This window comes from Kogia breviceps, chromosome 1 (assembly GCF_026419965.1).
Source record: "Kogia breviceps isolate mKogBre1 chromosome 1, mKogBre1 haplotype 1, whole genome shotgun sequence".
NCBI lineage: Eukaryota > Metazoa > Chordata > Mammalia > Artiodactyla > Physeteridae > Kogia > Kogia breviceps.
In genome coordinates, this window is record NC_081310.1 from 86,434,632 (window position 1) to 86,554,869 (window position 120,238).

At 46.0% G+C, this 120,238-nt stretch overlaps 5 protein-coding genes and 2 non-coding genes across 21 annotated transcripts; 1 reads left to right on the forward strand and 6 right to left on the reverse strand.

Annotated features, from left to right (window-relative positions):
- Positions 1 to 763: 763 nt before the first annotated feature.
- RIT1 (Ras like without CAAX 1) lies at positions 764 to 8,910 on the reverse strand. Of its 2 annotated transcripts, none has more exons than XM_059055369.2 (6): positions 8,762 to 8,910; positions 8,143 to 8,287; positions 7,921 to 7,977; positions 5,038 to 5,111; positions 4,624 to 4,815; positions 764 to 3,560 (listed from the first exon to the last, which is right to left on the reverse strand). In XM_059055369.2, the coding sequence occupies exons 2-6, from the start codon at positions 8,243 to 8,245 to the stop codon at positions 3,330 to 3,332; spliced, it is 657 nt and encodes a 218-aa protein (XP_058911352.1). In that variant the 5' UTR covers positions 8,246 to 8,287; positions 8,762 to 8,910; the 3' UTR covers positions 764 to 3,329. The 2 variants fall into 2 exon arrangements, with proteins under 2 accessions (XP_058911352.1, XP_058911350.1); XM_059055367.2 differs by having other exon boundaries at positions 8,803 to 8,899.
- Positions 8,911 to 9,925: 1,015 nt separating this feature from the next.
- Positions 9,926 to 26,486, reverse strand: KHDC4 (KH domain containing 4, pre-mRNA splicing factor). 2 transcript variants are annotated; one of them, XR_010841331.1, is made up of 14 exons: positions 26,378 to 26,474; positions 25,655 to 25,871; positions 22,301 to 22,429; positions 21,883 to 21,962; positions 20,292 to 20,344; positions 19,882 to 20,045; positions 18,904 to 19,115; positions 18,280 to 18,340; positions 16,879 to 16,936; positions 16,384 to 16,637; positions 14,471 to 14,638; positions 13,444 to 13,528; positions 12,109 to 12,200; positions 9,926 to 11,181 (listed from the first exon to the last, which is right to left on the reverse strand). XR_010841331.1 is itself a non-coding variant. In XM_059055007.2 (14 exons), exons 1-14 carry the CDS (start codon positions 26,413 to 26,415, stop codon positions 10,982 to 10,984), a joined length of 1,839 nt encoding a protein of 612 aa, XP_058910990.1. In that variant the 5' UTR covers positions 26,416 to 26,486; the 3' UTR covers positions 9,926 to 10,981. The 2 variants fall into 2 exon arrangements, 1 of the variants encoding a protein (XP_058910990.1); XM_059055007.2 differs by having other exon boundaries at positions 13,444 to 13,556; positions 26,378 to 26,486.
- Positions 15,510 to 15,643, reverse strand: LOC131747061 (small nucleolar RNA SNORA42/SNORA80 family). The gene has a single exon (XR_009332752.1). It is a non-coding gene; the product is annotated as a small nucleolar RNA SNORA42/SNORA80 family (small nucleolar RNA).
- LOC131747098 (small Cajal body-specific RNA 4) lies at positions 19,470 to 19,598 on the reverse strand. The gene has a single exon (XR_009332757.1). It is a non-coding gene; the product is annotated as a small Cajal body-specific RNA 4 (non-coding RNA).
- Positions 26,487 to 43,342: 16,856 nt separating the features above from the next.
- Positions 43,343 to 44,469, forward strand: RXFP4 (relaxin family peptide/INSL5 receptor 4). Its single transcript, XM_067038083.1, is given in 4 exon segments — positions 43,343 to 43,579; positions 43,582 to 43,734; positions 43,737 to 44,306; positions 44,309 to 44,469. Coding segments are annotated over 4 exon segments (1,089 nt in total). The 5' UTR covers positions 43,343 to 43,374.
- A 3,020-nt stretch (positions 44,470 to 47,489) lies between these two features.
- Positions 47,490 to 97,756, reverse strand: ARHGEF2 (Rho/Rac guanine nucleotide exchange factor 2). 12 transcript variants are annotated; one of them, XM_067038024.1, is made up of 29 exons: positions 97,528 to 97,756; positions 93,580 to 93,653; positions 88,718 to 89,007; positions 87,183 to 87,300; positions 80,382 to 80,420; positions 78,736 to 78,853; positions 78,102 to 78,141; positions 76,793 to 76,886; positions 63,586 to 63,730; positions 61,289 to 61,356; positions 60,884 to 60,947; positions 59,987 to 60,116; positions 59,662 to 59,771; positions 59,366 to 59,512; positions 58,619 to 58,869; positions 58,286 to 58,411; positions 57,853 to 57,970; positions 57,419 to 57,667; positions 55,735 to 55,811; positions 54,880 to 55,049; positions 52,975 to 53,042; positions 51,793 to 51,993; positions 51,294 to 51,413; positions 51,097 to 51,164; positions 50,920 to 50,955; positions 50,664 to 50,714; positions 50,015 to 50,458; positions 49,581 to 49,764; positions 47,490 to 48,965 (listed from the first exon to the last, which is right to left on the reverse strand). In XM_067038024.1, the coding sequence occupies exons 3-29, from the start codon at positions 88,984 to 88,986 to the stop codon at positions 48,892 to 48,894; spliced, it is 3,579 nt and encodes a 1,192-aa protein (XP_066894125.1). In that variant the 5' UTR covers positions 88,987 to 89,007; positions 93,580 to 93,653; positions 97,528 to 97,756; the 3' UTR covers positions 47,490 to 48,891. The 12 variants fall into 12 exon arrangements, with proteins under 12 accessions (XP_066894125.1, XP_066894119.1, XP_066894128.1 ...); XM_067038018.1 differs by lacking the exon at positions 93,580 to 93,653; XM_067038027.1 differs by lacking the exons at positions 80,382 to 80,420; positions 93,580 to 93,653 and having other exon boundaries at positions 97,528 to 97,754.
- Positions 97,757 to 101,185: 3,429 nt separating this feature from the next.
- Positions 101,186 to 108,770, reverse strand: SSR2 (signal sequence receptor subunit 2). 2 transcript variants are annotated; one of them, XM_059055480.2, is made up of 6 exons: positions 108,697 to 108,770; positions 107,929 to 108,083; positions 106,957 to 107,055; positions 105,384 to 105,492; positions 102,898 to 102,975; positions 101,186 to 101,770 (listed from the first exon to the last, which is right to left on the reverse strand). In XM_059055480.2, exons 2-6 carry the CDS (start codon positions 108,081 to 108,083, stop codon positions 101,660 to 101,662), a joined length of 552 nt encoding a protein of 183 aa, XP_058911463.1. In that variant the 5' UTR covers positions 108,697 to 108,770; the 3' UTR covers positions 101,186 to 101,659. The 2 variants fall into 2 exon arrangements, with proteins under 2 accessions (XP_058911463.1, XP_066894194.1); XM_067038093.1 differs by lacking the exon at positions 108,697 to 108,770 and adding an exon at positions 108,623 to 108,688.
- Positions 108,771 to 120,238: the final 11,468 nt, after the last annotated feature.

Sequence of the window (120,238 nt, forward strand, 5' to 3'; positions counted from 1 at the left end):
TACTCTGACTATAATTCCATTGTCTATCCTAACAGAGGTTACATTAGAACATGGAATGCTCCTCTTCCATTACCCATTTTAATAGTGGACACACTGACAGTTACTGACCTACTCAATAAATGTTAAATCATGAGGACACAAAAATATATTCCCTTAATGTCCAAACTAAGTCCTCTCTACCAACACTGATGCCCATTTCGAGTAGTGGAGATAAAAGCAACGACCTTCACATAAAAAATTATCCCTCATTCTCTCACATTTAGTTTACATACTTGAAACAACGTTAGTTAACCCTTGATCAGGTGGGCAAACGCACTACCACTTTCAACATGTTTTTCCCGTCTGCCCACCAAAGAGGTAGGCTCTTTTTGAAAAATTTTGCCTTGTCCCTTCACCTCTCCCCAGAGATGCTGGGGTATCAGTGGGGTCTCTCTGGCACCTGCCCTGGAAGCAGCAGTTCACTCTGCGACCTAAGTCCTCCAATGGCATGGCCAAATACCAAGTGTCATCCATCTGCTGGCTCCAGGACAGTGGGCAGTGCTTTAGGGTCAGGAATCAGAGCCAGGTGGTACCTAGAGCCGGGACCCCAGCTCACTGTCACATGGGGGAGACTCTTCCACAGTTGGAGCAGTACCTCCACCTCCCACCCACCCCTCGATCTAGGCAAGCACTGAGGTAATCTCTGGACAAAGGAGCATTCTGTGGCATGCTCCCGAGCACTTGACACAGGTGTTCTATATATGGTGGGCACTCAAATTTTTTTGAATCAATATTTTCCAGAATATAAAATCTCAAGGTATTAAGTTTTTTCTTAAAATGACCCTTGTGTAATGATTCCAGACATTTCTACCCATACATAGGTAAGTAAAGGCCCAATAAGTTGTTTAAAAGTTTTGTATTGTGTCATACAAACTGTCATCATATACAAGTGCATAAGTGAAAAACTTTTCTCTCCCCTCTCCTCCCCAAACATTACAGTAGACCAATTCTTGCTAATATACCACAAAGTTAAAACATATATCTCTTCTGGAATTCTAAACAGTTAATTCTAGATACCAGCTTCCAAATTTTGTAACTTACCAATCTGGTATGGACATGAACAGTTCCAGTGCTTTTCAACTTGTCCCTGAATTTTTCTCTCCTCAAAGTTCCAGGCAGTAATTGATTTTAATGCCCTCAAATTAGATAAAGCTGACTATTTAGAGTTTATAAATTATTTACACTATACAATCACTAAGAATAGAGCTATGACTTACACATATTATACCCCTCAAACTATTTAGCACCATGAATAGAATTCTCAATACTAACTGATGGGCTAAGTAATCCAATGATCAAATATATGACAGTGATAGTCTTAAAAACACCCATTTGTTATTTTTCTTATATACATTACAAACTCCCTCCTGTCTTATAGATATAATTACACAGCTGTCAACTTTTTGCTTGATGCTAATAACAATTCCCTAGGTTATTAGTAATGAGAAGCTAAGGCATTAAACCTAACAGGCTCTAAGCTAGTTTAAATGTGGTGAAATACTGTTAAAATAGAATTGCACTGCACTTCTTTTCTAACTTCACACTTCTCCAAAGTGCTATGGTTCCTGTAAGATTTTTGTCCTGCATAGATTCAAATTCTGCATCTTTCAGTTTTGGATGGCTTGAGTACCATAAACCATGATTTATTTGGTAGCAAAAACATTTCAGGAGTTTCAAAACGGATCACTACTCACCTAAAAAAGTTGCAACCATCACTTTCCTTTAAACCTAGAACACATACCATTGACTGGAATAAAAAATACAACAACCCTGTCCTGACTGTAATAAAAACGGAAAACAGTGAATTGAGCTGTGCACTTTTTAAGAGATTCTACACAGTCATGTTCTTAAGAGTTTAAAGTGGTCACAAACAATGTTCAACATATGCTACATTACTCTTAGCACTTTTGTGCTTAATCTCCACACATAACAAGTTCAGGTATCAAAATAATCCTGATTCTAAAAGAAAGAACTCACCACCAATATTTAAAGCTGATTCTTCCCAAGAAGATAGGATAGTTTCTCAAATATGCAGTTATCGAAGTGGTACTGTCTTAGGCTAAGCTTTGTCAAGGCTCAGGCAAAACCCTGAGGTGAACTTAGCAAGGTCCTTGTAAAGAAATCTTCAATGAGAAACTCAACATAGGGGAATTTTAAAGCTTCAAGACTGGCTCATTACACAGAAATGCCACAGGCTTTCTTAGAACACTGAGTCTAGTGATTGTCTATGTCAAGGAGGCACATATACAATTTTACTAACTCCTGATGTCTCTTCTGTCTGGAAAATGCAGTCAGTCTGACGAAGGGCCTAAAAAACATTCTGCCAGGCCAAGCTCTTCTAGAGAGCACAGGGAAGCTAAGGGAAAGCACTAGGAAGCAATTAATGTAAATGTATTGGTGTGTGCATCTCTGAGGAAAAAATAAACCTGTACAAGGCAATGGCTGTCCCAACCAAGGATTTAGATTAAACAACACTTTAGTAACCCAGGAATGGTTCCCAAAATGTTTACCTTTCAAGGTAAAGAAGGGCAAAACCCTGAAAGGAAGAGTAAAATAACCTTGTAGGAGAAAGCTTCATTACATTTTATATGTTTCTGTTTGCTCTCATCCATCCCAGTGCATTTGGGTCAAATGTGTACTTCTTAGAAAAGACAGGCTCCTCTGAGGAGCACTGTTCTAATCCTGACTTTTTCTAGCCAAGCTCCTGCAAAAACATACAGCCTGATTTCCCCAATCTCATCACTCCATAATCTGCAACAGGAGTCAGTTCCACAGCTATTTACTGAACTTTAGCACCGATCTCTTTAGAAGTGATTTCCCGATGATTTTTGTTCTGTCTCCAGGAAGCACAGCATGAAAAGACTGATAGTCCTTCCCTGGGACAGTCCCAGGAAATTGCAGTTGAAAGAGAATGCAGAATAGTGCATGGCAAAAAATTCCTCTTGTGAGCTTAGTCAAACACGTATGGTATGCATATTCCCCCAGGTATAAAAAATTTACATTAATTAATATCAGCAACAGAACCCAAAACATTGGTAAATTGAATTCTAATGTGACAATTTAAAAGTAGACAGTGCTCCACTGGGTTAATAGAATCAGAATTAACTAAGAAACAATATTTTAAATACCACATCATTGAAAACTCCTAGTGGGCATGTCCCCTTCATCAGTTATTTTTAAAATAACGGTCATAACAGGAGAAAGAACAAGCACCATGCTCACTAATGCAGGTTACTGGACTGCTCTGATTAAGCACTGCAGTTCACAGATAAACATTTCACATCTTCCCTTCAAGTTACTGAATCTTTCTTCTTCCGGAACGGTGATTTTAGCCTCTTCCATACACTGTTTTTGGGTTTAGATTTTTTCTCCATGGCCAGTACTGCCTCCTTTTCTTTCCTACGTATCTCCCGTACAAGGGCATGGAATACATCATCAATGTAGTAGCGGTATGCAGCAGATGTCTCAAAAAAGGGGCAGCTGAATTCTCGGGCCAAAGCCAATCCTTCTTCCTTGGTGACCTTTAAAAATGTAAACATGAGAAAATTTATAGTGGTAACAGCTGAAAATAATCACAACTGCCCCCAAAAGTGAAGGGGTTACCTTAACAGGAAAACAGCGCCTCAACTCTGGAAAGGTCCAAGCAGAGCAGAGTGATATTTGTAATGTTGGGAGGCTGGATTTACATGACTTCTAATTCCTTCTGCTTTCAAATTATGTGATTCTATTTCTAGTCTATTTTAAAGATAACTTTTTGGAACAGGGAATAGTTATAGATATCAAATATACAATCTTAATTTTCTTCACACTTTTCACTTCAAGAATGTAAATCACAAGGCAAAGAGAGGTATATTTAAACTACAATACTAAAAACCATAAGGAACCTGAAATCAATATATCCAATTATGGATATTCCATAATTTCTCCTACTTTTGGACATTCAGGCGTATTCTAATTTTTTGCTACCATAAATAGCCTGGCAATGAACATTTCATATATAAATCCCTGAATAGATTATTTCATACAGGAATTAACTGAGAAGCATTATGAATTTAACTACTGTCAAACTACTTCTAAAAAGTTTGTACCATTCATTGCTTTCACTGGTAGTGATAAATGTGCCCCTTTCACCACTCTTTCAACTCTATACCAAAGAGCAAAATTTTAAACATTGTTGCTAACTTGAAGGGTATCATTTATTCTAAAATTCTCTATAATTTCTCTTATTCTCCCTTTCCATGGCTCATAATCCTCACCATCAGGAAGTATACCTTGAAGCCTAAGTTTCTCTTTTTGCAACATAAAGAGATTTACTTCTGAGGTTTTAGAAAATGAAAATCCCATGATCCTACACTTAATGTGTATTCTATTTGTCATCTGATTATTATCCTGTGGATTTTGTCCTGTAAACTGATTCCTAAAATCCATAAGAGCACATTAGTAGATATAGGGAAGTTTTCCAGGCTAGGGAAAAGCTAATTTAAAATTTTCTTTTTAAGGCAAAGAAATTTATAAACAGAGAAACACAAATGACAAACACAAATGACACAAGACTACACATAACATTTTCTAATCTATCCTCACCTGTCTTAGCTGCTTTAGGTCAGACTTGTTTCCCACAAGAACCACAGGGGTATCATCAGTACGTCGAACTCGATAAATAAGCTGTTTAAACTCCCGAACTTCATGGAAACTTCGACGATCGGTGATAGAATAACAGATGATAAACCCTTCTCCTGCCCTCATATACTGATCCCGCATGGCTGTAAACTCTGCCTAGAGGGAAACAAAGATTATTAGTGTATTGATGCAACCTGGAACTATATACACTTTAGCTATTTATTTCAGATTAAAGAGAGATGTTGGTTACCTGCTATCCTGAGTCAGAGTGCATGAAAAATTAAAAGAGATGAACTAATGATCTTCTCTGCATAAGTCTTCCCCTCCCCTTTACTAGCACAAAAAAGCCTTTACTCATAGCATTTTGGGACTTAATACCTGTCCAGCCGTATCCAAAATGTCCAGATTGGCAGGCTCATCATCAATACGGATCCGGATTTTATAAGCATCTTCTACAGAAGGGAAGAAAGGTGGTACTATTAACCCATAAATGCAGGAATATGTAACCTTATTTTGAAATTCATCTTATGGAGAAGTAGATTACATATTTAAGTGCCCAAATGTTCTCAGGAAGCTCCTAATTCCATTGAGATATGTAAATTGGGTCTTCAACTAATTTCTTTTTTCCCACATAAACCATGACATAAGTTTATTTATCGCTAAAGCTTATTAGACTTCACCTATAATTCTAAAAGACTTGAGAGATTGTCTTTTTGAAAAATGTTAGGCCAGAAAAGTAACTTTACCATTTACTAAATAGTTATTAGATGCCAGGCATTATACTGATTTATGTATGTTAGGTCATTCAACAGTGACAGTAATTCAGTGAGGTAGGTATTATTACCTCCATTTTACAGGTAAAGAAAATTAAACTCTAAAACATTAAATGTATTCCCCATGTTACAAAGTTCATTATTTGCGGTACGCGGGCCTCTCACTGCTGTAGCCTCTCCCCTTGCGGAGCACAGGCTCCAGGACGCGCAAGCTCAGCGGCCATGGCTCACAGGCCCAGCTGCTCCGCAGCATGTGGGATCTTCCCGGACCGGGGCACAAACCCGTGTCCCCTGCATTGGCAGGTGGACTCTCTACCACTGTGCCACCAGGGAAGCCTTCCTCATTTTTAATATTATAGGAAAAGCAAAAACCAGGGTTTACTAGTTTCTAAAGAATCCATATTGTCATAATTTCTCCTTTATGAGAGCACATTTATGTATTCTTATGGTAACCTTGGAAAATACAGCAAAGTAAAAAAGAGAAAAACCTCACTCAGTATTTCCATCATTCAAACAATTGCTGCTTACATCCTTATGTATTTCCTTCAAACATTTTTTCTTGAACCCCTGCTTCTGACTCTTCCTCAAAAATAAAGAGCCTACTAAATCAATGATTCTCAAACTACAGGTCACACATGATCCGTTAGTATTTGCGAATTGTGGATGAATTTAATGGGTTGAGACCAGCATTAAAGTAAACAAGCAGAAATCTAAAATGAAAGAGGAAATAACAAGAGTGCACCACACTTAGTGAGGTAAATATAGTTTCATGATATTTTAACTACATATACATATGTGCAAACATATACTTATATGTGTACTGGTTACAATATAAAGTTTTTCTTCTTAGAGTTAGCAGCCAAAGTCTGAAACAAAATTGCACTAAAACTGTAAACTCAATGACAGCAGACCCCATATCTTTTTGCTCACTACTGTACCCCTAGGGCCTAACACAGTGCTTGGCACATAACAGGAACTCAAGAGATGAAAGTATTTGTTGTTGAAATCAGATAATATTGTCAGAAGAGCAGCTGACTAGGGAAAAAAAAATCAACTGATTAAAAAAAGTAACTTTTCAGGGGACAAGGATATGGGTTTTACTTTATTATTTTTTTAAATTTTATTAAATTTTGTTTGTTTGTTTTGGCCACGCCATGCGGCTTGTGGGATCTTAGTTCCCTAACCAGGGATTGAACCCAGGCCCCTGGCAGTGATAGCACTGAGTCCTAACCACTGGATCACGAGGGAATTCCCAGGTTTTACTTTGAAGAAAGGAAAAGATATTTCTTTTTTTTTTTTTGGCCGTGCTGCATGGCATGCGGGATCTTACTTCCCTGACCAGAGATTGAACCCGTGCCCCCTGCAGTGGAAGCACAGAGTCTTAACCACTGGACCACCAGGGAAGTCCCAGGAAAAGATATTTCTGGAGTTCTAAGTAAATTATGCTAGGCCCTAAATTAATTTTATTCCTAGAATTCCCACCATAGTGTGAATTCCTGAACAATGTTCTAAATTTAATATAGTACATGAAAAAAATAAGAACTGTTTCTATTTTCCCCAAGCCACAGAAGCATCTACTATATAAAATGACCACATCCAAAGATGGGTTAGCACAGAACACTCATTGGCTCTGTGGGAAAAAGAGCAGCAGAGGACTGACCCAATGGAAATCCTTCCTAGAGACCCAGAATCACGACAAAGTGTCACATCCTGAAAATACAAGTAATATGGCAGGTATTCTGTGCCCTCCTCTATCCCCATCACCATTTTTCTTTTATCCTGGGATATAACTCCTAAAAATCAAACCTGCCTCCTTGTGGTTCAGGAATGATATGTAACATTCTTGTTCTTAGGGTTTACATAGAACAGCAGTTTTTTTAAAAAGGCAAAACAAAATTACTTTTTACTCTCTAACACTGTTTTACTAACAATAGAGCATTAAGGGTTATAAAAGACACGAAGAAAGACCTTGCTATGTAATGAACTTGAGGTATAAGGAAGTAAATGAAAGGCTTCTAGTGGAACAAGTCCAGGCTCTGCATGTCTGGGTTGTAAGAGTTCAGCAGGCTGGCTCTACTTGTTTTTCTGCTTCCTTCTGTGGAAGTTCAAACCAGCTGACTCATAGTTACAGAGTCAGTCTCAAGTCAGACCCATATAAAAAATAATAGCAAAAGGCTTCGTTAAGTGGCCTTTAAATTTTTCCATTAACCTGGCAATACAATATACCAACCATAAAAATATAACAAAGAAAGTGTCCCACTAATACTCAATAAAAGACAAACTAAGATGGCTGATATACATATACAGTTAAGCTAGGAAAAAAAAATCCATATGCTTACCAACTGCTATGATATTCTTATTAAATAAATCTGAATTAGACACCAAAAAAAGGCTCAAAATATAAATGGTTTAAAATTGTTTGAAAAAATTGACACCAAGACACTTTTATGGGGTTTATTTGGAAAACCGAAGTGATAATCTGACTTACCAATGGTGGGATCATGATCTTCTGGAAACCGGTGGCTGATGAACTGCATGGTCATGGCTTTAAAACAAGAAAGGAAAGTTAAAATCCACACAAAGGTCACCCACAGAAAGAACTGTAAGTATCAATATTGCATGATAGCCAGTCTCCCAGCTGGTTTGGGTGGAGGGCATTTGTTTTAAGAATTTTTCATTCTAACTTTTAAAATGGAAGATAAACACCTACCGCTCTTCCCTACACCGCCAGCACCCAGCATCACTAGTTTGTATTCCCGTGACAGCCCAGCAGGGCTGCTACAGCTACCAGCTGGGCGAGTTCCAGAATCCATTGTGCTCTTGGAGAATCCTGGGCTGCCCCGAGGAAAAGGCACCTGGAAATAAAGAAGAAAATATTTAAACCAGGATTTAGACACCGTGACGACAGTCCTAGAGCCAGTGCCCTACCTTCCCATACTCTAACCTATTACTCCTGCTTCCTTTCTGGCGGCCCTAAGAAACCCTACATCCTCACCTTCCCTCCGGGACAGCTCACGCCTATGAAACATCACAGGTTTTCCGAATTATTACACTTTCCAGAAAGAATAAAGAGACAAAGAAATTTTGAATTTCTTTTCAAACTGGGGCACTGGCACAGCATGAAGGAGCCCAGTGAGAAAGATGAGGTTTGGGGACCAAAGGAACACCGCCCCTTAGGCCGCAGGGGTCCTCTCACACCAGCGGTACCCGGAGGTTCCGCCCCCTCCCCATTCCCCTCGACAGCTCCCCTCCCCCAGCTGCATCTCCGGCCCGCCATCAGGCCCCCCACCCTTCCCTTTCACGAGCCAACCCACTCCTGCTGCTCGTACCAGTCGGGACTTGAAGGCGTCGGCCGGGTTTGATCACTCACCTCGCCCTCCTCACTCGCGGCGAGGATCGGCACTGACCTGTGACCCCTCCCGCAACCGGGAAAGATGGCGCCACCAGCGCCCGCGTCTCGGCGGGAGGGGCGGGGCTGCCCCGTGACGCCCGCAACTGGCCCCACCCCCCCGGGGAGGGCCATGTCCCCTGCAGGTCCTCAAACCCCATTCCGCGACTCACCGCTAAGGGCCTTGGGAGAGTAGCACACTCAGGACGTGCCCACAAACAAAGGCGTTAAAACAATTATTAACACAAAAGTCAAATAAGTATGTGATAAGCGACACACAAAGGGCCTCTAGAATAACAACTTACCCAGTACTGTTGAAGATTAAAAAAAAAAATTTGGCCAAATGAATGTGGAAACAGGAAACGGGAACCCACCAAATCCTCCCAAAAAATAGGACCAAGATCAAGTTTAAGGCTTAACAGCAGAAAAAGCAAATTTCCCCAAAGGGACAAGGACAGTGACTTCGGCTCTTAAAAACAGAATCAGGTCTCAAAGATAATGTTCTAGTTAGACTCATCAGATTTCTGCACATATTTTAAACAAATGTAAACGAAAGATATTTTTAAATTACGGTTTTGTTTTGTTTTGTTTTTAATAAATGTATTGATACTACCCTCTGGCAGGAAATGATAATTCAAGAGTTTTCAGGGGTCCTTAAATTAAATACAGCAATAAATGAAGGCACTATCAACTATATTCACCTCTAGGTAGCATACATAAATACTAGAAGGAACTTCACACAGGGAAATTTTTCTGTTGCAACTTCTGCCCACCCTTCTTCCTTTTTAAGCATGTTTTTCCAAGAATAATTTGTATTTCCTTTAAAAATATTTCCTTCACTCAGTCCCTTTACAAACCATGTTCAATAAAGGGGGGCTAGAATATCAAAGTGGAAAACATCCATCACAAAAATACTTTACATTTTCATTTTGACTTTCAAGGGTTTACTTTGTAAAGTCATAAAACTCTTGGAACTACATGCAAACTTTTGGGTCCGTGTATGTGTTTTTCTGATGGGGTTATGATATTATGCTATGAGTAAAAAAGTTTATGAATTTTAGCATATGGATGAGGTGTAGAAGAAAGAACAGAGAAACGACAAGCAGAATATTTATACATTTATTTATAATGAAATTATGGTCTAAATATTTACAACATATAGGAAACCAGAGGATACGTTTATACAAAGCCAGCCTGCAAAGTATTCAAATGTGCAAAAATGACAGTTCGGTATCTCAAACTACTCCTGGTTCAGCAGACTAGCTCCTTCACTTTCACACATCAATATTTGATACAAAAAAGTTCTTTTGGCAAAACCTGTAATGCCAAGAAAAAGGACAAGTTGCAATTTCAGTCACTAAGTCCACCATTCTATTGCAAGCAGTCAAATCTCTCTATTTTAGCTGCAACCAGTTCTGAGAGAGACAGACCACTGGGTTTCATTTCTGTGATGAGTTCTGACCAGCTTTTGATCAAGTAGTTGTCTCTGACCCAGCTGAAGACAATGAGCTTAGACGGGCAATAAAAACAGCAACGGCTATCTGAGACAAGAGTGCCTGAAGGTGCCAGCTTTGGATCATCCCAATGGAAAAAAAAACCTTCACTATCCCAGGATCCAGCTATATCCAACAGTTTTAAATTAGTAAAATCACATTTTCCAAAACAAAGAATCCAAAAATGAAACAGGGATGAGGAGGTTCTTAGATTTAAGTACTGAAAGGATGGATGGTCTTAAAATCATTTCCCCACTAATAAATAGTAAGGCTTTGTATGTAACCAGTTATTATCAAAATTCACCAAACAGTAGTAAAATACAAATAAAACTTGCTTTACGTCAGAATAGGGGCTATTCATTTGGAAAAGGCTGGACCAGGTAAAGGGTATACTGGAATGACCCTGTTGAACAAGCATATTTCACCAACTGTTAAAAAGCTTCTGAGACAAATTTGTGATTCTAAGTAAATTTTAACAGATGCTATGCCACGGCAGAAATAAGGATGTTTTAAAAAGAATGGAACCCCTTTAAGAAAGGGGACACTCATCTCTGACTTCTGCAAAGATCCAAGATGGTTCCCAGTACAGGCCCCAGAGTCTTGTTAAATCAAATGCATGCATTATTGCTAAAGAGTCACCGAGGCTCAAAACTCTGCTCCACTGTTGCCTATGGAGCCATCCAGAATGGCATCTGTTGTTTAGCTCGTGGTTGTGATGAAGGGTACTGATATCCCAAACTCCAGCCCTGTGGAAAACTACTTGCATTTTTATGACCTCCGTGTTCCTCCTCTTCGTCAGATGAATCTGCAGCATAAGCCACCAAGCCAAATCCCTTCTCTGTAGTTTTCATCTTCTTGACTGGATAATCTAGAAGAGAGAAAAACAACCCCAACCCCATTCCCCGCCAAGAAAAAGAAAAAAAAAAAAAAGATAATACCATAAATTCGTTAATTAAAAAAAAAGATGTTAATTGTAAGTGGTTAATTGGACACCATTTTGAGGTCACAGGGTCAATGGTCACCCAAAAACGTTGAAGATCACACGAAAAACAGCACCAGCATCAGCAAATGTGAATCCACCAGAACCATGTAAGAAAACAGAGAAAGAAAAAAGAAACACACACACACACACAAAAAAAAAAAAAAAAAAAGAAAAAAGAAAAAAAAAGGAAAGTTAGCAAGTGAGTCTCTGGAGGCTAATATTTCACCTTTTAAAGAGTTAAAAGAAAAGAAGAAAAGAAAAAAATGTATTTTCTTCTGTTCATTTTTATTATGACTACAGGCAAAGAACAAAATAATCCCATTTATGGACCTCTCCAGGATTTAGAGTTCTGGGATACTAAGAAGCAACATTTTTAAAAACAGCCACTGGCTGACCATTCCCAACCAATAAATAGAGCTATAAGGGGAGATGTGGCTCAGCTCCCAACGCAAAGAAAAATCTTTAAGTCTGTATCAGATTATCTCCAGGTATTCAAAACAACAAAGGCAACAAAATTTTGAAATGACCTACCAATCATTACTTTTTCCTAGGGTTTTAATGTCACTGATGCTATGTATAAAATATAAGTCGACTGACTCTTTTCTATACACACGTCGGTTGAAAATAAAAGGCTGTGTAACTATATGCTGTCCTTATAAATAAAAAAAAAAAGTATTCTCATTAGCCAGTAGATTACAGAGGTTGGATTAAACATCTGAATGAGTCACCCCTGAATGAACATCAGGTTAGAAAACCAAGAGTTTAAGAACAGTCTTAGCCATTCCCTTGTTCCCCCAGCTACACCTTACTCACCATGACTCCCTGTTAAAGTCCCAGACCCATTCCTCTCATCAGACTCTGTTTTTATTCCAGTCACTGGAAAGGCTGGTGGAGGCATCAACTGCCTGTTAAAAGAAAAAGTTAAATAATTTTTCAGACAAATTCAAACAATTTCAACATCTCCAGTAGATAAGAAGTAGGATAATATAGTCTGCAGATAATCTTTCAAGTTCAGTTTAACTATTAACTTCAACCCTTTCCACCTGACTCCCCTACTCTTCAAGCTGTTATCAAGTTGTAAGATTAGGAAATTCCCTGGCAGTCCAGTGGTTAGGACTCCACACTTCCACTGCCAGGGGCCAGGGTTCCATCCCTGGTCAGGGAACTAAGATCCCACAAGCTGAGCAGTGCAGCCAAAAAAAAAAAAAGTAAGATTATAAGGATGTAATAGAATGAATGAAATATATGAATGAAATAGATACAACAGGGAACTATAGTTAATATTATGTAATAACCTATAAAGGAAAAGAATCTGAAAAAAAATAGGTATGTAGGTATACACAACTGAATCACTTTGCTCTACACCTGAAATTAACACATTGTAAATCAACTACACTTCAAAACAACCAAAAAAAGTCAAAATAAAGACAAAAAAAATGAGATCTTTCCAATGCAAATTATCTTTGTCATGACCTGAAAGTAACCGTCTTAACTGTTTGATTTGTATGGATATGCCTTTGTATACTTTCAATTACATGTAAAACATGGTCTATCCATTAATGGAATTTGCCAGTCACATTACATATTTCTAGGCAGTTTATAAAATGATGCACCAAGAATTAAAGTATGATATTCTCACTTAAGAAATGAAAAACAAAAAAAGATATAACAGAATGAACGAATAAGACAGAATGAACTGTTGTGATAAGTCAGCTCCATCTTATGAAGGCTAACATAATATAGGAAAGGAGAATTCAAGCACTGGATGGCAGGCTGGACTCCCATTCAAACACCTGCATCAGTGATATTCTATGATTCTAAGTAGCAAAAATGGTGTAACACTTCTTTTACTGTCTATCCTTAGCAAAGTGTCTAAGACTCAGACTATAAAAGTAAAGGAAGATAGGTGAATAATCAAGTACTGAATTATTCAAGGCTGAGTATAACTGTTTCTAAGACTGTGTAAGGGATATCATATTTTCCATTACTGCATCAATTACAACAAACAGGAGGAGCTTGTTTGATCCAAATGATTTCATTTCAGTTTCAGAACATGGAAGCTTGTAGCAACAATCATTATTCAAATTAATAGTACAAAAAAATGACATCTGAATGTATTCATATATAATTATGTTACAACCAACCTACCTGTCCCTCTCTCGCTCTTTGCCTGAGGAACTTGCCGGCTTCAATCCTGCACCTTCAATCTCATTCTGACCGGAGAAGCCTGTACCTAAATTAGTCATATGAATGGGTCCATGCTATGAGCAGAAAAATACAGTAGCATTAGCAAATCTACAACTGCTGTATTGACTTTAGCTCCTTAATGTAACTGTCAAGTGCCTCATCTTTCTGATAAACTGCAGTAAGCTGCACTACATAGCTCTTTGGGATTTGGAGTGTAACTATAGTTTGAGTAGAAACTTATTTTTCTCTGTAGGACTTGGTTAGGGATATTGTGATTCACTATGCTATGTCTGTATGTTTTCAACTATCTATGACTTAACTGGTTTGTATAAAACTAGTTATAAACTATAAAAATGCTCCAAAGTTTGTTTCAAAGAATGCTTCAAGGATTCTGGCAAAAAGGTGCTTCTCCTGATAAAACAAAATTGCACCGAAATTATGTATTTTAATAATCTTAAAAAAACTCATTAGTGAATGACTGAGTTTATAATTACATACATGCACAGAATCACTGCATTTCTAGCTATCTTTTTTTTAGGGGTGTAGGAATTGGAGAAAGACATCATCCTCTTTTTTAGGAGGGAAAAGAAAACACTAAGTTGAAAGCCAAGGTTTTAAATACATTGGGAGAATAACAGTTCTTCCCTATACATTTCACTACAAGCTATCAGAGGCTTTCAAGAGTCTGCTGTATAAAGAGGAAGTGCAGAATTCTACAGAACTTCCAGATGCTAGTCACAGGAGACTTCTCTCTAGGCAGAGAGCTTTGTACTCTCTTATCGCGCTGACCCCAAAGACAAAACCCACCCAAAGGGAATCACTCTTGCTTTAATTAATCCCCAAGGATAAATACCTAATCTAAATGGATTCCAGAAAGCAGAAATCCCAGTACTGGGAGGACAGCTGATACAGATGTGAATTTATCTTTCTTTAAAGGGAGAATAAGTAAGATAAGATGAGGAAAGTAAGACAGGATATTTTATTTAACCTGGTATCCAAGAAGTCCAGATTCTCGTTCATCTGGTAGCTCCTCTGTGAATCGCCTCTTCTGTGCCTGAGGTTGACTTGGGAGTGGGGGCTGGGGCGGGGGCGGGGGGCCGGCAGGCAAGGCAGTTTTGACAGGAGCAGCAGGAATAAAAGGCCCACTCATCGGACTCTGGGACCAAAACAAACCAAGGAGGAAAAAAGTGTGAGAATGTCCAACTAACAAATAACTAAAGGATGATTAAAATATACTTTAATGATCAGTATGTTTCATATGAATCCTTCATCTTCTGGTCCTAAGTTTTCATCATGTATAATGTGGTAACAGTATCACCTAGTCTTCCTACCTTCATGGTAGGAAAACATGAAATTGACAAACTCAATAGCGCTTTGAACTCAGGAAAAACCTGATGCACATTTTGGCCATTAGGAGCAAACATGATCATTAACAAACAATAGATACTCCAGCCACTTACTTAGTTCAGAAGTTCTTAAACAAGAACCTCTCTTATTTAAAGCCCTTTAATCAATGTGATTAGCTCTTTCTGGATCATAAATGCTAATGCTTGGCAAAGGCAACTACATCTATCACTTCCATGGGTAAGTTGTTATGTCAAGAGCAAGTCTAATGTTTTAAGAGGTTGTTCCCAAAAGGAAAAGAGAGATATATTAGAGAAAACAAGCACTTCTAAAAGGAAAACTCTCATTAATAACAGCTAATATTTATTGACTGCTTACTTAATCCTTGCGACTCTTTGAGATATGATCATTATGTCCATTTTGCATATAAGGAAAACCAAAGCCTGGATAGACTAAGTTCTATCCCAAGATCACACAGCTCAAAAATGGGGAAGCATCACAGACCCTGCCAGTCTATCTCTAAACCCCAACTCTTACCCACTTTGCCATACTGCTTCCTAATTACAAAAGGATGTGGCTCAAAACTGCAGAACTATAGCTCTGCCTAAATATAAAAGTCATAAAATAATTATGACTAGGGGACCACAAACAGAAGTGAGTTCATATGCCCATTTTTGGTTTCATACTGTACAACCCCCTTCAGTGCTCACAGCCCACTGGTAAGGAGGCTGGGCAATGGTTCGAGGCTTCAATTTACTCTGGCATGGGTACACTATGAGAGGCCCACAGAGGACCCGCCATAAATCCATTACCATGCTTCCATTAATCTCTCCCCTGCCTCTAAGAAGGACTGTACATAATCTAGATGAGCTGGCTACTGACTCTTTTCCTAAAATTCTAGTTTCTTACCTAGCTTAAGAAATATATACCAGCATTTATAATCCTTGAGTTTGAAAAGAACATTATCTCTTGGCCTAGGAACACCTATATATGGTATAATATTTCTTCTAAGATTAGTAAATCAGTTCCAATCATTTAGATGAGTGCAGTACGCCAGCCTTTCTCCATGAGAACTTTCCTAACACTGCAAGGCCAGGGACAGGCAAACTATGGTTCTGGCCTTCCTATTTTTGTAAATCAAGTTTTATTGGAACCCAGCCATGCTCATTCATTTGGTATTGTCTGAGGCGGCTTTTGCGCTACAGCAACAAGAGTGCAGTAGTTATGACAGAGACTGTATGGCCCACAAAGCCTAAAACCATCCAGCCCTTCATAGAAAGGTTGGCATCTCTTGCTCTAAAGTTGTATTTGGTGGCAAAAGTTATGAAACTGACTGCAAACTTTAGGATGAATACACACATGTACACACTACTCCAAAGTATTCAGGTAGTTTGGTGGTAAGAACACAGGAAAAAGACAATAGGTAAAAAAAAAATACGTCACATTCCATATTACTTCTAAATAATACCACCAGCTTTCCACCCTTAGCTTTCCACCCTTCCCTGCCCCAATTTTTCCTAATTCAACAGTCTCATGTATCATATCCTGGCATCCTACCTGTCCAGTGCTAGCTGGAGGCTGCACTTGTGTTATCGGGTATTGTGTTGGCACAGGTGGAACTCCAGTAGGTAATGCTGGCAAGACTCCAGGTGCCAAAGAAACAGCTGGTGGCACTATGCTTGGTACTCCATAAGGAGGTTGAACTGGCTGCTGAGGAGGGGGAACAACAGGGTAACCAGACTGATAGCCATTGGATGGATAATATGGTGGCTGAGGAGGGACACTACTTATAGCAGAGGGTTGTGTATAGCCTGAGGGGGAAGAAAAAAAGTGTTTAATCAGCTGCAGCAGAATGAGACATTTTCGCTGAATATTAAACTTAATCTCTAGGGAAGAAAACTACTGAGGCACAAATGGTTTTCCAAATTACCCTAAGTTAAAGGGAACATTATTAGTGCCCTGGCACAGTTAATCTAGCCTCAAGTATTATATTTTATACATCAGTATCACTAGCAAAATATTTTTTAGTTAAACACTTCAAGACATACACACCTGGTAAAGGTACAGCAGTATTAATCTGATTCACAAATCTAGAGTATTCAGCATGAACCTGAAAGTGAAGGGAAAACAAATCAATATGGAACAGACCCAATTCACTGAGTATGTATAAGGATATATAATTCTAAGATCAAAGCAATTAGGAATTAAAACATTTCCACTGATGTTTCAATCGAATTTAAACTTGTTTAATCTAAATTTTAATAAGGCACACCTATAAATTATTAAGCAGGTTTTGGGAACCAGGCGCATGGACATCAGGAGCATCCTAACTCACCCCCCACAAACTGACTCAATTCTGGGGTACAAAATCATTCAGAGAGCCACAGAAATTAAGCAGTTAGGAAATTTCTAAGTTGTCTGTATAACTGTAGGTAAATCATTCATTCTTTTATTTACTGGGTAATTTGCCCTCAAGAAGCTCATGGTTTAATGAAGGTTTAGTACTTCCCCTGTCCAGTTCTTTATTATAAGCATCTAAGTCCAACTTCAAGTGGCAACAAAGAAAAAGAAGGGGAATGGTCAAGGACGTTATATGGTACAAGGGTTGGTACATCAGGTTACTCACAAAAGCAAAGAAAACAATAGCTTCTTCCCAAGAAGCTTAATACCAAATACCTTAACCAAATAACACAAGGTTACATATTCAACCACCAAACCTGATTTCCTTTAGGTGCTATAAAAACAGCCCTATGGTTTAACTTCTGCTTATTTGATTATAGAATAAAAAGAATGGATAATTAAACCAATTATCCCAAAGGCATTGCTAATTGGTTTTAAATTATTATAGCTCCACCCTTACTTTAGCTAAAGCTACTATTAAATTTGGAATGTGCATCATAAACAACTTGACTGGGATTAACAGTAGTATTTAAATAACTGACAACAATGAGATTTTATAACACTCTATACTAAAAATTTCATACTGAAATAGCTCCTGAAGAAGAAATGCAAGCCAACTGTGACCCTGGTTAGGGGAGTTTGACTTCCTTATGGAGAATATTAGTTGCCAGGATAATGTAGTGGTTTGAATAGTGTTGTTCCCACCCACCACCAAATTCTTATCTGCCCAGAACCTTGGAATATGACCTCATTTGGAAACTAGAAAAGAATGCCAAGGACTGCAGGTAATCATAAGAAGCTAGCAAAGAGTAATGGGATGGATTCTCCCTCAGAGCCTTCAGAAGGAACCAACCCTGCCCACACCTTGATTTTGGACTTCTGGCTTCCTGAACTATGAGGGAATAAATGTCTGTTGTTTTAAGTCACCCAGTTTGTGGTAATTTGATATGGCAGGCCTAGGAAACTAATACAGATAGAAAAATAGCTAAGACACACACTCCAAAATGGCAGTAGATCTCCTAGATGAGTTTCAGACAGATAAATATAACTCACTGTTTGCAAGAGATTCTCACAGAGCTTCTTGGCAGCAGCCAGGCCTTCTGGTTTGGGATGACTGCAAAGACATAAGAACCAAGAAATTTGAAGGGGAAAAAAAGAAAAGATACAGAATTCTGCTTCCACTTTGTATGCTGTTTTATAAATTTAATATATTCAATATAGCACAAATCTAAGTTTCTGAAAATCACAAAATAGGAACACAAAAATTAAGTCATTTTAAGCCCTTTAAGATATAACTAATATCGTCACCCAAATGTTATTGGTCTCCTCTGAGTAATGGTACTTCTTGATATACAGAAAAGGTATGTGAAGGTCATTAAAATTACTATAAGATGTATTAATACTCTCACAGGTTTACATGAAGTTATTTTAGGCTTATCACAGCTCATTTTATGATCATAGCCCTTATAAAACCCAAGGATTTGAATACTAAAAAAACCAATTCCACCTCTTAATTCAGTTTTTATTAACTAATTACAAAGTGATTACTGCTGTATTTCCTTAAGTTCCTTACGTTACTACTTATTAAGCCCATTTTCTCTTGCTCCTTTTGAATCATTCCTGCCTGTACTGATCAGCTGACAAGTATCCAAATATCTTCACCCCATCCATCCATACCTGATGTAAATGTACATAGGTTCAAAAGCTTCTCGGCCAGATGCTGGCTCAATGCAGCCTGAACCTTTCCCTCGCAGAAAGACTTTAGCACCCGTTTCAATCTGAATGTGCTGCAAATAGGAGCAGCCTGGACCTTCCACTTTCTCCTTGACGTTAAAAGTGGGCACAGCATGTTCTAGACCCACGAATAATTTATCTTGAACATAATGCATCTGTAGAAGAATAGAATACCTCAAATTAAACAGAGAATACATAATTAAAACCTAATCTTGAAAATTATTATGCAAAATACTTTAATCCTCCAGATACTTTCAATCACTTCCAGAATAAACACCCCCTATAATTTCTACCATGAGCCTAAAAAATAAACCCTATCAAGTAGCTTAATTTAAATGCAAACTACATACTCCATGTATAAACCTACAACATTAACACCTTACTCTGTTCAGTGAAATCTATTTAGAGGTGAAAACCCAAGATTCAATACTGAGTAACCATACCTATTTACCCCAACTGATGTAAGTTAACAAGAAACAGCAAAGACAGTTTACTGTAAAACTGGAGTAAAATGTTGGGTAGTACAGTCAGCCCTGTGATGTTCTCCAATAAGGGCTGCTCTCTCCAACCCTTTTTTCTAGGAGGATTGTATCAGCAGAGTCTTGCTTCATCAGACTCAGCCTTCTTAGTCCTCCAGTTGCCATTGAGTTTACAAATTTAAATCAAACCACTAACTTCAAAATGTACAACGTGTGTACTCTTTGCTCTATCAATCCCTTTTCTAGAATGTGTCAGTATAAAGAGATGTGTGTTCAGATGTTCACTACCCCTCAGAAACCTAAATGGTCCATTAATAGGATATCAATGGCAGTAACTTTCAGATTGGAATTTCAGGTTTTTCTTCATACTCTCTGTAGTATTTGGCATATATTATTTTTACAGAAATGATAACGCTGTTAATGATCTCTCCACAAAACATACCCCTGACTGGAAGGGAGGCTTCTGGCTAACAGCTGGAGACAGCTGTGCAATGGGCGCTGGCTGGTGATAGACAGTGACTGTCGCACCATTAAAAGTTGGACTTGTCCCTGTTGCAGCTTTGACCACCCCATTGGTAATGATTTCTTTGATTCGGTTTACAGCTCCTAGGGAAAAATACAGATAGTAAGATACTATACTAAAGAAATGAACAAACTGACTAGTATCCAATGGTAAACACAGGCCAATGTTCAATTACTCATGTTTTAATCCATTTTATAGATTCCCCACATTCATGACTAGTTCATATAGAAGACTTAGAACAGCCATCAGGAACAAATAGTTTGCCAACTTATTACGTATAATACTTTGCCCTTCACAAAAACAGTAAGTGAGCCAAAAACATTACTTACTGTCCACTAATTCCCGTGTCTGGCCCTGAACATGAAGATATAATGGACGATCCCTATAAAGAGAAATATAAAATGGTGATCCCAAATTGGTAACAAACAAAGGAGCCAAATGGGTCACCAAATCTAATTTGTAATGTTTCACAAAGTTTCCAAATAAGTAAAAGAGACTATATACACGAAAATGGCTGTTGCTAGTTCATTTCCAAGAACATGGTTTTTCAGCTGGGGAATGGATAAACTTTGTTGGTTGTTTAAAGTTAATGGGCCCACACAGGGATCAAATATGCTCTTATGGGCTCATGAACATTAGTCTCCAGTCAACTGGATAACCCAATGTTTGAGAAGAGAATTCTTTTTTGTTGGCTGTCTAATAAGTTACAGACAAACGTGCTCTTGGCTATCCAAATTAATGAGACAAGAGTGATGGTGGCATATAGATACATTTCTTTAAAAGCTCGCACCTGGGACTTCCCTGGTGGCACAGTGGTTAGGAATCTGCCTGCCAATACAGGGGACACAGCTTCGAGCCCTGGTCCAGGAAGATCCCACGTGCCACAGAGCAACTAAGCCCACGCGCCACAACTACTGAGCCCGTGCTCTAGAGCCCGCGAGCCACAACTACTGAGCCCGCGTGCCACAACTACTGAAGCCCACGTGCCTAGAGCCCGTGCTCCACAACAAGAGAAATCACCACAATGAGAAGCCTGCGCACCACAACAAAGAGGAGCCCCTGCTTACCGCAACTAGAGAAAGGCCATGCGCAGCAACGAAGACCCAACATAGCCAATCAATCAATAAATAAATTTATAAATAAATAAAATTAAAATAAAGGCCCACATCCAACTGAGAAGACTGTTTAGATTCTAAACATAAAGTGGCTTAGATTCAGATTGTGATTATAATAATGAAGAAAGTGATCACTAACCATACATTTAATAAAAAGCAGTAGGTAAAATATAACCATGTTTAAAGATAAAAAAGTTCAAAACAGCAACCCTCCATATACAAAGTTAAAATATAGTCTTGGTTTGGGGTGGGGAGCAAATTTTGCCTCCTAATTATATTTAGTTTAAACCAATGTGAAAAATGGTGCACTGCCTGAATACCTGCCCTCAAAAACTGAATAATGGAAGTAATGAAACTAAACTGAGATGAAACCTTTATATGGATAACCTACAACCTATAATCATAGAGGCAATAAGGAATTTGATAAAAGGATTTTTCTAAAAGGGAGATTATGACAAAGTAGGAACCCATTTGTTGTGGGAAATATTTCCATAGGAAAAAAGCTTAGAAACGTATACATTAAACGCTAACAATTATTATCTTCTTTTACACTTTAGTGTAACTTATTTCCTCCAATAAAAGCATTAATTGTTAAGTAAAAAACCAAAGAGCAAGAGGAAAGAAAATAGCTGCTAACACTTACATCTGTTTGAGACATCCCAAATTTTGCTATAAAGCATGTGCGTGTGTATAGCTACTAACCAAACATATACACATATTCCCTACGACTGAAAAATATGAAGCTAATGTGAGTCCTATGTCCTATGTCCAACCTTTCCCCAAAGTACAGGATATGCATACACACCCTGGTCCTACTTTGGCCTTCTCCTCAGTTGTCATGAACCTCCCTCGAGTTGACACTGCAGCCCCACTAAGTCGGCTGATCTAAAAAGGAAACATTCTATTAAAAAGATGATGTGGCAACTGAGTTCAATGACAGGTGGCAGGATAGATCTTCCCCGTTAATTCACTCCACCAATAGGCAGGAATGAGTTCTCTCCTATTCCATTGTTTCGTACTCAAACTAACTCAAGGAATTCACCCATATCTGTTTCCTTACCTTCTCTCAGAAGTTCTTCCACAGTTAAACCTAATCCTGACTTCGCAGACGATGACCCAAATCCACTAATAAAAATTTGACTCCTGTTTGTGTTTAAAGGCCTTGTTTTTCTGAAACTACATCCACCCACCACCTTCCCCAAAGAGGCCCGACATCTCCAAACCTCATCTTGAGTCTGTCCTCGTGTCAGCAAGTTCCTACACGTGAGAGGCACATCATTGATCTCCACTTCAGCCACCACCAGGTCATCCTTGCTTTTATTACTAGTTAGGCCTTTGCCAGGGGCTTGAAGCTACAAAAAGAGAAATTAGATTAAAAAGTTTATATGATGAAATAAATATCTCTATGTTGTCCAATTTGAAACTACCCTTTCCCGAGTGCCATCACCTCCTTACCGTTCCCTTTGCCTGCCTGCAACACACCTGGAAATACTCCTTGGTCATTCTTCATAAATGAAATAAAAAGCAAATAAAACCTCACTAAAATGACATCAAGTACAGTCAATTCACTTGAAGGCCATCATCAGATTTCTCTGTAACCTTGGTCGTGTGTGCATTTTTATGACCATATAATTACAGAAACGTTATGGAATAGAAGCTGCAATCTCCAAAAGGAAAATTAAAGGGCCAAGTTATGATGCTTTACTGCTCAGTTAGATAGCTACACGTGTAATAAAATATAGGGTAGGGTAGAGTCCATGCACAACATGAGTCCAACAACTCATACATCTCATTCGTGTAATGGGAAGTTGCCTTTGTGCCAATGGTAGAGTCACAACACAACAAATTCAACTAATTCCATCCTTACAGTGACCTCAAATTGTATTTAATTCACATCCCTTTACTCGCTATTAAGGAAGAACAAAAGAGAATGAATGAAAAGCCGAGTAAGATCCTAAATCCTGATCTGTTTTCTCTCAATTTAAACTACACACAAATCCACAACATTGTAAAACAACTACACTTCAATAAAAAAATAAAATAAAGTGGAAAAAAAAATGCTGTATAGCAGAAATTAGCACAACATTGTAAATCAACTATACTTCAATTAAAAAAAAAAAAAAAAAAAAAAACTACAGGGAATCCCCTGGTGGTCCAGTGATTAGGACTCCGTGCTCTCACTGATGAGGTCCTGGGTTCAATCCCTGGTTGGGGGACTAAGATCCCACAAGCTGTGCAGCACAGCCAAAAAATAAAAATAAAATAAACGATAGGCAACTCCAGATAGCTGGATCCGAGTGTTATCTGAAAAAATTTTAACCTCAAGATGGCCTTCCCCAACCTTTAGTTACCCTGGACAGCACAAGGAAGGTAAAATACAGATTATTTATTTGCTCATTAGGTACATTTTTTCCTCTCACTGCCGTTGCAGAGCACAGGCTCCAGACGCGCAGGCTCAGCCGCCATGGCTCACGGGCCCAACCGCTCCGCGGCATGTGGGATCTTCCCGGACCAGGGCACGAACCCGTGTCCCCTGAATCGGCAGGCGGATTCTCAACCACTGCACCACCAGGGAAGCCCTAGGTACATTTTTTAAATGTGGAGGCAAACTAAACAAACTCAACAATATCTCTTTTCATTTGTTTAGCCCCTTTCAGAATGCATTTACACATCTTATCTCACTGAATCCTTATGGCCACCTTTAAAGGTACATATCAGTGTTGTCCAACAGAACTTTCTGTTTTCTACTTGCCAGTCTGATACGGGTGCCACTACCCACATGTCTATCGAACACTCGAAATGTGGCTAACGTGACCAAGGAACTAAATCTTAACATTTACAACAACTAACTGGGGATTCTGGGTTTCAAACCTAGGAATTCCGATTCTAAATCCAATATTTATGCACCATGCTGCCTCCTGCTGAGTTCAATTACCATTTTAGAGATTACTTTTTAGAGAAAAAATGAGTCTAAATGATTAACATCTGTATTATAAATTTTAACATTCAAGTATCCATCCTGTCAGTGTGCTTTTAGTATTTCCTTCTAGACCTTAGAAAGAGACAACTGACTCACACGATCTTTTCAAACCATAAAAATACAATGAATAACAAACTTCCAATTCACTAAAAGTTTTTACCAAATCCACAGAACTTGAACATTAAAGCATCCAGACAGGTGCCTACTGATAAACGATGTTGATGTTATCTACTGATAAACTGGAAGGCTGACGAATTACATTTTCTTTCTTTTTTCTCCCCAGCTTTATTGAGGTACAACTGACAAAAACAGTATACGTTTAAAGTGTACAACTTTATGTTTTTGTTTTTTTTTTTTTTCCCTGTGGTACGCGGGCCTCTCACTGTTGGGGCCTCTCCCGTTGCGGAGCACAGGCTCCGGACACGCAGGCTCCGGACGCGCAGGCTCAGCGGCCATGGCTCACGGGCCCAGCCGCTCCGCGGCATGTGGGATCTTCCCGGATCAGGGCACGAACCCACGTCCCCTGCATCGGCAGGCGGACTCTCAACCACTGCGCCACCAGGGAAGCCCCTACTTTATGTCTTGATATATGTATACAATATGAAATAATCACCACAAACATACTAATTAACATATCCATCACTTCACATGAATTGCATTTTCAAACACAGAACTCATCTCTTCCCAGGTACCATGGAACGCAATTTTAATTTAAGCCAAAGGAATTTTTTTCAAAGTATAACTACAGTGGAATGTGCTATCTTGGAACACACAGAATTCTCCAACTCCAGAGGCTTTCAAACAAAAGCTAAACACCCAATTGTCCAAGGTGACTCTGAAAGCAGACATCTGTGCCTACCATTTACAGATCTAGGACAGTTACTGTCTATTCATGAACCTAATTTTCCTTATCTATAAAGTGGTGACGATAATCCATTCCATAAAATTGTTGTAAGGATTTTTTTAAGCACAAAGCATGCATTCTAGCAATACAAACGGAACTGTACAATTTATCTTGTAGGAAGATTCTTGCATTCTATGGCAAGGTAAATTAAAGGCTTCAAAGTTCAGATTCATTCTAGTTGTAAGATTCTAATTATAACAGGGATTTTATAACATGACCAAATAATTTCCTCAATTTGTACGAAAACAGCAAAACAACCCATATATAAATTACTCATTTTAGTTTATGCTTAACTGCACTTTAGTTAGGCAGTCATTGGAAATCTGAATCTACAGCTTCTAATTAGACACATTTTAAAGCTCACATGATTTACCTGAATTTCTCTTTTGACTTCAGGGACAATGTGCATGTTATCAAAAAACATATTACATCATTGCTTTAGATGACTATATAGAACTTAAGCTAAACTACGTGAACATAGACAAAACAAGCTTTTTGGTCCATAAATGTAATCAGCCTAATTAAAACTGTCTCCTAAAAACAAATGACAAGATATCAAATATGTTCCAAAACTAAGGAATCTTTAAGTTACTGTATCGTTGTTTTCTCCTTCCATAAACGCAAATTATTGGGAGATTACAAAATAACCCCCATTAAAATTGCAATTAGCAGAATCCCCTCAACTTCAAATACCTTCTCAGCAGCATTCTGAGTTGGTTTCAGCTTTCCTTTGGCCATAAGCATGGCATTGATCTTGGCAGCCACAGCAGCAGCAGCATCCAAGGCTCCAGAGGGAGCAGCGGTGGAGCCCCCAGGGCTTCCCCCACCGCTGGTAACCTCCCCACCTGGGGTCGCTGGTGGCAGAAAGAGAAGGGGGGCTGGAGCTGGCTGGTCCCATTTGCTGCGGCGCCTATGGAAGTAAAAGGAAAATATTGGGCTCCACCAAAGCTTTCATTTATATTTTTCTGCCCTTACTACGCCTTAGCATCCCATTTTCCCTCTGTCATGTTCCCTTTGCAAATTCGAATCTCCTATCAGAGCTGAAATTACCATCTCTCCTTAAATAGATAACTATTGCAACATTTTCCCAAATACTTCTTTCAACCTTTTCCCAGGGTCTCCTTCCTTTCTATTCCGTCGTCCCTATCAAAAGATTCCACTCTGTCCTATACGCCCTCGTTTTCGCCTTCCCCTTGTCTAGCCCTTCCCGAAGTCTCTGCTTTCCTCCTCTCTCTGAATACCCGCTGGCCTTTTTCAGGGTCCCCGGGCCTGCTCACCACCCTTCTCAAGAGTCCGGCCCTCCAATATGTACACTTCCCAACTAAGCGCCCCTCCACACATACGCTGCTTCCCATGATCCCTCCGCCTCTCCTACGCCCCATGCTCGCAGCGATGCCCTCTCCCGCGGAGCTTTACCCGCCGGCTCCAGGATGTGTCGCGCTCCCCGCGGACATGGCGACCGGCTCTGATCAACCACCCGCCAACTACTCCGCTACCACCTTCCCGTCACTTCCGCCCCAACGCCCTTACGCAAAACCTCTTCCGGTCGTGAGGCAAAGCGGTTCCGGTGTAAACGTCTATTCCGATTGGACTCTCGTTGATTTCAAGGCGTCTGGCGTTCTGTGAGACAGGGTGTGAGCTTCCTGCTTGCGCCTTGCCCTTGAAAAAGATGGCTGCTAAATCTCGTATTAAGGAGGAATTGGGGCAAGGAAAATCCATCTTTGTTGTGGGCAAGTTGGTAGCCTAGAAGACAATACGCATGAGTCAGAGAATTAAACAGGTTTTCCTGTTTAATTTTTGGTCACGTTCGTGTGGAGTCCCAGCTTCTTCCCTGGGAGAACACTTTCCCACGAGTTTTTCGAACTTCACGTTTCAGTTACCTATTTAGGAAAAAGGAAACGATTCGTCCCAAAGGTCATTCGAAGAATTTGTTTATTTTTTTCATTTCTATGCGCCTAGCGCTGTTTTAAGAGCAGGGCATATAAAGACGAACAAGCTGCGGGTCCTGCCTTTCTGTTAGTTACAATGTGGCGGGGTAGGCTTGCGGGTAAATACATGGAATAGGGTTGTAAAATAAGCAGAGGTGGAGAAGATATAGTGCTCCACTTGGAGCTTATACGCAGGTCTTTGAAAGAAACGGAAGTTAAACGTGCGGGTGAGGGCTGGAGAAATGATCCAGCGTCGGTTATGAAACACGTTTTCCGGGTTTCTGCCTACTTAACGGTTGAACTAACTGTCCGAGAGTGGGGCGGGATCCGGAAAGCCCTTGGATGCAATCTGAGTTGACTCTGAAAGCCAGAGGTTTCCAACATGTAGGGTATCTTGGTGCAGCAGGGAGTCTCTAGACTGAATAAATAAAATACAATGCTATTTTTCAAATAAGTACATTCTGATAGGATTAACAGAATACAGATTCAATTAAAAGCCAAGTTTATAGTGTTTTCCCTTAAGCATTTTACAAATAAATGTCCCTTCCATACAAACGTCACCTTTATCGTATATGAAATTATATATATATATAATATTTCTGCATTCTTTTCTATTGCATAAATCTACTTTTTCCTTTGCTTTAATGCTTTTATAACAATAATTTTACACATACTTTAATATCCGTTAGGGCAAGTGGATACACCTACATTTCTTTGCTTATTCTGACAGGTGTATTTTTACAAATGAATTTCAGATTAAGAAACGTTTTCCCTTTGTGTTGTCTCCCCAAAATACAGTGTTGTTGGGATTATGACAAAAATTACATTGTGGTTTTTTTTTCCTTTTTTAAAAAAATTGAGCTATAATTCACATACTGTAAAAATGTACTCTTTTTAAAAGGGTATCTTACAGGTACAGTTCATTGGTTTTTAGTGTATTTACAAAGTTGTACAAGTATCACCATGATCTAATTCCAGGTCATTTTCATCACCCCAAAAGCAACTCTGCTCCCGTTAGCAGTCACTTCCCATTTTCCCCTCCTGCCTTCCACGAGGAACCACTAATCTATTTTCTGTTTCTGTGGATTTGCCTGTTCTGGACAGTTCATGTAAATGGAATCACAGAATATGTGACCTTTTGTGTCTGGCTTCTTTCACTTAACATAATGTTCTCAAGGTTCATCCATGTTGTAGCAAGTATCAGTACTTCATTCCTTTTTATGGTTGAATAATATTCTATTGTATGGATATACCACAATTTGTTTATCCACTCACTTGTTTATAGATATTCGCCATTTCTTTATCGCCTTTGGAGAAACGCTTACTCAAATCCTTTGCCCATTTTAAAATTGGGTTATTTATCTCTTTATTGTTAAATTGTAAGAGTTCATTATTTATTATGAATCCAAGTCCCTTCATATATATGACTTGCAAACATTTTCTCCCATTCTGTGGGTTGTCTTTTCACTTTTTTTTTTTAAATTTTGTTTTTTGGCCGCACAGCACATGGGATCTCAGTTCCCTGATCAGAGATCGAACCCTCACCCCCTGTATTGGCAGCATGGAGTCTCAACCACTGGACCTCCAGGGAAGTCCCCCTTTTCACTTTCTTGATGGTGTCCTTTGAAGCATAAACATTTATTAATTTTGATGAAGCATTGTAGGTTAAAACAAGATATTGAATATAGTTACCCGTGCTATACAGTAAATCCTTGTTGTTTATGCATTTTCTTTATTTTTAAACTTGGGAAGTATTGACAAGTTCACAAGATTCTTCCCACCCAGGAATGTGGTATGATTTTCCATTTTGTGGAGTCTTCTGTTATGCCCTTCAGTAAGTCTTACAGTGTTTTTCTTCTGGATTTTGGTTCCTTTCTTTTTGAATATATTCATAGGTATTTAAAATTTTTGACTGCTATTTTGAAAGACGTTTGAATTGTCTTTTTAAACAATTTATTCTTGATGTAAAAGAAATTACTGATTTTTATGTTATCCAGCTACCTTGCTAAACTCTGAATAGTTCTGATAATTTTGTAGCCAAATCTCTTGGATTAATAAAATAGTATAATGGACAAGAGCACATGCCGCATATGTTTATTTCCCAAAATCGCCACTGAATTAGCTGTGACCTACTTCACTTCTGAGCCTCAGCTTCCTTACCTTTATTTACTTTTAAATTTTTATTTATTTTTGGCTGCGTTGGGTCTTTGTTGCTGCCTGTGGGCTTTGTCTAGTTGTGGTGAGCGGGGGCTACTCTTCATTGTGCTGCGCGGGCTTCTCATTGCGGTGGTTCTCTTGTTGTGGAGCATGGGCTCTAGGCATGCAGACTTCAGTAGTTGTGGCACACGAGCTTAGTTGCTCCGCTTCATGTGGTATCTTCCCGGACCAGGGATCAAATCCATGTCCCCTGCACTGGCAGGTGGATTCTTAACCACTGTGCCACCAGAGAAGTCCCTTCCTTACCTTTATTTTATTTTTATTTTTATTTTTTTTTGTGATACGCGGGCCTCTCACTGTTGTGGCCTCTCCCGTTGCGGAGCACAGGCTCCGGACGCGCAGGCTCAGCGGCCATGGTTCACTGGCCCAGCCGCTCCGCGGCATGTGGGATCTTCCCGTACCAGGGCACAAACCCGTGTCCCCTGCATTGGCAGGCGGACCCTCAACCACTGCGCCACCAGGGAAGCCCCCTTCCTTACCTTTAAAAGGGAGATAATGAGGGAATTCCTTGGCGGTCCAGTGGTTAGGACGCTTCACTTTCTCTGCTGAGGACCCTGGTCAATCCCTGGTTGGGGAACTAAGATCCTGCAAGCCACGTGGTGCAGCCAAAAAAGAAAATAAATAAATAAAATAAAAGGGAGATCTAATAATAGTAGTGCTTATCTCACAGATTTGTTGTGAGGGCTATGTGAGTTAATAATAAAAGTTCTTAGCATACTAAAGGTATGTGTTTCTAATTATTTTCTAGGTATAAGATACAATTTATAAAGAATGTATCAATAAAATTAATCTTTAATTTCTAATGTTTGTACCACTTATTTTGGGGGATTCTCTTTTTTATTATTACTAAAGTAAATAGTGAAAACTAGTGGTGATTGAACGTTCTTGTTTCTGACATTAATTTCACTTCCTTTTCACTGCAGATTGTCTTTATTTTTATTAAAAGGCATACTGTTGATTACTTTAACAATTACTGTTTAGGTCCCCTAATTATTTTCTCTAGTCCTGTTGTCCTCCTCATCATCATACCAGAGGCAGCAGTATCATGAATTTGTTGTTTGTTCTCCCTGTCCATGTTTCTATATTGTTACAACATTGTACAGATACATAAACAATATGCAGTATAGTGTTGTTTGTGTATGTTTCTTTAATTGAGGTGAAATTCACATAACATACAATTAACCATTTTAAAGTGTACAACTGAGTGGCATTTAGTGCATTCACAATGTTGCACAACCACCACCTCTGTCTAGTTTCAAAACTTTTTTCATCACCCCAGAAGAATACCCCATACTCAACAAGCAATCACTTCTCATTCTTCCCTGTCTCCCATCCTCTGGTAACCATCAGTTGGCTTTCTATCTCTATGTATTTACCTATTTTGGATATTTCATGTAATCATACAATATAGGTGTTTTGTGTCTGTCTTCTATCACTTAGCATGTTTTCAAGGTTCATCCTAATTGTAGCATGTATCAGTACTTCATTCCTCTTTGTGGCTGAATAATATTCTATCAGAGGTATATACCACAATTTACTTATTCATCTGTTGATGAGCATTTGGGGTTTCCACCTCTTGGCTATTGTGAATGGTGCTGCTGTGAACATTCATTAACAAATATTTAAGAATCTGTTTTTAACTCTTTAGATTTTATATCTAGGAGTAGAGTTGCTGGGTCATACAGTAATTCTAGATTTAACTTTTGTGGAGTCACCAAAACAAAGGGCTACAACATTTTACATTCCCACCAGAAATGTATAAGCATTTCTATTCCTCCACATCCTCTCCAACACTTATTATTTTCTGTTTTTGTTTGTTTGTTTTTATATATATCACCATCCCAATGAGTGCAAAGTGGTATCTCATTGCGGTTTTCATTTGCATTTCCTTAAGGACAAATGATCTTTTCATATACTTTCTGGCCTTTTGTATATCTTCTTTGAAGAAATGCACTTTCACTTTTGAATATAATGTTTCCTTCTGATAAATATTATTTGTAAATATTTGGGAAATTTTCTTCTATTTTAATTTTATTAAGCACTTTCATCAAGAGTGAGTGTTAAGGACTTCCCTGGTGGCACAGTGGATAAAGAATCTGCCTGCTAATGCAGGCGACATGGGTTTGATCCCTGGCCCAGGAAGATCCCACATGCCACAACTACTGAAGCCTGCATGCCTAGAGCCCGTGCTCCACAACAAGAGAAGCCACCGCAATGAGCCCGCGCACCACAACGAACAGTAGCCCCCCCTCGCCACAACTAGAGAAAGCCCACGCGCAGCAAGGAAGACCCAATGAAAAAAAAAGAATGAGTGTTAAGATTTAGCAAATCTGTTTTTGGTAGGTTAGTTTTTTCTTTAATGCATATTGTAAACAGCTCTGATGCTAGATTTCCTAAGATTGAACTCTCCCTCCATTTTGGAATAAACCCTTCTTGACCTGCTGAATTTCATTTGCTGATGTAGGGGAGGAAGAGTAACTTTTTCCTCCTACCCTTTTTGGTTCTTGGCTGAGTCTCTGTAACAAAACACAGATTAACAAGAGAAGAGAATACAAATGTATTTAACACAGTATAAGTTTTATGTAACACTGGAGGCTTGCATAAGGAGATGAAGATCGAAAGAAATGGTTAAACCTGAGAGTTTTGTTTTGTTTTAATTTAGTTATTTTTGGCTGTGTTGGGTCTTCATTGCTGTGAGTGGGCTTTCTCTAGTTGTGGCGAGCGGGGGCTACTCTTTGTTGCGGTGCGCGGGCTTCTCGTTGCCGTGGCTTCTCTTGTTGTGGAACACAAGCTGTAACCATGTAGGCTTCAGTAGTTGTGGCTTGTGGGTTCTAGAGGGCAGGCTCAGTAGTTGTGGCTCACAGGCTTAGTTGCTCCGTGGCATGTGGGATCTTCCCAGACCAGGGATTGAACCCATGTGACCTGCATTGGCAGGAGGATTCTTAATCACTGTGCCACCACAGAAGTCCAACCTGAGAGTTTTTATACTAGGTTTAATTTAGAGTGGAAAGTCATGGAGAAAATATGAAAGGACAAAAAGGGATGTGAGCTAACAATGGTAATTTGGGGGAAACTTAGAAAGCCCTGTTTGTTCAGATTCTTGTCAGTGTCCTTCCATTTTGGAAATAAGGATGCTCCTTTCCTCTGGGTATAGGGAGGGCCTCTCTCACATGAGGTCCTGATGACCTGCTTCAAGGGAAGTTCAGAAAGCCCTTCCTACACATGTTGTTTCTCAAAGTCCTTCAGCTGAAAATATTCAGTGTGCCAAGTTGCCTAATTTTGTGGTAGTGTGTCCCGAACCTGTAACACCTATTCTGTTTATGAGTTTTGCATCTGTGTTCATAGGTGACGTCTTGGTACTTTAAAAAATCAAGTTGTAGATTTATTCCAGCTTTGAAAAACTAGTTGCAGCCCTTTCATTTTTTTTCCTATGCTCTAAAATACTTTGAATAACTTAGATTTTTTTTTGAAGATGGAACTGAACTTGCTTATAAAATCATCTGGATCTGGAAGCTTTTTAATGATAGATATTTGAAAATCTTTTAAATTTCTTATGTGGTTATTCATCTGTTCAGAATTCTTACTTTTCTTGAGTTAATTTTATTTATTTCTTTATTTATTTTAAAAAATTCATGTATTTTTGGCTGCATTGGGTCTTTGTTGCTGTGCACGGGCTTTCTGTAGTTGCAGCGAGTGGGGGCTACTCTGTGTTGCAGTGCGCAGGCTCGTGGTGGCTTCTCTTTGTTGCAGAGCACAGGCTCTAGGCATGCAGGCTTCAGTAGTTGTGGCTCTCGGGCTCTAGAGCGTGGGCTCAGTAGTTGTGGCGCACGGGCTTTGTTGCTCCGCGGCATGTGGGATCTTCCTGGACCAGGGCTCGAACCTGTGTCCCTGGCACTGGCAGGCGGATTCTTAACCACTGTGCCACTAGGGAAGCCCTTGAGTTAATTTTATTGATTTAAAAATCATCCATTTTACTTAGAGTTTAAAGTGTTTTGCATAAAATTTGACTAAAGGTCTCTTATTCTTTTAATCTCATTTGTATGGTTGTTTCTTTCTCTTCTCTCTTTTTTCTTTTCTCTTTATTTTCCTTAGCTTGCTAGGGTCTTGTCTATTTGTTCACCTTTTTGAAGAACCCATGATTTAGTTTTAATCATCATGTTCATCAATTCATCAATAGTATATTAAAGTTTTGTTTTTATTAATTATCTTCTCCTTTTGGTATTATTTTGTTTAATGTTTTTCCTAGTTTCTTAAGTCAAATGCTTAGTTCATTTATTTTATTTTATTTATTTTATTTTTATTTACTTATTTGGCTGCATTGGGTATTCGATGCTGTATGCCAGCTTTCTCTAGTTGCGGTAAGCGGGGGCTATTCTTAGTTGCAGTGTGCGGACTTCTCATTGTGGTGGCTTCTCTTGTTGCAGAGCACAGGATCTAGGCACATGGGCTTCAGTAGTTATGGCACATGGGCTCAGTAGTTGTGGCTCACGGTCTCTAGAGTGCAGGCTCAGTAGTTGTGGCACACGGGCCTAGTTGCTCCGCGGCATGTGGGATCTTCCTGGACCAGGGCTCAAACCCGTGTCCCCTGCATTGGCAGGCATATTCTCAACCACTGCACCACCAGGGAAGTCCGAGTTCATTTATTTTAAAGTTCTCTCAGAATTTCCCCAACAAAATTCCTCTAAGGGTACAACCAAGTCTGATTTTCTAAACTCCATTCAATAGCACTTCCTTATATTGCTAATTGAAAAAAGTCTCTCTAAAGTAAGAGAGGTTAGGCTGAGGTCATTTTTTCTTCCTGTTTGGTGCATGGCCCCAAAAAATTGACATATGAATCCCAATGACTGTGCATTTCCTGGTTCTCATTTAGGTAGTATTAGGCCATCTACCAACTCCAAGGCAGTGACAGCTTGGAGTTCAAATGAAACCCACACGGACTTTCCTGGTGGTGCAGTGGTTAAGAATCTGCCTGTCAATGCAAGGGACATGGGTTCGAGCCCTGGTCCGGAAGATCCCACATGCCGCGGAGCAACTAAGCCCATGTGCCACAACTACTGAGCCTGCACTCTGGAGCCCACGCGCCTAGAGCCTGTGCTCCACAACAAGAGAAGCCACCGCAATGAGAAGCCCACGCACCGAAACGAACAGTAGCCTCCACTCGCTGCAACTAGAGAAAGCCCGCATGCAGCAACGAAGACCCAACACAGCCCAAAATAAATAAATTTTTAAAACAAAAACAATAAAAAAACTTATAAAAAAAAAGCAAATGTGGAAAAATGTTAACATTTGGGGAATCTGAGTAAAGGGGATACAGAAATTCTTTGTACTGTTCTTGTAGCTTTCTCTAAATCTGTAATTATGTCAAAAGAAAAAAATACCAAAAGTAAAAGAAAGGAGGAAAAAGAAGGCTATCACAACAGTAAAACAAGAGGAGCAACAGCATGGCACCCTTAGAAGCAAAAAGGAGAGGCAACCCACTAAAGTTCTGTAAGAACTGAATTGCCAGAAAAACACCAAGCCTGAACTGTTGGGTCCTGTGTTTTACTCAGATCAACATAGCAAGGCATCTCAACCTCTCCAGAGATTCTTAATCCCAAGTACAAAGGATAATGGCAGAAAAGAAATATTTTAGGAGCTCTGTTCCATGGGGGGAAATTTTTATCAGTGACTATCTCAGGGATGATGTAAAGATCAGCGGTGAAAGGAAAACTTCCCAATAAGCAAAAATGATGTAATCAAATGTTTTGACTAAGGAACTCCCTCCACATCTAAGGATGTGAGTCAGCAAACTGGTGCTGGGAATTCACTCATGTCCTCAAACACACGGTCACCCACCGTGGGTACCCCTACAGTATCAATGGAATGCTTGCCCTACAACGCTGGTGTGCTGAGCTGAGGGATGTAAAATACCTCTGAGGATTTGACCAATATATGGTGCTGATATGCTGGAGGTTACATTGTATTTTCTCCCTTTTAATTAAGAAATTTTTTGTAATTGTGTTTTCCCCTAGTAATGTACATCAGATGTCTGGGTGCTTATTTTCTGAAAAGGTGTAAGATGGAGCTAGTCTGCAAAGAGAAGCAGGAGACTGGAGCAGGTGTGCTGAGAGAAGCAGAAACAGGAACCAGATGAAAAGCAAAAGGAATAAAACTTGCTTCCTGAGGGCTGTACTGTATTGTCTTCCCATTATCTCACCTGAATCCACTCAGATCTACTGAAACTCTAAAAATGCATTCTTGGCTCTACTCGTTCATGCCAATATGTCCACCCGCTGCAGTGAAGACAGGAAAGAGAAGGCAGGGATAGGTAGGCAAAACGGTGAGGATTTTTAAGGACTCTGGTATAATAAACATCAACCTGTCCTTAGATACAGGTTTCAGCACTAGAAGTAACTCAAGGGGGTTTCTGTTCCTTGCAATAAAAGAGGAACTGTAGAAAACCCAAGAGGAAGAGAATGACTGATGGAGCAGGATCTGGAAAGACAAGGATTTAAAAACACAGATATAGAGATTGCTCTTGGACAGGAAGAGGAATACTTCTTCCTGGGAATTAAAAAAATTCCCACAAGCGCAAAGAAAAACTGATTTGATTATTCTGTAGCCATCAGAACCTATTTTAAATCTGTTGAATCAATGAACAACTCACCTTAGTGAACACCGTCCAGTGTCAGGCCCTCATTTCTCAAAGTCAGACAATCTTCAACCAATCAACAGCAGTCTCATAAGAGTAATCATCTTCTATAGATGATATCTATCTAGTTATACCTCTGAAAATCCACCAGTTCCTGAACTCCAGCTTCCCCAAATCCCGTAGCTAGAAGATTTACAGTCTGCTCTGCCCATGGAGATAATGTCTGACTAACATGTCTCTCTCTTACTGTAGTAAGCAATAAATTTAGTGAACATTTCTGGTTCCTTCTGCCATAAAAAATACTATTTACTGATCTATCTTGCATTCCCTTCTGCTTGAACCAGGGTGCTTCTCATAACAAATAACAGAAAACGTAACTCAAAATGTCTTGAAAAATAATAAATGTATTCTGTCTCATAGCTACAAGTCCCTAGATGGTGTATGCTCAGCTGCTCTGTTCTGCTTGCCTCCATGGGAAGGCTTTGTCCTTAGACTGGCTTCCTTCATGCTGACGATGGCCAATACCAGCTGGGGCACATGTTTCTATGTTTAGGTCCAGCAAGAGAAAGAAATCCTCTCTGCCACTCCTAGAATAAAAATTCTTCCCCCAGTTCAGTCTGATTGGACCAACCTGTGGACTAATAACACTTACCAGGATAATGTCACGTGTTGATTGGCTTAATCCTTGACTCTTGAATCAGTTACTGTCAAGAGGATGGTTACATTGTGATGGGCTTAAACTAATCAGGATCCACTCTTAGAGTTGGAAATGAAGTTAGCTTTCTCCAAGTCATCTGGGCTCTTGAGGAATGGATACTGGAACAGAATTAGGGGAGGAATGGATACTGGAACAGAATTAGGTTCTTTAGAAAGGAAGAGGGGGACATGGATGCTATGAAAGCAACCAACATGGTCACAAAGCTTCTGGACCTTTCCTTCTATGAGCTTATCCATAACAACTTTCCACTGAAACCTTCTAAGTCTAGATCTTCAAGACCAGGTCTCTTTCCAGACCATGTAGTCATCTGCATATTGGATCACTATACCCAAATGTTCACAAATTTTTCAACCTCCTTTTCCTCCTGTATTTTCTAATGCCAATGCTATACATCTGCCATACATTGATCCAGCCACCATTCATGTACCCTCCATGTACTTAATTCCCCAAGCTTATACACTGGTGGTCATTTTTAATTCCTCCCTGCTCTTAGTCACTTTACATCCCCAGTCACTTGATTCTATTTCCTAAACATAATCCATATTCCTTCACTCCTCTACTTCCTAACTATCCCAGCCCCTGTTTACAAAAGCCTCCTAATTGATATTTCTTCTCCTACCATTCTCAACCTCCTTGAATGGTCTTTCACATTGTCAATAGATAGATAATTTTAAAAAATAAATCTGATTCTGTCACTGTTTAGATTAAAAGCTTTTAGTGGCTTCTTATTCTACAGGATAAAATCCAAGCTTCTCTGCCCGGCCTAAGGTCCTCCATACCCTCATTATTGCCTCCCCCACCCATCTTTCCTGGTCTTTTCCTTGGTACACACAGTATTGTGCCAACCATGCTGAAGCACTTGGATTTCCCCAGATTCTGCATGCAGTTGCATGCCCCCATGTCTCTGATCATACTGTTCCCATCACCTGAAATGCCCTTTCCCTGGACAAGCATCTACTGATACTTCAAGGCTTAGTACAAAACTCATCTTTGTGACTATCCCAGGTAAAGCTAAACACCTCTTCCTTTGTAGTACCTTGGAACTCTATTAAATCTTTAGTATAGTACCTTTCATGCTGTATTTACAAGTATTGTTTATGTTGCCTTTACTAAGAGTGAGCTCTTTGAGGGCAGGAGCTATGTCTTAATCATCTTTGTGTATCCCAGGGCTGCATGGTGCTTGTCACTTACCAGATGCCCAGGAAATGCATTTTGGATGAATGTATGAAAGATCAAGCTGATCAGGGACATGTAAAAAGATTTTCATGCATTGCCAAAGCCTCATTCTGAGGCTGGAAACTGTAAGTTGTAGTCAGATACCAATGTTAGTATAGAGTATAGCAGGGTATCCCACCAAGAAATTGACTAGCAGTGTCCATTACTGAAGACTTAAACTCTGTTTGGTTTTAGAACAGTGGCCCCAGAAAGAGCCTCTGCTCATCTATGTGCATGGGGAGGCATCTGTCCTATTTCTTTCTCAGGAAGGTGAATACCTGACATCTGAAATGGAAACCTACCTTTCATGTAGGGGGCCTTAGAAGACAGAAAAGCTAGGATGCTCAGAGCCACAGCCTGGGATGCCCAGTGTGGGGCATTCTAGAGTAAACCTGGCCCAGAGCAAATGGAGTCAGCAATGAGGCTGTCCTGTTTCAGAGGAGCACACTGCTAGGATTGGAGGCTGGGGCAGGCAGGACTTGGCTGCACTGTAGATGGACCTGGAATGTTGAACAGATGGAGGAGGAACAGATGCTTCAGTGAGGCAAACGGGAAGGGACAACCATGGCCTGGCAGACATCAGGGCTCTTTCCTCCATGCTTGCTGTTGCATATAGCAGTAATCCATTCCTTTTAATTGTTGAGTACCATTCCATTGTATGAATATACCACAATTTATTCCTCCATTCACTTGTTGATAGAAAATTAGGTTATCCATTTGAGTTGTTTCCCATTTTAAGCTACTTCAAATAAAGCTGCTGTGAACACTGGTGTACAAGTTTTTATGTGAATGTGTACTTTCATTTCTCTTGTGTAAATGCCTAGGAGGAGAAAGACTAGGACATATGGAGTTATGTTTAACTTTTTAAGAAAATGTCAAATTGTTTTACAAAGTGATCATATAATTTTATATTCCCATCAGCAATGTATGAAAGGTTTGATACCCTACTTCCTCACCAACTCTTGGTATGGTCAGTTTTTTTTTTTAGATATTCTAATAGGAATGCAGTATTATCTCACTGTGGTTGTACTTTGCATTTCCCTGGAGGCTAATGATGTTGAGCATCTTCTCATGTGTTTATTTGCTATCCATGTGTCTTCTTTGATGAACTATCTGTTCAAATCCTTTACCCCTTTTAAAAAATAAGGTTGTTTTCTTATTATTGAATTGTGAGAATTCCTTAGATATTCTAGATGCAAGTTTTTTTTGTTGTTGTTCTTTGTTTGTTTTGGCTACACTAAGCAGCATGTGGGATCTTCCCCGACAAGGATCAAACCCATGCCTCCTGCAATGGAAGCATGGAGTGTTAACCACCGGACCGCCAGGGAAGTCCAGATACAAGTTCTTTATAAGATCTGTGATCTGCAAATATTTTCTCTTAGTCTGTGGCATGTCTTTTCATTCTCTTAACAGTGTTTTTCAAAGAGCAGAAATTCTAGGCTTGTGGTTGCTGAGGGGGAGTGGGGATGGGAAGGAATGGATTGGCAGTTTGGGATTAGCAGATACAAACTATCATATATAGAATGGATAAACAACAAGGTCCTACTGTATGGCACAGAGAGCTATATTCAATATCCTGTTAAACCATAATGGAAAAGAGTATGAAAAAGAATACATACATATGTGTATATATGTGTATATACCCTATGTGTGCGTGTGTGTGTGTGTGTGTATATATATATGGTTGCCCAAAAAGTTCAGGGTTTTCCATTAAGATGTTATATGTATCTGAATCACTTTGCTGTACACCAGAAACTAACACAACATTGAAAACCAACTATACTTCAATAAAAAATAAGCTAAAAAAAAAAAGCTTAAAAAAAGTTCTTAATTTCAATGAAGCCCAATTATCAATTTTTTTGCTGTTACAGATTGTGCTTTTGATGTTGTATCGAAGAAATTTTTGCCTAACCCAAGGTCATAAAAAATTTCTCCTTTGTTTTCCTTTAGAAGTTTTGGAGTTTTAGGTTTTACATTTAGGTCTATGATCCATTTCGAGTTAATTTTTGTGCATGGTATGAGGTAGGGACTGAAGTTCTCTCATGCACGCTGTTCCATTTCGAGTTAATTTTTGTGCATGGTATGAGGTAGGGACTGAAGTTCTCTCATGCACGCTGTTTTTTTTTTTTAATGTGGGTGTTCAGTTGTTACAGAATCATTTGTTGAAAAGACTATGTGTTCTTTAGTAAATTGCCTTTGCACCTTTGTGGAAAATCAGTTGACTGTAAATATGTGGGCCTATTTCAAGACTCTCAATTCCACTGATTTATATGTCTATCCTTTTGCTAATACCACACTGTCTTGACTACCCTAGCTTTAAAGGCTTGGAATTGGATACATGAGTACTCCAACTTTATATAAATTGTTCTGGCTATTTTACAAAATCTTTTGGCTATTTGCACTTCCACATGAATTTTAGAATCAGCTTGTCAATTTCTTTTTAAAAGGCTGCTAGAATTTTGACTAGGATTGCATTGAATCTACAGACCCATTATGAGGGCAACTGACATCTTATTATTGAGTCTTCAAACTCATGAACACAGTATACCTCTCCATTTATTAAGATTTCTAAATTTCTCTCAGCAGTGATTTGTAGTTTACAGTGTACAAGTATTGGTACATCTCTTGTCAGATTTATCTCAAAGATTTTTTATTTTTGATGCTCTGGCAGCTTCATCTTAATGTGGAAAATAAAAGAGATGGATCACTCTCACTGCCTTTGCAATTTTTCTGTAAATATAAAGCTCTTCCAAAATATAAAGTTGAGAGAGACAGAGATTGATTCAGAAGTTGCCCTTTAGCACTGAAGCTGCCCATGCCCCTTACCAACACTGGAGGATTTTCTCCAGTAGCTCTTGACAGACACATGAAGTAGTAGAGGTGGTGGCTGATTGGGTTGATGTGAGGTTAGAGATCTGGATTAGGCGCAGGTCCCCTCCTCCTGCCACTTGTAGTCCTCCAAGCAGCTAGTCTCAGTCTCCACTGTCATAAATACAAATGCCAAGATCCCTTCTCTTTATGCTCTGTGGAGGGATAACCCAGTCTCTTCTGCCACCTCCCCCAATTCCTCTTTGCCTAGGCTTTGGAGTGCAGGACAGGGATGTGGGGCTGAAAAGACATGTGGACGAGGGAGGGGAGGATATTCAGGTGACTGAGGGGAAGTCCCAGATGTTGGAAGTCCCTTTTATGAAAGGGAGACACTGTAATCTACCACTACAGGTCCTTGGATTCTGAGATAGAAAATGGGGCTGGAAAAGTATGGCTCTAGAGGGTAATATGAACGTGAGAGATGGCAAAAGCATTTCTGTTGGGTCCAGTTCCTCCTCTTCCTGCAGCAGTTGTGGGGGAAGACCATCGAAAGCAGAGTTGTCGCTGTCCTTCTGTCCATATCCTGGTGCTCTTTCCTTTGGCGCTTCCCAAAGGCAGGGTCTGGCACTTCTGGCACTCCGAAAGGGGAAGAGGTTAGAGGTGGAAAGAAATTCCCAAAGGGTGTTTTGTGAGGTACTGGAAAGAGCTAGATTCTAGGAGTCAGAAGACTTTTATCTCAAATCCTCACTCTGCCACTACTTCCCCTGTGGCCTTGGACAAGTCACTTTCACACCCTATAAAATGAGAAACTGAACTAGATGATCTGAAAAGCCCACCCATCTCAAAAAGCTTATTATATTTTACGAGGATAGGGACCATATTATGTTTTCGTCTCCCCAGCATCTAGCACAGTGCCTGGCACATAGTAAGTGTTCAAGAAATGCTGTGATTAGTGAATGAATGGATGAATCAAGGAGCAAACTAACAAAATACTACAATGAAGGGGCCCAAAGTGAAGTTCTTAAACTTGGTCAGTTGGCGGCACCACCTCTCTACAGAACCACAAAGGAGTGTTGATAGTCTCAGACCAAGGGAAAGGATTTCGATTAGAAAAGAATAAAGGTAAAAAAAAATGATCAGAGGACCGGATATTTCAAATGGAAAGCAGAACCCTGAAATTCTGACCCAGCTTCTGTTTTCCAAGCCAAGAGACAATAGGTCCAGTGCACTAAAAGACATCGTGGCTGCCAGATGGACAAGGTGACGCAGGGTGGGTGGAAGAGTAAACATGGCCCTGAGAGAGGGAATGATTGGCACGAGTCAAACGGGAGCAGTCCCTGAGGCCAGGAGGTAGCCCCTGGGGCTTACCTGAACTTGGGCTGGGCACTCCCCTTCAGCCACCCCCTTCACACCCATCCCTTGCTGAAGGACCCAAACATCCTGGCACCCAGTCTGAATCTCTTTCACCCCTGCGTCTCTCCCATAGGGTTCATCAAACCCATTGTTGATTATCCTGAAAGGGCCCCTCTCCTCCCCTAGCACCCAAGGGAACTGAACGTCAAACATCTTAGTTAGCTAGCAGAGGACAGGAAGGTGCTGAATATTTTCAAAAAGCCTCATTCTTTTATCTACACCCTGCCCCTCGCCCCACGTCTTCTATTTTCCGCCATCACTGCAAATTCTGCAAAGGATAGGGATACAGGCACAAAAGGGGAGAACCTAATGATGCACTTTTTCCATTTAGGACTGAGATCATGGGGAGACAGGATGATGTGTGATTAAGGGTATATCTCAGAATCCACAGCTCTGAAAGGGGGTTTGGGGGTTGGAGGAGAGAGTAGGGGTACCATTGACCTCTGTCTCCACAGATTAGAGTAGGAAAGGGTGAAATGGCAGTGGGAATGGTAGAGGTTACAGGACTTCTTAGCAAGAAGAGAACGGAGGGCACGCCCCAGGCCTGCTCAGGTCCTCGTAGGCTGTGTTCCCAGTAGGGAGGGAACAGGAAGCTGTGACTTCCTCTCCCCTTTTCCTCCCTGCCCTTAGCCTCAAAGTCACTTGATGCTGCAATGAATTCCAATCTGTGTTTTAGTTGGCACTGTTCCCGGGGCATGGTGATAATAGCTGCTCGGTACCTTGCTCCCTTGTGCCACAAACACCCCCAACTTTTCCTTTGAAATAATAATCACTCATGCAAGTAGCAATGTATAAAGTGCTTTTTCATGTTTTATCTCATTTTACCACACCAATCCCGTAAAGCAGAGACTTTTACCCGAGAAATTTAAGCTAGGAAACTGAGGCTCAGGGGAGTAAAGTAATTCACCCATAGTTACACAGCGAGTGAGGAGATGATCTGGGACTCCAGAACGTCTGCTCTTTTTCTCTCTCAAATACATGTTCTGATTCCCTGCCTCCATGCTCCCTCCCAGGCCCCTTCCCCTTGGCTCCAAGGGAGCATTTTCTGCAGAGAAGGGGGCCCCTGAACACCGTTAGGATTAGAGGGGGCTCCAGTTTGGTTCCTGTCATCCCTGAGATGGGGTATCTGTGGCCCTCTCCCTGGAGTGGAGGCTTGGGGCTACCCTGCATAGTGGGATCATTCTCCCTCCCCCCACCCTCTTCTGCAGAGAGCTCTACACAAACACAAACACATTTATCCCAACGTTCAGGTTCTCTCTCACCCTGCCCCACCCACCACCAAGACCAACAGAGAAGAGGCAGGTTGTCCCTCCCACCCCGAGGTGTGGGCGTGGGCTGGGCCTCCGGGCAGCCAGAGGCTCCGAGAGAAGCAGAGAAGCGCTCAGATCTACAGCGTCCTGCTGAGAGCCTTAGGTGGCCCCTGCCAGTCTGGCAGGCACCCCTGGCCCCTCTGCCCAGCACCACTGACATCTGATGCCCTGCGATGTCCACGCCCAACACCTCTGTGCCCCCGCCTGCTTTCTGGGTCAACACCTCTGGAGGCAGTGTGCTGAGTGCTGATGAAGCTGTGATGCCTGTTGGATTCCTAGCCCTGAGGGTTGCCCTGGCCTATGGGCTTGTGGGGGCCATCGGCTTGCTGGGAAATTTGGCCATACTCTGGGTTCTGGGTAACTTCGCTCGGCGACCCCCTGCCCACATTCTGACACTTTTGTCTTTAAACTAGCTTTGGCATACCTGGGGCTGGCTCTCACTCTCCCCTTCTAGGCAGCCGAGTCGGCACTGGACTTCCACTGGCACTTCGGAGGTGCCCTCTGTAAGATGGTCCTGACAGCCACTGTCCTCAACACTACGCCAGCACCTCCCTCATCACGGCGCTGAGTGTTGCCCGATACTGGGTGGTGGCCATGGCTGCAGGACCCAGCACCCACCTCTCGCTCTGGGCCCGTGTGGCCACCCTGGCCGTGTGGGTGGCAGCTGCCATGGTGACTGTGCCCACGGCTGTCTTTGGGGCCAAGGGCGAGGTGACTGGCGTGCGTCTGTGGCTGCTGCGCTTCCCCAGCAGGTATCAGCTAGAGGCCTACCAGCTGCAGAGGGTGGTCCTGGCCTTTATGGTGCCGCTGGGCATCGTCACCACCAGCTACCTGCTGTTGCTGGCCTTCCTGCGGCGGCGGCAACGGCAGGACAGCAGGGTCATGGCCCGCTCCATCCACATCCTCCTGGCCTCCCCCTTCCTCTGCTGGTTCCCCAACCACGTGGTCCCTCTGTGGGGAGTCCTGGTGAAGTCTGACCTGGTGCCCTGGGACAGCACTTTCTACACCATCCATACCTATGCCTTCCCCATCACCACCTGCCTGGCACACAGCAACAGCTGCCTCAACCCCATGCTGTACTGCTTCCTAAGGCGGGAGCCCCGGCAGACACCTTCAGGGATCTGTGAGCAAGGCTGTGGCCCCAGGGCCAGGGCTGGGTAGAACAGGTGGCCCTAAAGGAGGTGGGCAGGCGGTGGATGGAGAGCACCCGTTGGGAGGGTGGCCCTTCTACCAGGCTTACCAACCTGGACAAAGGGACACCTGGATGAAGGGGGCAAGGGAAACCCCCTCCTCTTTGTGGGGATCCACGCATCCTAAGGAGAGAGAGGTTGGCCTCTCTGCCACGATGCAACGCCCTCAGGGAAAGTCTGATCTTTGATCCCCAACTCTGGCTATGGGGGAACAGGGAGGCTGGGACCCAGGTCAGGGCTGGATATGACCAAGTGGAAGTCTCCACATGAAGATGGGAATGATTAGGATCTGAGAATAAACCTCTGGAGTATCCACAAAGTGTCTGCACCTTTCATCTCAGTTCCACCTCCAGGTCAAGGTGGCCAAAAGGATTCTTTGCCCCATTTCTGCCTTCTGTGAGAATTCCCAGGAAAATTTCCCTAAGGGTTCTAGATTAATTGGGTCATAGGTCAGTGCCTATCTCCCTCTATCCCTTCCACCCTCCCTCCCTCACCTCAAATGGGGTGTACCCTTGTCCTTCTCTGGTGCTGGGGCCAAATATGCCCTTCTCCTCTGGCCACCTCTACCTTCTTACCATCTCATTAGTATCTACAGAAACTTGGTGCCCACAGACACCTCAGCTGCAAAAGCGGTAGTTCTCCCTGCTGTGTGTGGGGTCTTGCTGGATCCCTAGCTCCAGCCAAGCCCGGAGCACAAACCCCTCTTTCTGGCTGGGAGTACTCGTGTGTCTCTCCTTAAATCAGGATCTGGAGGGAGAAGTGAAGATAAGGACAAGGCAAGGATGTGGGTGGGGCATAGGGAGGCAAGAGATGTGGAAGGGGGTTGGGAGGAGGCTGAATGTGCAGCTAGAGGAGTGGGAACCACAGAATATGGTGCTACTCTTCCTCCTCCCCCAAGGGCTTAGCTCAGAGCATCAACTCAGGTGTCAAAACACCTGGATTCACATCCTAGGTCTGACACTAACCAGCTGAGGGACCTCGGTAAGTTACTTTACTTCTCTGTACCTGTTTTCTCAATTTAAAATGGGCTGTTAAGGATTTAACAGTGCCTGAAATAGACTTTTAGCTATTATTCTTACACCCCATGTAAAATGGAGACAGAATAAAAAAGGAAGAAATAAGGGGGCAACTGGGAGACAGGGACAAGGAGCCATAAAGGTCTTGTATGGAATTTTTACATGCTCTGGAGTGAAATGAAAGTTTTACATAAGGAAATGAGTGAGGGGCTGGCCCCTCAGGCCCCTCCTGAGGTGCTCCAGAGCAGGGAGGTTCCCCTTTGGTTTCTGTATCTGTAGATACCCAGCAATGATAAATGCTAGCCATCAGAAGGGACTTTTGAGGTGTGGGGGGGCAGCCCCTGGGAAGGAGGGAGGTGGCAGAGGGAAAATGGGGTGAAGCTCCACTGCCACTGCCCCACCCCAAGGTCTGACATGTCTTGAACCCAGCTGGGCTCGGCACCTCCTGAGTGAGTGAAGCCCCCTCTGGAGGGGGCACCGCCTGCACCAGCTCCATCCAGTTGCTGAACAGAAGAGGCTCTAAAGAGCCGCCTAATTCACACCATATTAAGCAATGCTAAAGAGATTTAATTAGCCTCTTGATGTTTAATTTCCTTTCTTTGATAATGTTTAAACGGTTCCAAAATCCACATCTATTCCCAGCCAATTCAGGATGGAAAATCCTCCACCACTCAAGCACCCCTCTTCCCATCCCCTGCAGCTCCTCTGATGGCCCTGCTGGGGCTCCGGATATGGGCTCCTCTGGGGGCATCGTTGCTTTATGGGCTTTATGGGACCCGGAGGTAAATATTGACAAAGTTTAAACAGGTCCAAGTCAGAGGTGAATGAATGCATGCAGACCCACCCTTTGGGATGGGTGAGGGAGGGGAGGGTGCAATGGAAAGGAGGCATTGCTGTGGCAAGAAGCTGGGCCCTGGCTCCCTGGAGCTCAAGCCAGAGAGCTGTGAAACTGCCAACAGGGTAGACAGAGAGTAAGACTGAGTTTCCAAAAATGGGAATAGAGAGGGGACAACGGACAGAATGGGAAAGACATGAGAGAGGGACTAATCTCAGAGGAACTACCATGTCAGAGAAATGTGTGTCTTGTTTTGGGATCAAGGATGAGGAGGGGGTTTCAGTGCAGGGGCGGCAGGAGGGACAGAGCAGCTCTCCTGTGAGCTGTGGGCTTCTCAGAACCCACGCTCTGGGCTCTGCGTCCCCAGGTTTCCGTTACCCTCCTGACCAGCATCCTTCACTGGATCTATAAGAATGCTGGAGGAGCCTGCATTCCCTTTCCTAATGGTCTTTGGATGCTAACATGCCCCTGCTCTGCCTTTACAGCTTTGGGTCCCAGCTGCTTCCCACTGACGCGGCAGACAGCTGCTGAGCCATGGGCCATCGTGTTGGAAACTTTGGAGCTCTGGTGTTTTCCAGCAGAGTAGCCGAGGAGAGGAAGTGGAGGACTGCAGCTAGGAGGGCTGGCCCTTTCCTGGCCCCTCTGCTGGGCTGGCAACCCTCTGCACCCAGGTTTCCCTGTCTATGAAATGAGAATGATTCCTACCTCACAGATTCCGTTATGGATGAGAAAGCACCTTGTCAAGGCCAGATGCTGATGGATGAGAATTACAGGAGTGGAGGGTGCTGGCTGCTCCCCCCAAGCCTGCCCCCCACCCCAGGTGATTTCAATTCCTCTTTCTAGCTGAGGTCACGAGCCCCATCCTTCCCATCTTACCCCATGGGCTCCAACAGAGGTCTGTGCACTGTGCCAGCATTTATACAACTCTAGACTCTCTCACCCCTCCCCCTACAGCCCCAGAGCAGGGTATTAACCAGAAACAGGAAGCAAAAAATTAACCAAAAACAAGAACTGAAACCTACTTCATCTCTCACTGCCTCTCAAAATGGCAAAGAGCAAATGAGCAGCTCCTATGAGGGGAACTGTCTTAAAAAGGTTAAACCAGGGCTCTGGCACTGTGAAGAACAAGGGCAGAGTGAGGGCTGAACCTGAAAATGAATGACTCTGGGGAGAGGCTAACAGGAACTGTGCTGAAAGGGAGGGAAGGGGGCAAGAGGCTGATGCAATTCCTGAGCATGGCATGCAAATGAGATGAAAACAAGTTTTTTAATGTTGGAACCTCCAACAGCCACTGGAACCTAAGAGCCCCTTCATTATTATCCTTGTATTTGTGAGCGTCAAAGATGATAACAAAAAAAGGTTGGCAACAGTTTCTTTTGTTAGCACCCCCTGTCTTCAGGGAGGCAGTCACCCTTCCTGGGAGAGGAAGAGGCTCTTTTGGGAGGAACACACGTCATTGCCTGGCTCTCCCCCTCACCAGCACCCTCAGAACTGGCAGACATTAACAGACAGTACTTCCTGGGGTTCCAGGACTTTAATTTTCCCTGTTTTATCTTTTTTTTCCTTTTCTCTTTTTTTCTTTTCTTTTTTTTTTTTTTTTTTTTTTTTAACAATCAAATTTGCAGAAAACTGGCTGGGGCTGGCAGGCACTGGGGAGCGGGGGGAGGTCCATTGAAAAATCCCCCAAATTCACGCAGAGGTTTCAGGTCATGGTTGCTGAGGTGGGGGATGAGGTCAGGGTTTGTAGAGATTTCCCAACTCACCCAAGAACTGTTTTGCCAAATGGCTGGGGAAGAGGTCAAAATGGGTCCCCCAGTACTATAGATGAGTGGAGAAGTCATTGTTCCCCCCATCCCTCGAGTTCTTCTGAGATGTAGAGATAGAAGGCTGCGATTTCTAATTGCCTACAATCTTCTCTTAAAAATATAAAACACGTGCAGTTGGCTTTGGTACAAAAAAGAAAACAACAACAACAAAGAAACATTCTGGTCCCTGTGAGTTCTTCCCCTCACCCCCCAACAAACCTTTACGGCCACCTCAACCTGTATTCCATCAACTCTAGGAAGCCAGGTTATCTCCCTGGGGTTTCCATAGAAGACAGAGAGAAGGGAGAACAGCAGTAAGAGGTTGAGGGGAAGGGGAGAGGGACATGGCCCTGACCACAGCCCTTCCTGAAGGGGCAGTAGGGTCTTATGGCTGCAGCCTCTCCTCAAAGATGGGTGTTGCTCAGGAGGGGTGTCAGGGCTAGAACCCAGCAGTTGCATGGTTAAGCCTGAATAAACCCCAGTAGTGTTAAAGGACAAGGCCCCCTGATCCCTATGGCTTGGTTCCCATGTCCCTGGTCCTCTAAATCTCCCCTCTCCCTCCATAACTAATAAACAATAAATAAATAAATTTTCCTAAAGTAGAGGGAAGAAGGCATGAAAAATTGGCATCTGCAGTGTAGCTTCTGGATGCCACCAGGGGGCACTGTGGCCTAATACCCCCAGCTTCCTAAATGGCCCCCCCATGTCCAAGGATCCCAAGAGCTGGCAAGGACAATCAGCAGTTCTTTCAAATGTTCCCTCGTCATTGGCAGATTGGAGTCCCCAGGTTTGCCTCCCTCAGTAATGTTCTTCAGGGGGACACGGGGTGGGGGGAGGGGCCCCCTTAGCTCTCTGAAGCTACAGGCTCCCCGTCGCGGCTCTCAGTCTCTTCTGGGATGTCCTGCATTCGGGTGAAGTCTGAAGGAGGATGGGGCAAAGTTAGTGAGTGAACAGATGCTCCCGTGATCAACTGAAGCCCTACACTGACGCCTCCCCGTCTGTGGGCTGAGGAGGTCAGAGAGCTGTGAGGGAGGGCAGAGGTCTGTAATCCTTGGGTGAGGGGAAAACCTCTGTCAACAAAGTAAGGTATCCACACCTAGGTACTTGGTAAGTATATGGAGACACAATTTGATTAATAAAATACAAAATATGTTAAGATTAGTATTACATGAAGTCACAGTAGCTTTGGGTTATTTTGTATTTCCTGAACCAACTATACGAACTTGGAGGTCTTTGAAATTTTTTTACTTTGGAAATCTATTTCTGCTTGAAAAGGTTGGGAATCATGGACTTACTGGAGCAGAGGCCCCTACATTCTTTGCTTCCTAGAGTTCCACTTGCCCTCTACCAGAAGGCAAAACAGGAAGTGCTTTGTGCCCCTCCCAAGAGTTACTGTAGACCTCAGTGGTGGGTTAGGGACCATCCTAAATGTTCCTGTGCTTTACGATGCAGGCTCCATTTGGAAACCACAGCCCAAGGGTCTGTACCCAGGTTACTTCCCATTTCCATTCCATGTCTCCACCAGGATCTCACCTCGTGGACTATGGGGCGGAGACAGACGGCTGCTACCTTCCTCCTCGCTGCCGGTGTCGGGGTCACTGCTATCTTGCAGCCGCTCATCGGGGCTGCCCAGCTCCTGCCTCTCTCGATCCTCAAAGGGTCGATGGACGGAGCGAATAGTCACAGGCAAATCCAGACGGTCATGGCCTCGGCTGGGCTGTGGACGGCGGGCCAGAAAAGCAGGAGGCCAGGGAATGAGCAGTGTGAAGGCTCAACTCTCAGCACCTCTACCACTGACTGATTTCTTTCCGCACCCATCGCAACTATACAGTCCTCCCATCAGTATCCTATATCCTTCAAGTCTGATGCCTGATGTCATTTGGCCTCAAATCTCCAATTCCTTTCTGGTTCTCGCATGGACCCTGATGTCCACCCTGATGTCAGTTCACTACTTCAAGCTTCCTTACCTGTGGGGGGGTGAAACTCAAGTACAGGGCATCGCCTGCAGGGAGGCTACGCCGCCTCGGATCCAGAGGCCGCCGGGCCCAGGGGGCCTCAGCCGGGAGTGGTTCCGTGTGGCCCAAGGCGGCCAGCTGCCTGCGAGCCTCTTCAGCCTCCCGCTCCAGCAGGGCGCGGGCCTGCTCGCTCTCTCGGAGCCGGGCTTCCAGGCTGCCAGCCTCCGTCGCCCGCTCTTCGCCGAGGCGTCGGCAGCGCCGTAGCTCCTCCTGCAGCAGCGCATGTTGCCGCTGCAGCAATGCCAGTTCTGTAGCCTGCTTTTCAGGAGCCACAGGGGCAGCCCCAGCTCTGCCAGCCTCCCCATCACGGGAGTTGGCTCGGGTCAGCTTCTCCCGCCGCTCCGGGCCCTCAGGGAACCGGGCTTCCATCAAAGTGTCCTGCTGGGCCACAGCCGCCTGCGGGTGGAATGGAGATGGAGGGGTGTATCAGGACCCCATTTCTTCTACCCCTCACCCTCACTCCCCAGGGCCCAGGTCATGATTCCTGGAGAGCTCGAATCGGGAAGGCTTAGAAAGGCCTGTTAGGATGATTCTGTCCCACCTAAATGGGCAGCTCGGGTCTGGCTCCTCCCCTTCCCACTCTAGCCCTTGCCCCACTGACCTGCAGGCCATGTAGAAGTCCATAGAGATTGACCAATCGCTGCAATGCTTCCTGAGGACAGAGGAGAAGGTGGGAACAAAGTCTAAGCTTCAGGATGGGAGAACTGCCCAGAAGTTGAATAAGTGTGGGCGTGGGACAATAAGACTGCAGGTACTTTGAGGTGTACATTCCCCCTCCCAACTCCATACTGGGCTCTAATTTCTCAGATGAGAGTACCCTTCCTTCAGACTCCTATATCATCACATTCCCATCTCACCTCCTGGGGAGATCTCAGCTGATTTCCATTTCGATCCTGCAGAAACGGGCAAGGATGGGGAATCAGCAGACACACAAGTCCCTGGTGCCTGTCCCTGATAGCTCTGAGTCAAGGATCTATAGAACAGCTGTCCCTTTCCCTCCCTCTAGCCAAGTCCTGACACCTCCTGAAACCCACCTTCTGGCTGGAGTCTGAGTCAGCTCTGCAGAGCTCAATGGAGCCATTGAAGGTTCTGGCCTCACCATCTGTTGAGAAGGGGAAAAGGATGGGCCGAACCACTTCCCCAGCACCCCGATACCACTCGGTCCCTGGTACCACCCCATTCTCTTTAACCCCTCCCACGTGCTACCTTGGTCCCCTGCCCTGGCACTCACTGGCAGTGACTCCAGGACTCGTGTTACCACCGCTGTCCGGTTCCATGGACAGGGCTGGTTCCCGGGGTGTCAAGAGCAGCTCCACTCCAGGCCCCACCAGCAGGTCTTTCAGGCCCTCCACTGCGGGAAAAGAAGAGGTGAGGACAGGAGCAACAGAGAATCCTGTGGGGGATGGGAGGGGATACCATTCACTCAGTACACGGAACATGCGGGCATCTAGGGGAATGCCCCCTGCACATGTAGTGGGGTCTCACTACCACCACCACATACAAGGCAAAGGTCATTAAAGGTGCCCAAGGGGCAGCACAAGTACGTGCAGGATGAGAGGTGTCAAACAGCAGCAAGGACCATCTTCCCCCGCAAACAACAGGCACTCAGGGGAGTTATGGCCTATGGGGCTGACATCCCCCTTGTCTGTGTGTGTCCAGGTCTAGCCACGGGTCCATATCTTGTGATGGTGAATGGGTGAGTCTGGACTCTTCCCTAGGAGCTCCCTCACCCTCACGGATGGCATCCTGCAGCAGCCGCTCGCCACGAGGGGACTCGAGGGACTCAGAGCGGAAAAGCCCCCTGGGCAGGGTGGGCAGGGGCATCCCGCTGCCGCCATCCTCTTCCACCTGGAAGTGGGTCATCTCGGCAAACAGCCCAACCTTCTCCTGCAGCAGCTCCACCAGTGCCCGGTCTTTCTGCTGCAGCTCCACTGTGGATGAGAAACAGGTGAGCACCCGGAAGAGCCAGTAGTGGAGGGGCAGCCCCAGGGGTCAGGGGCCCGGCCTGGGCAGAGTGGCAGGACTTAATTTTGGCTTTTTGGCATTTATGAAAAAGAAAATAACTTTTTTTGGGGAAAAGTAACACATGTACTTTTGTTTTAAAAACAAAAAAAGTAAAACAATGTGTGGCAGGGACTGCAGGCTGTCCACCAGTTTTCATTCTCCCCACCTTCCTTTAATTAGAGAAGGTGTGCAAGTTTCATCTGGGCACACGGCTGCCCAGTTACACTCGATTTCCCAGCCTGGCTTGCAGCTAGGCATTGCCACGTGACTAAATTCTGGCCAACAGATGTGAAAGTTTTCCAGGTCTTCCCTTAAAAATCGGTATAAACTCTCCTTGTTCTTTACCCCTCCTTGCTAGCTGGGATGCAGATGTGATAGCAGGAGCTGGAGTAGTGATGGAGACACAGACATAGAGGACATAGAGATGGGGAATCTTCACGTTGAAGAGGGCAGAGCTGCACAACTACCCTGAACTTCCCACTTCTGGACTGTTATGTAGAGAGAAATAATCTACCTCATGTAACCGACTGATTTTTGTTAATCTTTTTGTATAGCAGTTAGATTATACCCCAATTAATATAAGGCCCTATAGTAAAAAAGTAAGTTACTCTCTTAACCCTGTTATTCCTAGTTTCCCTGCCCAGAGGAAGCCACAGCAATAATATCTTATCTTCCTAGAGATATTGCACACATATACAAAATACATATGACGTATATCTATCCCCAATATTTTCACATCAGTGGTAGCAAATACTTTACAGTGTTTTAAACCTTGCTTTTTTCACTTAACAATATATTTTGGTTATGGATCTATATCAGCCGTCATAGAGCCATCTCACTTTTTAGACAGTATTCCACTGTGTGGATATATCATAAATTATTTAAACAAACTCTGTGGGTGGACTTACTCTTGATACGCCGCAGGTAAGCCTCATCCTCTGTCTCAATCAGGGGGAAGTCCTCCCTGGATGGGCATCTGGAGTGATAACAGGTTGGGTGGGGTTTCGGGAAGGAAGTCAGGTTACACGCCAGGAATCTGCCTACCCTCCTTCCCAAATGTGCTCTATTTCTCCCTGGTAAGCCTCATCAGCTCCACGCCCTGGCTTCATCCACTCTTGACCCTCTCCTCTTCCTAGCACTATCATCTGCATCTACTGGTCTGTACCTCTCCAAAGGTCACCTGGAGAGGTAGCGTAGTACAGAGGGACAACTACAGTTTTTGGCATCAAGCACCCTGGGCTCAAATCCTGGCTCCACAATTTACCAGGTGGTAACCTCTCTGTTTCCTCATGTGAGAAATAGGGATAATATCTTCCTCACAGGTTTTATGTGAGGATTAAATGAAATAATGTACCACTGCTTTGAACACGGCAGAAGCTCAATAAATCAATTATAATGAATATTATTTTCACAACTACAAATATTATTAATAAAAAGGGCACTATAGATCTATTGTCAATGGGACAGGTACTTTGCCTTGTTTTCCTAGAATTAGTAATTTCATACTTCTCACGCATTTCTGAAAAATTTGTTCATCTTAACTGCAGAAGTAAAAAAAAAATTAGGTTTACATAATATAAAGTAGAGAAGAATCCATTCTCTGAAAGCTAAAAAAAAAAAATCATAGGACTTCCCTCGTGGCACAGTGGTTAAGAATTCGCCTGCCAATGCAGGGGACGTGGGTTCGAGCCCTGGTCCGGGAAGATCCCACATGCCGCAGAGCAACTAAATCGTGCGTCACAACTACTGAGCCTGTGCTCTAGAGCCCACGAGCCACAACTACTGAGCCCGTGTGCTGCAACTACTGAAGCCCACGTGCCTAGAGCCTGAGCTCCGCAACAAGAGAAGCCACTGCGATGAAAAGCCTGTGCACCGCAACAAAGGGTAGCCCCTGCTCGCGGCAACTAGAGAAAGCCTGCACGCAGCAACAAAGACCCAAACCAGCCAAAAATAAATATGTAAATAAAATATTTAATTACTTAAAAAAAATCATAAAAATCCTAACCGAATTTATTCTTCAGGCATAATCTTTGAGAATCCATGACTTTACATTTTTTCATCACAACAGACACACAGTTGCCTGCCTCACATCTAATGTGTGTCCAACAGAAGCCAAAGATCTGCTGCTTTAGCACATGAAATGATTTCCTTCTCATCTCTGTTGTATGGAGTTTGAGTTTTGCTCCTCTTACCACTAGTATCAATGCTTTCATTATCCTCTTTTTCATTCATTTTTAGAAAATAAAGGTAAAAGACAGTACAATCCAAATAACGGCCCACTGCCTACAGACTAAGATGTTAATGGAGGTGAAATTGTACTGCTGGCTGGCAGGTATGCCAGAATGTGACAGCTTAAAGTATTCCTTTAGGGCTTCCCTGGTGGCGCAGTGGTTGAGAGTCCACCTGCCGATGCAGGGGACATGGGTTCGTGCCCTGGTCCGGGAAGATCCCACATGCCGCAGAGCGGCTTGGCCCGTGAGTCATGGCCGCTGGGCCTGCGCATCCGGAGCCTGTGCTCCTCAATGGGAGAGGCCACAACAGTGAGAGGCCCGCGTACAGCAAAAAAAAAAAAAAAAAAAAAAGTATTCCTTTGGCTTGTCAGCTCATGCTGCATTTGGAAGATGGTTGCGGTCATCATCATATAAAGTGTGACTTTACAGGACAGTAGAACATAGAGGACATTTCCTGCCTTGGGCCATCTTGTCTCTCCCCTGGCCTCTGCCTCCACCTCTGAACCCTGGGTTCCATTCCCTGGGAGTGCTGTGGCCTGGGGCCTGAAACTGCAGGTACTGTGAGGCCATACACACACTCACACTCTCACGCTCTGCTGAATGACGCGGATCCAGGTGCTCCGGTCATCCCGGGATGCCGTGTGGACCTCATACATCTCAGGGGGTGCCGCGCTGATCAGAAACATCCCCTTCTCCTGGTTGGCGATGTCCCGCACGATTAGATTCTGCAGTGACACCACCGAGGGCTTGTCCTGCCAGTCAGGAGAAAGGAAGGATTAAAGCTAGGAATCCTGACCCCTGGATATTTGAGTCTTCAGTCCTTCTGGAATACCCAAAGGATTGAAGAGTCTGCTGAGAATACAAGTTAAGAACCCAGGCTCTGGTGCCAGCCAGACAGGACTTAGAAACGTTTGTGACCCTTGACAATTTAATTAACTTTAAGCTTTACTTTCCTCATCTACAAAAAGAGGATAATAATGGGCCTTCCTCACAGGTGTAAAAGTGCCTGCATATAGTAACAATTTGTCTTGGCTATTCTTATTTCTCCTTATTATATTATAGTAATGGTTACAATAACAGCTGTTTGACTCTGGAGGATTCCAGGGTTCTTCCAGGCTGGGGTAAGAAGGCAAGAAGGGGGCTTCCCTGGTGGCGCAGTGCTTGAGAGTCCGTCTGCCGATGCAGGGGACACGACTTCGTGCCCCGGTCCGGGAAGATCCCACATGCCGTGGGGCGGCTGGGCCCGTGAGCCATGGCCGCTGAGCCTGCGTGTCCGGAGCCTGTGCTCCGCAATGCGAGAGGCCACAACAGTGAGAGGCCCGTGTACCACACACACACACACACACACACAAAAAAAAAAAAAAAAAAAAAAAAAAGAAAGCAAGAAGGGCCTCAACACTTGTCTGTGCTGAGGAAGAAGAAGGTAGAAGGTCTCACCAGGGCAGGAAAGATGTACTTCTGGTCCTTCTCCTGGAGAAATACCAGCACATCTGTCATCAGCAGCATGAGCACATCTGGCAGGAGGATAAAGGCAGGAGGACAGTCAGCACTATAGAGTGTCTGAGCAGCTGTTTTTCTTTCTCAAGGACCAGGTCTACCCCATTAGGTTAGAGCTCCTGTTTCCCCTCTTCCTGACCTCTCTTCCTCTGGTTGCTTCCTCCACTTTTGCAGACCTCCCACCTCTCCCATTCTTATAGCTCAGAAATGGGGGGTAAATGCATGTGCCATCAGATAAATCAGCTTCTTGGGCTAGAGATGCCCATAAGTGATCACCCAATGCCTTTGGAGAAAACCCTCTTTATCCAACGAATGTGGGTTTCTTAACCTGGGGTCTACAGACCCCCCCTAGGATGTCTACTGTTGGGCTTCAAAGGCTCTGCAAATCCTCTGAAGTTACATAAGCAACTTTACATATTAATATATCACACATGTGTATTTTTCTGTGTGAAAGGGTCCAGAACTTTTGTGAGGGTAAAAGGATTCCCAGAGCCTTTCAGTTCCATGTTGAACAACTGACTAACATAAGACCTTTTTGGATATTTGGTCTAAGCTCCCCACAACCCCAGCATATTGCCACTTCTCATTTTGTGCTCCACAGGGAGGGGAACAGTTGGGTTCCTTATCCATCTCTCCCACCACTGAACAATCCCAATCTTCAACCCCAGCAGGCCCTGATTTCATTTTCCTTCTCTGCCCCACCTTCCAGGCTCTCAGATCCTAAGAGGTCCTGTGCTTTAAGACTTAAGGGGAAATAAAGGTCAAGCCCAAGAAAGTTGGATGTCACAGTCGAGAAGACACACACTTACCCTTTGCCCTTGGAGATCTTTCTAAGTTGTGGGCACACAGAAGGGGAGGGCTTTCAGAAATAAAGCTCTCCACCCTTGCTATTTTTAACCCCCCCATGCTTTATATTCTTAGCTTCAGCGTGGGAGGGATGGGAAGGAGAGAAAGGGATGAAGGAAAGTAGCTGGTGAAGCCTGTAATACTCAAGCCTATGGAGTAGGGATTTCATGAGACAGGACAGAGGTGCAGGCAGGCTCTGGCCTCAGGTAGCACGGTATACTTCTGCCCCTCATTCCTCACCCCCCTAGTCAAGGCCTGCAACTCTATTGTCTTGATTTAGGTAGGAAAGTGTTGGCCAGTGCAATCTGGGAAGACAGCCTGGGAAAGAGTGCCCCAGCCCAACATGCCCCACTCCCTTTCCTCTTCTCCACTCAGCCCGCCCTTCCCTGGGCTCCACCCCCTCCCGTGGGCCTTCCCTAGCTGTGTTCCCAAAGCTCCTGCCCATTCCCCAGCCCTCGTGGCTGGGATTCCAGCTGGTAGAACCAACTACCCTGAATTTGTCCTCTGATCCTGGAATTTCTCTGTTTTCCTCATTAAAACTGGTAGCTTTCTGGGCATGCAAGAACCAAAGAAATGAATAAATACTGACAAGGAAGTCCTTGTATCGCCCGTGAAATCCAGAATTCAGACTTTTGTTGCAACAGAGACCACATATTTTCCTCCCACTGGGTCTCACCCTGGGTATAGGGCTGCATTAAAAGAGGTCCTAAAGGCTTGGATGCTTCTCCTTTATATCTGACCGAGGACTCTTGCCTGGACTGCCAAGCTGACCACTGACCTTTGAAGCGCCCAGTAGCTGTCTTCCAGAGCAGGCAACCATCGTGGATGAGCTTGCGCCGCAGAAGCTCCTCTCGGCCAAAAGGGCCCTTGCCAGGCACCGGGGTCTGGGCCCGAGGGTCCATACGGTTGTAGATCTCCTGCAGGCGGGCCCCTTTCTCCAGCTCGTGCACATCCTGGTCTACGTTGGACAGCAGCTCCTTCACCAGCCCCAGTGCCGTCGTCAGGTCCTGGCGCTCCTCCTCGATCCCTGACACCGGGGGTCAGCATGAGGGAGGGATGGCTCAGCCAAGCTTCAAGCCAGCCCCAATTCCCACCAATCTCGAATCCCACCTTCAGAGGCTGCCCAGCATCCCTCCCCTTGGTGATCCCAAGCCATTTCTCACCCCAGATAGCCTTCTCCCACCTTCCTCCCTCCCAGGCTCTTCCTCTCACCGTGGGAATGCTGCAGGATCCGGTTGATGAGCACTGGGTACTTGGTGATGCGCTGAGTCACCAGTAGAATGCACTCCTGTACACCATGCCGCTTCAGCACGGCCGAGCGGGTCACTTTCTACAAGAGCAGAGGAGGGCTCAGGGCCAGAGTGGGGCCCAAGGGGAGGGCAACAGAAAGAACGCTGGAGCGTTCTTGGAGCCTAAGCCCTGGTGCCGGCCCTAACTTGGCCATTTACCTCACACCGGCTGGCGTAGGTGACCCAGTCTGGAAAATGGGGACGACAAGGTCACAGGTTTATTGTGAGGACCAAAGTAGCAAAAGCACTTGTTCTACTGCTATGAGGGTCTGTTGATGGGATCCACAAGCGGATGTGTCCACAAGGGTTGGGCCACTAGAGGAGGCTGAGTGTGGGTCCTGGAGAGGTTTGCTCACCCGGATGAACTGCTGGAAGCGTTTGTCTCGGGCATATAGCTCCTTATAGAGCTTTAAGGCCTTGGTGTGGCGGCTACAGAACTCCGAGTAGGTCTTCCGCATCTGCTCTGCGCTGGGACCTGAGAACTAGAAGTTGGGGGAGCAGGGCTGGGTCAGCATTTCCCCCAAATCCACATCTCATCCCCAACACCCTCTGGCCTCCCACCAAACAGGCGGGCTTCCTGCCTCTCCAGCTCTCTCTGTCTCCACCCCCTAGAGTTTCAAGATGAGAAATGCCCACTCTAGTCACACCTCGTCCCATGAATGCTGCCCATGGGTCCTGCCTTTTCTCACCTGGCTGATGAGCAGGTCACCCAAGCGATGGATGACGAAGTTCCGGGTGCTGCCAGGGCACAGGGCCTGGCGTCGGCGTTCTAACAGCTGGCTGAGGAAGCGTGTATGGATGTCACTGAGTTCGTCCACGCAGGGGAACAGGCCCTGGACCACTCCTGGCTCCAGCTGTAGCTCTTCCAGCATCCCCGTGCGGAAGAGGCGGGTCATGATCTTCAGGGTCCGCACATGGTGTAGCTCTGTCTGGATCAGCTCTGCGGGGACAATGGGACACCTGGCCTCTACCCTGGCTTGGCCACAATTGGTGGGGCCTAGGCTGGGGACCTCAGGGCTCATTTGAGGTTTTCAAGATCCCTTCCAGGTTAACATTCTGCATTATTACAATCTTAGATCATTTTCTAATCATTTTTTAATCTTTATGCCATGCCATCTTAAGCTATGAGCTGTTTTAGGGTCAAGAACCATGTGTCCCCTACATGACTAGGTGTCCCACAGTTCCCAGCACAGTGTTGAAACAGGCAGAGAGGAAAGACTAAGAATTGATTGGAAGGAAGGGATAAAGAAGGGCCTTGGAGGTCAACAGACCAAAAGGTGGGGGCCTAGTGGCTACTTGTGGGGATGCTAGGCAGGGTCTTGAAGGCCAATGGGATAAGAGGGAAGGGTCTTGAGAGGTAGGGGCTGGCAGAGGAAGGACACAAAGAAACAGGATTGGTGACAAAAGAGAAGTCTGGGGTGGTCTTCTTGGCTCACCATAAATGACATCCTGCTGCTTCATCACCTCCTTTTTATGCTGCTGCAAGAAGTTGCTATCCACAGCAAGGCTCCAGGAATCAGCTGCAAAGTCCTTCTCATCCATCTCAAAGTCACTCATCAGCTCATTGTAGATCACCTCTGCACCTGGACGTAAGTGGGGGAAACAACTCGGACCCCAATTCTCTTCCCTGGGTCCTGGGGCCTTCTCTAGATCCCTTCCCGCCTTGCCGTTCCCAGGACTGCTCCCACCTGCCCCTCATGCCCTGGTCTCCCTGAGGTCCGGGCACAGTCACCTTCGTCGATGAGGGACTCCACTGACAGGGTCCGGTTCCGCATGTTGAGGGAGTCTGTGGACTGGGAGAGGATCCTGCGCAGCCCCAGGGGAGACTCATCGTTGAAGTGTCTGAGGAAGTGGAGCCTGGCTACATCACCCGACTCGGGCAAGAGTTCCCTTCCCGGCGGGGGACCCAAGGTGGGATCCCAGAGGCAGTCACCCCAAGTTCTCCTTACCTGTCTGTCTATAATTCTGAACTCAGGGATGGGAAAGATCTCTCAGCCCCCTGTCTCCATTGCCACACTCTGCCTGCCTGGCTCTCCCTTCCCCAAGCAGAGGCTCACCCAGCAATGTTGGTGGTGGAAACACTTTTGGCTAAAGACAAGGAGGAGCGGCCACGGCGGGAGCCAAGCAGGGACTGTCGGAAGCTGTCGGAGGGGTAGATGGCAGAGCTGGGCCGCTCCCGAGTGGTGGCTGTCAGGGGGATAACAAGTAGGCAAGCGTCAAACCTGGTGCCTTCCCAGGATTCAAGCCTCCCAGGCTCCTCGACTAGAAGTGAGGCCTCCTCTCCAGCCCCACCTTTAGCCCTGCTCTAGTCAAAGGAAGATGATAACAGTAATTCTACCCATATGTTTGTGCAATACTTTTAATGTTTATAAAGAGCTTTTCTTGCCTATGTCTTTCCTGCCACAAGACTATAAGCAATTTGCAGCTCAGGACGGTTAAGAGACTTGTCTGGGGTGACTCAGCTAATGGCTGAGCAGACATTCGGACTCTGGTCTTTTTTTTTTTTTTTTTAACATCTTTATTGGAGTATAATTGCTTTACAATGGTGTATTAGTTTCTGCTTATAACAAAGTGAATCAGCTATATGTATACATATACAGACTTTGGTCTTTTTGACTAAGCACCACACTCTTTCTGTTATACCAGATCTGTCTGAATTGGCCCTTGACAACTTCTGTCAACATTCCCAAGTGCAGTGTAAATAACTAATAATAATAATATAAGGTGTGACCAGGCTCAGATGACCAGCCATCCCAAGCCTTCATCCCCATTTGAATGCTCCTGTCCTGCCCCTAAGCCCAAGAGTCCGGATCTCCCTTATGACCCCACCATCAGCATCCAACTGGAGAGGAAGGCGCTGTGCCAGGGAATGACCTCAGGGGGGCAGCACAGCTCATGGGCTGAGAGGCCTGGGGTCCAGGTCCTATGGGGGCTCCAGCATCCTCACTACTCACTCTTACTGCGAAGTGAAACAGACTGCAAGGCAGTGTTGTTCTTCAACAGGGCAGCTTTCTGTTGCTGTGAGACAGAGAGCAAGAGAGAGACACCAAGAACAGCTGTCACCCTAGGGTCACCCCCATAGGCCCAGGGCAGGAGCTGGGTGGCTGGCCCCCTAGGGAGAAAGCTGGCACGATGGCTAAGGGCATTAGGGTGGCTGAGCCCAGTGCTGAGGGGATGTGTCTACAGCAACAGGCTGACCCCCTCTTGCAGGCCCTGCTGCCTGGGGTGGAGGGTCTGGGCTGCCCCCTGGTGAGGAGAGGGGTTGAGTAACACAGGGTGAGGAATGAACGGAAAAGGCATGAGGGTACCGCACACTCACTACCCTCTCCCCCAGCCCTCTGCCCTCCCTGCCATCTCACCTTCTGCTTGACCTTGGTACAGTTGGCGAGGGTGTCTTTACAGCGGTTGTGGATAGTCACATTGCAGGCTGGGAGGGTGGGGTAGAGAGGGTGACGGGAGGGCCGGGTGGTACGGGGGGGACACACCCACATGCAGACACCCATCTCCCCATGGCCACACAGCCTGAGACTCTCCCCCTTCCCAGACTCCTCGGCCATCGCCGCACCCCAGTCCCTCTCCTCCCACCTCCCCCCTTCCTTCAAGCAGGAGATGAAGTGAGGGGGTATAGGTGTGGACCCCAATTAAGCCATCAGGAGGGGTAGGCAATCCTGACTCAGAGATGACCTGCGAGGTGGACTAGAGGGAAGAAGGGGTTACTGGCTGCCAGAGATGAGCTCAAGAAGCACAAAGGTGGTTGAGAATGACAGATGGCAGAGAGGACGCCCACGGAACAGAAGGTGGCACAGGAGCAGCTGGGATGGGGGCTAGGGGCAGAGAGGGGGAAAGAAACATCCCCTGAGCTTGATCTTAACCACCCCTTGAGGTAGATTCAATGATCCTCATTTTATAGATGAGGATACTGTCGCCTGGAGAGGTTAAACCATCTGCCAGAGGTCATACAGCTAGTGGTAGAGCTGAGGTTTAACTCAGGAGTGTCTGTGCACTTCCTGTTGAGCCATACGTATGCTCACGACCTCTGGCTAGGCCTAAGCAGTGCTAACGGTGACGGTGACGGATCCAGCGGTAGAGCAGGGGACAGGCCCTGCCCCTGCCCGCCACGCCTGCCTGCCTTCTGCACTGCTCAGCTATGCTTGCTATGACTCCAGCCTCCCTTCCGGACCCAGGGAGTCTCGTTCCCCAAGTAAGGTAAACCCACAGCTCCCACACTCCATCTGCTTCGCCCTCATCACCCACCCCACCCTGCCATGGGGTAGGAGAGAAGAGGAGAGGAAAGGAAGAGTAGCTAAGCCTAGGCACTGGGACTACTGGCCATTCCTTTCCCCAACATGCCCTCACAGCCCTTGGCCGTCTCCAGCTTCCCCTCCCCCCCGCCCAACAACACCGGAAACTCTGCTAACTCCTTCAGACAATACCCAGCACCGTGCTTACTTCCACAAATACAAGGCGAGCAGGGTGGGGCAGAGGGGCAGACAGAAGTGGGGGCTGGAGCTGCGTCCACCACCCCTCCCCGGGGCTCCCTTCTCCTACCCGCAGCACCCAGTGTCTCTGGATCGAACCTCCGCTTTCCACCTGCTCTCAAAATAGCGCTTGCTGCCCGCCTCCCCGGTTCCCCTGGCAACAAGCTTCCAGATTGGGAATTCTGTCAGGTCTCTAGAGAGATCTAGATTGGGGTTCCCTCCTCATCCTCATAACTCTAAGTTGAACAGTGAGGAAGTAGGGAAGCCTCGCTGGTTCTTTCTGGGGTTCCTTCGCAGCTTCCATAGAGATTTAGAAGCTAAAGCTTTTGTCCCTCTGTTCCGCTGCAGGCCACACCACCTCTAGTCCTGCGTTAATCAGAAGCAGCTCTTTGCCATAAATCTGTGTGTGTGGCGGGGGGCGGGGGGGTGGGGGGGTAGACAGGGCAGGAGCCCTCCGTGTAGGCATCTTGGGGAAGGAAGAATTCGTTGCTTGTACTTACTAAATACAGGGCTACCCTTAGATGTGGGTGAAGGTCAGGAGTTCTATCTAATCCTTATTCCCCCAACATACGCATTGCTGCCATATTCTCTCTTTCTCACTGTGTATCAGTCAGACTAGAAATCAGAGACAGGGCAGTCCTAATCCCTAATCCTCTGCTTCAAACTGTAGAGATTTAGAGATTTCAGCCTCCCCCCAGTCAATAGAAAGGGAAGGGGCAAGGGGACCCTGAAGTCCGGAACACCCAGTTTTGCCCAGGAAGATCAGCAGAACAGCTGCAAGGCCAGCAGCTTCCCACCCAGCTCCCCTATTTCCACGCCCCCCCCTACCCCGCATACACACAACATTCCTGCTCCTCCTCCAATCAGTTCTCCTGACCCTCAGCAGCTGTTCAGGGAGCTGGGGGATACCCAGCGGACACGACAGCTGCAAGGGGAGCCACTCCAGCCTCCCCTCCCCCATACCCCCAGCTAGTCCTGCTTAGGCCATATTCTGACTGCCACTACCCCTAGACATGAGGACAGGGAGAAAGGGATCAAGCATCTGGCCCTGGCATTTGGGCCCTGCGGGGGCTCAAAGAGGAGAGTGATCCTTATGGATCCAAGGTAAAAGAATGGAGAGAAAGATTAGGGTCAGTGGGTGCTGACTCAGCGTGACATTCAGGGTCCAAACAACTTACTTGGGCAGATGAGGGCCTCCTTGGCTGTGATGCTCTTGTTACAGGCATAGCACATGGTCATGCCCGAAACGGAGATGGTGGTGAAGAGGTGCCCGTTGGTATAGCGGGCGTCCTTGGCTTCCTTCATTTTCTCTTTTTCCCGGGTCTGCAGAAGGGGCGAGAGAGACAGGAAGTGAGGCTGGAGGATGCCAGGGTGCCTGAGGAGTCCAGAGACACAGGCCGAGAGCAGAGGCAAGGGAGCAATGCCTGCCTGAAACACACCACTTCCTGAAGCAGAGCCTGCCGCGCTGTGTCAGAGGCAGCTGTCCAGGAGTGACCAGGCCAGCCCCGAGGGCCGAGCCGGCCCCTGACCTACCTGGCCCCTGCGGCTGGGCTGCCTCCTGTTGCTGCTCATCTCCCCGGCTCTAGACCTCCGCGTCCTCACTCCACCTCCCAGCCCTAGCTCTGCTCGCCCCCGAGCTGCTGTACTCTCTTCTCTGTGCCGGGGGAAGATGCGCAGAGAGGAGGGGAGAGCAGGCGAAGCAGAAGGTGCCAGCTCACCAGTGCTTTCAAATCTATGGGAGTTAGCTCCTCTTATAACCATGACAACCAGTGTTGGGGCCCGCTATCTCCGTGGCAGTGGCAGTCACAGTGGGGGGCAGAAGATCCCCTTATTAGATTGGCTGAAGGGGGTAGTATGCCTCCACTGCCACCCCCAACCAGAGGTCAGGATCCCAAACACTCTGACTCTTCCACATCTGCTCAGCCAAGGTACACGGGGCCTCTCTGTGGGAGGCAGCATGTCCCCTGTTAACCTCGAGGCAGGAGGAGGAGCCTGGTTTCACTCTCGGGTCACTTGTCCTCTCTGGGATCTTTAAGAAAGGAAACTGGGCCAAGGTCTCATTCCCGGCAGGAAGCCTCTTCTGCAGTCTAACTTTTATCCCTCTCATGCTACCCTCCAAAACCTAGGATATCCCCCTTATTCCTCCTCACCCAATTAGTCTAGGAAGTCCTTTCTGGCATCTACCCTCCATCCTCCTGCTCTGGTCTCCGTCGAGGTGGGGCACACTCTCTGGGCCCTTCCACAGAACCTCAGAGGCTGGCATTTCCCGTTAGCTTTCTCTTCTCCTGCTTCCCCCTGACCTCTGGCAGGTCAAGTGATTCTCCCTGACCTCTTTCTGTCCTTTCTCAAGCCCCTGAGCTTTCCCTGAAACTGAGATGAGACAATGGGACACCATGCTTTCCACCTATTCCAGGACCCTTCTCAGTGGTCACCTCAGATCCCTGATTTTCCCTCCACTCTTAGAGGACTGACAGCAGGAAGAGGAGCTGGCAAGACCACTCCCTCCAAGGATTCCCTGCCTCTCAGAAAGCGAAGAGCAAGATCCTGAGGGCTGAGGCTGAGGGTAATGAGCCCCAAGTCAGAGGACACTGTCTGGGGCCGCAGGGCAGTGAAACAAAACTCAGAGGAGAATCCTCAGCCTGGACCTTGGGGGCCTAGTCCTGACTCTCAGCTGAAGCCACACTAGCAGTTAAGAGGTGGGGCAGGGGAAGAGAAGCACTGGCCTGGTGCGAGGGTAGAAAAGGGAAGTGTGAACGGGCCGAGTCAACAGCACAGGGGCCAGAGGGCACTGGACTATGATGACCTAGGGCCTCAGGGCTTCCTGGTAGCCCAAGATCCTTCTCTCTCCTGCCTACCCTCAGAAGCTCCAGGTGTATCTGATGATGAGCAGAGCCTAGGTCTTCAGGTCATTTCCCACACAATCACCCATTTTTCTTTTCTCTTCCCCTCCCATCATCCTCCTCTTCCTATATCAGTCTCCTTCCCATCCCCTGGCCTCCCTCCTCTCCCCCATGGCCTCCCACCTTGGCTGCCCCTTTTTCACCCTTGCTTCTCTTCTACTGCCCTTGGCCTCTCCCTGCCCTCCTCCTCCTAGACCTTGTCAAGAAAGCTCACCAACTTTTAACTCTAACCTCCCTTTTTCTATTCTGGTACCTACCTATCTGGACCACTAGAAAATTCTCCATTTAGTCTAACCTCCATCTGCCCTGCTCCAAATTATAGTTCTTTAGGAGATCAAATCCTCCTCCGAATAACAGCCTTTATAGGATCTCAAAGTCCAAGTCCAAATAGCTCTTCTTACTGCCCTATACTCCGCCTTCTCTTCTCCTCTCCTGCTCTCCCAACCTTCTCTATGACACAAATACAGAAGTTTGAGGGCTTATTATGTTTGAATTAAAAGTAAACAAGCAAAAAAAAAGTGAAAATCATATTAAAAGAGCAACACGGGGAGGGACAAATTAGGGGTATGGGATTAAGAGACACAAACTACCATGTATAAAATAATCAGGGAATTCCCTGGTGGTCCAGTGGTTAGGACTCCACGCTTTCATTGCTGAGGGTGCGGGTTCAATCTCTGGTCAGGGAACTAAGATCCCACAAGCCACACAGCGTGGCCAAAAATAAAAACAAAACAAAACAATAACAGATAAGCAGCAAGGATGTACTATATAGCATGGGGATTTATAATCGTTACCTGGTAATAACTTCAATGGAGTATATATAATCTGTAAAAATACTAAAACTAATATAATATCGTAAATCAACTATACTTCAAAAAATAAAATAAAAAGAGCAACATGTCTGAATCAGGGTCAACTCAAAAATGGGCAGTCCTGCAGATTTGCCCTAGGGCTGCTACAACTCCCCCTCCCCTCCCCTGACCTCTGCCCTCTGCCCTCAGGCCTCCAGGAGCTCTCACCTGGGAAAGAAGTGGGGAAAGGGAGGGAGAGAACTAGGGGCAGCCAGAGAACAGGGTCTCTTGTGGCCCTTCACCTCTCTGGCATCAACATCCCACAGACGACCCAGCTACTCTGGGCCAAGGCTCCCCACCTGCCAACACTCACCCTCTCTCCAAGTGACTCTCTCTCTAGGTGGGCCAGCAGTGGGCAGCAGCCACAGCAGCAGCACATCCCAACACGGACACTGCCCAGCAGCAAGCGGCCCTGGCACTGCCTAGCGCTATTGTCCTGGAGGCAGTCCGCACCCGCCCCAGGGCTCAGGCTGGTGAGGCTAGAAGGACACAGGGCCTGCTCACCAGGGGTTCCTGCTCCAGAGATGGAGTGAATGGGCTTGTTTGGTTCTCTGTCCTACTCTTTCCAGATCTTCTTAAGATCATCTCAGTTACCCGCCCACCCGCCAGCGCGACAGCCCTTCACCTTCATGGCCCCATCTGTCCACCAAGAAAAGGGGCCATTACTCTGCAATCCACAACACCCACCCCAACACTCAGAGGCCCCTCCTGCTTGGTTCAGTTCTCTACTGTTCAGTGTCCAGAGTCTTGCTTTCTTACAAACCCTCACAGAAAGTCCTTCTTGCTAATGCTACACAATAAATGAATAAAGCACGGGAAAGCACCTAGCACAGTGGCTGGTATACAACAGCCACTTAATACATGTTTAGAAAGAAAGGAAGAAAAGAAGGATGGGTGGATGGATAGACACCAAGACAAGGGGTCCCAGCAGCACCCTTGCCTCTCTACTCTAGGGATCCCCTCATTCCGTATCAGAGCTTCAGAGCTTTCAGTCTCCTCCTCTCTCTCTCTTTTTTTTTCTCCCCCGGCCGCACCTCGCACTTGTGGGATCTTAGTTTTCTGACCAGGGATCCAACCCGTGCCCCCTGCAGTGGAAGTATGGAGTCCTAACCACTGGACCACCAGGGAATTCTGGTCTCCTCCTCTCTTGTTTATTCTTTTCTCCCTCCTCCCAGACCTTTTCTCCTGATTCCTTTGAACTTAGGACTCGATGGTATCCTCTGAAGGTCAGAAGAAGACCAACCCAAACTTTCCTTCCACTGTCATCCCAGATCTTGGTCATTTTGGGAAAAGAAAGACTAGGCGAATGGCAGAGGACATTGAGCCTGGTGGCTCAAAGGCTCATAGAACAGAGGCAGTCTCCCCTTTCTCCGTATTTTGTCTCCCAGGCCGAGAGATGAGGAAAACAGCGACATACGTGAAGCCCAAGGAATGCCAAAGCCTGGACTTCGGCTTCCTGTTCCCTGGCGGGCAGCAGAGGATGGCGGAGCCGAGTAAGAGCCTCTCCCAAGCAAAGTCTAAGCTCTCAGCTGTCCTTGTTTCTCCACTGGGTATGTCCAAACCAAGACCTCTGGAGAAGTCACATGGTGCTCAGAATGACCTCTGCTCCAGCTGCACGTGGCAGCAGCCCCTTCCCCAAGGTGGCGCAACCTCTGTCCAGGCCCTTTGTTTAGGGACCAGAAGGCCCCCGGAGGGTTCCACTGGGTTTCCAGTCATCTGTGACTTAGGCCCTGGACAGCAGAGGTTCAGAGTTATAGGCTGCAAGGGGCACTGAGTCATGAGGGATGGGCTCTAAGGCTGGGAAAAGAGGAGAGAGAGGGTTCCTGGCCATGGGACTGAGAAGAGGGCTTGGGATGGTCTCAGCCAGGCTCTGCTTCCTTTATGAGCTTCCACAGATGAGATAAAGGCAGGAGGCTAAGAAGAAGGCGGCCAACGGAAATGCTAACGCCAAAGCCAGAAACATAACACAAAAAGACATCGCTGAACACACAAAGGCACTTAATCAACGCTTGCCTGATGAATGAAGATGAGACACCGGACAATGGGGCTGGGCACACTGGTGAAGCAGAAGAGGGGTGCTAAGGACCATAGGGAATAAAGTCGGGCTACCCTGAGACCCAGGGATCCTGGACCCCCCCTACCACCCCCACACCCGGCCACACCTGTCGGGTCAGGAGAGAAAGACAAGCAGAGACGGTGGGGGGAGTGATGCAAACAGACGGGCATTTGTGCAGGCAAACAATAGCTGTGCCAGGACTCCCTGCCCTCCTGGCACAGGGCAGGCCGGCTGAGTTGGGAGGGGGGCAGCTGCTGCCTGCAGCCCCTCCCCCACCCTCCCCCAAGGAGACATAAACAAACCCAGAAGGGTCCAGCCAGTTCCTCTCAGCCATTTCTCTGACCAGCTCCAGGAACCATGACCAACCTGCTCCCTCAAGCTCCTAGATGATACTTCAAAGCACAGACTGAAGCTAAGAATGGAACTACTTCCTCGCATCCAGAGTGCAGTGAGCCCCCTACTTTGGTGACCATAATTCAAAACAGTGACACAGAGCATCTGGGGACAGGCGGACCGACACAGACACACACGCACACCAACACACAGGTCATGTGCACGCATGGGATTCATTTCTTCAGATCTGTCCCCTCCCCGACTCCAAGCTCAGGGTTCCGGGGAAGCCAGAGGGACTGAGATTGGACCCCTCTTTAAATCCCTCGGGCAGCCCTGGCAGGTCCTTCTCTAGGCAGCATCCAACCCCCTGCAGTCACTCAGTGACTTCCTTAAGCTTTGGGCTCCCTTCCCCCATCCTTGCTTCTCCCCCTCCCCTCAGCTCTTTCCCTAACCTCCAAGAAAGTCCCCTAGAATCTTTTCCTATTCCCCCAAAAGTCTCAGCCTCCCAGGAGACCCCCAATTCCTCAACTTCCCCCCCAACCTGCCAGTATTCTCAGCTCCCTCCAAGGCTCCCCCAGCCCTCTTCTCCGGCTCCAGTTCTAGTCCTGCACACAAAGCCAGCCATCTCTCCAACACTCAGAACAAAGAAACAGTCTCTCTCCTCTCTCTCCACCACACTCCAAATCTGGGGTCCTTGAGATTCCAGGGACACCCCCCTAGGCTCTAGGGCCATCCCTGATCCTCTGGCCCGTGCCCCCTCCTAGGCAGGAGAGGACCCTTTGTTCTGAGAGAGGAGACAGTTAGGGTTTGGGGGGAGGAGGGAGGGAGGAACAGGGGATGAAAGAGAGAAAGGGACCTCTGGGGTTTGGGGTCTGTGGAGGTAGGAAGTAGAGCAGAGAGAATGAGGGGGTGGAGGACTGAAGATAGCCTGAAAGAATAGAAATGGAGTGAAAAGAGAGGAGGCATGAGGAGGGGGAGCTGCACAGAAAGATTCTAGGAGGGTGGGAAGGAGAAAGGGACAGGTTCGACTTAAATTCCTCCTACTTCAAGGAGGTCCTGGGGAGGAAGGCAAGGAATGGGGGGGGGGAGGGGTCAGGACATAGCTCTGAACCATCCCCCCAAATAGGTAGCAGGGGAGACCATCTTCCTCAAATTATCTCGTTTCCAGCGGCCCCCCTCTACTTCCCACCACAGTATAAAAAGAAAGGAGACAGCTGGTGTGCTTGGGGGAGGGGGAAGAGGGGATCCAGGGTTTGTTGGCTAAGAATCAACTCCCCCCTTCTGTAACCACAGCTTTCCGGAGGTGGCCCTCCCTTTCCGACCAGCCCAAACTAACAACCAACCTCCTGCAGTGGCCTCTCTGCCCTCTCAGATCTACCCACTCAGCCCCGCACATCCCCACCCCCAGTCAGATTCCCAACCCCCCCCAAAACCAAGGCCAGCCCCAGGATAGAAAAAGCCAAGCTTCTAGATTCCCAGTCCCCACAGCTACCAAAAAAAAAAAAAAAAAGGCATGAGGACACAGGTATCTGGCTCCCCAACTCCTCCCAATAACTAACGGAAAAAGGACCCGAGTATCAACCTTCCCAGAACCCCTGTCTATAGCCCCTCTCCAGGTCTGCCCCTCGCTGGTGCCCCCATGGCTTTCCCTTTTAGGGTGGAACCAAATTTCCGTGGTTTCAAAAAACCTCTCCACCCCCCTTGGCTCTGCTCCAGGGTCTCAGCTCAAACGGTTGAAAAATAAACAGACTTTCATAGCTGGGGCCTGGCCTGGCGCAGGGTTGAGAAGAGCCTGTCTGCCACCCCACTGTTCCACTGCACTTCAGCCATCTCTCCTCTGGCCCTCTGTTTGTCTTAAGCCCTACCCAAATCCCCAGTTGCTTTCCTGTTAGTAGAATCTCATCCCAACCCCCTAAGGAAAAGTTCCAGGATGGAACCTCTCCCAACCTCTCCCAACTTAGCCTCTAGATAGGTAGCCAGGCTAGGAGCTAGGAGGGAAGTGTGGGAAGGGGTTTCCACCATCTCTGAGGACTCCGAAAGGGTACTGCTCCCATGCCTGAAGACGGTGATGGTGATCAGCATAGGCTGCGTGCCAGGGCAGGACACTGGGATTGGAAAGAGGCCAGAGATTAAACCAGCTGTGGACTGGGTCTTGGCCTTTCCCATAATGGGTACAGTGTGGGTGCCTTGAGCAGCTGGGAGGTGCTGTCTGCATGTACCACCTTCCTCCCAGCTCTCATTTATTCACCTACAAGTCAGCTTCATCATTTCCTGGGGGCTGAGGTATGGAGAGGTCATGGCCTTTGGGAGTGGGCCTGGGTACAAAAGCAGAAATAAAGGATACTTGCAAAGGAGTGGCCAAGAGCTCAAGATGGAGGGGGGGGGGGGCTAGACTCTTGAAATGGTAGGTGAACAGTCCCAAGATAAAGAGTTAAGAGAGCTGGGGTGGGGAGGAGGGATGAGGGCACAGTGCCAAGTGGGTCAGTCTAAAGGTTTCAGGTTGTTTCAGGCTGCAAGGACAAGGAGCTTGGAAGCTGGTGGAGCAAAAAGGGATGGGGGGACCCTCGGTGTTTCAGGAGCAGGGGTGCTCTGGGCCCCAAGGATGGAAGAAAGGATCCTAGCTACACAAAGACTTCTGCTCCCTTCACCTGAGGGTGATGGCTTGGGGGAAAGTAAGCCGTCCCTAAGCTGTCCTGACCCGTCACCCGCCCACCAGAGAGAAGAACTGAATCACAGCTGGAAAGTCCATCTGCGAGGAGAGGAGGAGCTGACTGCTGTCTCGGAGGGGTGGTGATGGTGGTGGTGATGGTGGGAGGAAGCCGGGAAACCATCCCCTCCCACCCCTCCGCCGGATGGCGGGGACAAAGAGGGAACGACCAAGCCAGCGACTGCAGAGTGGGGGGATACCGAGAGCAAACCGGTGGGACCCTGGCGGAGGGGGTTCCGGAGAGCTTTCGCCGCCCCCACCCCCCAACACACACACCTCCCTCTTCCCGCGCTGTCCCTTACCGGAGCAACTTTCTTTCACGCGGCCCAAAACACCCGGTCCCGCCAGATCGGAAGCCCCTAAACCCCAGGCCCGCTGGCTCCCGGGATCCTGGCAGAGAATCTGCTCGGAGCTGGAGGCGCGGGTCGCGTCTACTGCTCCCCCAGCCCCCTCCCCATTCACTCACAGTCCCCACCCACCCCGTCCCGCCGCGTTCCCGGCCGACGCTCCGCCCGATTTTGGCGCCCAGAAAGCAGGAGGGGAGACCCGGGGGCGCTGCGGGTGCCGGGGATCGAAGGGCGCCCTGAGGACCGCGGGCGAGAGGGACAGGGGTTTCAGAGCCCACCTTGCTGGCCAGCTCTTTGCTCCGGTCGATCCGCGCCCGTGTGAGGGATTCGATCCGAGACATAATCCGATGGGGGCGGGGGGAGCCCAGGAGGACGCGGCGCGGACTCTGGCGTCCAGCTGTTTGGGGGGGAGGGCGGGGGAGGGGTCCGACCCGCACGCGTCGTTCTTGGGGACAGGAAGTCTGACTCCCCTCGCCCGGCACCCAGCGCCAGTTCCTCAAACCCGAGTCTCCACCCCCGCCCGAGCTCAGGAAAGGGGGAGGCGGGGCGGAGGGAGGGCGGGTGCCGAGCGCCGGACGGGACGCCTCGGTCCCTGGAGGAGCGGCTCGCACAAGTACAGGGGACCGTGGACTAAGCTTTCAGGGCCCTCTGACTGGTTGCCCTCCAGCGCCGGGCGCCTCTAACCCCAGACGCCCGCCTCCTGGCTTCGGTTTTCCTAAAACCCACCCTGGCCCGCCTCGCAGCCCTCACCCCACCCCTGGTCTTCCCTTTCCCCTCCTCCTCCCCCTCCGCAGTCCATCAGTCTAGAAAGACCCTCGGGCCGGAGGATTCCAGCCGCCCCCAGCTCTCCAGGGAACCCGGGACCAGTTCCTTCCTGGCCTTCTGGGCCCATCAAAGCAGGCCAGAGCCGCCGACCCCTTTTACGACTGGGGGCAGGCGTGGGGAGAGGGCGGAGAAATCAAAGGGGAACTAAAGGGTGGATCTTTAGAGGGCCTGAAAGGGAAGATTCACTCCCGTAGGTTGAAGAATCTGAGAGGAGAGCATTCTTCCACAAGCCCCCAACTCTCTGGGGCCTTACAAGACCGCCCTCGGCCCATCCTCTTCCCTCCTACCTCTGCCTCCACTGACTACTGGGGTGGTGGAGGGGAGGAATTCGCGCCACTGTTAGAGAAGACTAAGAAGCTGAGGAAGTCCTTCCTTGTGTCTAACCCCAGTTCCCTCTGTTGCAAGTTAGGCCAGAACCAAAAGACCAGCAACCAGCCTTCCCCAGTCAGAGACGGCTGGAGTATGGCCAGTCTCTCCACAAGAAGGAGGGGTGAAGTAGAACATTCTTTCTGGACACTCTGCCCCAGTGTGGAGGCAACCTCCACCTTTTGGGGAAAATTCCTCCTCCACTGTAATCACTCACATTGAAGTTCATTTCTTCCTCTCAGGGTCTCCCATATCTCTGGGAGAAACAGAAGTACAGAGTCCTGGGACAGAGCATCTTATGTTTGCAGGGTCCTGCCTGATTTCTGGTCCCCAAAGGTGTGGAGGAAGGAGGGAGGGAGAGGAGGCCCAACCCAGACCCAGCGGCTCCCTGCCCGGGTTCAGCAGCAAGGCCTGGCTGCAGGTTTCAAGCCCAGCTCAGCACTCTTGTAGGTGCCAATTTTAGCCTCTGCCACTATTTTGGGCTCCACTGCCTGACCACTGGCTGAGCTAGTTGGGCTCCTCACCACCACACTGCTCCTCTGGCTTCCCCTCCTGCCTAGCAACTCCTTCACCTCCTTCTTCACCCATTCCCCTGTTTAGGATCCTTATATAGCAAAGACAAGAAAAAAAGGAGAGAAAATAACCATGCCCAGTTCTAGGCTGGATGGAAATTAGAAAGCAGAAAGGACTTTCCCAGGGCCGTGAGGGAGGCTGACTCCTCCAGGCTTGTACCTGCAGGGGAGACCTACAGGAAGGCCCTAGGAACTCCCCCAAACCAGCAGTCTTGAGGTTCCTGGGCCCAGAACCCCTGACTTACCTCCCCCCAGTGGGCAGCCAGGGCTGAGGAATGTACTAAATTTAAAAACAGACAGCCAGAAGCCAGAATCCAGGCCTCACAGCTCCACCCACTAGGGGCCCTGAGACAAGGGGTAGGCTGAGACCTCGGCTTTTCTCCCAGGCCTGGGGTGGGAGGGTGTTTCAAGCTAAGGATGGAATCTTAAAGGGCCAAACTCCAGTCTGGATACCCAATAAACCCAGGACCTGAATCCCAGAGTTATGTGAAGGATCTCAGTCCCCAAACTCAATGTAGATGGTCTCTATGAAAGGAGAGGACTTAATCTTCCAACCCTCTTCTGTCTCCTACCCCAATCTTCATTATACTTTCCACTCATCTGCTCTTTGTTACCCTGCCTCTCACCCTATGCCCTCTTCTTCCTCTTAAGAGATGAGTAGTAAGGAAGGGGACTTGCGGGGTGGGTAAAGGAAACCGGTCTAGTGAGCTAGGCCTGCAGCTTGACTTAATTTCCATTTTCTGTATCCTCTGGAACAGAGAACCCTTTTCCTTTCTCCTTGGCATCCCCTGCCCCTTCTTTCAAATCATTTTCATCCCAATCCCTGCTCTTCCTATCCAGTGATGCTGCCCAGATTTCCAGAAATTATTTTTTTAGATACACAAAAACAAAAGCCAACCCTAATTTCTGCCAGAATCTAAAAGTAGCCTCCACTTTCTTTAGCTCATTTAACTTGACAGATATGTCCCCCACATTTCAGGGGTAGGGAGGCCATCCCAGGGAAGAACTTGGTTGTCAGGGTCTTGGACAGTAGGTGAGCAGAGAAAGCCACAGGGATACCTGGGCCCAAGTCCTACAGTGCCCAGGAGGAGGTTTACTTTTCTTCTTATTACTTTGGACCTTGTGTATTCTGGGAGGGGATGATTAATGCATTATTGACTCCAATGGCCATCCATCAGAAATGGTGGAAGAAGTGAAGAGAGGGGATAAACTGTCACATAGGTTTACTGACAGAAGCAGAGACAATATATAGTCAAAGCTCTAGGTTTGTAATACAGCTCCACCTTTTGCTAACTGTGGGATCTTGGGCAAGTAACCTAGGCTCTAAGTTATCTTGTCTATGAAACAGAGATTAAGGGGCTTCCCTGGTGGTGCAGTGGTTAAGATCTGCCTGCCAATGCAGGGGACACGGGTTCGAGCCCTGGTCCAGGAAGATCCCACATACCGCGGAGCAACTAAGCCCGTGCGCTACAACTACTGAGCCTGTGCTCTAGAGCCTGCGAGCCATAGCTACTGAAGCCCGCACATGTGCTCTAGAGCCCATGCTCTGCAACAAGAGAAGCCACCGCAATGAGAAGCCTGCGCACCTCAACCAAGAGTAGCCTCCGCTCGCCATGACTAGAGAAAGCCCACGCACGGCCAAGAAGACCCAATGCAGCCAAAAATAAATAAATAAGTTAATTAATTAATTTTAAAAATAATAACCAATGTAAATAAGAGCTTTAAAAACAAAACAAAACACAGAGATTAAAATATTTATCTTTGCCAGAGTGTTATAAGAATTAAATGAAATGACCTCTAGAAAAGTGTTTTGTCAACTCTACAAAGCTAGTCAAATAGGAAGGAATAAGCTACTTCCTTCTCTCACTGCTTGACTGAGCTTCTCTCCACCCCCACCCCTGGTGTTTACCTGCTTATGGCCCCTATCCTGAGCTGGGAGGAGGGGGAAGAAGAGATTTAGTGACGCAAGCACACACATTCATGAGGGTGGAAGAAAGATGGACCAGGAGATGACAGAGAGGGAAACAGGAAGACAGAACAAGAGTCCTAGCAAGGAAAGGCAACTAGGACAATGTCCTGACGATGCTTAGCTCTTTCCTGCTGGCTGTCTGGGCTTCAGTCTCTGCCCACTTTCTCCTTCATCCCCTCACCAAACTGCTAGGCCAAAAGCGGGCAAAATGCAGACCAACTGGGATCTGGATGGCCCCTAGACAGCACTGACTTCCTCTACCATTCCCACTGCAGGAAAAGAGGGTGATTCTGCTGTCAGACTCTCCTACCCTGAACAGAGAGGCTCTGGGGAGAGGGACTCAGACCCAAGGTCTGGGTGTTGGCTTTGTTCTCTAGAGAGCTCTGCTCCCCACCACGGGAGAGAAGAAGCCTCACTGTGCCCACCTCGCCCTGCTCTCAGACTGCCTGATCTTACGCTTCAGCTCCCCGCCTGCAGCCTGCAACGAGAAGGAGCTGAGAACCTGGTTTTGTTTCTGCCCTGCCTGCCCACCCAGAGGAAGGAGAATCCTGGCTGAAAGGGTGGCAGAGAAGAGAGCGCTGGCATTGCCGGTGGGGCCAGGAGGAGCCCAGGCAACCTTACTGGGTGAGGATCCTGAGGATCCCGTGGTGCTTCCAGGTGAATCTGATGATGTCTTGTCTGGGGTTTCTCTCAATGTTCAGAAGCCGCCCCGGTGGGAAAGTACATGCATACTTGGGGAAGCCAGGAGAGGAAAAGGGGGGAGTGGCTCATTCTACCAGTAAATGAAGAGAGTGGAAATGAATTCAAGCAGCATGCAGAGCTCCTAGTTTCACCAGAGTCGGGGGGTGGGGGCTGGGGGGTGGGAGGATGGTAATAAGGAAGAGAGCAACATGCCTTCACCTTCCTGGGGTCGGAACAGCATGTGGCCCCACTGGTACGGTGTGCATTCGCTTCCACAAACATACACTTTCCTGGCTTCCACTCTGCCTATGGTCTCATTTCAACTCCTTCAGCTGCCATATCCACCCACAAAATTATGAGTGTAAAAGCACTTTGCAAACCCAAATACTCTCTGAAGAAGTAAAAAGTATTGCTGTAATTATTATGATTATTATGCCCAGTGGTTAAGATTTCAGCTGCCCACCTCTCAGCTATATGGGGCCTCCAGAGAGGGAGGGCTAGGCCACTCCTCAGCTTCTGAGGCTCCTGGCCCATCTCCCCTTCCAGCTGTGTACAGCTGGCTGCTAAGCTGGAGACACAGGGAAAGCAGAGGAAAGGTGATTTACTGGGACAGAAGGAGAGAGACTGGGAGATATACCATGTTCCCTTAAAACTTGAACCATTGCCCTGAGTCTCTGCCTACCAGGGGACGCTGGGGAGGGGAGCAGACAGTGAGGGGGAGGGGAAGGGAACTGGGGAGGGCAGTGGGTCCCGGGCCTCCTGCTTCCCCAACTCCTACCTTGGCCTTTCCGGTCATGCCCAAGATGAAGCTGAGGGTCCGTCTCAGGGAGGAGCCTGCCCAGGTGCCTGAGCCCCCTTCCAGTTGGCTACAGCTGCAGAGAGAAAAAGAAGAGGTGAAGAGATGGAGACGGAGCTGGAAAAGAACAACAAGATACTCCCAGAGATATGGTGGATGAAGTGCCATGACCAGGGGAGAGAGAATGGGGAGATACGGGGGAAAGACTGAGAGAAGGGTGAGGAAGAGAAAGGAAGGACTCAGGAGAAAGAGGCTCCCACTCCCCTACCTCCTGGGATTTCCTAGATACGGTCACTACAGTTTCCCAGGCCCTTCTATTTATGAGGAAGACTCCAGGCTCCTCCCAGATAAATACAGACTCCCCCTTCCTACCTAATCCAGGCCCAATCTCCTCTTTCATGCAGCTTCCCAACGGAAATGATACACGGGGAGGGGGGCTCTCCAAGGGGATGTTTTCCCCTCACAAAACAAGAGTCCTGTGTACGACCCTCCCTGCTGTTTGGAAAGGGCCTCTGGGCCTAACGCCAATAAGGACTGAATTTCCTGGGATTTCATCAGCCCCATCCCATGAGCTAATCCCAAACCCAGAGCCAGGAGGATGTGTCAGCTAGAGATTTTCAGGACCACAAATCAGAGCTTGATATCTTAAAGGGCCCATTACTAGCTCACACACCCACACTGTCTTAGAGGGCTGACCCACTCTAATCAGGCTTCAGCTATAGGAGCCAAATAAACAGGTGCTGATTTTGCATGCTTATTTACACTATGTAAATCTCCCAGCATTCCACCTCGATTCCTGAACAATATGCCTTCAGCCCCCGCCCTCTCCCCTTGGGGCACTACAGCCCGTGCCCAGCTCTCCTTAGGGCCACTCCCCATTGGTTGATTATCTCAGCTATCCAAAGCTGATCCATGGTCTTTGGTCACCGTCTCTCCCTAAGATTGTGCAGCAGCCAATCTGCCTGCTCACTTTTCTGACACTGACAACAGTAGTCAACCTCCACTCTCTTATTTAACAGACACCCTGGGGTCTATATACTCTTTTCTTTCCCTGATTTCTTCTTCATCCCATGGAGCTACCGGGAACCTTCTTAGCCTTCCCCAGCCAATGAGAAGAAGGGGAATTCTATGCAGTGCAGGTAGAAGGATATTTGGAGGTCTTTCATAAGAAACGTTAAGGGGAACAATGTTTCAGGAAACAGAGACCCTTGGGGCTACAAAACCCATGGCCCAGTCCCATTGTCCCTCCCCCATCCAGGGCTTTGAAGGGCTCTGTGTCCCCCAAACTCACCTTTGGCTGAGGTCAGCGGCAGAGGACTGGGACAAATTCCCTGCCAACACAAAAGGAGACGTGAGGTGTCCAGCTAAAGCCAGACAAAGGCGCTCAGGGCTGCCTCCCCCACCCCCTCCACCTGGATCAGGTTCCCAAGCTGCAGGTGCTTGTGACGCCATTCCTGAGGGCGGGCACTGGGGAGTAGGGAAGGAGGGCGGCGTCTGGGCAGAGCGGAGCTGAAGAACTTAGGAGCCAGGGTAACAGAGCACCAGCGTTGTGTGGAGAGGGGGCTGAGAGGCCAATGTCTCAGTTCCTTTTCAGCGAATGGCAAGGGCAGAGGATTCACTCTGAGCTCCCAATGCCTCTTCTTGATGACAAGGTACGTTGCGTATAACTGTCCTCCATCTCTGGTGACAGGGGAAGCTAGAGAGCCTCTCTCTGTCCTATGTCCTGCTTCATTGGAAGGAGAGCCTCAGAATATCAGAGTCCTGAATTCAGATCTCTCATTTGAATAAAGGCATTTTGGGGTTTCCAAGGGTGTGTGGTTAAACATAATGCAGGACATCTGGACCCTAGACAGCTGGCTCTGAGGAGTGGGGTGAGACAGGTAGAGGAAGGGGCCACTACTGCTTCGCTCCCTACTTTTACTCACCAGCTGGATCTGAGCAGCCCAAGAAGTAATTGATGCCACTCATGGATACAGACTTGGAAAGCATGCCAGTGGCTGAGTGGTCCAAAAGGCCAGCAGATGGGTGACAAGAACGCTGACCCTAGAATCATGTTAAGAATCCTCATGCAAAGGTCAGGCTTCATCCATCTTCCCCCCAGGCTCTTCACTTTCCCATAGCAAAGCCCTTCTTCAAGGCCTTCAGGCCTTCTACCCCTCCCCACTACCCATATCTGGAGCATTCCACTTGAAATAGTTGAGAAGTTATTCCTGCTATTTAGCAGTCATCACTCTGTTGCAACTCAAACCCAGGCTGCCTTAATATAGAAAATATTTTAGAAAAGATTTACCCTGAATCGTTTCCAGAGATGAAAAACTCAATATATAGAGGTCAGGCAGGTAATGAAAAAACAAACACACACACAAAAAAACTGGGGCAATCTGGGTTTAAAACAATAGGGAGTAGAAATATTCATAAACCCCACACCCAATCTTCTGAAAATCACTTTTTTTTCCCTCAAGCCTACATGGAGCGTTACAAAAACTGGCTACCTATCAGTCCATAAAGCAAAATTTAACACATTTCAGATAACCTCCATCAGAGAGATCATAGGAAACAACCCAGAAATCCCTTTTCAGTAGCGTGGATAAAGAATCTGTGGTATATTTATATATAGAAGCATTATTCAACAATAAAAATGAACAAACTACAGTTCACCCAACAATTTGGATGAATCTCATGAAAGAACGAAGACACAAAAGATTTATATACTTTGTGGTTACATTCATATAAAGTTTAAAACAGGCAAAACTAATCAATATTGTTTAGACATACACATAAAGGTGGTAAATCTATAGGGAAAATCGATCTCAAAACTCAAGAAAGTGGTCCTCTCTGCCAGGAGGGAGAGAGCTATGAATGGGGAGGGACACGGGGGGCTTCTGGGTTTTGGTGGTACTCTATTTTTTTTTAACCTGGAGTAGTTACATGGTTGTTTGCTTCCTAGTTATGCATTACGTTGTACATATATGTTTTATATACTTCTCTGTATCTATGTTATATTTCAAATTTTTTTTAAGTTTTAAAAAAATCTCCATAGATTTAGAAATTTTAAAACACCCTTCTAAATAAACTTACTGGTCAAAGAAGAAATCATTATGGGAATTTAAAGATATTTTATAACAACAATAATGAAAATACTACTCAACAAAACTTGTGGGAGATGGCAAAAATGTATCTCAAGGATAATTTGTCAATTTAAAATGCTTAACTGAAAACTTTTTAAACTGAAAATTAATGAGTTATGCCAGCTTAAAAGGTTAGAAAAGGAACAACAAAACAAACCCAAAGTAAATAGAAGAAAGGATATTATAAAAGCAGAAATCAATGAAGTAGTAACAAATGAAATAGGATCAATAAAGCCAAGAGCTGATTTTAGGAACAGGCAAATAAAATAGACAAACCTTTGATAAGGGTGATGCACAAATAAAAGTAGAATGAAAGAGTGGACCTAACTACAGAAACAGTAGTGACTAGAAAGATAATGCTATCTACAACTTAATGCCAGTAATTTTGAAAATACAAACAAAATAGACAAATTCTTTAAAAAAACAAAATATATATAACTTACCAAAACTGAATCTAGAAGAAATAGAAAGTCTGAATGGTCCTATTAAAGAAATGGAATCAGTAGTTAATCTTTCTATAAACAAAACAAAACACACCAGGCCAAAACAGTTTTATAGTCAAGGAACAGAGCTTTCAAGGAATAGATCACTGAAATCTTATACAAATTCTTCCAAAGAATAGAAAACAAAACCAAAAGCTTTCCAACTCTTTCTATAAGGCAAGTATAACCTTGATTCTTAAACTACACACAGACCATATGACAAAGGAAAATTATGGCCCAATCTCTCTTATGAAAAGTACAAAAATTTCAAACAAAATATTAGCAAACTGTAATAGATTTTAAACAGCCACAAATTATTTGCAGCTCCTACCATCAAGAAGGAGTCTATTTCTTCACTCAGTCACAGGCTGGCCTGTGACTTACTACAATGAATAGAATGTGGCAGAAGTAGCATGATGTGATTTTTGAGCTTACACCTCAAGAAAACTTAAAGCTTCCACTCATGCCCACTTGGAATGCCATTGCCACATGAAACAAGCCCAAGGCTAAGCCTTCTGGAGAAGCCATGTGGATAAGAACCAAAGTATCACAATGGGCAACCTGCCAATCCACAGGTATGAATATGACAGTCCTTGACCATCAGCCCTATTCAGCCACCAGACAACTACAGCCACATAAGTGAGTCCAGGTGGAGCCAGCAGAAGAATACCCAGCTGAGCTCAGTCCAAATTAACCACCCATAGAACTGTGAGGGGGGAAAAAAAAGGTTGTTGTTTTAAGCCACTAAGTTTGGGGTTGATCTTTTATGCAGCAATAGATAATTGATGCCACAAATAAAATCCAGCAGTGTGTAAAAAAGATAATCAATCCATCATGAAAAAGTCAGACTTATCCTAAAAATATAAGGGTGGTTTTAAGATGAGGAGAATCTTTAAATGTAATTTACCTCAAAGACATATTAAAGGAGAAAAAACATAACCAACTCAGTAAAAGCAAAAAAATCATAGGATAAAATCGAACACTCACTCATTGTAAAACCAAAGACCTGGCAGTTACAAATGGAAGGAATCTTCCTTAACTGGATAGAGTATCTTTTAAAACCTTGCAGCCCAAAATCGATTTTAATGGTGAAACATAAAATGCACTCCCTCTAAAATCAGAAACAAGACAAGGATAGCCATTATCACCATTGCTGTTCAGCACTGCAATAGAGCCCTAGCAAAGCACACACAGCAGGGCAAGAAAAATAAATGAAATAAATAAATATTGAAAAAGAAGAAAGCAAAGTTCATTTAAAGATGACATATGGGCTTCCCTGGTGGCGTGGTGGTTAAGAATCTGCCTGCCAATGCAGGGTGACACGGGTTCAAGCCCTGCCAATGCAGGGTGACACGGGAAGATCCCACATGCCGTGGAGAGACTAAGCCCGTGCACCACAGCGACAGAGCCTGCGCTCTAGAGCCCATGAGCCACAACTACTGAGCCCACATGCCACAACTACTGAAGCCCGTGTGCCTAGAGCCTGTGCTTCGCAACAAGAGAAGCCACCACAATGAGAAGACTGTGCACCTCAAGGAAGAGTAGCCCCCACTCGCCGCAACTAGAGAAAGCCCACGCGCAGCTACGAAGACCCAACGCAGCCAAAAATAAAAATAAATAAATAAAATTCTTTAAAAAATAAAAATAAAGATGACATAATTGTCTACTTAGAAAAGCCAAAAAAAATCCACAGATAAATTGTTATAACTGAAAAAAAAGAGTTACAAGGTAAATAACTATAATTAATTAAATTGCTTTTCTATAAACTGAAAATAACTATAAAATGTAATTAATGTAATTTAAATATAAGAAAGCATTTATAATAGCAACAAAATATATAAGGCACATAGAAATAAATCTAATAAGATTGACAAGACCTGTATGAAGGAAACTAATACTTTGTTAAAAGACATATTTTTTTAGAAAGCCTAACAAAATAGAGATATTATTTTTCGTGGATAAGAAGATTCAATATCAGAAAGAAGTCAATTTTTCCTAAATTAATCTTTTTTTTATTCATCCACCAAATATTTTCATGTTTTATTTATTTTTTTAAACATCTTTATTGGAGTATAATTGCTTTACAATGGTGTTAGTTTCTGCTTTATAACAAAGTGAATCAGTTATACATATACATATGTTCCCATATCTCTTCCCTCCTAAATTAATCTTTGAATTCAGTACAATCTCAGTCAAAATTCAGCAGAATTTTTCATTTTTAGAAATTGATAAGCTGATTCTAAAATTCACATAGAAGTGTAGAGACTTCCCTGGTGGCCCAGTGGTTAAGAATCTGCCTTCCAATGCAGGGGACACGGGTTCGATCCCTGGTTGGGGAATTAAGATCCCACATGCTGCAGGGCAACTAAGCCTGCACACCGCAACTACTGAGCCTGTGCACTCTGGAGCCTGCGCGCCACAACCGGAGAACCCTGCACGCTGCGACTAAGATCCCATGTGCTGCAACTAAGACCTATGCGGCCAAATAAATAAATATTTTAAAAAATAAATAAAATAAAATTCACATAGAAGTGCAAAGGACCTAGAATAGCCAAGATAATCTTAAAGAAAAATAATAAAGTTGGAGGACTTAACACTACTATATTTTTAGACTTACAATAAAGCCACATTAATTAAGATAATGTGATACTGGCATAAGAATAGACAAATAGATTAATGGAACAGAGAACAGTCCCCAGGAATAGACTCACACAATATAGTCACTTGATTTTCAACAAAGTCACCAGCAATTCAATGGGGAAAGTAAGTTTTTTAATGAAGCAACTGGATATTTACATGGGGAAAAAAACAAAACCTTGATTTCTCCCATACACAAGAACCTAGATAAATCACAGACCTGAACATGAAAGCTAAAACTATAAAGCTTCAGGAAGAAAATATCGAAGAAAAATCTTCATGTTCTTGGGGTAGGCAAGATTTCTTAAACATGACCAAAAGCACTAACCATTAAAATAATCGATAAACTGGACTTCATCTAAATTAAAAACTCATGCTTATTAAAATACACTATTAAAGTAAAAATGCAAGTCAAAGACTGAGAGAAGATACTCACAATACATATATCTGACAAAGGACTCAGATCCAGAATATATAGAGAACTCTTACAAATCAATAAGAAAAAGACAAGCTGTTTTAAAAATTGAGCAAAAGACTTGAACAGACATTTCACAAAAGAAGATATTCAGATGGTCAATGAGAATATGAAAAGATGCTCAATAAAATTTTTAAATAGGGACATGCAAATTAAAACCAAAATGAGACAATTCTAAAACACCCACCAGAATGTCTAAAATTAAAATCTTGACAGTAATAACTTATAATAGAAAAGAATCTGAAAAAGAATCCATATCTATATCTATCTCTATATATGTATAACTGAATCACTTTGCTGTACACCTGAAACATTATAAATCAACTATACTTCAATAAAAATTTTAATTTAAAATATTGACAAAAAAAAGTATAATATACCTAAGAATACATCTAATATATATCCACAAACTCTGTATGGAAAAAAATTGATAAAACTTTATTAAAAGACATTAAATGAAGAAGTATGCTATTTTCATGGATGGGTAGGAAGAAGCAATACTGTAAAGATGTCCACTTTCCCTAAATTAATCTTTAGAGTCAATGCAACTCCAGCTAAAATCTCAAAAGTTTTTTTAATACATGTTTTGTATGTATGTTATACTTCAATAAATATGCTCTTTTTAAATTAAGAAACTCTGTTTCTTTAAAGACACCATAGGAGAAGGAAAAGACAAACCACTTTTCTCAATCTTTGAGAAAAGATCATTGCAACACATATAACAACAAAGGATTAGTATTCAGAATATGTAAAGAACACATTCAAAACAATAAAGGAAAAAACCCTCAAATAATCCAATAGAAAAGTGGGCAAAAGACATGTAGAGGAATTTCACAGAAGAGGAAACACAAATGACCAAGATGCATATAAAAATTGCTCAATTCCATTTGTAATGAGGATAATTCAAATTAAAACCACAATGAGATTTATAACCACTAGATTGGCAAAATTAAGAAATCTGATGACTCCAAGTGTTGGAAAGCATGTGGATCAATGGGAACTCTTATATACTGCTGATGTGGGTGGAAACAGTTTGCTATTATCTTATAAAAATGAACATCTGTGTACACTATGACCCAACAGTTCTACTCCAAGGTATATACCCCAGAGAAATTCTTGCAAATGAGCACCAGAAGATGGATAAAAGGATGTTCATAATGACACTCTTCATAATAGTAAAGAATGGAAACTATCCAAATGTCCATCAACAGAATATTGGAATGAAAATAATTACCTATAACTATTTGCAACACATGGATAAAGATTAGAAACAGAATGCTGAGTGAAAATGCAAGTTATAGAAAATTTTGTACAATATAACATCATTGTTTTTAAAGTCAGAAACAAACAAAAAAGAAATAATATATCATTAGGTAATGCTTTGTGTTAAAACTATTTTAAAAAAAAGTAAATGAGTGATTAAGAAAATTCAAGGGCTTCCCTGGTGGCGCAGTGGTTGAGAGTCCGCCTGGCGATGCAGGGGACGCGGGTTCGTGCCCCGGTCCGGGAAGATCCCACATGCCGCGGAGCAGCTGGGCCCGTGAGCCATGGCCGCTGAGCCTGCGCGTCCGGAGCCTGTGCTCCGCAGCGGGAGAGGCCACAACAGTGAGAGGCCCGCATACCGCAAAAAAAAAAAAGAAAAAAAAAAAGAAAAAAAGAAAATTCAAGATAGTGATTACCTCTGGTGGGAAGGCAAGGGAATAAGAGAAGAGAGGAAGACATAAGTAAAGATAAATGTACTGGTGACATTCTAGTTCTGGAGATGGATGGGTGATTGATTAGGCTTTCATTTTAAAGTATCATATTTTTGACAAATGGAAAAATACAATAGAGAGTACTAGCAACTCTGGCAAACTGGAGGGTACAGCTCCCATCTAAGGACATCTGAATTTTGGAAAGTGTAAACACCATGCTGGCCAAACAAAATAAATTTTGAGCTAGACTTGGCTTGGCTTTCAAACTAGTCTGAAAGCCCCAGTCTAGTTTAATGAATCTCAGACTTTTGGTCTGTGGACTTTGCTGAAGACTTATACCTATTTGCTGCTGCAGGAAGATACAAAAGGCCCCAAACATACAGACAAGGAGAACTTTAAGGGAAGTGCTTAAAGATTAGGTGAAGAGAGAAGAGGAATCAGAACAGGAAGGCATAAAAAGAGAAGAAAAAAAAACCACTAGAGGAGGGGGGAAAGAAGACATATAATACCAAGAAGGAGGAAGCAGGGAGAAGAGAGGTGGAAGAGAGAGAAAGAAGTACAAAGGAATGGAGGGGAGAAGAGAAAAAAGAAACCGTTATCTCCTGTGTGCTAGCCTCTGTACTGGGCACTTTAACACTTTTTTTTTTCATCTAATAATCACAACTTTAAAACACAGTTTTTAGTATCCTGATTTTCAGAAAGCTGAAATAAATTGTTCAACTAGGAGCAATGTGACTCCCAAATCCTGTTCTTTCTACCGTACCACATTGAATCAGATGTGAGGGAAGACCTACAGAGATGTTGATGAAGAAAAGTGGGAGCTGGGATAAGATGGGTTTTGCTGCTTCCCTGACAGGCTGTAACAGCCCCCTCTTCTCAACCTCTCTCCCAAACCACAGGCGCTGAACAATGAGGCCGGGTGGGTACCCCTGGCCAGTTAGAGGATGTGCTGGAGGGGAGGTAACCTTAAATCACTGGGCTTGAGACAGTTCCATGTACAGCTGTCCCTCATTATCCATGGGGGATTGATTCTAGGATCCTGTGGATACCAAAAGCTGAGGAGGCTCAAGTCCCTTACATAAAATGGCATAATACTGAAATTTGCATATAACCTGTGTGCATCCTCCCATATACTTTAAATCATCTCTAGATTAATTGTAATACCTAATGTAATATAAATGCCATGTAAATAGTTGTAAACAAAGTGTAAATGCTATATAAATAGTTGCCAGCATGAGGTAAATTCAAGTTTTGCTTTTTGAAAATTTCTGGAATTTTTTTTCAAATGTTTTTGGTCCATGGTTGGTTGAATCCATGGACTCAGAACCTATGCATACAGAGGGCTGACTGTACTCAGGGACTCTTAGCTGACAAACCCAGTGATGTCTCTAAAAGCTTCGTGTATCCTCAGTGGTCTCTGGGTCCTGGTTTGAGATTCCCTGTGATGTTCCCTTAAGCCAGAAGGCTAAGCAATCTCTATATCCTTTCTCACTTGATAATCCCATGATTATCTTGTTAGAGAACTATTGTGTGTCAGGGTACCAGATGCCTAGTTTCATCCTACAAATAATAAGTTCATCTCCAAATCTGAGAAATTTGGGGTCTACAGAAAGTAGTTATAACACCAAGGGGAGCAGGGGCCTCTTAATGAGAGAGGAACAGAGATCCCCACATCAACACAGAGACACAGACACAGAAAGGAAGGCACAGAGAGTCTCAGAGAGACAGAGGCAGGATACCAAGAGTGGGGGACAGAGCATACAGATCCAGGAAAGCAGACAGAGGGGTAGAGACACCAGATTCAGATTCCATCAGATGGAGTCAAAGTGATGCCTGGGCACAGAGAGACCCAGCAGCTTGCAGAACAGAAGAGGCACAGAGTGGTGGTTGGACAGGCAAAGGGGCAGGAGAGGGGGAGGAAGGTGGTAGCTTCCATGGGGATTTGTCTATCCATACCATGCAGGAGGGTTGGCCACCTTGGTGCTGCAGTTCCAGAAAGGGGTCCAGTTCCTCTTGGCTCTGCAGTAAGGGGGCCTCCCGGGAGCCCACACATCCCGATGCCTGCAGTTTGTTCCTGAAACACACATTGCCACCACTGCCCTCCGGTCCCAGTGGCCTGTGACAGGCACCAGGGAGGAACACCGCCTCAGCCCAGTCCTGTTGCTTGCCCCCAGCCCAGCCCTTCCTGTTAGCCTAGGCGCAGGCCAGACCCAAACTGGCTTCCCTTTGGGGCTGTGCTTTGGCAAAACTGTGGAGCTGGCTTCAGGCAAGGGTGACCCCTGCTGGTCAAAGGACAGTACTGCCCTCCAGAAAACAGCCAGCGTTCAGCAGGGAGGGAAAGGAAGGGTAAGCTGCATTCTCGCTCTTTGCCTGGTTTCTGATGCCAACCTTAGCTCCTACTAAGATAAATGGTGTGCCCAGGGCTCCCTTTCTTCTCTACCCAAGGGTCAAAATTAGTGCCTGATAGTGAAAGGTGACACCTGGAAGACCCTGAGATAGAGTCGGCCCCACATAAAGGGTACTCAGGGCATCTCTGCCTTAGATTAGCTGCTCTTAGGAAGGTGCTATGAGTCCTGCGGACAAGGCTTCTCACCCAAGTTTCCTCCCAAGCCAGTTCACGGACAAGGTCCTCTCCCCTCACACAGCCCAGCCAGCCCTGCCTAGGAGCTAGAGAAGCTTGGTCTACTCACCAGAGCTAAGAGAACTTGTCTAAGGGGACCATTGTCAGAGCAGAGAGTCAGGGCCCTTCCACGGCTAGCAGGCCCTCACAGTGACCACTCACACTGAACTCTTCATGCTGACCCCCGGACCTTCTCTTTCTGGCTTCCTCTGTCTTTGGGGATATGGTCAGTGATTTTCCAGGAGAGGGGAAGAGCTGGGTCCCCCTCTTCTAGTCTGCCAAGCATATGTAGACCTCTCGGCAAAAGCAGCTCTTCCCCCATTGTAGGGCTGGACTATGATGTCTAAATATCTTGGGCCTGCCTCAGCCTGGATCCAGCAGGCAGGGAGCAATTTGGGAAAGGGTACAGGTTCCATGCCCCAACCCTGGGAGCACTTCTCTCAAGAAACCTCCCAAAGTTCTCCGGGCCTCAGTTTCCTCATCTGTAAAATGAGGTGATTGGGCCATATGATCCCTGAGTCCCTTCCAGCTCTGACACTGTTGTATGGTCCTAAGAAACCCAAGTGGGAGGTGGAGGCAATAAGACCTGAGTGTCCTGCTACTCACCTCACCTCCATACCTCTCCCTCTCCATTCTCACCCACCTGCCCTTGAGACCAGGTAGAAAGAAGGAGCTAGGACTACTAGGTAGAGCCACATTTTGAAAGGCAGGGTCCACCCTCCCCAAAGGCCCGCAACAGGCCTGCGTTCGGATTCTCCAGGGAAGAGACTAGGGGCCCAGGTCTCTTCAACTCCTGTCATTCCTTTCCAACCACTTCTTCTAGGTCTATGACTTGACAGAAGGAGAGACAGGAGGTCCCCTGGTGTTTTACCTGCTCGGTGGATCCTGGAGCTCCTTGCCCGGCCCCCAACTATGTCTTTTGAAGGGGTCGTAGTTGTGACTGTGGGCACGGAAAGCCCTCGACCTTCGGAGGGGTACAGCGTGGAAGCCGTCTCCCTCCTTCTTTTCTCCCTCCTCCTCCTCTTCTTCGTTCTCCCCCAGCTGCTCTCTGGACTCAACCACAGACAGGCAGCGGCGAGTGTGGCCTTGGGGCACCAGGTCTCCACCTGTGAGGAACACCTCTGGGACGTCTTTGTTCATGGGAGGCACACACAGGCCAGTCTGAACCAAGAAGATAGAGAATGGTGAGTTCTAGAATTCTGGAATTTGGAACTAGAAAGGTGTCACAGCCAGCCAGACCTAGAGCATCCAGTCACCCCTCCCTTTACCAAGGCACAGAATTGGAGGGTGGCTGGCTCAAGATCACATGAGGAATTAGCTGCAGAGTCAAGCAGAGAACTTGGGTTTTCTGACTCCCAGTCTAGTGTTCTTTCCAGTACATAATGACATCCTCATTCACTTATTATTATTCCATTTAATGAGCACTTATATGGCAGAGGACCAATCCAAGCAAAGAGAAATAGATATTGTTCTTACCCTCAAGGAATTCGTTCTAGTGAGTGTGTGTGTGTGCGTGTGTGCATGTGTGTACGTAGACAAAAGCACAAATCACACAAACAACTGGCCAGAGTTTGCCGAATGCCACAAGAGAAGTTTCAAAAAAAGCCTTTGTGCTGTCAAAGGAATAAGTGCATATAGCCAGTTGGAGGACTCAAAAAAGGGAAACAGAAGGAAGTAAACAGCCTTTGAGATGGGCCTGGAAGGGTGGAGTGGTTAGGATTTGGCCACGTTGGAAAGGGAGGAGTCTAGGCAAATAAAACAGCAGGGAGAAAAGGTGCGTGAGTGAGAAAGTATTATGATTTCTTCTTTCTAAGACTCTGGTCATTTTGGGAGTAAGAGAGCCATTCTGACCTTTTCCCAAGAAGTAAAGAGAAGGGCTCCAAAACCAGCCACATTGAAATTCCTTCTCTCTCTCCCAAGTGGGCATTGTTCTCACTGCCCAACACTCCTGGCTGCTGTCAGGGCTTGCCTCAGTGTGTCTCAGATTTAAGAACCCTCAGGAGCTCTTAAAGTTGAAAATGATAAGCTCCGCTCCAGAAACAAGTACCATATACCCGAGTACTAAGGTGATGGAGGGGCGGGAAGGCAACTCACATCTACTGCATCTACCTCTGTACACCCCCTCTGGGCCCTATCTCTGTAGAACTTCTGCTAGAATGAGTTTCCCAGGCTCCTCTTCTCCCAGGGGTGAAGCAACTGAGATGTTCGGAGGACCCTGGAGGACCAGGAAGCAGTGAGCCAGAACTCCCCCTCCTCCCAGGCTTCCTGTGAGGGTGTCAAGCCTTCTGCAAGTTATTTTACTCCCCGCCCCCGACACCCCCCCGCAAAGTTCAGGTTGTTGGACAGTCGTTCCTTCCAGCTACTTTTCCCTCTTTCACTGCAGCCTGCCCCCACTCCACCCAGGACCACTGAGATGGTGCCTGTGCCTGTGTCAGCTGCACACCTGCCTACCACGGGGAAGGAGGAGACAAGTACTCAGGCCTCTGCAGATGGCATTTTGCTGCCCTGCTGGGTGGGTCTAAAGATAGAAAAAGAGAGGCCTAGGAAACCAGCCCAGGCCCTGTGCCTGTCTGTGCTCATCACATCTGGAAGCCACATAGAGGGGACCTCTCAGCCTGCAGCTGGGAGACATCCTCTCTCTGTGTCCACAAACTTGGGCCTCGTGCCATCTGATGTGCTATCTATAAACAGGATGGGATGGGACTTCCCCGGTGGTCCAGTGGTAAAGAATCTGCCTTTCAATGCAGGGGCTGCAGGTTCGATCCCTGGTCAAGGAAATAAGATCCCACATGCCGTGGGGCAACTAAGCCCACACACCACAACTACTGAGCTCGCGCGCCTCAACGAGAGAGCCTGCATGCTGCAAACTACAGAGCCCACATGCACTGGAGCCTGCACGCCACAACTAGAGAGAAGCCTGAGCACCACAACAAAAGATCCCGCGTGCCTCAACGAAGATCCTGTGTGCTGCAACTAAGACCTGACACGGCCAAAAATCAATTAAATTAATAAATAAATAATAAATCTTTTTTAAAAAACAAAAGACTCCGTGCTCCCAATGCAGGGGGCCCCAGGTTCTATCCCTGGTCAGGAAACTAGATCCCACGTGCCGTAACTAAGAGTTCACACGCTGCAAAGAAGATCCCGTGTGCCACAACTAAGACCCGGTGCAGCCAAATAAATAAATATTTTCTTTAAAAAATATTTTAAAAATAAATAAATAAACAGGATGGGCAGATCTTCAGGCAGCAGGACAGAGCCTGAGGGCCACAGCATGGTCCCTGCAAACCAGTGGTCTCCAAAGCTGAGATTTGGGGGCAGGGGGAGAGGGGTACTGACAAAAAGTATCGTGAGAAGCTGGGATGGAGGAAAGAGTAGGAACTAGGTATGTTCACTAGAAAAAGAGGAACAGGGGCTGGGAACAGGACAGAAATGGAGGGGCACTGAGGGGGCACTACAAGGAACTTGGATCTGGCATTCAGTGACCTCACAAAAGAGAAAAAACTGTTTGACCTACACGCCCTGTACCTAGCTTCTATCTACTCTTCCTTCCCTGATTCTGCCCGCAGGGCTGGATTTGACGAGATGAATGAAAAGCAGTGAATGGAAGCCCTTTCCTTTCCCTCCATCCCTGGAGATGCCACCTGTTGGAGGTGGTACCCTGCTGCCTTGGCCTGGTGGACAGACATTTCGAATCCTGAGACCTTTATGTCTTGAAATTTCACCCTTCTTCCTCCAGCTGAGACCACCTGGAGTCTGACCTCTTCTCAAAGAACTACCCTCCTTCTAGCCTCTCTGTCATGTCATTCATGGTCTCTGCCCTCTGTGAAAATGGAATCCACTGAGCTCCTTCTCCCTTAAATCTTCATTCCATTCCTCAGAAAGTTTTTCTGTTTTCTAAATTCCACCCCTTCATGCTATCATGTCAATAATTTTCATTCTATCCTTCAGAGAGATGAGGTTTAGCAAGCTTTCCTCAACCCCCTCCCAGAGATAGTCCCTCCGCCGCTTTCTGAAATTCAAGCTGGAGCCCCTGTGGTTGTGTTCCTTTCCTTGCCCCTCCTTCCATCAGTTCTCTCCCAGCCCCCTCCCATCTTTCACTAGGCTCCTGAGCTCAGGAAATTGTGCAAGGGAGCAACCAGGGCTGGGTCTCACACAATGGCTTTATTTAGCTCCGGAATGAGATCACATCATGTCACATCACTGCTTCCGCTGAGCACAGATAGGAGATTCTGAAATAGGTCTGAGATCAGATGCTTGAGATGGGGGCAGGGGAGGAAAGCAAGAAGGGGCGCTAAGTCACTTTACTTTTCTTCCTGCCTCTGGATCAGATGGTTTTCCCATCGACACAGACCATCAGCGTCTCATGATTCCTCCTCTGAGTGTGTGACCTCCACCAATTGCCCTAGTCATCAGTGATTCATTAGACACTCTACCGTGTGCTGAGATGGGAGCATATAATATTTTAATAGAGATCTCTCTCTCACTCTCACTCTCTCTTTTGGGTTGCACCGTACAACATGCGGGATCTTAGTTCCCCAACCAGGGATTGAACCCATGCCCACTGCAGTGGAAGCTCGGAGTCTTAACTGCTGGACCGCCAGGGAAGTACTGAGAGAAATCTCTCTTATTCAAAACTCCGAGACCATAATTTCTTCAGGGTGCTTTGAAGTTCATCAGATTTGCTAGCTCTGCCACCTTCATGAGCCACATGATCTTGGGAACTTGCTTATTTAATGTTTTTGAGCTTCAGGATCATCTGTAAAACGGGAATGGTAATACTACCTTGTAATGTATGTAATACAACTAACATTGTGCTTGGCACATATGGGTACTTAGTAAATGCTACTATTATTTTTGTTGTTACTATTATTATTTAGAAGCAGAGAGAAGGCAGAGCATAGAGAAATGGAGAGCTGGAGAGAGGAAGGCCCAAGACAGAAGCAGAAATAGGCATTATATGATGATTAAAAAAGAGAGAGAGAGAATAAATAACCCACAGGCTGACACTAAAACAACTATGATGGGGATTCATTAACATAAACAACTTCTGATAGAAAAGAGCACCTAACAACCAGAGCAAGAAGGAGCCTGATGAACCCTGATGAACCTGCACTCTTCAAAGAGAAGGGATGGACAATGGCCTCTGGTAATTTAGAGCAGAGGTTGGCAAACTATAGCCTGTGGGCCAAATCTTTTTTAAATGGTTGGGAAAAAATCAAAAGAAGAATACTACTTTGTGACACATAAAAATAATATGAAATTCAATTTTCAGTGCTCATAAATAAAGGTTTTTTTCTGGGGAACACAGCCATGCTCACTCATTTACATATGGTCTACGGCTGTTTTTGCATTATGACAGCAAAGTTGGTAGTTGCGACAGAGACCATATGGCCCATAAAGCCTAAAATATTTATTATCTGGGTCTCTACAGAAAAAGTTTGCAGACTCTTGATTTAGAGAAGCTGGGTCTCAATATCTCAGGAAGGAGGAAAAAGAGATCAAAGAGAGACATTAAGGCTCATTGCCCACCAACCAGCTTGGGGGAGGAGGGACATTGAAGACCCCAGCACACCCATTTCCTAAATAGCACCTGAGCCTACAGGGGGAAGAGGCTTAACACATGAGTGCCTACAGCATCCTGTGGGATCCTCACAACCATTTCTTGAAATAGATATTATCCCTATTTTACATAGGAAGAAACAGGCAACACAGAGAGGGTAAGTAACTTACTCAAGGTCACAGGGCTGTAGGAGGTGGAGCTGAGTTTTCAAAGCAGATGCATCCCACTGTACAGCCTGAGTTCTCTGAAACCAGAAGGCAAGCTCCTAATGAGAGCAAGTGGCTAGCTTTGAAAGAAATCTGGCAATATTGTTATTCACTTCCTCATTCCTGCCCCCTCCACCCCAGCCAAAGAAAGGAAGCAGTTTCCAGAAGAAATTAGATGGGGGATCCCCAAAATTAAATTTGTCCTTTCTACTCCCTCTGCATCTTAGAAATCTGAATGAGGGGATGGGGGGCAGGCAGGGCCCTGCTTCTGTTTGCTGCCAGCAAACACTGGGGGTAGGAACTGCTGATAGCAACCACACAGCTAGGCACGGGGGACGGTGGACAAGGCTAGTGCGCCCCTTCGCAGCCTGGGGGGCTCCCTGGATCTGGCTCTGGGGTCCCAAATGGGGCAATAATGGGGAAGACCCGAAAGAACCAGATAATAAAGAACGGGGAGTAAGGGAGAGGCCAGATGGCATGGTCTGCTGGCTTCTCTCCAGGTGTCCTAGCCCTGGGGGAACAGGGTCATAGAAAACCCTTTGATGGTTCAAAATTTAACCTACCTGCTTCCTCTCCCATAGAAAGTAAACCATTAATCCAACAGTGTCCTGCAAAGAAGACTAAAGCAGGGCTTCAGATGAAGAAGGCCCTGGTAACCACAGTTCCTTCCCACCCCTCCCTGCTCCCAAATACACCATTCTACAGCAAGTCATATAGCACCCAGGTCTCTAATTCCTTCTCACCTCACCCTGACCTGGCTACATCATCGCTCTATTTCTCAGTGTGAGACATATGAGATTTTGCTGTGCGTTCAACACTGTATCCTGGAACTCACCCTCCTTCCCTGGCTTTCCTGTCAACTGCCAGACAGTGGTATCACAATTCCAAAAATCAAAGAAAAGGTAAAGGGTATGTAGAGGGGATTCCTTCATTCAGCAAATATTTCTTTAGCACCTACCAGGTGTCAGGCACCAAGACGAGGACCCAGAAGGGTCTATGCACAAACACAGTGGTGAGGCAAGTGTACCACCCCTCTGTGGGACAGGGGCTAGTTCAGGCAAAAGCCATCTACCCATATCAGCTTTGGGGTTGACTCCTGCTTCCACCTGCTTCCAGGGCCCACAGGGCAGAGTTGTCGATGTTATTGTCAGTACTTAATTCTGGAAGTTCAAAGCTAGAGAGCCAGGCAGCCTCAGTCCCCTAATCTAACCACGTCTCCTTATTTTTATTTTTTAAATTTTTACTTATTTATCTTTTTGGCCACACCACACAGCATGTGGGATCTTAGTTCCCTGACCAGGGATCGAACCCATGCCCCCTGCAGTAGAAGTGCAGACTCTAAACCACTGGACCGCCAGGGAAGTCCCATCATATCTCCTTAAAAGTCAGCCATCAAGCATCTCAAACACCCACCCTAAATCATCCCCACCTCTTTGATATATTAGGCTCACAAATCAGTCAGGATTTTTGCTGCTTTGGGCTTCCAAGTGTGATCATCTTTTCTCTTTTCTTTTTTAAATTGGTTTGCAAACTGAACCTAGGGATCCTATCCTTTTTCTTTCTGCTGGGCCTGTGTGCTTATTCTACCAGAGGTTTGTTGGGACCCAGACTAGCCCATGATGTGTCAGGGCTAGAGAATAAAAGGGGGAAGACCAATCAGTCCACTTCTACCTCCTGTCAGTTTCTTGGCATGCGTTCTGGGTGCCATGCCAGCAGGGTGGGGCAAGAGAGGGGCTGAGGTTCAGAGGGACACACCTGAGAAGACTTTGGCCACTGAGTCCCAAGGAGTTAATCCAATCAGATCCCAGGGAACAGCTAAAGATAGTGGGTGAACTAAGGAGCCCCTAATCTGAATGGATGGGGTATTCTGGAATCTGGAAGCCCCTGGCTCTCAGGTATGAGATTGTGGCCCTTTAAATCTCACAATTAACCACCAGGGATAAAGGGAATGTCAGGGCCTAGAGGAAGGGGACCCAGGATGAATTAGGATTTAAAGTTTTAAAATTCTAGCCATCCTGTTTGTCCATACCTCCTGTCTTAATGGTGTCAGATAAACTTGAGTCTGAATCCCAGTCCTATAATTTACCTCTTTTTTTTTTTTTCTGGTGGTACGCGGGCCTCTTACTGTTGTGGCCTCTCCTGTTGTGGAGCACAGGCTCCGGATGCGCAGGCTCAGCGGCCATGGCTCACAGGCCCAGCCGCTCCGCAGCACGTGGGATCTTCCCGGACCGCGGCACGAACCCATGTCCCCTGCATTGGCAGGCGGATTCTCAACCACTGTGCCACCAGGGAAGCCCTATAATTTACCTCTTAATTGATGAGCGTTAGCTATTTAACTCCTCTGAACCTCAACTTTAATATAGGGATTATGATATGCTAACCCCATAGGACTGTGAGGATTAAGAATGTATATAAAGGGGGCTTCCCTGGTGGCTCAGTAGTTAAGAATCCGCCTGCCAATGCAGGGGACACGGGCTCGAGCCCTGCTCCAGGAAGATCCCACATGCCACGGAGCAACTAAGCCCGTGCACCACACTACTGAGCCTGCTCTCTAGAGCCCACGTGCCACAACTACTGAGCCCACGTGCCACAACTACTGAGCCCACGTACCTAGAGCCCGTGCTCCGCAACAAGAGAAGCCACCACAATGAGAAGCCTGCGCACCGCAACGAAGAGTAGCCCCCGCTCGACACCAGTAAAGAAAGCCCTTGCGCAGCAACAAAGACCCAACGCAGTCAAAAAAAAAAAAGAAAAAAGAAAAGGAATGTATATAAGGGAATTCCCTGGCAGTTTAGTTGTTAGGACTCCGTGCTTTCACTGCTGAGGGCCCAGGCTCAATCCTTGGTCAGGGAACTAGTGGCGCGGCCAGAAAGAGAAAAAAAAGTGTATATAAAATCTTTGGCATCACTTGTCCCATAAGTAGTGTTAATTAACTGTTGGCCATTATGGTGATTTCCCATTGGCACACTTGTGTGCACACACACAGAGACACACACACTCTCAATGCACCCTAGTTAAAAATGGGAGCTGAGGGCTTCCCTGGTGGCTCAGTGGTTAAGAATCTGCCTGCCAATGCAGGGGACACAGGTTCAATCCCTGGTCTGGGAAGATCACACATGCCACGAAGCAACTAAGCCCGTGCGCCACAACTACTGAGTCTGCGCTCTAGAGCCCGCGTGCCACAACTACTGAGCCTGCATGCCACAACTACTGAGCCTGCGTGCCACAAGTACTGAAGCCCACATGCCTAGAGCCCGTGCTCCGCAACAAGAAGCCACTGCAATGAGAAGCCCGCGCACCGCAGTGAAGAGTAGCCCCCGCTCTCAGCAACCAGAGAAAGCCCGCGTACAGCAACGAAGACCCAATGCAGCCCAAAATAAAAATAAATAAAATTAATAAAAATTTTTTTTAAAAGGGAGCTGATGGGACTTCCCTGGTGGCGCAGTGGTTAAGAATCTGCCTGCTAATGGAGGGGACACGGGTTCAAGCCTTGGTCTGGGAAGATCCCACAAGTCACAGAGCCACTAAGCCCGTGCGCCACAACTACTGAGCCTGCGCTCTAGAGCCTGCGAACCAAAACTACTGAGCCCGTGTGCCATAACTACTGAAGCCCAAGCGCCTAGACCCTGTGCTTCGCAACAAGAGAAGCCACTGCAATGAGAAGCCTGCTCACTGTAATGAAGAGTAGCCCCCACTCGCTGCAACTAGAGAAACCCACACGCATCAAGGAAGACCCAATGCAGCCAAAAATAAATAATTTTTTTTCTAAAAAAGGGAGCTGAATGCAGGAAACTGGTGAAGAATTGTTCTGCCACTTCCTGGGGGGTGCTGAGGGGTTCCTGAAGATCTCTGCTTCTGGGAAATGCCCATTCATGAGGTAAGGACTCAGGGAAAGGGAAGAGGGAAACTCACCAGACTTGGGAGATATCCCAAAGATGGGAGACCTGTTCTTGCCTTCGGTTGGTGACTGCAGTATAGGAAAAAGTCCCACTTCAGACAGCCCCTCTAAGAATCCAGTCCAGGACCTTAATGGGGGTGCCTCTTTCTTGGTCCTTTTAAGGGAATTGCTCATGGTCCAGAAGTTTGCATAGGAGACAGGGGGGACTCATTCCAGTCCAGATCAGCTGCCTCTCCAACTACTCTAGCCCTTCCCTTCCCCGCCCTACTTCAAACACCCTAGACAGTGCTGTGCCCAGACCTTTAACCCCTTGGGTGCCATTGCTGGTCCCAAGGATTCCTGGGTTCCCCATCCTCAGCATCCCCCAAAGGGCAGCCCCCGGCTTCAGGCACACGTAGGAACAGATACAGAAAACCAAGCTGGGGTCACCCTGAGGGGAGAGTATGTGGGAACCTGACATCCTAGGGAACCTTCACCCGCCCTCCAGCAGAGACAGGGTGGAACTGAGGGGAAAAAGAAGACAACTCAGGGAAAGGCCCACAGCTGGAACCCTACTTAACAGCAAGGTCCTACTGGGGTCAGGGAGGTCCTTTGCTCTCTCTCAAATTTGGTTTCAAAATGCTTGTCGTTCCCTTTAAGAGGCAGGTTACAGTAGGGGGGAGGAGGACAGACTGTATTTTCTGTGATGAAAGTACAGGGAGGAGCGATGACAAGGGCAGCTACATCAGAGGAGGACCCTCCTTCAGCCAACAGGAACAGGGTGAGCAGGCAGCTTAGCACACACCCGGCTCCCGACTCAACTCGCGGTGTGTTGTGGATACCAGGCACAGGATATCTGACTGGCTCTCCACCCCCTTCCCTGATAACAGCTTCTAGGGGCACTGACTCACCCTCACCGCTTCCCTGGGGCAGAGGACGGAGCGGGCAGATGTTGGACTTCCTGAGGTACCAGGGAGCCTCCTCCCTGATGGGCCTCGTGGTCCAGGGGAAAGGACATGTTGGAATCGGAAGAGCTTGGCTGCCTCTGTCAACTCACAAGTTAAGGGGCCTTGGAGAAGTTCCCTAGTAGCCTCGTTTCCTCCTCTGTAAAATGGGGATAGTAAATGAGATATGTACAAATAGTGGAACATAAATGCTGGGCCCATAATTGTTATTCAATAGATATGCTAGCTGCCACTTACTGTGACCTTGGATAAACCACTCTGCCTTTCTTGATCTATTAAATGAGATTAAATTAGGTGATCTATGGTCTATCCTTGCTCTAAAACTCTCCCTCTTGGTGAGAGGAAGAGGGCAGTTATTGCCAGATGTGGAAACTGTGTGCCTTTTCCTACCTGGCTGGGCTCCAAACCATGAGTGACAGTGGTTGTTTCTCACTTCACAAGAATACAGGGGAAACAGCTGCCTGTTTTACCGGTGTGGGGTCCTCAGAAATTCTCTAATTTAACAATCCTGTGATTGTCCAAATGAGGACACAGGCTCCGAGCGGGGGGATCCCACACTGCTGCCTCTGTGGTCAGAGCTGCTTCCACCACCCTGAGCCGCTCTCTCTCGAGGGATCCAGCCTGGATAACTTCCCACCCTGTCACCAAGCCGCTGCATTATCCACAGCTTCTTGGGAATCCTTATACCCGTTTCCAATTAACTTTTGTCAGGTAAAGTCCCAAAGCCTAGTATGTGAAAGGGGTGGTAATCTGGGCCCTGGCTCCTCCTGGTACCAGGGCTGGGTGTGGGTGAGCGGGTGCCAGCTAAAAGTTTGGACGACGTGGGAGGGATAGAGGGCTAGTTTCCAGCGGGAGGAGGGGATCTGGAACACGTTGAGAGCTGGGTTGCTATCTGTTTTGCCTTTTAAGGAGGAAGCCCTCCGTTTGGGTACTCAATCTCCAGAAAGGATGTAGGGCCAATGCTTGCTTTCCCTCTCCCTTGCAGACTTGCATGAAGTCTGGAGATCAGGGGTCACATCTCCCTTGGGTAGTTTCCATTAGAGTGAAGTACTGTCTGCTACTCATCCTCCATTAAGTTACCTCAAGAAGAGGGCTCAAGCCTAAAGCAACTACTCCAGCTGAGTCTCACCATCTATAGATTTGAGAGGCTTATATTCTTCAATGCTACTACTTAAGGGAGGCTCAAATTCCATCCTGACTCCAAGGAATTTGATCTCTCGAGAGATGAAGTATCTAGTTTTGGCCTTTTTTCAAGGTGCCTGTGACACTGCCTTCACAATGCTTCTCTTGTCATCTGGGTCAGACCTGGGTTCCCCCCTAGTCTCCTCTGTAACAAGGGCCAGGACACAAACTGCTGAGTTCTGCAAGGAAAGGTAAAGACTGCCCCAGCTTTTGGAAAAGGAGTATCTCCCAGAGCTCAGACTGAGGGAGAAATCTCTTATGTTACCTTCCCAAGTTAGGAAGTTTATCCTACCCTTTAAACCAGAACCCCACCTCCTATAGGTTAACTCCTCACTCTGTTTTCAGTGGACACTACACAGATGACAAATAGTGTGCTGGTCCAAAGACCAACAGTTCATAGTCCTAGAGGAAGACAATACATTATCAAACTAGTTCCCTCTTCCTTCCCTATGCTTGCTCTCCACCCCAAGCTTCTGACCCACTGTCTTTCTCCTCATTCTCTTGAGCAAGTCCCAGGTCTCCATCAGGAACACAATGAACCAAAGCAAATATATCCTTCTTGCCCTCTGACCTGGCCAGTCCTGGGGTGTCCAAGCCGTAGGCCCTGAAAGAGGGATGTGAGCTGGTGGAGGGCTACTCCATTTGGAGCCTCCCGTTGTCTCCAGGTCCTTTTCATCCTTCTTGGGGCCCAGAGGCTCCGAAGGCTGGGCGAAGGAAAGGTTAAACTGGTTGGGCAGTACTCTCCCCCTGCCCCCCCCACCAGAATCTAAGCTAGGAAACTTGGTGACAGGAACAAAGCGGGTGTTTGTTGGGTTTCTCTCCTGCCTGGGAGGCAGTTCTCGGACCACGGCATTCCTGGGTTGGACAGAGTCAGCTCAGCATGGCTTCTCCCCACTGCTGTTGCCGCAATACCCACTGCCTTTCCAGAGGCCGTGCTTAGGTAACAACTCAGGGGATACAGGCGCTTCTGCCTGGCCTGAGCTCAAAGCAAAGGCATTAAAAATAAGTTCAAGATGGGACTTCCCTGGCAGTCCAGTAGTTAAGATCACGCTTCCACTGAAGGGGACACAGGTTCAATCCCTGGTCGGGAAACTGGGATCCTGCATAACCCGCAATGTGGCCAAAATAATAAGTTCAAGCTCAAGAAAAGCTAGCTCTTAAATGGAGGAAGGGCTAGAATCAGGCATAAGAGATAGTTTCTCAAGAACAATCAGTGAATAAATCACCCCTAGAAGGTCTCCCGGGGCATGAGAACAACTGCAGAACACTTTTCCCCATTCTCTCCTCTACTGTGGAGAGGGGCTCACAGGCAACAAAGGTTTAGGGGAATATATGGTGACTGGTGAGAACAGAGGGAAATAAGGGACGGAAGCAAAGGTGTTCAAAAGGGAGGGTGCAGGGGGTGGGATATCTCTGTGGGAACAGGACCCACAATCCCTAGAGCAAGGAGGCAGGAATTCAGCTCACTTGCCCAGGAGCCTGGGCAGTCAGGGCTTGAGTACCAACAGCAACCTGAGCTCATCCAGGTGATGGGAAAACAGACAAGTCAGGGTGGCATTTGTTTTTATTAGAAAACCCCATTTGGTAAGATCTTCCCTAAGCCAGCACAGAGACTGGGTAGCCTCCAAAAGTCCCATAGCTTTAATCTTATCTTCCACCCTCTTCTGAGAGGGGAGGGCGGGGGACGGGGCGGTGTCAGGCAGTCTCCGAAGTGCCCCCTCCTGGACCCCTGAGAGAGTTTACATCACCAGCAACTTACCCCGCGGCACCTCGGTGGTGCACCACAGGGCCCCTAGGCTCAAGGCAGTTGCCAAAGGCTTTCCTGTTTGTATGGCTTCACGATGGAACCAAGGAGGCTCTCACAGACTGCCAGGTCTGGTCCTTCACTCTGGTTGAGAGCAGGGCAGGATCAAGGAGAAGGTGGCCAAGGGCTGAGAGAGAACAGACTGCATTTGAGATACCCTTTGGAGTCTGGAAAGCACCTGGATTTCTTGGGAAGGGAGGACTGTGGAAGCCCCACTCAGTTCTTCTTGGTTTTGGGGGTGTCATATTTCCTCTTGCTGGAGTACCACAACAGCAGGGGGATGCCGATGGAAGGGAGAGTCATGACCCCGAAGGCTGCCCAGTCCAGCTGTGGAAGACAAAGGCCTTGCTTAGAAGTCTGGATTAGGGCACAGGAGGGGACCAGGAAGGAAGGGGTCTAATGAGAAAGGGAGCAGTCCAGCCCAAATTTTTAGCAGAACTTTCACAGGAAGGTTCCTCTCTGGCTACTCTGGACACAGAATGGCTCGCTAAAGACCAATCTATATCTTTTGAGCTATGAAACCAAAGGTCTCACCTGACCCAACCCAATCTGGAAGAGAAGCTTCTCTCTTCCAAACAATCTTTGAGGAGGGAGACGCCCAGGTCTTGCCCTAACAGTCAAGCCTCCTGCGACCTAACCCCTGCCCCCACCTCCAGCTCTTCCTGTCTCACATTCTGCTCTCTGGCCTCACTAAACTACCTGCCATTCCTGGATTGCACCATGCTTTTTTCTCACTTCTGAGCTACTCCCTCTTCCTAGGATGCCTCCCCTTCCTTACCTCCTCTTTAATAAGTTAAACCTCCCTCCTCCAGAAAATCCTCCCCGACTCTCAAAGACCAGGTTAGGTGTTCCTGTTGCATCTCCTCCAGAGCCTTGTGTATGATCTCTATCACAGCACTCTTCCCCCACTGACTTGTGCTGAAGCCTCTATGAGTCCATAAGATCTTTAATGGAAGGGAGTGTGTCTTGCATTGTTTTCTCAAAGCAAAGCACAGAACTAAGCACGTAATTAGGAACCTCATAATTATTCCCCGAATGAATGAATAAATGAATCTCCTCATTCAGTACTTTAGGCAAATCTTCAAAGAATTCTCCCCTAAACTAGACTACAACAAAGTTCCCATTTAACCTTCCCGATGCTCTGTGACTCTTTTAATCTAAGCAGATACACTTTTAATCCTCAAATTAGACCCAGGACTCCAAGATGGAGCTCTACTCAAGGCTGAGCAGAGAAAAAGCACAGCTTTTTTTGGTTCTGGCAATTGTGATCTCATTGCCAAAAATCTCTAACCATGGTTAAATCAGGATATTTGATGGTTGTGTGTATCAGACATCAGAACAGAGATACGACAAGAACCAACCAACTAAACATATCTTCTAAGGAAGCCAAAAGGCCCCAGAACCAAAAGCATGTTCTACTTCCAGGGGAATGACAAAAAGACTGTAAAGCTTACAAAATGGGGGGAGAATCTCCTATCAAACTCCCTCTGAGCCAGGATTCCTCCTTGTCCAGGTGCACTGGTAAAGCCAATCTGAAAAGCAGAAAAGAAGGGCATTAAGGCAAGTCTCCAGCTCTTTCTCATCTGGGAAAGGGTAGTTCCAACCAACCCAGTTCTAAGCAATAGATTCTTAGTTCCCAAAGGCCCAAGAAAGCAACAAGATGAGGAAAAGTTTCCAAACTAGAGAGAGTTGGATGATTCTTAGTGTGTTGTGAAGATGAGTAAATTAGGAGCCAGGAGACACATGATGAGCATTTACTAAAAAAAGGTAGGACAGGTATGCAGCTGAAATTAAAGCCAAATCCTTCTATCTTAGCCTTGGACTCTGGAAAGAGTTGTTCACCACCACTGGCCCCTCTGCCCTTGGTGATCATTTCCCCATTCCTCAAGTGGAAACACTCTTCTGTACCTCACAAGTTGACATGAGGCTCAAGTGAACTAATGAGAAGGATTCTGAAAAGTATAAAGCCCTACCCAAATGTACATTACTAGTGGAGGGGCTGAGTCTGCCCCACATTCCTTTGTCTTGGAGAGGAGGCCAAGAGTTTGAAGCACATTGCAAACAACTTTGTTCTAAAGTGGCTGCTGAGCCTTTAATTTTGTGTCTTTTAACCCATCAAGGACCAGGTGGAACCAAAGAGTCTTAGAGGTGATTCTAAAGCACACATGATAGAATATATGAAAACATAACCAGGATTACAAGAATATGGTTCCACATGGTTTATAAAAAAAAAGATAACTGGGCTTCCCTGGTGGCACAGTGGTTGAGAATCCGCCTGCCGATGCAGGGGACACGGGTTCGTGCCCCGGTCCGGGAAGATCCCACAGGCCGCGGAGCGGCTGGGCCCGTGAGCCATGGCCGCTGAGCCTGCGCGTCCGGAGCCTGTGCTCCGCAACGGGAGAGGCCACAACAGTGAGAGGCCCGCGTACCACAAAAAAAAAAAAAAAAAAAAAAAAAAGATAACTCAGAGAGTGCACTGAATGTTTGAGACTCTTGGATTTCTTTTAGTTCTATGGTTGACTCTGTTAAGTCCCTTCCTTACTGTGCACTCACTAAGTAGCCTAAAGCCCATCTGTATTTATAAATTCATGACCTAAGCTTTTGAGGGCTAGGACAGTGTCTTAATCTGCTTGGTATTTCCTAGAGTCTAGCACCTTGCAGGGGCTCAATAAATGTCTGCTGACCTTTATATCAATCAGTCAAGAGACTGGTTATCGCTGGGTTTCTATTCTATATGGGAAACAGAAAGAAATCTAAGACAAAGCCCCTTGCTTCAAGGAGTTTATAATTAAACTGGGAGGTGGGAGTGAGGGAAAGACCTAGATACAGGAAAGAGAACTAATAAAGATGGTCAATAATTAAATGTTCAAGTGGCATAGACTATAAGAGCTATAGAAGTTTAGATGCAGTCAGTGACTGTTTAGTGAAAGAATGAGTAGGAAAGAGCGATATGAATTGTAAAAGCAGAAGACAGAAACAAGGAGACGCAGCTCAGAGCTAGGTCTTGAGGAGGCTTTGGATAATGAAGTGGAGGAGAGAATAGAGTACTTCAAGCAGAGACCAAAGGCAAAGTGGAAAGAACGAGCACTGAGAGTGGGGGAGGTGCCACAGGAAGGAGCTTGGTCTAATTAGGATGGAGGGTCTTCCAGGGTAGAGAGAGGAAGGGAGAGGCAGAGCACAGTGAGAATGTTGGAGGGTACAGTGAGAAGAGGCAGGAAACTCATCCTTGCTGCAAGAAGCAGGGGCATTCTAAGCAAGGGAAAGACACAGACACAGCGGAGACCGGGAATCATCTGATGGCAGCACAGAAGACAGATGGGAAGGACAATGATGGCAGTAAACTGGGCAGCACATGACACTGTACAGATTAAAAGTGAAGCGGAAGGGAATGCTACAGTACTCCCCTCCCATTCATTTCAATTGCTTGATTCTGGGACTTTATAATTTGAAACATACTTTTTCTTTTTCTTTCTTTTTTTTAAAATAAATTTTTATTTATTTAATTTTTGGCAGTGTTGGGTCTTAGTTTCTGTGCGAGGGCTTTCTCTAGTTGCGGCGAGTGGGGGCCGCTCTTCATCGCGGTGCGCAGGCCTCTCACTGTCGCGGCCTCTCTTGTTGCAGAGCACAAGCTCCAGACGTGCAGGCTCAGTAGTTGTGGTGCACGGGCTTAGTTGCTCCGCGGCATGTGGGATCTTCCCAGACCAGGGCTCGAACCCATGTGCCTGCACTGGCAGGCAGATTCTCAACCACTGCAGCACCAGGGAAGCCCTGAAACATACTTCCTTCCTATTTGAAACATACTTCCTTCCTATGATGATATCTCAAGTTTCTGGTCCATCTTATCTTCCTCAGAATTTAGCACCTGCTCTGGAGATTTTCTGCAAGAGTTTTCAAAGGAAGGCAGCTAAGCCCCATCCAACTAAGGGTTTGGGTAACTCACCACAACAGGCCCATCCTCCTGGGCCAGATAAGTAATAGTTGCTGAGGTGAAGTTGAAATAACCAGCCTTGAGAGGGCGTAGGACCACGGTGTGGGAGACGTTGCTAGCACTGACCCAAGAGTTAAGGAGGGAAAAAGATGAAGCTACAGTTGTAACAAACTTTCAACTTAGGGACTAAACGCACCACTCACAAAAAGAGTTGCCAACACATGTAATAATTTCTCATCTGCAATAGACTGCAAAAATAATAAACACGGGCTTTTTTTCTAAGCCTGAAGTGTGTGGTATAATATGATGTCTTTCTAGCCAAGTCTTAAGAGGTCTATGACATACTCAATATTGAGGTGGTTTAAATTAAACTTTTAGAGCAATATAGATTATGGATGAAAAATTAGTCACTTAAGGTCACAGAAAATCTTTCGCTGCCTAAAACTGCAGGAAGTTCTTGAAAATATAAAACAAAACACCCCAAATACCCAAAGAGAACACTTACCCTTGCCAGAAAATCTAAATATACTTTAAATCACAGTGGAAAAAATAATCTAATTCAAAACACTCAGGAAATAACGAGTAGATCCGAATAAGGGATTTATTGAGTAAGAAGAGTCTTCAAAAGGTCACCCAGGGGATTTCCCTGGTGGTCTAGTGGTAAAGAATCCACCTTACGATGCAGGGGATGCGCGTTCGATCCCTGGTCAGGGAACTAAGATCCCACGTGCCACAACTACTGAACTCATGTGCCTCAGCTAGAGCCCACGTTCCACTAACTACAGAGCCCAAGCACCCTGGAGCCTGTGCACTACAGCTAGAGAAGAGAAAACCCACAGGTCAAAACTAGAGAGAAGCCCACGCACCACAACGAAGATCCCTTGTGCCGCAACTAAGATCCGACACAGCCAAAAAAAAAAACATAAAAAAGTCACCCAGGTCCTCCACACTGGCATCCCACTGAATTTCTTTTTTTAGAATAAATTTATTTATTTATTTATTTTATTTTTGGCTGCATTGTGTCTTTGTTGCTGTGCGCAGCTTTCTCTAGTTGCAGTGAGCAGGGGCTACGCTTCCTTGCATTGCACGGGCTTCTCACTGCAGTGGCTTCTCTTGTTGCGGAGCATGGGCTCTAGGCGCGCGGGCTTCAGTAGCTGTGGCTGTGGGCTCTAGAGTGCAAGCTCAGTAGTTGTGGCGCACAGGCTTAGTTGCTCCACGGCATGTGGGATCTTCCCAGACCAGGGCTCGAACCCATGTCTCCTGTATTGGCAGGTGGATTCTTAACCACTGTGCCACCGGTGAAGCCCCCCACTGAATTTCTTTTAAAAGTACCTTAAACATCCTTGCCCAGCCACAAACGTCTGTCTACATTCTCCCAATACAGAATGTTTTAGAACTTTATGACCTGAAATTCAGGAACCTCCTTCCTCAGGCCCACCCTAAATCATGCTCACACAATTCTCACCAGTCTCTCTTGCCCCATCTTATCCAGAGCGGTGACAAGAATGACCCTGCTGATTTGCTTCAACATTCACCCCTCCCACCCACCACCAGCAGCCTTCATCACCCAGTATCAAGAGGATACGGAGCAATTCGGTCCCATTTGACGTTGAGCATTCCAGAGACAATGCCAAAGTCTTCTGGAGGGAAGGAATCATCAGATAATTCCACATCTAATGCAGCACTAGAAAAGGGAGGAAACAAAGAAAGGTTAGTAATGGATATAAAATTAAAGCAGGGCTTCCCTGGTGGCGCAGTGGTTGAGAGTCCGCCTGCCGATGCAGGGGACACGGGTTCGTGCCCCGGTCCGGGAAGATCCCACATGCCACGGAGCGGCTGGGCCCGTGAGCCATGGCTGCTGAGCCTGCGCGTCCGGAGCCTGTGCTCCACAACGGGAGAGGCCACAACAGTGAGAGACCCGCGTAACGCAAAAAAAAAAAGATAAAATTAAAGCAATCAGCAATCAAATCTGCCTGCCTGTCCTAAAAAGTCAGAACTACAAAAGACAGATATGAGTCACAGTTATTTGGGTTTGTTGCACTGAAGAATCCCAGGTAAGGCCTGGATTCTGGGCACCAAAATACTCAAATATCTAGGAAAGAATGGGCTTGAATCCGTTTTTGCCCCAATTTCTTCTCGTGTGTGTGTAAGGAGGGGAAGAGGAGCAAGATGCATGTGGAAAAGAACATTAAAGGGAATAAAGTGAAAAAAAAGACAACAAAAATGCTAATGAAAGAAAGGAAGCTGAAACTAAACCTCTGAGGTAATGAAGGATCATACATTTTCTGCCTTCTCATTTTCCTCTCCCTGTTTCACCACAATTCTTGCTTCTTCCCCACTCCGAAACTCTTCCAGCTCAAAAAGTGGAAGATGGTTTCCTGTAGCTTAGGTAAGAATGTCCTCCTCTTCCAGAAGTAGATCCAGAAGTATATTCATTCACTCATGATATCTGTTGCTGGAAATTTCCCAAAGACAAATCACTGCTGGTCCCTGTTCCCAGCTGGGAAATCTAAGAAGCCTGAAAAGGGTCCAACCTATAGCTCCAGGGCCTCCTTACCTTGAGCCAACATTGTAGATGTTGTACTGTAAGGTCAGGTCTCGCCCCTCCACGGCATATCTGTTTAACAGTGATTTGGAGGCCAAAAGCCTGGCTCCTTCCTCTGCTTGAGTGACAGCAAATAGAGCCAACGCCAGGAATGCCAGCAGCCTCATCTTTGGAGAAAAAAGCAAAGTGAGCAGTCAACCCAAGCATGTAAAACGAGCAAGAGCTTTCTGACAGCCCTTTCTTACAAAGTCTATCAAAACTCTTTTGAGCTTATCAAAGCAGCAGCCCCTTCTACAGAGCAGTCTCTAAGCCACCGGGGCCCTGGGTGCTCCCCAACTGGTGCGATCTTCTGAGAGGACTGCATGTGGCCAGACTCCTTGGGCCGCCGGATTTCGGCCGATCTCAGACCTGCAACAGCCTCTAGCTTTCCTTCACGCAGGAGTCCCCCACGGCTGCTGCCTTCCCGCTGCTCCTCCTTCTCCACCAGCTTCCCTGTGATCCCACGCCGCGCTCGCAGGGTCCTCCCCCACGCCCCTGTATCCCACCCTCCATCCTTCCCCCGGGATCCCTTTCGTCCTCGCCCTCCACATCCCTTTCTGCGGCCCTCCGAGAGCTCAGTCCGCTCTGCCCCCTCCCCTCCTCTTGCCAAGACTACACGTCCTCCCGCCGGCATGCCCTCTCTCCTCCCCGCCCTCCCCGAGCTAACAGTCAGCCGCCGAGTGTCGTGCTGATGTGAGACTCCCCGGCTGCCGCTGGCACCCCCAGTGCCGAGAGACTCACTGTGCGCACCCTCAAAGCCTTTCGGGGGCCGCCAAAACCGGAAGAGAGCGTCAGCACCCGAAAGACCGGAAGTAAGTTCTGGCCGGAAACTTTGGTGCTCTTCCCGATACCTTCTGGGAGTTGTAGTTCATAGACAAGCCCCACCTTTCCCTTTGTAGTACCCGCCCGCCTCCGGGATGCAACAGCTCCTGGAAAAGGCTTATCTGTGTATCTTCCACTCTCTTCTTTCTTTCTTTCCTGTTCTTTCTTTCACGCTTTTATTATTCTGCAGTCTAAGAGAGTGACTTTTCAAGCTGGCTTGCCGTTACTGTAGATGACTAGCACCTGATTAAGTGCTTTGCGGAATTGGCAAACCTAGAGATTAGAGTTATCTATCCAAAGTGTGCTGTCGGGGCTTCCTTGGTGGCGCAGTGGTTGAGAGTCCATGCAGGGGACACGGGTTCGTTCCTCGGTACGGGAAGATCTCACATGCCGCGGAGCGGCTGGGCCCGTGAGCCATGGCCGCTGAACCTGCGCGTCTGGAGCAAAATAATGTGTACTGTCGAGCTAGGAATTAGAGAAAAGCTGTTTCTCTCGGGGCTATTATACTTATTCCCAGGCGAGAAATTTAGTCATCCCCTATATACAATAAGTCACCAATCCCTGAGCTTTCTTTAGAAGCCCTTTAAGGCCCCGCAAAAGTAGGTCCTTTCGGGCTTCCCTGGTGGCGCAGTGGTTGAGGGTCCGCCTGCCAATGCGGGGGACACGGGTTCGTGCCCCGGTCCGGGAGGATCCCACATGCCGCGGAGCGGCTGGGCCGGTGAGCCATGGCCGCTGAGCCTGCGCGTCCGGAGCCTGTGCTCCGCAACGGAAGAGGCCACAGCAGTGAGAGGCCCGCGTACCGCAAAAAAAACAAAAAAGAAAAGTAGGTCCTTTCTTCTCCATTCCCACTGTAACCGCTTTAGTTCATACACATTGCGGTTGCTGTTTTTCGTCTCACTTTCTTGGGCCTTTCCCGGCGCATTTCAATCAGCAACCAGAAAAACTTCCCTAAACAGCATTTTGAACAGTAGACTCTATGTTCAGAGGATGGACTGTGAAGTTAGGCAGTCATGAATTCAGATCTCCCTTAGGTCACTTGCTGTTTAGGTAACTTTAAGGCAAGTGTTACTTCTTTTATATATATATATATTCATTTATACATTTATTTATTTGACTGCGCTGGCTCTTAGATGCAGCAGGCGGATCTTCGTTTCGGCCTGAGGAATCTAGTTCCCTGACAGGGCTGGAACCCGGGCCCCCTGCATTGGGAGTGCGGAGTCTTAACCATTGGACCACGAGGGAAGTCCAAGTGTTACTTCTATAAGCTTTGGTTCCCAAATCTGTGAAATGAGATAATTATAGTACTCTCAAAATGCTGGATGATCAAATAGGATAATGTATGTAAAACTCTTAGCATATTGTCTGGCACATTTGTGTGCTCAATAAATGGTAACTATCAATATTGCTATTATCCTATTTTTGCATTGTAGCATTCCTTCATTCAGTATGCACTTATTGGGCACCTAATTTGTGTCTAGTACTGTTCTAGGTACTGAGGATACAGTGATGAACAGGACAGATAAGGTTTCTACTTTCTGGGGGCTTAACATTCTTGTGGACTAATACACATCACCTGTATTTGTTTTAGTATCTCCCCCCATTCACCACCTCCCAAGCTAGAGCTCTTTGAGGACAGGTGGTTTGTTTTCCATTGCTTAGTGTCATGCCTGAGCACACAGGACATACTCCAGGAATGAATCATAACAAATTCTCTACACACAACCTTCAGTCTGCTCCTACTTCCTTTGTGTGTGGCTTCCTTCAAATGCCCTGTTGCCTCTCTTTCCTATCCAAATCCAAGCCCTCCTTCAGGACCCCGCTCTAGTCTCATCCCCTCTGGGAAGCCTTCCTTGGCTTTACCAGACTGCATTGCTCTCTTAACAGCACCACAGATTAGTAATTTTTTTTTCTGATTGTTTCTGATCTGGAAACTCTACTTTCATGATTAAATGCTATTTCTCTAGTATATACTTATCCAAAGGTCCTGCAGCGATGCTGAACACACAGAGGTGCTCAAGAAACACCTGCTGATTGGAGGAATTTTCATCATCTCCATTTACAGTCTCCCTAATGGAATCTATTCTGACTAGAGGAGAGATTTTGGGAGTCAACTGCTGGGAATTCCCTGGTGGTCCAGTGGTTAGGACTCCACACTTCCACTGCCAAAGAGAGAGAGAGAGAGTCAATTGCTAAGGGAAATGTTTCTGTTGAAGACTTCCAAAAGAATACAACTTCTTCCTGCCATCCTCAAGAGGACCCCAAACCAAGAGATTGAGTAGAACTTTGTTAGATGTGCAGAGAACTGTGTGCCAGGAACAGAGGCATGCAGAGCTAGGGTGCTTACTGTGTCCCCAGGATGGTGTCACTGGTTTTAGGTCCTGTTTCCTGGTGTTTAGGACAGAGCCCAAGCTGCCCACTGACCTCTCTTTTGGGATCTGCAACAAGAGGGCCACCAAGAGAGTGTGTGACCAAGCTGAGAAGGAGGTGGCAAGCTGCTTTCTTTCCAGAAAGGTAAGCACCCAGAAATAGGGCCTTGCTGACAAACCTAGGGACCTCAGATGGGCCTACGTTAGCTAGAACTGGTAATGGAGTGAATATGAACCATGCCAGTTTTCAGGAAACATCCAGAATCAAAGCTGTTACAGTAACTTTGCAACAATAATTTTTTCTCTTTTACATTCATTTTTAAAATTGTGGTGAATATACATAACATGAAATTTACTATTTTAACCATTTTAAATGTACATTCACATTGTTGTGCAGCCATCACTACCGTCCATTACCAGAACTTTTTCATCCTCCCAAACTGAAACTGCATACCCATTAAACACTAACTCTCCTTCCTCCTGTCCCCAGCCCCTGGCAATTACCATTCTACTTTCTGTCTCTGCGAATTTAACTACTCTATATACCCCATGTAAGTGGAATCATACAAAAAATCATTTTTAATTTATATAAATAATACATGCTTATATTCTCATTGTTAAAAAATCAAACAATACTGAAATAGTGAGTATAAATGTCAGCATGCAAACTTAGATGTCCAAGAAATGTTAACTTCCTTACTTTTACAATCAAACCCAATTTCTGCTTCCAGCCCCTTTTCCATCAGGTAGTAAGGACTTAAATCTCTGTTAATGTAGGGACTACCCAGCCATTTTTCTCCAATGGTGCCTCTAGTTTTCTAGAGGGCTCCCGATGTGCCAGAGGCATGGGGGGGAGGGGATCAGGGACTTCCGGTGCTTGGTCATCAATACTTTTCCTCTCTGGTGTCCACTGAGACATCTGGATCCTGTCTGCTCTTGGGCTGTGAGTTCACACGGAATGCAGGTGCATCCCCCTCAGCCTTATCCCAGGCCTTCCCAGGCACAGTGCTCCTCTCTCTCCCTCTTCCTTTTCCTCCCTCTACTTTCTGTGCCTCTCTGGAGCCATAGGGAACTCAGTTGGGCTCTCTCAGGCCCTTCACCTCTTCCTTGCTATTCAGTCACTCCTCAATTCCACAAACCAGGCTGGGACCTGGGATGAGCAGAAATACTGAAAAGTGTCCCAGACCCCCTACCTGGGCACAATGTGCATTTTTGGGAGCAGGCACAAGACTCCTCTTGCTCTTGGATTCACCAACCCATTTGGGTTTTTCCTTTGCCACCCCCTCCAAATCCCAAACTATGTCAAGTCGGAGCCAGCGGAGCCTCAGAGCTCTTCTGAGGGATTTATCCACAGATAACTAAGATCCCCTCTCTCCAGTTCTCTCCTCTTTCTCTTCTTTCTCCCCAGTTTGGTTGAACTCTATCTAGATGAAATCATTTGGGTGAAGGGATAGAAGTGATGGAAAACTGGCTCTAATGTCTCTAGTATTCCTTCAACAAAAATTTACTGATCATTCTCCAAAGTGCCAGGCAATGTTCTGGGCCGTAGGGCAAGAGCAGTGGACAAAACAGACAAAATCTCTGCCTGTCTCTTAAAACAGACAGAATGCCATGCCTTTCTTTCTTTTTTTTTCTTTCTTTTTTTTTTTTTTTTTTTTTTTCTTTTGTGGTACGCGGGCCTCTCACTGTTGTGGCCTCTCCCGTTGCGGAGCACAGGCTCCGGACGCGCAGGCTCAGCGGCCATGGCTCACAGGCACAGCCGCTCCGCGGCATGTGGGATCTTCCCGGACCGGGGCACGAACCCGTGTCCCCTGCATTGGCAGGCGGACTCTCAACCACTGCGCCACCAGGGAAGCCCCCATGCCTTTCTTTCTAATGAGGCACTGTCCCATAGAACTTTCGGTGAAAATGGAAATGTTCTATAATAGCTCCACTGTCCATTATGTTAGCCACCAGCCACATATGGCTGTTGAGCACTTGAAATGTGACTGGTCAGACTGAAGAACTAAAAGTTTTAGCTTTATTTCATTTTACTAATTTCAACTTAAGTTTGAATAGCCGCACGTGGTTAGTGGATTGGACAGCACAGCTCTTATATATCCTGACACCTCTCTGGCCTTTGGCTTTGAATTCCAAAAGGCCAGGGTTTTGATACTCAGCAAACCTTTTCTCTGCTTTTCTTCTGAAACAATACTTCTCCCCATCACTGGGAGAACTCACGGTCTGAGGTGCAGCATATTGGACAGCTCCCAGCGAGTCCCCAGGAAATGCCCAGATCTCGACTGATTCCACTGACTGCCTGAACCCAGGGAAGACACCTTCGCTGTGGTAGATGCTTCTGGGGGTACAAAGCACAGAGTGCTCCCCTTCCTGCCCTCCCCCTTACTCTCAGTCTTCCAACTCATTAAGGGGGAAGGAAGCTGCACTTCCTTTGGAGGGCTAAAGAGAGCCAATAGGAGAGTGTGGTATGAAGGACTCCTGTGTCTCCCTTAGCCCCTTCACCTTTTTGTCCCCCCAACTGCACCCTCATCTCTAGGAATGAGGAGCTATTTTAGCATAAGAACACATCATCCCTGTGCTCTGAGAGACGGTCTCTATGAGCAAGAGAGTGGCTTGTTGGATGGTTGGTTGGTTTGCAGATGCCACAGTCTGAAGAAGACATGGCTTGATTCACTGTGAGGCCTCAGGAAGCAGTCAGAAATAGCAATCCCCCCACATTACCACAGAAAGAAGCAACAGAAAGAAGTAGGGCCTGGGACTTCCCTGGTGGCGCAGTGGTTAAGAATCCACCTGCCAATGCAGGGGACATGGGTTCGATCCCTGGTCCGGGAGGATCCCACATGCTGTGGAGCAACTAAGCCTGTGCACCACAACTACTGAGCCCATGAGCCACAACTACTGAAGCCTGCGTGCCTAGAGCCCATGCTCTGCAGCAAGAGAAGCCACCGCAATGAGAAGCCCGCGCACCTCAAGGAAGAATAGCCCCCACTCGCCGGAACTAGAGAAAGCCCATGCGCAGCAACGAAGACCCAATGCAGCCAAAATAAATTCATTAAGTAATTTTTTAAAAACTTAAAAATAAAATGTCAGAGGCTTCCCTGGTGGCACAGTGGTTGAGAGTCCGCCTGCCGATGCAGGGGATGCGGGTTTGTGCCCTGGTCCGGGAAGATCCCACATGCTGCGGAGCAGCTAGGCCCGTGAGCCATGGCCGCTGAGCCTGTGCATCCGGAGCCTATGCTCCGCAACGGGAGAGGCCAGAGCAGTGAGAGGCCCGCGTATCGCAAAAAAATAAAGTAAAATAATAAAATAAAATAAAATGTCGCTTAAAAAACAAAAAAAGACGTAGGGCCTCAGTGGAAGGACTGAAAGTAAATAAAGAAAGGAAAAAAGGGACTTCCAAGTATCTGCTCCAGGCTGACTCTAGAAGGCAACATTATGGGAAAAGTGAATCCATACATGTCCCACCTCTCAGGCCAGGAGTCTATGTGTGTTAATGACCAACTACTAATGGGTCTGTTTTCTTTCAGATAATAAACTGTGCCCACCCATTAATTCTTCCAGACACCAGGGCATGACTGACAGTGTTGGCGAGCTCCTGCTCTCTGCTCCCACTCAGCTACTGCACCCACCATGCTTTCATAAGGTGAGTTGTCACCAAGTCTGTTCCCTCGCTGGATGGTGAGCATCTAGAGGGTCACACCTTGAGTTTGTTGAGTGGCTACCCTATAGATAGTTATTGAACAGAACTGAGTGATGGTGGGAAAAGAAAAGCAGTGCAGCTGACCACGCAATAGTTAGGTTTGGCTGGAAATGGAGGAGAGGTGGGAAAAGAAGGCCAGGTTACAGAGCCAAGAACATTGTCTAGCATGCCCCCACGCACAATTTTTTATTCTGAAAAACTTGAAACCTATAGAAACTTGAAAGACTGGCTCAATTAATACCTGTATGCCTTTCACTTAGATGTACCAGCTGCTAACCTTTGGTTCATTTACTTTATCTCTCTATATATAAACTAATATATGTGTGTACACAGACACACACGGACACACACACACACACACTACACATTCACTTACACATTTTTTGGAACCATTCAAGAGTCAGTTGCACATCATGATACTCCATCCCTGTGTACGTCAGCATGTATCTCCCAAGAACAGGAACATTCTCTTCTGTAACCCCAATAACATTGTCACACCCAGGAAGTTTGACACTGATAAAATACTATTTTCAGATAGAATCCATATGCAATTTTTGCCAAAATGCCCTTTAAGACTTAAAAAAAAAATATAGGATCCTATCAATGATCATACATTGCAGCATTGCCTTTGATGAGTGCTGATTCAACGAAATGAGTTTCTCCCAGGGAGAGTGTGGACAGAAAAAAAATGCATGGAGGATACAGCCTTGGTTACTACCTCCCCAGACTGAGAGGATGGGAGGAGAAAGGGAAGAGAAGGCTCAGACAGAGTTCAGGCTGTTGAAACAGACACTGAAGTGTCCCTTCTAAGTCTTTGGATCCCTTGAAGATCTCAGACAGACCTGGCCACCCAAAGTTGGTTATGGACTATTGTCTGCTTCATGCCAAATTTCTCTCCAGCACATGTGGATTCCTAGGTTGGATTCTGGAATCTGTATCTGCCGTGTCTAGGTGCCCTTTGGGGTTTTTGTCCCATTTTTTAGAATTTGGTCACAGTGTCTCTTTTTAAACCCAGTCTTCTTATTCTGATCACTGGTGGGGGCCAGGGGAGGGAGATGAGCAGATCCAGCCTCCTCTTGCTGAAAGTGAAGGAGAAGGAGGGCTGTGTGTGTGTGCACGTGCACCCTCTCACATCCCACAGAGAAGTCCTCCTTGAACCCATGGGCCTGGGACCCCACTCTCCTGTTGCTATGACAACCACTTCTGTGAGGACATGGGGACTAAAGAATTGTGAGTGTGGGGTTAGGGGGGAAGGGGGCACACCAGAGTCTCATGGCATTAATGATCATAGAACTTTATGATAATGAAGAAGACAGATAATGTGTCTCTATCTTCAAATCTCAAAGTAGCAGGGCAGGATGGGACACAGGCAGGAGCAAGGGTAGGGTGACTCCTGAAGTTCTGCCTGGTGTTGAGGGGCCCCGCTTCTAACTAACCTCTCCTTGTTCTCCCTCTTAGGAGACCAGAGAAGCTTGGGGGTCCTCAGGGACAGAAAATCCCTCCTTTAACACCGTTGATGTATCCTTGACATCCATCTACAGCTTCACTGATGACCTAGGCTATCAAGGCAGCCAGGACCTAACCAGCGTGAGTACCCTACTTTGTATTTCTCCCTCCTCTGGGGTCTCCCACCCCTTGCTCTACCACTATATGTCGGCATCTTAGCTCATTGACCTCCCCTAAGGTGTCCTGTGGCAACCTTCCATGTCTTCTCTACATCCTTCCAATTCACATCTTTACTAAACATGGCTCAAATTTACTCCTTCCAGAAAAAAATGCCAACAGTAATAGTAGTCACAGCTTACATCTACTGAGTACTTACTACATGCCACTTGAAAGAATTTATATCTCATTTAAACCTCATAAGAACCCGGTAAGCTCAATACTATTATTGTCCCCATTTTTCAGATGAAGAAACAGAGACATGAGCAAGTTAAGTAACTCTGCCAAGATCGCATAAGTGGGAAGCAGAGATGCTAGAGTTTGAGCTCAGTTTGTCTAACTCAAGATCTCACACACAGAGCTGCCTCCCAGTTAGCTACCCCATTTTTATGAGTCCTCCAAGGTATCCTCTCAACATTCACATGCTGTTAAACACACATGATATGTGAACTTATTTGCTTGTTTATGTGGGGGAGGGTTTAAATGCTAGCTGTGTTTTTTGTTATTGAGCTATGACTGACACACAATAAACTGTACATATTTAAAGTGTATATGTTTTTTTTTTTTTTTGCGGTATGCGGGCCTCTCACTGTTGTGGCCTCTCCCGCTGCGGAGCACAGGCTCCAGACGCGCAGGCTTAGCGGCCATGGCTCACGGGCCCAGCCGCTCCGCGGCATGTGGGATCTTCCCAGACCGGGGCACGAACCCATGTCCCCTGCATCGGCAGGCGGACTCTCAACCACTCTGCCACCAGGGAAGCCCTAAAGTGTATATGTTTTTTGACATATATTTATATTCGTGAAACCATCACCACAATCAAGATAATAAACATATCCATCACCCCCAAATATGAACAACCAGGATTTCTAGAATAGATAAATTGGAGGATTGTTACCTGACTTCTAAAATGAGTCTTTATTTAACGAAAGTATTTGCATTAGGATCCTTTTAAAATAATGAGCTCTCTTCTAACGTATTCAGAATACACCTGCATATCCTTTGCTGACACTGATTTGTAACTTCTTTTTGGTAATTTTTTTTAAAATAAATTTATTTATTTTATTTATTTATTTTTGGCTACATTGGGTCTTCATTGCTGCGCATGGGCTTTCTCTAGTTGCAGCGAGCGGGGGCTACTCTTTGTTGCGGTGCGCGGGCTTCTCATTGCAGCGGCTTCTCTTGTTGCGGAGCACAGGCTCTAGAGCACAGGCTCAGTAGTTGTGGCACACGGGCCTGTTGCTCCGCGGCATGTGGGATCTTCCCAGACCAGGGCTCTAACCCGTGTCTCCTGAATTGGCAGGCGGACTCCCAACCACTGTGCCACAAGGGAAGCCCCTCTTTGGTAATTTTAAGTGCATGTCTGCCCTGGGCAGGGCAGTCTTTTGTTATCTGTGCTGCCCACTCTGTACTCTCAGGTGGGTGCTTGGCTTAACCTTTCCCTCTGATCTCAGTCCTTCTCTGCCTCACTTCCCCCCATCAGACGTGTAATGGGATGGGTCAGTGGAGAGCACGCTTCATTCCTTGCTCTCTGATCCCCCAAGGAAGAAGATCCCAGCCTTGATCAAGCCAAGAGTCAGAAGCGGAATAAAGTTGCCATTGTGAGGATGAGGAGAAATAAGGTGAGGGAGGAAGATGAGAATGATGATGATGAGGAGGACGAGGCAGAGCGCTCTCCTGGGGTGAGACGGAAGCAACACTCATACTCCAAGACCTGCCAAACGAGGCAAAAGGAGCACTTGAGCATCTTGGAAGGTAGCTTGAGCACGCCCACCTCCAAGACCCAGTCATCCCGCTGGAGTATGACCAAGTTCCGTCAATACTTGTGTATGTATTGCCACGATAAGCAGAAATCAATGGAGGAAAACAAGGCATCGGACTCCAAAGAAAGTAGAGACCCAAATGAAAATGAGGATGGAATCACAGGTTCCATTAATGAGTGAGAGAGGCAACAGGCTCCTGGGGGAACTCCAAAGGAAGGTGTGGGCAAAAGCCAGGAGAACGGAGAGTGTAATCCTTCAGCTTGTAAATAAAGCAAATTTTATTTTTGTGGATGGCATGTATGAGCCTGATTGATGATTCCAGGTTTTTATCTTTCTTAATTTTTTTGGTCGATGTATTGACTTTCTTCCTCCCCTCCCCCCTTTTATCTCTCTGAACATCTTCTCATCCTTTCTAATTTTATATGAATTTCTGTCTCTAAGATGTGGGGCTAGCATATGGATGGGTGAGACCTTGAGAGGTATGAGAAGGCTTTAGAACCCTTCCAACCTGCAACCCAAGAAGGTGAAAAACAACCTGAAAAGAAAGAGTCTTTTTTTTTTTTTTTTTGGCTGCTTTGGTTGCTACGCATAGGCTTTCTTTAGTTGAGGCTAGCAGGGGCACTCTTCGTCGCGGTGTCCAGGCTTCTCTTGTTGCAGAGCATGGTCTCTAGGCGTGCGGGCTTCAGTAGTTGTGGCACGTGGGCTTCAGTAGTTGTGGCACATGGGCTCAGTAGTTGTGGCTCGTGGGCTCTAGAGCGCAGCCTCAGTAGTTGTGCATGGGCTTAGTCGCTCTGCGGCATGTAGGATCTTCCCAGACCAGGGATCGAACCCGTGTCCCCTCGATTGGCAGGCAGATTCTTAACCAATGCGCCACCAGGGAAGCCTGAGAAAGAGTCTTGATGTAACTCATGAGGGAGGCTTCAAGGCCTAATCTTCCAGGTTTCAACTCCAGACTTGTCTCATTTCCTTCCTCATAACACTCAGCTCTGTACAGCAAAGCTTTTGAGCTTGTAGCAAACAAAAAGACTGGAACAAAAACTGCCCAGAGGGAACTTAGAAGTCATTTTTAATATCGTGATTGTTCCCGGCAACAAAGTTTGAAGCTAGCTCCCAAATTTATATTGCTATCTCACTTTTCCTTCCTCAGCTTGAGTAAAGGAGAAGAGGAACCCTTACCCTCCAGAGCCTCCCCAAGCCCACCCCCCTTCCCCACATACACACTAATCATTCAGAAAGAATCTTAGAAATCAGGAAACCTGTCTTAGGGCAGGTTCCCTAGAAGCTGAGCCTGAGATGGAGGTTCTTGTGTGAGGATCTTATTGAGAGAATGCTCTCAGGAGAAGGAAAGGGAGCGAGGGAAGCAGGATAGGGCAGGGGAAGAAAGCTAAGCAGGGTTGCTAACAGTTAACAGTTAAGTTGGCCTCCACCTGATCCCAAGGAACTCTGAAGCGTGAGTTACATCACAAAATTGGTTGCGCTTTTGAGGCAAGGGGTTGGCCTTTTGTAAGCCCATATCAGTCAATCACTGCGGGCTGCCCTAGGTTCTCCAGTGAAGCAGCCTCCCTATTGAATGAGGGCAATTCTCCGGTGAAGGGGATGTTTAGCTGTTAGCAATCAACCCCACTGTAGCCGGGAATGGGTGTGTGGCTCCATAAAGGGAATCTGGGCAGGGCAACTCTACAATTCATTGAGATTCATGTATTTCCTAGTATATATTTAATTTTTGTAAATGTCCCAGGTGTGCTTGAAAAGTGTATTCCAGTAAAGTGCATAAAAGTTAACATAAAAATGGGGGAGAAAGGCCAGCTCTTCCTTACAGAAGAACTGCAACAAACACATGTAGAAGAAATGCAGGAGATAGAAAACCACTATTAAAACACCAGAGTCATAATTGTTGGAGCAAGACCCGACCATGGAGGGTGAAACTACTCAGTGAAAATCTGAGGAGAAACAGGATACTTGCACAGTCTCAA

Bases quoted from the DNA above. Each gene is read 5' to 3' on its own strand.
- KHDC4 (XM_059055007.2), bottom strand. From the start codon at position 26,415: ATGTCCGCGGGGAGCGCGACACATCCTGGAGCCGGCGG. The intron at 25,872-26,377 runs GTAAAGCTCCGC...TTACTTCCATAG, and splicing joins ACACATCCTGGAGCCGGCGG to GCGCCGCAGCAAATGGGACC. The intron at 16,638-16,878 runs GTGTGTATGTCT...CTTCCCCCTCAG, and splicing joins TACTGCTGTACCTTTACCAG to GCTATACACAACCCTCTGCT.
- RIT1 (XM_059055369.2), bottom strand. From the start codon at position 8,245: ATGGATTCTGGAACTCGCCCAGCTGGTAGCTGTAGCAGCCCTGCTGGG. The intron at 5,112-7,920 runs GTAAGTCAGATT...TCCCTTCTGTAG, and splicing joins AGATCATGATCCCACCATTG to AAGATGCTTATAAAATCCGG. The intron at 4,816-5,037 runs GTATTAAGTCCC...GTTTCCCTCTAG, and splicing joins TTTTGGATACGGCTGGACAG to GCAGAGTTTACAGCCATGCG.
- ARHGEF2 (XM_067038018.1), bottom strand. From the start codon at position 88,986: ATGAACAAAGACGTCCCAGAGGTGTTCCTCACAGGTGGAGACCTGGTG. The intron at 59,513-59,661 runs GTGACTGTGCCC...ACTTACGTCCAG, and splicing joins GGAGTCCCTCATCGACGAAG to GTGCAGAGGTGATCTACAAT. The intron at 49,765-50,014 runs GTAAGGAAGCTT...CGCCGTCCACAG, and splicing joins TGAGTTTCACCCCCCCACAG to CCCAGCCGAGGCCATGACCG.
- SSR2 (XM_059055480.2), bottom strand. From the start codon at position 108,083: ATGAGGCTGCTGGCATTCCTGGCGTTGGCTCTATTTGCTGTCACTCAA. The intron at 107,056-107,928 runs GTAAGGAGGCCC...TCCCTTTTCTAG, and splicing joins ATCTACAATGTTGGCTCAAG to TGCTGCATTAGATGTGGAAT. The intron at 101,771-102,897 runs GTAAGCTTTACA...TGTCTTCCACAG, and splicing joins GGAGATTCTCCCCCCATTTT to CTGGACTGGGCAGCCTTCGG.